The following is a 144179-nucleotide window of genomic DNA, read 5'->3' on the forward strand; positions in this document are numbered from 1 at the left end:
TGGGACAGGAGGACCAGAGAATAGCTGAAACTGGCTTGAGAGATATTCTAGAGTATAGAGTTGGAAATGGTGCTGAAGCCATGGAAATGGATAAACCCAGGAGAGCCTATGACAAGCAGAGAGGAGAGGAGTAGGGAAACCATAAGCAACCACAAAATGTAAGAGATAGGAGAAGCCAGCAAAAGAACAAAGAAGAAATAATGAGAAAACTAAGAGGAGAACTGGGAGAGAAGGGTGTTCTTGGAAACACCAGAGGAGAGTCCGGAAAAGCAGAGTCTGGCACATTTGGGGATGACCAGTCGCACCATTCGCCATATCCGGGTAAAACAGAAAGAAGACAGAAGATAGGCCACGTGTATTTGGAAACTAGGTAATTGTTAGAATCGTTAGAGAGAACACTTTGGGGCATGGAGGCAAGGACTGAATGAAACTTACGGAGGAGGTGGGAACTGGGCTACGAGTAGCTCACCGACCCCTTTGTGCCAGATAGCGAAAGGCACCTCTTCTGGGCAGAGGCAAACTTGCACCCGAGCCCACAGACTGGCAGGCAGAGTGCTACCCCGCCTCAAGCTGAGTATCTCTGTACAGGGCAAAGCCTGCCCTACACCCAGAGGTAGCCCTTTGCTGGGAATTAGGCAAGGAATTATTTTAGGATAGTGAGACCAGAATGCAAGGACCAATGGAGAAGTCAGTCTAAGATAAAGAAGAAAAGATAGCCGATGGAGCACAGTGCAGGAGATTGAAAGAACACACTTTATAGAGTTTGAGGAGCGTGGTAAAAGTTTGAAACAGAGGAAAATAAAACTTATCAGAGGCAAGAAAAATGATGATCTGATCTGCAGTGACACTTCACCTGAGGTTGGATCCTGGTGCCGCCAGTTGTACAGGTGTGTGATTTTCCAGCAGTGTTCAGAAGCTCAGCAAGAGGAACAAAGAAAGGAAGTACTTAGCTGCTTCTTAAATTTTTCTGGAAAATTACAAAATGCCTTAATATCTTTTTAAAAATTGACAGCTATCACAAAAAATCAAGACTCTAGGACACTACAGAAAAAATAACTTAGTTCCCTCAACGAATAAATTACAAGTTGAAAAAGAGAGAAAGAAAGCAGGAATCTGAAGAGTAAAAAATATGAAGAGAAAAATCGACCAATTACACTGTGTGAACTTTATTTGGATACCGATTCCAACAGACAAATTTTAAGATAATTGTTTTAATTGACATTAAGGGGCAATTGGAAATTTGAACATTAAGTGGATTGTGTAATATTAAGGAACTGTTAAAATTTTTAGGCGTAGTATTGGCTTTGTGGTTATGTTTAAGAATCCTCATGAATGAAAGATATATACAGACATATTTACAGATGAACTTGCTACAGAACTGGAGCTTGCTTCAGAATAACATGGGAAGCAGGGAAGTGGATGGGGATGAAGGTAAAATAAGATTGGCCGGGAATTGATGACTCTGCAGCTGGATAATAGGTACACAGGTATTCATTACACTATTCTGTGACTTTCATATAGCTTTCAATTTTTCTATAATAAATTTTATTCAGTTGAGGGACAAAACAAAATTCTACTCAGTGAATAATGGAAAGATTGCATTACTTCTAATGATGGCCAACTAAGGGGATACGATGAGAGATGAAAAAGAGGAAAGAATTTTAAAAGGAAGATACGTAAGTCAGAAGAAGGCAGAAAAATTAAAATGACTGAAACGCAGAGAAATCAAAGCATAAATACAAACAGAAAGAGAGGAAGCAACCAGAGCAAAAGAAACTTGTGAAATAATGTTACCACCTTGTGGTCTTTTTGGATATTGCCCCTAAATACTCAAACCACGATGTTTTTTCACACCTGTAGGCATTTGTGGACACAGCGTGCTACAGTTGCACCACGTGTAGCTGAGCTAAAGGCCATACCTAAGCTTCTGTCTGAAGGTTTCTTATTTGTGACTTAAAGTTTCGTGATTCTCCTAACATTTTCAGACTGTACCTCCACTCACTGTCACAAGGTCCCTACATTTCCTAAGCTTTATTTTCCTAAATTTCCCATTTTAGATATTCAGGGTTAGCTCTTAATTTGGTATTTCAGGTCTTTATGAACAAATCCTTATTCGACTTATCTAACCCCTTAATGGTTTATTTTTTTTAAAAAAAACAACAGTTTTATTGAGGTATAATTGATGTAAAGAGAACTGGACATATTTAATATACAAATCTGATGAGTTTGGAGATATGCATACACCCATGAAACCATCACTACAATCAAGGTAATAAACATATTCATCGCCTCGAGTTATCATATTGTCTCTTCACCGTTCTATCTCCAGCCTGACTAATCTTAATTTCTAACTCCTCCATCTCCTTGAGCGTTCTCACCTTTCTCTAACCTTTTCCAGCTCCATAGAAGTTATTCTTCTTGCAGTACGTGACAAAGTAGCATAAAGTATTCACACAGTGTGGGATTGGCACCATAAGACAAAGGAAAAGATTGAGAATGTGGAACCAAAGGGATTCTGTAGCTAAAATGGCCCGACTATTCAGCCAGATGACCCAGGCAAGAACATTCCATCTCTCTGATACTCAACAGCCCAAATAGCCCAAATGCTATTACTATCACCCGGCGTTATCTTTCAAACTCACCCTCCTCTCCGTCCACATCCCTTGTGGGTGAGTTCTTGCTGCCCTCTCCGGCATGGATTAATGCACTAAACTTCTAGCTAGACTCCTTGCTTCTAGTCAGTAGCCCCTCTGCTTGACCCTCCACACTGCATCATTAATCCTCAAAAATGCAGATCTGAGCATGTGACACTCTGCTTCATACCTTCCACGACTTCTTACCACCCACAAGAATCCTAAATGCTGACAGCCAACTTCTTCATCACGCAATTCCTGCTGCTTTCTAGTCTCATTAATTGCTGTCGCCCCAACTTTCACACTCTGCCACCAGCCATACCAGGCTACTCGCTGTTCCCAACAAGGCCGTGGTAGCTTCACACTTCCTTGCCTTGCCACAGATTTTTATCCTTGTCTGAAAACCCATTTTTATGCCTGGTTAACTTCTAATCTTGGTTTGTCTCAACTCAGACACTGAGTTAACACTCAGACCTAACACTCACGGCAGGCCTCAGTTCCCGACTGAGTGTTCCCATAGCACTTTCACATATTACACTTAACTCGCTGTATTGGAATGGCATGTTTACTGGTCCCTCTAAACCCCTGCCTCCACTCCCTTAAACTTAAATGGAAGGTAACTGGAACTGTGCTATATTTATTTAAGCATTCCCAAATTAGCATAGTGCCCAGCAAAGCATGGGTATGCAGTAAAGATTGGCTGCCTTCTACCCTACAGCTATTTGTGGGGATCTGATATCCACACTATAGAGTGGGTGGCCAGAACTTTAATGAAGAAAAGGCGATATCATTTGGGGCTTATTGGATTGGGTATTTTTAAATGATAATTAGCCAGTGTTAGCAAGGATTCTCTTTTAAACTTTAGGTAGGAGTAAAAATTTGTTCAAGTCTTTTGGAAGTAAATACAACAAAATATATTAAAAAAAACACACATCACTCGTGGCCGTGTGGTTAAGTTCGTGTGCTCCACTTCAGCGGCCCAGGGTTTTGCTGCTTGAGATCTAGCCCATGGTGAGGCAGCATCCCACATAGCACAACTAGAAGGACTCACAACTAAAAATATACAACTACATACCGGGGGGGGGCTTTGGGGAGAAAAAGGAAAAAAAAATCTTTAAAAAATAAAAAAATAATTGTAGTCAATTTTATAGTGTGTGTGTGTGTTCATTTCTATCATGAATTAGCAATAGACTTACGTGTTTATGTACTCATACGCAAATATAAGATAATGCGTAATGAAAGTTTGGAAAATATATATACTCAAATGAAAAATATGTTTATAAATAATTTAATTGTTGGCCTCTGTATATGTACTGATTTTTCTCTAGTAAACAGGTATTCCCCTTATAATAACACGGGGAAAAAAATAAAGGTTATTTTTTTTAAGAGAAAATGAAGAAGAAAGGAAAGGAGGCCGAGTCCCTGAGGCCATGAAGAAAGGAGACCATAGGAAGCTGTCCTGAATTTAAAAGAGCATCTTAATCTTAATAACAGAAAGAACTATGGGATTTTACCGAAGGTTAAGCCAATTGGTCACAGGTGCCATAGTGTCAAGTCTCAGATCAATACGTACTTGAGGTCAGTGTCAGCGAATGGAAATGATTTGCGGAGGAGGGAACTAGGAGGAAGAGCTGATATCTGTCAATATTATGGGTCAGACTATTCACATAACCCTTCTTCTTTTGGTTGTCCCAGCCCCGTCGCCTCCACTTATGCCTCCATCCTTACCTCAGGGACTTGGAGAATACCAGAAACTTCTTTTATTCACAGAGATCAGGAAGGATATCTGTGGAAGTAGTGTAAGAAGAATATATATAGGCCATATGCCTGCCCAGGATATCTGGATCTGCTTCGCTAGACTTGGGCTTCCCTCCCCTAAACAGAGCTCAGTGCACAGACTGATTCTTTCGAAGGACTTGGAAATTAATTTAAGTTTAGGTTTTATCAAAGGTTTCGCACTAGTTGATTTACAAAGAAAACCAATAAAGAAAATCTCTGGTCAAATTAGAATGTATATCACGTATTCATTTTGAAACTCTTTTGTTCTGACAAAAAATAAAGCGCTGAAACCATAACAAATGAAAGAGGAAGTTGAAAGTTATGCTGGTTAATTTTATGTGTCAACTTGACCAGGCCAAGGGATACCCACAGAGCTGGTTAAACGTTATTTCTGGGTGCGTCTGTGAGCATGTTTCCAGAATAGATTAGCATTTGAATTGGTGGACGGAGTAAAGCAGATGGCCCGCCCCAATGTGGGTGAGCATCATCCAATCTGCTGAGGGCCTGAATAGAACAAAAAGGCAGAAGAGGGGAAAATTTGCTCTCGGCCTGTTTGAGCTGGGCCATCATTTTCCCACCCTCAGTGCTCCCGGTTCTCAGGCCTTCAGATCCAGACTGGAATCCACACCATTGGCTCTCCAGCTCTCAGGACTTTGAACTACGCCACCGGCTTTCCTGGGTCTCCAGCTTGCAGACAGCAGGTCGTGTGACTTCTAAGCCTCCATAATCAAGTGAGCCAATTTTATTTTTGTAAACCAACTTTATTTTATATATATTATATATATATTTATATAGATCCTATTGTTCTGTTTCGCTGGAGAACTCTGACTAAAACAAAGGTGAAGAAGTGGCGATAGCAAGCGCACACTAATTTTTCAAGAACTTTGGCTATGAAGTTGAATAGAGAAGTGTGCAGGTAAAGGGGGGTATTTACTTATTGTTATTTTCTTTGTTTTAATGGAAGAAAAGACTTTAGTATTCTCATGTCTTATGAGGAAAGCAATTAATGGGGAAATATTGAACATAAAGGAGAGGACGCAGAGGGAGGCGTTAGTATTGAATGGATAGAGGGCATCAGAGCATCTCTACTTCTGAGGTTGCAGAAAAGTAAATGATGAGGATGCATACTATTTGCAGTTTTTTTTTTTTTTTAAAGATGGGCACCTGAGCTAACATCTGTTGCCAATCTTTTTTTTTCTTCTTCTCCTCCCCAAAGCCCCCCAGTACATAGTTGTATATTTTAGTTGTGGGTCCTTCTGGTTGTGGCATGTGGGACGCCGCCTCAGCGCAGCTTGATGAGTGGTGCCATGTCCACATCCAGGATTCGAACCAGTGAAACCCTGGGCTGCCGAAGCAGAGCGCGAGAACTGAACCACTCGGCCACAGGGCCAGCACCTATTTGCAGTTTTGAGGCTGTAATGTGATGGGACTTTCTGATTCGCTGTGAAATTAGTGGCAAGATCAACTGCTGGAGGGGGGTCTCCAGGGGTGAAATAGCAGTTTTAGAAGCATGACGTATTTTTGGAAGAGCCACAGTAAATAATGTCTTCTTGGGAAAGATATATTATCACAGGTGGTGTTCTGTGAAGCAGACACTGAGACAGAGTTGGGAGCACAAAGGATAATTGGAGGCTAACACCTGTAGGTAGGAATTCATGCTATTAAATCCACACGTAGCCTCCACCACTAACGTGGCCACTTCATTCATGTGCCCATCATGCTAGCCCTGAGGTGGCTACTGATAAAGACTGACTAATGTCAGTGGCCAAGCCGTTTTGTCTACTTGTTTACAGCTCTTTGCTGGTGGATTCTTTCCGGGGCAGGTTAATGTATGATAGAAAGGTCTTTACACTTTTGCCCACTCCCATATTTCCATCCATACGTCTCCATCTCAGACCTTGTCACTGATCCTCCAATCTTTTTTCCTTCCGTCTCTGACCACCTTGTTACTTATTTATCCTAAATAGTGTAACCTCCTTCTACCCAAAGTGGATAGCCTAGTGTACCACCTAAAACTCTGTCCACTAGGAATATTTTCCTTCTCCATTGTTTTTCAAGACCACCCTGAGTGAAGCAGTAATTCCACTGCCATCCACATCCAGTCTGCCTCTGTCTATAGACCAAGCTAAGGCTTTTTCTCCTTCCTTCAGCTGGTCATACAGGACCTCCCCTATGACCATAGTTGTGAGTTGGGTGATGGTGTAAATGTGATGGATGACTTAGGGGGTGGGTTATCTGCTCATTCAGTCTGCTCATATATTTTGATCCAGCTCATGTTTGGTCCCACATGTACTATTTCCAACTTACAATTAAGTGGATTACTACTGGGCCCACCTGATTATAACCTGGTATGACCATAAGGATCCAGATCATGATGGTCAGTTTAATGTGGTTACTTGGGGTCCCATGTTCAAGGGTTCCAACTCTACTGGGACCTAGTAGCATACCAACAGCTATTTTTCAAAAGGCAATTCATTCTCTGCTGCAGATGGAAAGACTTTATTCCAAAAACTCAAGGGGCCAGTTTTTGATCCTTCCACTGGGAGAAACTCCACATTCCATCTTTTTCTACCAATACCATAAAGTCTACCAAACCACATAGCCTAAGTGGCAGAGCTACTTACACCAAATACTCCGTTGTGGCAATCTTACCAGCTCTAAGCCCCACTTAAAACTGGCAGTCTTCCATATCACCCACTACATGTGTTGAAGCAGTATTCCTAGGTGTGGAATGTGGAGCCTCTGGAATTCAAAGAGACCTACTAGGCATTGTGATTCCTTCTTTGTAGTTAGAGACGCACAATAAAACATTTTATCTTTTACTTTGGAGGGGATATCCTAGCATACTCCTGACCACTCGACCCCTAGAAACTTTACTTAAATGGCAGGTCCATGAATCTTCTTAGGGATTATCATATATGTGTTTTACCAAGGCCTCCAGCATGCTAGGTAGCTCAAGTTCATCTTGCCTCATCAGTTGGGTGTCACTGATGTAGTAAATCAATATGATGTTCTGTGGGATGTCCAGATGGTCTAGATCTACTTGGGCTATATTATGGCAGAGGATGAGAAAATTAACAAAGTCCTGGAATAAAATTAAAAATGCATATTGTTGTTCTGTCCATGTGGATGAATACTGTCTCTGATCCTGCTTTGTGCCTCATGACTCGGATAGGAAAGAATATATTTGTCCAACCAATGGCTGCAAACCCTGTACCTAAGCAATGTTAATCTGCCCCAATGAGGATACCACATTAACATGGTAGCTGTAATCAGGGCCACTACTCAGTGAAGATTGTGGTAGTCTACAGTCATTCTGAAAATCCATCCTCTTTCTGGAACGGTGAAACTGGAAAATTAGAGATGTGAGAGGGTTCACCATTTCTGCATCCTTTAGATCTTTAAGAGTGGAACTAACTTCCACCATCCTCCTCAGGATGCAATACTGGTTTTGATTATTTGTGGGCTGGGGTAGGGCAGTGTCACAGTTTTCCACATGGCCTTCCTCACTATGATCATTCTTACCTCATAGGCCAAGGACCCAATATGTAAGTTACTCCAACTTCCAAAACTATCAATTCCAACTTTTCACAGGGGACTGGGAAAATGACCATCAAGAAGGTTTATGGACGCAATGGGCCCAATATAGCCAGGTTTAGACAAGGACTCCATTTAAAGCCTGATCTCCACATGCCAGAACTCTAACGCGGCCCGGGGGGGGGGCACGATGATGCTTCTGTCTCCAGTTATTAATGCCAACTTGGACCCTATGTCCAATGGACCTCAAAATTTCCCAGTAGTCCTCTTTCTCCATTGTATAGTCTTAATGGCTGTAGGACCCTTCAGATAAAGACTAGAGAATCATTAGACTTTTACTTACTATGGTGTTGCAGTTACTGACCCCCTGAGGATCCGGCCGACTCTTTTGTAAATGGATTCCAGATTTGAAAATTGCTCATGTCTAAAAATTGGGCAGGAGATTTATTAGCAAGACTGCCTTCAGCCTTCTGCACATCCATTTTTGCTCTTATTTACATATAGTAAGCTCATTTCCTTTGCCCCATAGGATACTGATTTCTATTAACCATCTCCACCAAGGCCAATCTTTAGGTGTGTACGGCTCTGAGCAAATGTTTTATCGTAGATTCCTGTCTCTATTAATAATTGATTTAAAGTGCATCACAAAATTCATAGGCCAATGTGAAGTATAATGATTTATCAATGAAGATTTAGAATGATGGGTAGAGAAGAGGAAATTATATATCGTTTTTCTCTCCAATCAGTGCACAAGCACATGAAGATCCTTTGTAGAGTCCAGAAACCATCTCTTAGTGTTTAGGTCCAGGGACTATCTCTCAATGTTCTTTATTCTCAAATGCACCATTGCTGACTAATTTCATATTTCCCACTGTAAGGAAAGGGCAGCAACACTGTTATTAATCACAATGACCTGGCTCTTCAGAGTGTTTGCTTTGAGACAGAGAAGATCTTCTTGCCTCTGCCTGCAGTTCCCTTATACCATTTATTTAATGCTGGTTACATCATTACTTATGATCCTGCATCGTCCCTTGTAGTTCCATGACTACTAGCTTCTAGTGACTCTCTCAAAGTTGTTCCTGTGCTTTATTGATGATAACCACAAATGCAAGTCTTACCCAGAGTATGTAGGAAAATGTGAACAATAATTTGTTAAAGTCAAAATTTATCATTTGGAGTTTTATAGCAAAAATGTAGAATATCTTCCAGCCATGTCTTCTCTTGAACTCTTTAGGCCATAACACTCATTCCAAGAATGTGGTCCCTTTTTATGTCAACCACACCACACTCTTCCATACACTACCACCACCAGGGAGACCAGATAAGGAACCAGTGGATGGAGTAAGGAGAATAGTATTATTAAAGGAATGTCCATCTTTCACCTGGCATAGCTGAAGTGTGATCCATGTCAATCAAAGGTAAAAGAGTACATCAATCAGAAGGACCCACTGGCATCACAGAGCAATGCTCTTGAAAGCCCTCAAAGGAGATAGGTGCAGTCACTCAGGGAGATCTGCTTGAGCCTAAGGAGGGAGTGAAGTGACTACTCTGAGTACCAGCAGAAGGAGGGCATGCAAAGTAAAGGATGCCTAAACCTGTGCTGGGTGTTGTAGAACAGAACCAGCACCATGGTCAAAACACATATAGGTGAAAGTCAATGCATGGGCTTACATGTGGTTCAGTCCCAAGAGTCAGCAGTAGATCATTGGTAACCCAAAACCCTGAAGTCATTCTGGTCCTACGTGAGCAAGAGTCATTCCAAAACTAGCACGTCAGCACTATTCAGTCGTCTTGCATGATCTATTAATGTACCAGAGCCGGCTGATACCAGCTCATGAGAGCAAACTGTTAGCATCTCTTCCCAGTTCAGTGGTACCATGTCAGTAGCTTGAAATTGGCCATGATGAGAGCATTTACACCATGGATATTAGCAAACACCTCAGCGCTTTTTTGTGAGAGCTGGCTGTTACACATTTATCAGTACACCAGTGACATGACCCCATGAAAGAAATACCGTGTCAGCAGGAACGATTCACTCGCCTGACTGGCCTCCTATAACTGAGGCCTGACCACAGGGCTCCAGGACAACCCCATAAGCACGAGTTCCTGAGCTCATTGGGGCATCCGGTTGATGCCACATGCAGGCTAGAGGACTAAAGAGCTCCCAAAGGGGAAAAATAGGAATTGGAGCCCCGAGGGTCCTGGTCTAGTCTTGGGGTATCCTGGCTGGATGGCAGTCTCAGCCCCAGCTGGTCCTAGGCACCAGAGGAAGCCAAAAAAAATTACCAGGAAGGTACTCCAAAGCATGGGCCCCATGGTAGTAGCTCTACTTGCTCACATCTAATGGTGATAATGATCTCCGTAATTCTCAACTGGTCAGGCTCCCTTGGCTGCTATCCCATGCTTGTTGGTTGCTTTGGTAATCATGACTACCTGGTTCAGCAGCATCATCTGGCCTCTACATTTCACAGCACTATCATCATCCTTGCTATCACTGAGACAAGTTCTGTGATAGCTTCTCCTACTATCAACCTTGCCTTCCAGAGGAGAGCCATCACTAAACTTCCTGGTGCCCCCTTCACCTGCTCATTCCTGATGGCTTTGGTGAATGGCGTGTCCTGCAAGCATTCTGTGAAACACGATCCTCTGATGAGTCTTCTGACCTCATATATCCAATTTCAGCATGTCCACTTTCCTGACCGTTTAGTGCCTTTCTCTGTCTCCCATGGCAATTCAGGCATTTCAACCTCACGCATGTGGGCCAACTTCTAGGAACAACCCTAGTAGGAAGTGTGCATCGCCCCCTGGGGCCCTTACTAGGATGTGAAATTGCACATCCTAAGAGGGTGCCCCAAAGTCAATAAAATCATTGTAAGCTACCAAAGAGACTAGCTCTGTTTATTACTTAGTTTTTAATCATCTGTTCATTGACCTCAAACTTTCATTATCCAACTGCAGGGCATCAATGCAATTTACTAACAACAACCCAATTCTGCTATCTTCATATTTATCATTTCTCCTGTTATTTCAAACTCCTGATTGATCACACTGGCCAATGCATTTCTACCTACCAGCACACCATCGTAGTTCACCATCAGTGAAAGTATTATCAATTAGTTTGCATTTAGTGCCAGGGGGCTGTCTATGCACCACCTACTAGGTGGGGTGAGTGAACCAGCTTCAAACTCCTACCTTACTGCTGATGTTTTGGATTACTCCTGTCACCAATTGTTGCAGGTTGGGTTTTCTGGGAAACGGGTGCCAAGATAAGAGTTTGAAATGTAAAAGGCTTATTGTGGAATAGCACCTGTGAAAGAAAAGGGGAAGAAGAGGATTTGTCAGGGGAAAATTTCAGACCATGAGGCAGACCTGATAAAATCTCTGCCTAGATCAATGGGGAGCTCCAAGATAAAGACTCCCCACTAGGGAAGACTCCCCACATAGGGAAGAAATGGCCGGTCTTTGTATCATTGGCTGGGGACTGCCCTGAAGAGTGTGATCTCAGTTTGAATGATGAGGCAGAGCCGGAAGGAGCTAATAGCTGGAGGCTGTCAGCTAATCATACTCCATACAAAGTCCTTTTTTGAGGGGAGATCTGAGTAGTACATTTCCAAATCTGCCATAGCTATACAAATATTGGTAATTTCAAATACTTACCTTGTTAGGATAAAATAAATATGAGCATGGTTTGTACATTAAGGTCAACCACCATAAAAATAAAAATAGAATGCAAAACTTTTAACACAGTCATAGTAAATTTTATATATACAATAGAAACTAGGGAGTAAAAAGAAACAGGACAATAAGTACATAATATGAAATATTAAGATAGAAGTAAATTTTAATATAACTGTACTAAAAGAAAATGTTTTAACTCACCAACTGAAAGACAGTCTCAGACTGAATTTGAAAATGTACAATATGTTATCTTCAAGAGCCACTCAGAGTAAAAAGACACAGAAAGGTTGAACATAAACAATGGAAAAAGATATGCCAGGCAAATATGAACCAAAATAAAACTAGGTAACCAGTAGTAGCAGGTTTCATGTCTGACAAAATATATATATATTCCTTTGAGATAGATGATAGATAGAGATATAATAGAAACATTATTCACTGATAAAAGGGACATTAAAACAATCCAGAGGGCAACCTGGCATGACTTGGTCAAAATAAATACATGCATACTTTATGACCCAGCAATTCTTCTCCTTGGATATATCCAGTGAAACTAACATTCACAGGGGCCAGCCCGGTGGCATAGTGGTTAAGTTTGTGTACTCCACTTTGGTGGCCCAGGGTTCACGGGTTCAGATCCCAGGCACAGACCTACACACTGCTTGTCAAGCCACCCTGCGGCGCCATCCCACATGTAAAACAGAGGAAGATTGGCACAGATGTTAGCTCAGGGACAATCTTCCTCAAGCAGAAAGAGGAAGATTGGCAAGGGATGTGAGCTCAGGGACAATCTTTCTCACATACACACACAAATTTATTACTCATGTCCATTTGTAGATACATAATGAGCAAATTCATCATTCTATCATTGTTAGTGGTGGCAGAGTTGGAAGCAACCTGGGTGCTCATCACCGGGAGGAAGGAGAGGTGAAATGTGTTGGACATGCACTATGAAGAATTATGCAGCTCAGAGCAACAGTATCTTAGATGTACATATTCACATAGCTACACAAATTAATCTTAAAAATATAGCACTGGCGAGACAAGTGAGCATAAGAATGAAATCAATAAAATATCAGTTATGTGAACTGAAAATAAATGGCCACAAACCTTACACATGTCGTAAAACTATATTCAAATAAAAAGGTATACAATAAAACGGTTGCTTATGAGCAGGGGAGTATGAGTGAAGGATGTGGATAAAAAAGGGAATGAATTAACAAATGAATGAGCAAACTAACTAGAGGTGCTTTGCTACGACAACACTTCTTTAATAGATGAGTGTGATTAACTCCGCCCTCTGCTCCGGAAATCAACTGCTGCTGAAGGCCCAGGCTACAGTGGAAACTCTGGAAGCGTAGGAGCATCAACTAGCAAAATCGTGTCACTCAGCAGTGCCAGTCTCAAGAGCAGGAGTGCATGAGGCACCCAGCTGGATATACCCAAGCCTAAGTGTTGGCTGGACAGTGGTGGGAGAAAAACAGAAGTGGTCAGTAATGGGGGATGCTCGGCAGGAAGGCCTGACATAACAAACCAGAGTGCAGGCCAGATAACAACGATAGGCCAGAAGAGGGATGTTTGGACAGAAAAGGAAGAGTTCCAAGTTCTGAAGGTTTTACTGAGGTAAAAGAAAAGGTATGGCGGAAGGAAGAAAATGAAAAAAACTGGATGAACTGGAAAGTGGAGCCAAAAACCGGTGTAATAAAGTTCTACATTTCTGTGGTGATTTTTCAGATGATAAATTAGACACAGACTATGACCATACAGACAGGATGTTGACATGAAATGGCAATGAAGAACACTCAAATTTGAAGAGGCCAAAGAACTTCTGGCCTGAGTTGCTGGAAGGGATATTCACAGGTACAGCTAAGTTTTCTATGGTGATGGCAGCAGTGGGCATGAGAGAGAGGACTGTGACTCAGATACTGAAGCCTTTCATGAGTAAGGAGGTGTTTCCAGAATAAAAAATGACAGTAAGAAGGACAACTTGGGTGTGACATAGCCATGTTTCATGAACTTCACATAGGGCAAGCGTTTGTTGGAAAGAAATAGCAGTGGGAGGCTAAGAAAATATCCACAGCGCTCTGAGCCCTAGACACGCGGATTTGGGGACTGTGACTAAGTGGCATCCTCAGGAGAAAGGCTGCTCTCAGTTAAGGTAAGGAAGAAAGTAAAGTACCTTGTAAACGGTTAATATTTATATATTCTCTTCCCTTAAAATCCACTCCCAACACACACACACACAGCCTATGTACTTACAACAGAAAAATTCTAAGACAGTCTACATTCCTACCATCTGTATTAGTTAGCTTAGGCTGCCATAACAAAATACCACAGACTGGGTGGCTTCGACAATAGAAATTTACTTTCTCACAGTTCCAGAGGTTAGAAGTCCATGATCAAGATGCCAGTTGATAGGTCTCTGAAGAGAGCTCTCTTCCTGGACTGTAAATGCTGTGTGCTCACATGCCCTTTCCTCAGTGCACGTGTGCTTGAAGAAAGGACACTAATCCTATCGGATCAGGGCACCACCTTGATTCATTCATTTAACCTTAATTATTTCCTTAAGGCTCCATCTCCAAATATAGCCACACTGGGGGTTAGGACTATAAAATAAGAATGAGGGGGGAAGACATTCAGTCTGTAACATCATGCAAAAGCTAGGCGAAAATGGCCCCTATTCAGGAAGAACCTACATAATATTTCAGAGATAAAAGACTGGAAGAAGTCAAACTCAAAAGTCTGAGACCTCCAAAGACACATGAACAGGGTCTTTTCAGTAAGCAACACTTTACTTCTAGTTTCTGGCTGTCTCCAAAGAGCTATTCTGAGTTGACAAGGAAAAAGAACAGAAACTAAACTCCATTCAACCTTTACAAAGACTGGTACTATTAGCAACCCCACCTTAGCTTTCATTTCTTACTGCAAAAAATAAATGAGATGACGTTGTCAACACAGCATCAGGTAACACAAGACAAAGAAAAGCAACTCCGCTCCTCTAACCAAGTAAGGAAACTCACTTGCAAATGTGGTCAAGGGGTTACATTTTCTTTCTTGTGGATTTTTCTTTTTAGAATATTTCAAAGCTGGAACTCAGAAATCTTTTTTAGTAAATGGCTTTAGGTTCTTGCTAGGGATGTCACCAAGACAGCCTTTTACAAGGCACCTACACAGCCTTCTGCTTCCATGTGAAAAAAAAAAAACTGCAAGAAGCACAATAAAATTTTAAATTCTTACCAAGTGTTACAAAACTGAGAAAAAAGAGAACAGTTTGAGTTAGAGTCTTAAAATGTAGTGAGAAGATTAAAATGGCAATCCTTTATCAATTACCAAATATATAGTTTTTAAAAGAGACTAAATAATTTTCAACTATTAAGATTCACAATATAGTTGAGAAAATCAACTAGAGAAATTGCAGTACAAAGTAGGACATCTGACTCACAATGTTGTGAGTTAAAATAATACAGTGAAAATACCCGCTATGTCAAAGGGTAGTATTAAGCTGATTCTTTTGTGATATTCTGGTTGAGTTAAGGGAGCAGTGGAAATAACCCAACGCAACTGCCAAATCTTTACAAAAAAGCAGATTGTTTCCTGCATAATGAATGACAGCCACTTTCAAAAGTAAAGTTCTCGTATAAATCAATGCTTGGCTTGGGTTTTATTGACATCTAGACAATATTATGAGAAACACAACTACAGATTTTGACTGGAACTCATCTAGAGAGAAAAGATCTTTTACTGCTTGTGTCAATGTTATGGACCTAGATTTTTAAAAACATACACTGGGTGGGGCTTGAAAAGCTGCTGGGATGCTAGATTCTAAGAACACTGAATTCTGGTCCTCTAGAAAATGAATGGCAGTTAACAAACTACCTACACACTTCTCTACATTTCGGCTCAACTAAATAAATTAAAATCAAGCCAGGCAGAAGTACATGGTAAAAAATAAAAAGAATTTCTAACTTCCAAAGTATTGAAGTTCAGCTTCCTCAGTGAAGCAGCTTTTCAGATATCCTATCAACTCACAAATTCTGGATAGCCATATCCAGAGTTTCTCTCTCTCCACGATCAAATACTATCTTTTTATTTTACTTATTTTTTGCTTGATTGGAAATATTTCCTAACTATTCAATACTTCGATTCATTCATTTAATAAAGTGAAGCCCCATTTTGTACCTAGCACTATGTAAGGCTATGACACCATAAAGATAAATAAGGCTCCTATCATTAAGGAACATAAGGTCTACTCAGGGAGGCAAACTCATAAACAGACAATTATAACTTCATTGGTGAGAGGTGTTCCTGGGGCACTGCAGTAAGGTAGGGAAAAGAGCCAGAAAGGACAACTGGCCAAGCAGGGCGATGGCCTTCTGGAGGTGATACTTCCAAATCAGACTGACAGAGTTTTAAAAAGTTGTAACAAAGTAAGAATTAACCTGGCAAGATGATGAGAAGCATGAAAAAAACTAAACAGAGTTTTGAGCAAGATTATATGATATGTGCCAGAACTATAAGCAGATGGGTGTCACTCTGTTTCAAAGTATAAGGCAAGGGGTGAGAAGATTTGAAGCCGAAGAGAATAGCTGAGACCAAACCAAGGAAGTCTTTAGCACTATGCTTACAGAGCCATTTCAAACAGTGAAACTGCCAACAAAAAGAACAAAAATGTGGAAAATGTGGCACTAAATATATGGTGAAAAGGACATTTACACTATGAGAGCTGAAACAAGAAGGGAGAGTGTCAGCTTATTCAGCCTCAGTTGGGAATTTGCATGTCAGGTGACAGAAATTTTTCACCACTCTGCACTCGCACTTGTCCACAAGTGACTGCAAAAGTGCCCCCAAAATTGACTTTGGGGTTACAAATAAATTTGAGTAAGGTGGCAAATTCACAAATATAGAATCCATGAATAATGACAGACTGAATGTATGTATGTGTATATACACACACTTAAATGTATATATGCATGAGCATGTCTATGTATAACACCATGTTCTGACAACAGAGGATATACTTTCTTCTCAAAAACACATGGAACATTCCCAAAAGTAGATCATGTATTAGGTCAAAACATCAATAATTACCATAAAGTAGAAATATTACGAATAACACTCTGATTACAATGGAATAAATCAGATATGAAGAACACCACCAAAAGCCAAAAAGGTCCTTACACCTAGAAATTAAACAGCTTTCTGGTAACTCAGGTAAAAGGGGAAATATATACAAATTACACAACTTCTGGAAAATAATAACTAAAACACTGCAAGTTATAATATATGGTATTCGTTGAAGGTAATAGAGAAAATTTCAGAACCTTTGACATCGATACCAATTTCCAGTATCAATTAAATTCTCAACTAAAAAAGCTACAAAAAGGTTCTACTGTACATTGAATGATGGAGGAACAGCTATTAAACCAGTGTTCCCACAGATAACTATAAAATTGTGATATAAAACTACCTAAAAGCACAGAGCAGAATTTACACTTAGAAAAAGGGAATGGCACTGAGTTTCCCATTTTATTAACATTATGGCTGAAAGCAAGCCACAAGTCAGAGGTCTATGAGGTATTTAAAACTCAAAAAACCTGCAGTCTTACTTACTTGAAGAACCAGAGGACCGAGTTCAAAGCAACTCTGAAGTATGGAACAGTCGGAAAGTACGGAAAGAAAGTCCAAGAAATACCCAAAAAGAGATGGCACTAAACTCTGCATATATACTCTGCTCAAATCTCTGGCTGACCTCTGAACTACATGTCTGTGGGGCATACTCCAATCAGCACAACTGAGGTTAAAAAAAAAACTGATCAAAAGTTCTGGCTGCTGTCCATCAAAGGGGAGACAGAGTTTGAGGTCTGAGTACAGCCAAGTTATATGCCTGCTAAAACAAACAAAATCAATACTTTTCAGAGGATCAAGAATCGAGTTTCTAAAACATATCAATCACAATGTCCAAGATACAAATCAAAACTACTAGAAATACAAAGAAACAGAAAAATACAAACCATACTCAAAAGAAACCAATAGATGGTCCTTAAGATGACCCAGTTGTTGAAATTAGTGGATAAGGGTTCTTAAGCAACTACCGTAACTATGTTCAAGGATATAAAGAAGACCAGGCTCATAATGAATAAATAATAAGTTTCAAAAAAGAAATAGAAATCCTAAAAATAATCAGATGGAAATTCTGGAACTGAAAATAGTAATATCCAAAATGAAAAAACAGTCATTGGATGGGCATAACAGCATTTTGGAAATGAGAGGGGAAGAAAAGAAGTCAGTGAAATATGAAGACAGACTGATAAAAATAATCCAATATAAAAAACACAGATAAAATAGATACTGGGAAAATCAAGAGAGCATTTAGTGAGCTGTCGAACAATATCAGTCTACGACTAATTGGAGACTCATAAAAAGAAGAGAGAACGGGCCAGAATATGTACTTGAAGAAACAATGGCTGAAACATCCCCCAAATTTGGTGAAAGAAAATAAATTTACAGATTAAGGTCAAAATCCAAGCAGAATAATAAATACAAAGGAAATCATACCTAAATAGATCATAATCGAATTGCTAAAAACCAATTAAAAAGAGAAAATCTTGAAAGCAGCCAGAAAAAAGTAACACACTACATAAAGAGAAACATTTCATTCAAACAATCACCAACTCTTCATTAGAAACAGTGGAGGTCAAAAGACAGTATCTTAGGAAATAGAAGTATTAAGGGGTAAAGGAGATCTATGCGTGCAAACTGTTCTCAAATAATTCACAGAAAGAAATAATATAGAGAGGAAACGGCAAAACAAAAAAAAAGGGAGGTAAAACACTAAATGGAGGTGTTTGGAAAAGGATATATGGGAGTGCACTGAACTATTCTTATGACTTTTCTAGTATTTCCTAAATATGCCCTAAAAATAATAAAAATGTCAGGGCTCTTTGAAGAAAGAGTTGAATTGAGGGTTGGGGAGAAAAAAGTACAAGCCTAGCCTGGAACACCTTATGCTGCCGGCAAAGAAAGCACTCAAAAAATGATGTGGGCATGTTGCAAGGAGATAGCAGGCAACCTGAAGCTCTCAAGCACCGAAGTGGAACAAACTGAGCGAGGAAATGACTGTACTAGATTATAGCCCTAAGAATGAAATATGCTTGTGTCCTTACTGATACGGTTGGATAAATAAATAAATGTAAGGAAAATACAGCTCTTCCTTACAGGAAAATTCCAATTTAAGAATGTAGAAGAAAAGAGGGAAATACAAAATCAACATCACAAATACAACTGTTCCAGGCAAAAACTGCCAATGGATGTAAAATTAACAGCAAAACAAATGCATACTTTCGAAATGTCCCCTCCCACATGATACTTATCAATTAAAAGGAGAAAACAGGAAGAAACCTGGCAGACACCACTTTCATCGAGTGACTAAGGTTAATATCACTAATAATAAACAAACTAACATCTTATACCTCATACGATCCACTGAAAAGGACATATCAATTCTACAGTATTCTTAACAAAAATACCTATCTATATCATCAGAGTAAGGAGAAAGAAACAAGTATGAAATGGGAGAAGCAAGGAAGAACTCTGTGAAGTTGGATTAGAAATTGGAGGTATCAATGTGGACTCAATTTCCAAAACATACATTTATATATAAATATAAGTGTTTCCTTGCTCTGTCAGCTAAAAAGCCTAGGTTCAGTGATATCCCAGAAGCAATGAGCATACCTAGTTCTCAGATCCAAGTTTCTAAATACTATTCACCCTAAAAGGAACCAGGCGCCTTGGAGAAACGGCTGATTCCAGGGCTCAGGAAGGGAATGTACAAATTTAGTCTGGAATGTCTTGTTTTACTAGAAAGTAAGGAAGCGCTCAAAAAATGTTGGGGCACATCAAAAAGACACAGGAACCAGATTTGATGGAGTTCTCCCAAGCCAAATCTCAGAATTTTAACATCAATATAAATAAATACAGGAACAGATTATAATCCACTGATAGAAACCTATGAGTCTATACTTAAAATACAGTCACATGGATGGTATATGACAGACAGACAAATGAAAAGACACGAGAGGACGATTCCTTACCGTAAAACAGTGATAACACTGATATACGTGGAGCATGTAGCAAAACTAAAAATGACTATTTTGCAGCCATCATAATAAACATTGGTTTAGACAATTATCAAGTGTTGCTAAATTGGGGGAGGGAGACAGGGGATGTTTGAAAAAGAACAAAAAGCTTATATAATCTTAAGGTATCGCCCCACAGATTGCTATTATTAGTTACAAGGGGGTAAAATAACTAAACAGTGAAGACACAGAACAATACTTTGACCAGGTGAACACCACTGAGTGAACATTTAACATCAACAATCAGTTCTTTAGATGCGATACCCTAACAAGGACACATCACTTTTGTAGTATTTTGGCTGGGCATATATTACCTCAAGCTAATCATTAGAAAACGCCAAACAACTCAAATTAGAAAACATTCTATAAAACCCATACACACAGATTGCTGACTATTTTTGTTATGGAGAATTGATCTTCAAGATAAACATCTGAAGGTAGAGATCATATCCCCTATCTTTGTACATCTACCATCTATCACATTACCTGATAATTAGAAAGGGCTTAATAAACATTAGTGGAATAAATACTTCCTGCCTAGATTGTAAGATGCTAAGTTTTAGTGTCTTTATTCATCCAGCCCCAAACACAGTGAAGACACAAAGTATAGTGGTTAGAAGAATAATGAATCTTTGAACTAGGTAAACAGAATTGTTCATAAGTTACATAATATTCCACACTCTCATCTCAACCAAATTTTCTAAAGTAAACTTTTTTCAAAACTTTTGAATACTATATTATAAAACCAGAGAATTAGACATTTAAAGAATCACTTTAAATATTCAAATAATTACACACTAACTTTGAAAAGATTTGTTTTTCTACAAAAGCAAAACCTCAAAAATAAGTTGAAGTAATAAGATTTATGGATACACTGCGGTTAGAATTCAACTTTATTGTTACAACCAATTTTTATTTACAGAATATAAATCTCTTCAAAAGATACATTCCTCATTTAATCAATGGTAAAAGGCCTTATTAAACAGAAATAAAGCCTAAACATCACTTACATTTAAACAGAAATACAAGCAGTTTCAGTAAAAGTTTATGAACATATAGCAAAAATGTATTTTTACTTAAGCAGTTACACGAATGAGGCTGTTTTTAATTTTCTTCACTGGCAACCCCATTTTATCCACAGAACAAATTTTACTTAAATTAACAGTAGTAAAAATGTAAAAATTAAATTTTAAACATGAAAATATGCAACAAAAGACAGGAAGTATCTTCATTACCAAACAGATTGACGAGTTCTCAGACACTCAGATATTTTCTGAGGCATATCAAAACACCTACATCAAAAGTTGCATTCATTTGAGAGGTATCAATACATTTTCAGTGCTGAGACTATCTGTAGCACTTACAGTATATACAAAGCAGCATTGAACTACTATGGTTCACATTTGATAAACACAAATTTAAGCTTTATGCCACAATTTCCCAATTCAACATACAGCCAATGCAATGACAATTACTCATTTTGGTTTTCTTCTTCTGAAACTGATAAGGAAATTATTACTTAAGAACATGTAATATTGCCAGGTCTTCTTCCTTATAATAACAGTATATTTTAAAATTCAAATACTTCATATCATGGAAACTTCACCCAGCTGTACAAAGGCTCCTAAATACAGTACAGTTAAAAAGTTTCCTCTTTTCAGATTCCACGAATTTACAGTTACTTTAGTATGGATAAATAACAGGAAAGTTCTTCAGATTACTGGACAATAAAAATTTCAGTGTGTCACTACATAATTTAAGTAGCAGCACACCTCAACCAAGGCAAGGAAATACTCTCATCTCCTCCACTGCTCTTGTGGGGTCTTTTCCAGGTCACAGGAGCTAGTTTACACAGATACCATCAGGTCTCAACCTATCTCTGAAAGTTCCTTTATTAAGAGTTTTGCAATTTAACTATGCGAACAATTCAAATCAGCCAGCTTTTTCCTACCCTTCACTAACTAGTTCAAATACAATATGTAATGTTTTCAATTTTTATAAACATAAGTGTTTTGTTAAAATGATTAATGATATTTATGCCATTAATGGGTAAGACATAAACAAAAATATGCCTACATGTAGGGATTAAGAGTATTTTACAGAGCAACTTTTTCATAACTAGAAAAGGTATAGGATTCATAATGAACACAGATTTTATTTTAACCTATTTGATAGTATCAGTAGCATAGTAAGTGCATTAAGTGTAGGAAAGAAGAGAAAGAAGATTTCAGGACAGAAACCTACTAAAAAGTTGAATTTTGTATGCCTCAAACACGAGAGTATTTTCTATAAGCACTATCATTATTTTTTCCATTCAAATAGTTGAAATCTGCCCATTTCAAATTATAATCTAAAAATGAAAATTTTAGTGTAAAAACTGTGTTTAGAAAAATCTAATTCATTATTTAATATATCTTCTTAATTTCAGTTTTCAAGTATTCAAGTAATGCAAACCCAAGCCTTTTCTTTTATAGCAATTCATTTACAGACTAAGCTTCAAAGATGGGAGAGAAAATTCATTTAAAATAATTGTGACACTTTTGTGTCCAAAGACATCAAATCCAAGACATAATACTGTAATCACACAAGTGGTATGTACTAGGGGGAAAAAAAGCAGTTAAACATAACCAATGTCTTTCTTTAAAAAGAGAAACAAAAACAAAACAGACTGCCTTAAATGTAACTAAGTTTCCAGTCAAAGGACAATCTAAAATCTAATGAACTACAGAAAAAAAATCAGAACGAATCAATTTTGAAATAAAGATAAAGCTGCTTTACCACATACTCACAATTCATTTTCCTCTGTGCATAATAATTACTAGAGCGTTTGTCTTTTGTGTAAAGTAGTGCAAGCTGCTGCCAATAACTCTCCTCCCAGCATAGAGCACTGTTAACTTTGTCTATCAATTGAATAACTGAGAAATATTAAAAGCTTAAGTCTCTATCACTTTGGAATGCAGTATAAAATGCTTATTAAAAGCAATTTAAAGCAGAAAATCAAACTGATAGTATTCTCATTTATATTATGAAAGAATTAAAAAATGGTACAGAAGGCTTTGTGCAGTATAAAAAAGAAATCTATATAATTTTAAAAGTGGAAGTTTTTAACTTTAATTGAGAGTGCTTGTGGGGATTTTTTTCCTTTAAATCTGGAAGCTTTCATAACATATTTATGAAGTTAAAATAAATATTTTTAGTTCAGAAAAAATGGAAATAGCAGTCATTAAAAGATTACTTATGTCTTTTCTGTCTTTTACAATCCCATAATGAATAACTTTATAGTCAGAGACACCAACTGAGACATGCTTAAGTTGAATTAAGGACTATTAATTATCATATCTCTTCGTACAGGATTTAGATTCACATTGAGATATATAAAAGTTCAAGGGTTTTTTTGGTAGAAAAAGGTTACCTTAAAAATAGGAAAGGATAATACTTGAGTTTGCAATCATTAAATTATATTTTTAATTTGCTTTAGCTTAGAATCATGACTCAAAGAATGGAGCTCTAACAGTGTATTAATTTACTGTTTGCAGGAATCTAACCTCACAAAAACTAATGGCCAACTAAATAATGAAGAAAAGTCCTATTAGGCACTGAGAGGCTAAATAAATAAGTACTGACATTAACAAAAACTGATAAACCCTATTTCCAGTTCCTCTTGTTACCCCACTGTGCAGCCAAAACTGTTGGCTATTTCCAGTCTAAAACCAAAGAGCTGGATCATTTCCTCACAAAAAATTTCTACAAAAGGGAAGAAAAGGCAAAACAATACACAATCTCATATGCAAGATACAATTCACACTAATTTACAAACTTCTATTTACACTGTTTTATATACATTCCAGGCAGACCTAGTTGATGAAGTTTTGTGCTCATATTGATCTCAAATGATCATGTGAACAGTATGATTTACTACCACATCTCTTTGATTTCCAGAAAGTGGTGGCAGCATGGAGTCAGGAGGGGAAAAAAAAAATCAAATATTACTTGGTCAGGTAAGATCATACACGTAAGGAACAAAGAGAAAAGAAGTGTGGAATTTTTCTTGTTAAAAGCACCCAGGCCATTATGGTCTACTGACTAACAATGAGTATACATGAATGCCACTTCTCTAACAACCATTTTCAGACTTACACAATGAGCTTACTACCAGTTGAGTCATTAGGTAAGGCATTCAAGTTCCTTAACTTAACATAAAAAGGCAACAGACATCTCAGCAAGCCACAGGACAAATTTTAGAGGGACGGTTTTCCTTTACAATCCCTTAAATGGTCAATAAAAAACGAGTAATTTTGAACCCTATTATTAGCCTGCAGCATAATCCCAAAGTCCTGTACAGGAAGTGGGAGCATCACAACATCCAAAATCTAGCCTGAATGGAGGAAATATCCTAAATATCTTCTTTTGTTCCCAAGACCCACTACATACTTCTAGGGATAAAGTGAGAGCTTTTATTTCCCTTTACAGTCACTTCTATATGAATCTCTTGAAATGCTAACAACAGTGTCACAGCTAGCAGCTATGAACAGTCTACCAGCTATGGCTCAGTGAATCTCTATTCAAAATAGTTTGAAGAATATGGAATAAGGTAGAAAAATGATCTTCTCTGCCCTAATAGTTCTCCAAGATATATACTGTTGCACTTTAAGAAGTCAGAAAGCAAAAAGGTCAAGAGTATTACATATTCCTCATCATTCTAAGAAAACATTCCAACCATAGATGAAAATTCCACCAAAAACAATTTCTCAGGTTCACTCTAACATTATATAAAAAGCTATTAATTAATTGGTTCTGTTCATTTAGTCAATTAGCTAAAATTCTATTGATCTTACAGTAATATGATTTATAAAAGCAGAAGTGAACATCTGTAACACTGGGGAGGTAGAAAACAAATCTTGGTCTAACACTGTTATAGATACAAACAGATTTTAAGATTCTATTTATGCAACTAGAATTTACCATTTAAAATGGCCTTTAAGTGTTTCTACTTATTTTATTAGCTTTAAACATCTTGAGATAATCCAAGTATTTTAAAGCACTTATCTGAGAATATAAGTCATTTGGAATAATACATCAGACTCCCCAGAAGATTTCTCAGAGGACAAATTTGTAGTTGCATATTCTGAATATGCAGATCCATTAAGCCAACTTTGTACATGGGCACTTATGTGACCAAAGTGCAAAGCTTGTCAGACTAATTTTCTAAGTAAAGTTAACCATGATTGCTCAACTCCACACAGCAGTCTTCAAAACTTGAAGCCTACTTATCCATCACAAAGATCTAACTTCCTTCCATATAACTGTCATCCCCACACACTAAAAAAAAATACAAAACACACTTAAAATCAAGAGAAATCAAAACAAACAGAAGCCCTCCTACCATGAGTATTTCTGCTTAATTCACATTGTTATATCTGATTTTAAGTGCACAAGATCAATGTTCTAAATGTTCCTTATTTAATTCTTTAACCACCTCAACTTATTTCTCTGAAACTACATGTATCAAGTAATCATTTGCTATCATTTTAAAGACATGAAGCCAACCTAAAACAGGAAACCAAAATGTAAGGAATGAATCTAGAGAGGTAAGAAAGAATTAATCTAAATGACATTTTCTTGTTTCCAAGTATGATAAACATTCTTTGTTTCAAAAATTAGCAACTGTTCTACTGGTTACTATTTAATAACAAACAAAAACAAAGAACATGTCAATAAGTAAAACAAAATTTTTGGTTAGAAACAATTTGAGATAGTTAAATTTTAAAAACAAACTAGTAACTTAAATGACCATACTTAGTATATATGAAAACGTTATTTAATGCAGATTTTGCTAACATAAAATCATCATATATCTATTCCAGGATTATATGGTAAATATTAATATTTATACTGCCAGACTACACAGGGAAAGAGGAATTTTACTTCTAAAATATATTCCCAAAAAAGAAACACTTGTCAATATTCAATGCAAAAAGATGTACCATTAGCATAGATAGTGAAAGTATTTCACCCTCCTAAACAGATATTTTTCTATGAACATCCTAAGTTATCTATATCAATGTCTGGCATTTCAAGAGTAAATGTTTCATTTTACTTGCAAGACATCAAGATAAAACGGTTACACTGAACATCTAGAATGTTTACTAAAATTAATCTTATTAACGTAAGACTTAAAAAAATTTTCTCTGGAACATTTTCATTGCTTACACTCAACGAACAGATGAAAGATGAAAGCAGTCACAGAATCATGTTAAATTTATAATAAATAATTCACATACAACATAGATTAAATTATCAAAGAAAGAATTAAACTGACATCTTTATACCTTTTTGTAGATTTAACAAATTTCTAATCCAACACATATTGATAGCAGTAGGTGTATTTCTTGACATCATTCAGTCTATTTAAAAAATAGATTGGTTGTTTAGAGGCATAATTTGTAAAGCAAGATAACCAAATTAAATAACAGAATTTTATCAAATATTGGCTTTTCAGAATTTCTTAAGAAAAGATTCACAAGCATTGTTCAGCCACTTGAGAATAATTAAATGTCTTCTTTACTCAGGCACTTTTAACGCAGTAACCTCAGGCTTCATTTTAAAGTACTGGTTAAAACGAACGATTGCATACCTAGTGAGAAAAGAGTAACAACAGAATTAGTCAAAGCTGAAAAACTTAATCCTTCCTTTATTTCCACTCACACCTTCTAAGTTGATTTTTTTAAGTTTTAAGATTTTCAAAGGACATATTTTTAGTTTATTGCACCACCTACTGGAGACTTTTCCAGTACTGAGAGCATTTAACAAATTATACCAGATTTCCTCGCAGATGAATTATTAAATGTATGCAAATAAGATTTGACTGAATAACTGCAATGTCCCCTATGAGTTCTAAATGTTAATCAAACAAAAGTAGACACAAACATAATTGCATACAGTAAAAGTAAACTTACCCAAGGAAATCAAAGTCAATAGTGGAGTATTTGGCTTGAATCAAAGCCCATAAGCCCCAAAAGAAATGAGAAGCCTAAAAAGGAGGGAAGAAAAATCAAGAATTAGATAATGCATTTCTTTGAAAACAAGTAACAAATTGTCAATTTTTTCCTTTTTCATCAACTCCATGCACAATACTTTCTCCATGCTTTTTTAATATAAAATATCTAAAATACAGGTAATACTGAAGTGTACAGTTATCTGGATGGCTAGAGATCACTTCTGTCCACACCAAAGAGGTTATAATAAATTATAATCACTTAAAATATAGAGCCCAATTCCTGTAACTTGTTCTGTGTAGGCAGAGTGCATTATCAGCACTGACCGATGCTGGTTAAGTGTTTTTAATGGTTTAAGTGCTAACAGGCTTTCCTCTAACTGTATTACCAAAGGACTTTGTTTCTTGACATAAAAATACAAACAAAAAGGAAAATATAAATCTCAAAAATATATATTTAAATGTAAAGAATGTTCTAGGGGTGACAAACATCTGAAAACAACTTTTATTGACATTTCTGCATAACCAACCATGACATAAAGTAACACAACTTTACTTATGTCAGACAAAGACAGGTCTTAGGATTCAGAGTAAAAAACAGATGACTGTGTGATTAGGAGCTGTAAAATAACTGTGCGTGTGCGCTTTACAATCTATTTTTGGTTAAACATGATGATATTTTAAATATAATTAACACTAGTAAGCCTTCATTTCCCAAGAAATATTCTACTCTAACTAGAAATACTTGAGGAAAAAAACAGTCTTAAAGACAAGGTTTTTGTTCCAGCTAAATTCACTACAGTAACAACAAAAAGTCTCTAAAAAAAATTACTCAACAGCTGTGATCTCGGTATTAAAAAAAAGAAAAAGTAATTTGGTAGGTAAAGCAGCACAGTATACAAAAAAGAATTTTTAATTTGAATTATGAGTTGTAGGTGTTCAAGTTCAGGCTCTGTCAATAGCTCCCTTTGTAAACTTTAATAAGTCACTAATTTTTAGTGTCAGAATTATCACTTAAAAGATGAGAATATTAACCATTTTGTATTCCACACAGGATTAGTTTAAAGATTAATGGAAACGATATATGTAAAAAAACCTTTTACCCTCTAAAGATCTTTATTTAAAAAGTATGTTGCTGGAGCCGGCCCCATGGCCGAGCGGTTAAGTTCACACACTCTGCTTTGGCAGCCCAGGGTTTCCCTGGTTCGAATCCTGGGCACACACATGGCACCACTCATCAGGCCATGTTGAGGCGGCATCCCATACGCCACAACTAGAAGGACCCACAACTAAAAATATACAACTATGTACTGGGGGGCTTTGGGGAGAAAAAGGAAAAATAAAATCTTTAAAAAGTACGTTGCTGCAAAAATCTCTATTTAAAAAATACTATTGCACTTTGTTTTTATGTTCCTCAAAAAATATCACTAGCAGGATATAAAACTTTCATCAAATGCAGGTACAGAAAACAAACAATGTAGTAAAGAGTAAACAGCTCAAGTCACATGCACATGAAGCCTAATGGTTAAAAAAAAAAAGGCTGGGCTCTAGAGTCAAACTGCAAACATTACTGGCTGTGTGGCTTTGAGCAACTCAATTAACCCCTCTGTACATCTGTTTCCTCATCTGTAAAATGCAGGTATCTTACTATGATTTATAATAAGAAATAGATATTTGGTCTTCATGCACTGTTCCTGGCTTACAGCTCCCAAAATCCTTGGAATTTCCTAAGCATAAGAGCAACGGGAGAACCTTTTGTTAAAATATTGGTCTTTTGTTATGGGTTCTTGAAATAGTTGCAGAGCCATAAAAGTGAAAGGAGTGTCTTGTTATTCATAACAACCTGCATTTATGTTAATGAGGTGACTATTGGAAAGCACCTAAGGATGAGGGCTGGTTGCCAGGGGAACCAATCTAGTGATTAGAGGGTTGAACTTTCAGTCCCACCACTTGCTGACTTCCGGGGAGCGGGGAGTGGCTGGAGATCTAGTTCAAGCATCAACGGGCAACGATTTAATCAATCTTGCCTATGTAATGAGACCTCTGTAAAAAATCAAAAGGAGGGCATTTGGAGAGCTTTCAGGTTGGTGAACCAGAACACACTCACATGGTGGGAGGGTGACACACCCTAAACTCCATGCGAACAGAAGTTGCTGCACTCAGGACCCTTCAGGGCCCTTAGGAACCTATTATTATATGAAATTAGAATGATAAAGATTTTCAAAAATGGTCTTCTTTCTAAGGAAGTATCTCAGGTATTGTGAACCGAATTATGAGATGAGATGCGTTCCTTACTTTGAAAGTCTAAATCAGTGGTTCTCAAAGTGGTCCATGAACCCATGGGAGGTTCCTGAGGCCCAAAACTATTTCTATAATATTACTAGTATGTTTCTTGCCTTTTTGACTATTTTAAAATTTGCAGTGATGGTTCAAAAGCAATGGTGGGTGAAGCCACTGATACCTTAAGTCAAGGGAGAGCCCCAAACGGTATTAGTATAGTAGCCTTATTCTTCATCACGACACACTCACAATAAAAAGCCAGTCAGACTGAAGAATGTCCTTTATGAAGCCATTAAAACTTATTAATTTTATTAAATTTCTACCTTTGAGTACATGTTATTCTAATATTCTCTGGGATGACACAGAAAGTACACATAAAGTCATGCGCGCTTGGCGAGCTGAGGAGTAGAAAGAAAGATTTCTTGGACTCGAAAGGTCTGATAGGAATACTTTTTTATTCAGAGACTAGGATGGGGACAGGACCCATGGGCAGTGAAGAGTTTCAGCATGGGGACAGGACCCACGGGCAGTGAAGAGCTGCAATGAGTTGAGGGCAGGGCTAAATTTATTAAGGCATAGGTATGTGAGTTATTTCCTTACAAGACAGAGGAAAGATGAAAAAAACTTAAAATGTTATCAGTGTAGGTGGGATCTGGTTATTGGGTGGTCCTATAACTTTGCATAGGAATCAGGTCAGATCACCTCAGGATGTCCTATGCCTCCAGAGGATGATATAGATGGGAATGTAGGGCAGGATGCCTTGGGCTTCTCTCCCTGGGGCAGCCTTGACCCTCATCATAAAGCACGTCTGCTGCATACCCAAAGCACAAAGGCTGTCTCAAGGACACACAACTGAGTTCTGAGTGAACTTGCACATTTTTAACGGAACACCATTTTTACTTGAAAGAACAAGTGATAGCTCTAGAGTTCTTAGACTTGGGTATTTGGCAGACATTTCTCAAACATGAAAAAGAAACCTGTCATTTCAACGAAAATAACTGACAGAATTTGTTGCCAGTGATAGACCTTGACTATTCAACCTAAAATTAGAACTTTGGAAAATTTTTATTTGACTCTGTGAGCTTACCAGCTTCTCAACACAATACTTAAAATTTTTCTGATGACACTTCTGGTGATAGTATTGAATTTTTTTGATATATAATGAAATGTACAACATTTAGAATATCTATACAACTCAATGAATCAATATTTTCCAAATAACTAATGAATGATGTTAAAATTAAAAAATCACACCCTGGTACAAGAGCCAAAGTACAAGACAAACCAATAGACTTTAATGTAATAAAGTACAAAAAGTTAATTAATGTGGTCAGATTGCACACTGCAACTAGCCTTTAAGAAACTATCACTTGTTGAGTTTTGATGAAGTATCAAAAAATATCCACAACTATCTGAAAAGACAAAATACTCCTCGCTTTTCCAACAACATATGCGCGTGAAACAGGACTTTCTCCATATACTTCAACAAAAACAATATGTATTTCAACAGATGAAATGCAGAAGAAGATATGAGAATCCAGCTTTTATTAAGCCAGCCATTACAGAGATTTGCAAAAGTATAAAATAATGCCATTCTTCTCACTAAATTGTTTTTTGTTTTTGAAAACTACTATTTCTCATTAAAAAAATGCTGTTAATGTTAACATGAGTTTACTATTTTTTAAAATAGGTATTTAATAAGTATTTTGAATTTGTTTTAATTTCCAATATGGTAAATACTGATAACCTACATAAACAAAAGCTCGCAGAGGTCTTCAAAAAAATTTTTAAGTATAAAGGGGAGTCCTGAGACCAAAAAGTTTGAGAACCAGTAGTCTAAATCACATCGGCATATTTTAAGTGATATAAAAAATCATCTATGGATGGTATCTTAATCTCTTCCTATTCGGTTGGTTCTGTAGCGGAAAACAGTGAAATCAGAAGACATTCTATACCTAAAAGTAATCATCAAACCAGCTCTTCCCACTGTTTCTAGCAGTGCTGGTAACTGTATTTCTCAATCAATTTTTATTCATATAGTAATATAAAATAACTAGACGATTCTATACTAGAGAAGCATTATACATACAACTTCAGAAAAATCTCATTTTGGTACGTATCACCTTTTACAGGGTGAAAAATAAACAATTTATATATAACATTAGACTCTTAAATGGATGAAAAGGCAATGTAGGAAATAGCTCATTCATCATTTGCAGTCCCAAAATTGGCAAAGAGAGAATGCTTTAGTCCAAATAAAATAATATTCTGTGATTTACTTATACTATTTCTCTCACATTTGTAAGATTAATAGAGAGACTTCTAAAGGGTATTTTAATTTCTAGGCTGCCCACCTCTGTTGCAAAGAAAAATTCAAAGCTAAATAACTAAGATGAATCCTCAAACTGTTTTCTGAAAAACCCCTATATAACCCCAATATTTACTTAGAAAGAATCTGAAGTCCATAAACAATGTGTCTAAAAATTCCTCAAAGCTTAAAAAACCCATATGTATACTCTATTTGGTTTTATAATGCAAATACCTACTTTTGTTTGCCATGTCCTCAACATTAATTATAGTAAACAATCAATAACAAGTGAAGTCTTTTAATATTTAGACATCTGAACATGCCCTGAGAAATTAACACTTACCAACAATTTATTTAAAAATATCTATATTCTAATCTTATTCAAACCTCTTTTTTCCTCCCTTGAAACATCACAGAGTGTGCAGAAAACAAGATGACTCTGTCAGAGCAGAAGTCAGAAGTGAGAAATAAGACAGAATGTGTAGATATTATCATTTGGATATCATTCTGCAGGTCACGGGGGAGCCATAAAGTAGGAAAGTGACACAATCAGATTCATGAATTAGATTCTAGTTATTAGAAAGATCATTTTTAAATGTACAGGATGAATCACAGACAGAAAAAACCCAGAGGTAAAGAGACCAGTAAAGGCTAATGCAGGTGAGAGATTAAGGCCTTAATCAAAGGTTATACAATTAAAGGAGAAAGGGTTGAAACTAAAAGAACTTTAGAAAACAAGAATAATAGAAGTTGGAAATTAAAAAACAAGTAAGAATAGAGAAGAGGAACACATGAAAGAAAATTCCTTCTTTCCTGGTTTTCAGAATACAGCAACTGAATGCATGGTATTTTAATTAAATCAAGATAGTAGAATAAAGAATAAATAATGAGATAGAGGACCGGATGCTGGAAATAAAACTCAAGTTTGGATGTATTGTGGTCAAATACCAACAGGACCCCCGACAGAGAGAGTCGGTACTGATCTGGAGCTCAACAATGGGAAGAAACTCAACTTGGGATCATTAACAGAAAAGGGAATGAAAGCTATAGGACTACATCACCCAATTGAAGTATATAAAGTGAATGGATTGGGGGAGAGCCCATCATCAGAACACTAGGGAACACTAACATGTAAGAGGGTTAGGGGAAGAGGAGGAAAAAAGTAGCCAGAGAAGGAGACTAAGCAGGAAGGCACAAAAGAGGAGAACCAAGGATGACTGGTGTAACAAGTTAATGAAAGAGAAAATTCTAAGAACCAGTGGTAAATACTGTCAAATGCTACAGACAGATCAAGTAACATAAAGACTGAAAACTTTAAACTGGACTTAGCAATTATGTCATTACTGGTAACCATGATCTGAATCATTTTTTTTAGACTAGTGAGGAAGAAGAAAGACTGCAGTAGTCTGAGGTGTGCAGGAAAGATGACAAAGGAGTAAGACTGGGTTTGCTTTTATTTTGCCCTGCCTTCCCAAATATTTACTCAAACACTTGAGACTATGACAGTCATTTACTTAATGATTGGCGGAATGAAATTAAGAGTTGATAAGAAAACTAGGCAAACTTGCTAGCTTAAAAAGAAGCTACAAAAACAGCCTTTAAAAAGAAAGGAAGATACATCAAAAGGAGAGGTAGTAATCTTCTTAGTGAGAGGGACTGGTGAAGCCAAGTGTGAGGCAGCTAAGTTCTGCTATATTCTTTCTGTTCTGAAGACAGCAATAGAGGCCCTGATGCAAGAAAATAACCCACCCCAGAAGAGAAAGATCAAGAATAGAAAGGGCAAGAAAAGCACATCACAGAGAATCAGCAGAATTTAGATAAAAGAAGAGGAATTCAAACCAAAACTGACTTAATAAATGGTTTTCAAAGGTTTCTTACTGAGGCAGAACTGAGAATTGGTATTAGAATCTCAGAATATAATAAACTATGTAATGCTTCTGTGAAAACTAAGAATATGTAAATTCTGAGTACATACTAAATGAGGAATAAATATTATTAAAAAGGTATTGAAGTTTTAGGTTTCTATCAATCCCTTTATCCTTTTCTATAAGACTTTCTACTGAACATGTGACATCTCATAAATATGTTTGGTGTACATTTCATGGATAAATTCTTCTTTTAAAAAATTAGGTTAAATATCTTTTTTTAAAAAATCAGGTTAAGTAAGTTTCCTTCCAATTCTAATTTGCTAAGAGTTTTAAATAGGGATGGGTGTTAAATTTCATCCAAATAAGGTTATTTTGTACATTTCATTTGCCCTTCTAAATTATAAGCACTTCGAAAGAATGCACTGTTTCATTCCTTTTTTAAGGTTCCAATCTACCTGACCCAGAGTAATAATAAGTACTTGAATATCTGATTAATGACTGTTTATAATCAACTTGGCTATCAAACCAGAAGTAAGTGTACTTTTCAATACCACACATATATACAATCACAGTATCCAACAAAGGTGCTCAACATCATCAAGTTTACAAGGGAACCCAAGTTAACTCTCTAACAGTAAACAATGGAATTGTTGACTAAGAATTTATAAGCAATGTGGACTTTATGTGGAACTTAAAACTCAATGCCTTAGGAATAATTTAATTTCTTTAAATAGGTACATTAAAAATATACAAATTATATCAACAATATTTCTCATGCTAATACAGAAAATGCCTAAATAGAAGTATTAAGATGATTCTGAAGTTTATTAAATGACCTTGTGAGAAAGCAAGCCCTACTTTCTCTACTTTAAGATCATGCTTAAATAGAATAAAGAGAAACAGCAAGTATCCTAGGACCAGCTGGAAAGTACACTATTAATTTAATCAAGAGTTCTGCTGAAAATAGGTATCAGAACAGCAGGTAAAGTCACATTTCAGGACACCCTCTTACTTGAGATGTAGTCTGAATGACTCTGGGGGAAATGCTGCTCTTAAGACTATGGAAACAGTACACCTGTAAGCCACCAATAGAGTCTATTTGTAAAGACTACATTACAAATATTCCCCATGTCAACTATACAGAATTATATTAAAACTAAAAAGAAGCAGCTAAAGTAACTGCAACCTAGTATTCAACTGTCTAACAACTTACCTGAAAGCTCATTCTAACACATCATGTCATTCTCAAAAGATCACTTAAATGACATAATCTTTTAAAAATAAACACATTTAGAGTAAAGAAAAGTAAGTCTTGAAAATAATAAGATTAAAGCATTAAAACATCAAAGAAACTGGAAATAACTGCTCATCAAAGGTCAATAAGACAAACATAATTCTACTGGTTCTTCAAATCTACTTTTATCATGTTAACACTATCATGTGATGATTCAATGCTATTGTGGAAAACCTCATTTCCCATAAATCTGTCCTTGACTGTACATTTTTCATAATGTAAATAAAGAGAATAGATATAAAAAACTGCTTCACACATTAATCTTAACTCTAACTAGAACCACTCATTAAACAAATAATTACTGAGCATTTACCATGTGGCCAGGCACTGTTGTTCAAGGGGTTGGGGATATAGTCAGGAATGAAACAGAATCTTTGTCCTCAAAAGCATTACAATGGGGGAATTGTAAACAATCATGTTTTGTCATTATTTTGAACAAAAATTCACAAAACTCAAAATGAGTTGTTTTATAAGATGAGGAAAATTTTAAAAGCTTTATGAATTACAGTAAGAATTTTTCATTCACTGTTTACATTTAAACTTACCAATGCAAACTGATTGACCTGAATGAAGAGTATTTCTACCTCTTTTTCAGTAACTTCGGTCCCAAAGCCCTTATATTCTTTGTAGGCTTCAAGGTAAGAGCGCAGCCACTGGCCCTGCAGTTCTCTATCTGGATAAAGACTATAGTCAACATCACTCACACCTATAGCGGAAAAAAAGTAACACTGAAGATTTCAAAAGCACATTTTCTTCTGCATACTTTAATAATCCTTACGATGTACACATTTCTTTCAGAAAAAAATTACAAAATGTATCCATTTTTGGCTGAAATACCAGATATTAAGTAAATAAAATTCATTAAAATAATAAACCAAATAATCATAATGTATTCCAATTTGAATTCTAATGCACAAGATAGTTGGATCATCATAATCAACTTTTCCACAAAGTGTGAAGCTTGAATCACATGCATCAGAAGCCACAAATCTTCATTTTAATACGTACCGTCAGGAAAGCTTATGCACACTAATATTGAGAGCATTTCCTAAAACTGTAGCTCCAAAGCTTTTCTGACCATTATTCATGGGATAAGGAATACATTTTATATTGAAACCTAAACACACACCTGATATTAAGTTTCACAAAACACTATTTACCCTGCACATTCCAACTATGATATTTTCTGTCTTTTCTTTTCCATTCCTTACTTTAAAATAACTACCCTAAAAATTTGATTTCATGATCTGCAGTTTGAAAAATACTAACCTAGAAGATAAAGTTCATACTATTTTGCCTAGCATTCAAGGTTCTTCATAAGTCAGTCCCAACTTATTTCTCTAATCTTACAACCCTCTATTCTCCTTCATGAATTTTATATCCTACAAAAATAAGCATACTCACCTTGAAGTTTTCTTCCTCCTTTCTGCAGTGCTCACCTTTCTCTTCTATCTGCACATCCAAATTCTACCTTTCAAGTTTTAACTCAATTTTTCTACACAAAATCATATGAAGATCAATGGAGTTTCCTCTTTCACATCCGCAGCAGTGACTACCCCTATTACTAACACAGCGATATCTCATTATACATACTGCTGCTTTCCCCTCCTATAGATATATGAAAATAGGTACACATATATGTGGGGATATGGCATGTATATAATAAGCTGGGTAGAGGGAAATCACTGATAACATGTAAACTAAAACTTTTCCTCAGCTTTTTCCCCAGTCTGGAAACCTAAAGTATATGGAAAACACATGAATGCATGAATTTATACAAATACAAATTCAGCAATGAAAAATTCCTACTAGGTGTGAACCATCCAGAAGAATTTCCCACTCTTTAGTTTTAAAGCATTTCATGTTTCCAAATATAGTAACAAAATGTATTTTAAATTAATTCCACTTACATAAAAAAAAACAAAACTTTTATACTTAGTGATAACAGATTTTCAGGGGTAAAAATGACCTGCTTTTTAATTATTCATAGCCAAAGACAAAAAAAAAATTCTTGAGCTTTTTAGTTAACTGACATTCCAAAAGCCCAAGTACACAATGGAAATAGCAAAGGCTTTTAAATGATAAAAAACTGGTTTCAAATCTTAATTCTCTGTATTTTACTGTGATCTTGGTGAGTTACTTTCCTCATCCGTAAACTGAGAATATTAACTAACTTACAGGATTGTTGTGAGAAAAAAAATGAGATGAGATGAGATTTATGAAGCACCTTACACTATATCAGGTCTTAATAAAAGTCACAATCACCATTCTTCTCTTATTTTCCTTAAGAGGTCATCTCCTCTTTCCTCCAAAAATAAAGAAAAAAAGGTCAAGAAGTAGTTAAAAAATGTTGCTCCTGCCCCTTAGCTGATCTTCAAGTAAGAAAAAAAGATTCTGAAAGTATCATTTCAAAGTTACATATGCTACTCCATAAGTTAAACCCTGTATTTTACCTGCAAATTCATTGAAATGATTTCCAATATCATATGCCAGGTAGTTGTATCCAGAATATTCATAATCAATGAACTGTACATCACCTATGTGAGACACAAAAACAAAGACATAAGAAATCACATGTAAGATTAGAAAACCCCTATGCTATTTGTAATTAAATAGCTGCCAATATTTTGTCTCATTGTACGTGCTTGATTACATGCACTTCTGAGACAGTACAGGGTAAGGCTGTGAATTTTATGGCAATGAGCTTTACAAAATTCAAATTACGTATCTTGGTCAACAGCTTCTTTGTGAACATTAATGTCCACTATATTAAAGAAAGTCAAAACACAGTCATTCTCCAAGTTCAAATAAAAGCAAAATATATCTTTCACCACACGGGGGCATCAGTTACTTAAAAATTCAAGTTTAATTAGAAATGAAAATTCATCTTTGGAAACTGTTAATAACCTATGCAACTTCAACAAAAATTAATCCATGATACTCCAACAGTGAATTGACAAAATAATCTATATGTGGAAGTCAAATATAAACTTCGAAAGACTTGAATTCTGTAAACCCTACAGTTATGCTGTAACAACACTTGCTGATCAACTTAACACTATCTCTAATTTTAGAAATAAGTTGCTATCAAACTCTTACATTTTCCTGGATTGCTACATACCTAAGGTTTCCAAGAGCATACCTGAGCAGTCTTAAGGTGGTTGTTTTATCATTTAAAAAGAGCAAAAGTATAGTTGTTTTTAAATGTTCTCTAATTTGAGAAATTTTTACATAAGCTAAATAGGTTCCTATTCTAAATTAATGCCAAATATTTTTATGCACATTTCATTACAATTTTCCAAAGACACTCCTGTTCCGCCTGCTCAACATACTACTGCTAAGGAACTCCTTCTGTTTGAGTACTGAGATCACAGAGTTTGGCTCAACAAAGATTTAGGTCCTATTTTTTAAAAGAGAGACAAGAGAAAAAATTAAAAAGAGATAGAGACGTTAAAAAAAAATCAAAATGGGTCACTGTCTACACCAGGGATCACAAACTCAAAGGCTTAAACAGGGACAAACAGTTAAAATGGATAGATGAACAGAGATGGCTGTGCAAATAGTTTCTAAGCTGCTTATATTGAGAAAATGCATAGCATATGCCTAGTTGCATTGTCTTTTAAACCATCAAGCTGAGGTATCAAAACAAACTCCTGGTCTACACACTTTGGCATTTCCCAAATAAAGGAGCTTCTGTACTATAAGGTGTTGACACAGATCTATATGTTTAACTTGGGGATGTATGTTGATCACATTCAAACTCAGAAAAACAGAATTATATGACAAAAAAAATGTCATGGCAAATGGAATATTTTACATAAAAGCAAAAAAAATTTTAATGTAATTGTTAATAATCCTAAACTTGTATAAACAATAGCCATGTCTAGAGTAAAATAAGCAAGAATCATCAAAGTAACAAAATCTATATGCATACTAACAAAATAAATATTAAGGTTTTAAAATGTTGCTGACTATAATAAAGCATTGCAATTCAACCACAAGTATTATATTCTTGAATTCACAAAAAAACTATCCCACACAAAGTCTTAAAGTTAACCAAATCACTTTACTAAACTGTAAAATGGGAAGACGGAATATGTTTTAACCAAATCAACTTTATAAAACTGCAGAAGGAAAGTCAGAACATCCTTTAAAATTTTTTTCTAGTTACCATTGGGAATGAAAGGGTAAAGACCATGATCACAACAAAATACTTTGTAGCCATGAAAAAAATTTCAGTTTCAAAAATTATTTAATGACCAGAAGAATTACAAATGTTATATGAAAAAAAGATACAAAATAGTAAACATGGTGATCCAAATTATTAAAATAGTGTGCCTGAAGACAGGAAAAAAACATAAAATGCATAGGGAAAAAAATAATGAATAAAACAAAACAAAACGTCTCCAGTAGTTTCATTACAGGTGATAGACAAGTGACCTTTTTTTCCCTTATATTTTAAATTCTTTACAATAAACATTACTTTTAGGAGGAAAAAAATGATAGTTTAAAAAGATTAAGATGAATTCTCTAAACAAAACTGTCAATAGGTAAGACAGTAAACACAACGATTTGAGAGAGACCTATCCACCAGGCCTTCAAGAAATCAGGATTCAAGAGGAATTACCAAGTTGCACAACTGAGTTAACCAAACAGTTTTAATATATCATTTTTTAAATTGCAGCTGTTGATTGTTTTACATCTTGAAGCACAAATTCTTGTAGAGCTCATATTAACTGTTACATGCCAATAAAAATACACAGCCCAGTCCTGAAGCTTACTTTTGCCACATAAACAAAAGCTTCAATTCCAATTTTCAAAATTATATTTAGAATTTGGCAAATATAGTTAAAATGGCAGGTAAAACATGCCTGCTTGTAAAGTAAATACAATTTAAATAAAGCATAGATCAGTTTAACAAAAGTTAAAATCTGTTTCAGTATGAAAATTTTAGCAACAACTTTTTGTAGTAGCATTAATTCATTAAAACTAGCCTTTATTTTTAAATGCTATGTTGAGTTTATAAATAATGAAATTTAAAAAATAAGAAAATGAAGCTAACAAGATACAGATGAGGCTGTTACCAGGCTCCGTGCATGTGAACAAGTGATGCGATAAACCTCCAGTCAGTGCGTTTAAGAAGCACGGGGTGCGCCGCCACATGGCAGCAACAATGGCATACCTAATCTGTAGCAGATGAAGAAAATTTGGCAAACTCACATTTTACAAGACACAAAGCTTAAAAGGAAAAAAATTGTTTTTAAAAATCTCCATTAACTATTCTTTTTCAAACTACTGCAAACAAAGTGGAACTCAACCTTAAATTTAATCTTCTGCAACAAAGTAAAATTAAAGAGGCCTGCTTCCTTTATTTTGGGTGCCAGAAAAATCAAATTACTGGAAAATGCATTCCTACCAACAGGAAGCATACTGAAATTTTTTTCTTCTACAAATTTAGCTGTTGATTTCTAAAACCACTACTTATTTAGAGAAACATCCACATCACTATTAGTAACTAATAGTTCATATGACATGACTATCTTGTTAATTCTTTAAGATGTGAATTTTTAACTGGGGTTTCATAGATGAAAAGAAAACGAAAATATTCTCCAAAATTTTACACAAAATTCTATGTGTATGTGTATTTTCTGAGGGGTTTTTCAATTTTCCAGATTCTCAAGGGACCCCTGACCTCTGAAAAGTAAAGCAGCACTGCTTTAATGGCTAAGACTATATTTTATTTATCTTTATGTAATTAGCACACCGACTAGTACTTAATGGGTAAAGCATAAGATTCACTAAAAAATAAAACTATAATCTGTATTTTCAAAAGCTACTTTTTAATGTTATATTTATTGCAATTATATTTATCTTCATGGTAATGAAATCCAAATGCTATTGAGTTAAATTATTCAAATCCCAGTATAGCTGAAAATAGTTGAATTATTAAAGTACTTTAAAACTAAAAAAATTAGTTTATTAACTAAGGCTACATAATTCATATGATACTTTCATTTGGATTTCCTTATTTTGCTGTTGTTAAGAAGAAAAAGACAAAAATAAAAAGCAAACTAACCAATATGAGAACCTGACAATCTTTCTGACTCGCTCTACTTGCTCTGCAGCGTTAGATAAGGCAGAAAGAAAACAGAGCAAAAAAACTGATTACACTAATGTTAACAAAATGCTTTCTCTCTCATGCAGAAAAAGGGAGTCTTCTGCTCTGGGAAACCGTCCCTTCATCCCTCAGTCTGGCATCCAGTAGTACCCTGTGTACACTTTCACCTTAGCACTCATCACTCTGAATATAAATATCTGTTTGATGATCTGACTCCTCCACTATACAGCATATGGCTTCCTAGAGGGGCAGTAGGTCCCTTTCATCACACAACCCACAGAGCAATCACTAGCACACAGGAAGTATTCAAATGCTAGTGGAATAAATGGGAGACTTTTCGGAGAATGCCGAGACACATAATAACACACATGTTTAAATGTGGGGAGGGAGGATAAGCATGAAATACTAAAGAACAAAGTGTGGCATTTCTGACATTCTTATTCAAGTATATGATTAAACATACAGCGGGACTGAATTAAGTAAAGAAAAAACACTAAACTAGTAACTATTTTAGACAGCTCTTCCTTAAGAGTTTGGGTTTTCACAGTCCATTTAAAATTTTTATTACCTGATTTAGGGATATTTTATTTCATGCTAAATAGTGATCTGGAATACAAGTTAAAACAAGGTTAAGATTATCCTTCATAAAAAACAACTCCACCCTGGAAAACACAGATTTCCAAAATATAAAAATAAATTTATATTTACTTAAATTTTAAAGTAAAACCAATAAAAAAAACCTCCCCTAAGCCATTAAAACATCAATGGAACAATCTCAACCACAACAATGCCTTTTCATGAATAATTATAGAGTGGATAAGATTTAGAGTCAATCAAGTAACTAAGAATGGTGACATGCATTTTCTATTTATATTGCGTAGAACTCTAAAGAAAACCTGGTTTGTTCTATAATCCCCAGAAAAGGCTTTCCTTTTCTTCCACTCATTTATATTTCCTTAAATAGCTGTAAATCAGCTTCTTGTATTTTGCTGACAGAGAAAACAATCAATGATTGCCACTAATGAAATTTTAAGTTATACAGTAGATCTTTACACGAGCTTTTACGAAGAAATGGGGGAGAGGGAGAGAAACAAAATAGTCACCAATAAACACTCTGACAGAGCATCAGGACGTGAGACAAACTCAAAAGCTTTAGCAATTACTTCTAACATGTCAGCAAAGGATTAATTAAAATATTAGAACTGAAATCAGTTAGTCAATAAGCAATATTACAATTTGTTCTACTTAGCAAAAAATTTTTAAAATTAATTATTGATTAATTTCAAAGATGACTGATAAGACTTACAGTTCTGGAGCAAGAACCACTGCTTTTGGTTTTCTCATTACATAATAAATTCTATCATCATATCATTAAGTATTCTTTTCTTACCTTTTTAAGATGTCATCTCACTGAAGGCAAGGAATGGGTCGAAGTTTACCAACCACCTAATTCCTGGCACTGACTAACTTTTCAAAAATCTTGACAGCTACCATCAACTTCAGAAAGGAAGCTCACTCTTCTCCCATATTCCTGAGTCCTGTCAACTGACATGGTGAGAACAAGTAGAGGTAGTATTTCTTCCTGCGATGCCTACCAATTCCTGTAACATTCGCATGTGAAAGTGCCTATAAACTGCACGGAGCTCACAGTCTTCATGTTTGTGTGTTTGTGTGTGTGTGTATAAATATGCACTTATATATACATACAGACATTTTTAAACTTTAATCACTCAAGTTATAGTTAAGACAGAATCTGTAAGTTGCACTTAAAAACAAACTGAATTGTCATCTCATACCCATGAGGCATAAATCTTCTAGTTATACGACATAGTTAAACTTCTGGCTTACAGTAACCATTTTCACTTTTTCAGAATCAAATACATTTTGTAAAATGCATCCTATAATCATAAAACAGGTGTTAGCAAAATACATATGCTCAGGCCAATGGCAGCCCACTGCCTGTTTTTGTAAATAAAGTTTTATTGGAACACACCCACACATATTTATTTATGTATTATCTAGCTGTTTCTGTGCTACAACTAGAGTTGAATAGTGCAAAAGAGACTATAATATGGTACTCAAAGCCTAATATGAACTATCTAGCCCCTTAGAAAAAAAGTTTGTCAACCTCTATCACAGCAGAATACTGCCACTGAGAGCTGCTAATAGAATAAGTACATACTCCAGTGCTATCTACTCTATATGCATGATCTAAAATCTTGTCAGGAACCATCTGAACTACATATCATCTCTAAGTTACAAATAAAGCAAACTAAAGTTTTAGACTATCAACAGTATGAGCACCTCCTGAAAATCTGTTAATCACACATATTCCTAAATTCATCTATAGAAATTCTTTTTCAGTTTGTCTTGGATGGGGCCCAGAAACCTGCATTTTCCTCCAAGTACCCTAGGTGATTCTGGTGCCGATAGTCAAGGATCAAATACATTCAACAGAGAGAGAAAATGATTTGTCTAATTACCACTTAATTCCATATATGATTTAGCAGGGATTTGAACACAAGTATGCTTGATTCCAAAATCTATACTCTTTCTGACTTCTCTTGGTTCTAATTAAGCTTTAATACATCTGCTTTTAACAGTTATATGAAATTTTTAATCTAGTTACAATATTCAAAATCTAAGTTATTATAGTTGAAAAATACACGCAGAGACTGCAAGATGATCCACTATAAATTCATGAAGTTTAACTAAAATTTGCACTTCTGAGAAACTAAGAGTCTACAACAGACTAGAGAGAGATACTGAGCTTCACGATGCAAAGGCCAGTCTTTTGGCTTTCATCTTATTATTTTTATATATCTCATAGGTGGGTTCAAAAGGGTAAAGCCCTGAGTTTAAACCACATGAAGGATTTAAAAAGTGATAACAAATCAAACACATTTGTGAATATAATATGCAGTTTATTTATTCTATGTAGAAAATATTTTAATCTCAAAAAACTTAACACTTGGCTTTTTAGATGCTACAACAAAGGAACCAGTTAAGAAGGTAAAGAACTTTGCAGTCTATATTCTCATTTTAATTACCCTCCTTGAGATGGCAGCTCTAAGAACTAACACTATGCTAGTCTCGAATATACATGTTTTGCTTATTAAATGCACTAAATTTCCAGAATTTACATTTTTTTAAGTATGAGGCATGGTATCTTCTCCTTATAACTAAAGACAAATATGTCATACAGTTGTATTACTTCAAAACCATTAGCTCCTAAGTTGAAACAAAGTAAGATAATAATAAACAGAACAAGCTTCTTGCCACACTTTTATGAGTTTTAGATTTTACCTGAACAACATTCAACCATATTTTCTTAATGCTTATGTATCAAGTAATCACATAGAAATTGTTTTTTTTTCTTTAATGGATGCCACACAGTCCAAACTAGCCTTCCTAATGGACACTACAAAACCATTGGTAAGAAAAAATAACAGAACATCTCCATAACTAACACACAAACATAACCACAAAGACGAGAAGAAATAAATGGTACATGAGATTTCTACGAAGAAGGGCCAACTTTAAAAAATCTATCAACATAAGTTACATTTGTTGAACTGTGAAATTTATTCTTGTATGTAAGAAAGAAAAATCAGATGCAAAAAGATGATTTCGGTAACTCTTAGTAAAATAAACAAATGACAACCTTGAACTCTTAAAGCCAAACTAAAGCATAAAGATTTTATATGAAAATATGAGAACTTTTCATATCACTGATCAATAGGTTAGATAGGCAACTAGCTAAATAAAAAAGTAAATGCATTTTTTAAATACATAAGACAAAGTAATCTGATTTTTTTGGTCCCTTATGTTTTAGTTTTATGTATAAGTTTGTTCTGTGAAATGAATATGCAAAAGATATAAAATAAAAATATGAAAAGTTAAAATTATATTATAAAGGAAATTTTTTAAAATTAATTTGCAGTTAAAAATAAAGCTGAGTGTCCACTTCAAAAACGTAAGATGAAGTCCCTCACTTGAAATTCTACTATATAAAATAATGTGTTATTACGTCTTGCACTGAACTTAAAAGCTAACACATCACTTTAACGCATAATTAATACTCTTGTCTCACAAATGGCTTTGAGATTTGGTTACTAGTATATAATGGAGTACATAAATACTATGACATATATACTAGTACATATAGTAAAGGACACTGTCAACTACGTAAGGGTACACCTAAAGTTTTAAAAAAAGTTATTCCACAGAAAGATTTCAAGACATTCAAAATAAAGATGTTAGCTCAATATATTTTAGAAAATAGAATCTCTAATCCACATTAAACTATCAAATATAATAGGCACTCAAACATGGTTTTGAAAATCTGTGCTTCAGTTTACCACCCATGACAGTGTTCTTTGGTTGATTTTCTTCAACTTAAAGTCAGTAACAAATATTAACAATCTTTGCATTAGTATAGTCTCAATTTAGAATCTAATAAGGATGGCCATAAATAGTTATTTAATATAATTATGACCATTAATGAGAATTCTCTGGCTTTGGTATCTTCACAACAGCACACTTTTGATTCAAAATAATCTTCCAGCTATAATGACTATCTTCGAAATTGGTTTCCTTTATAAAACGCAATAGCTTCATAAAGTTTCAAAAGACATTTTGAATTAATACTAATCCTTCAACCAAAATTATATCTTTAAATTTCAATTTAGTATTGAAGAGCATCTATCATTTAGCAACCAAACCTCAAACCACTTTATCAAATAATATAATGCAACCAAGTGTTTCTTAAAGATGAAAACATAGAGAATTTGAATACAGCAAGATACAAACAATCCCAAAAGGCATTTCACCAAAAAGTATTACTGTCTACCTCAAAAAATGTTAAAACTATTTACCACAGCTTCTTGATTACTACTTTAGTAGAGAGAAATTACGGCAACTACAAATAACATTTCCTCCATCTGTAACTCTCTCCTTAGCATCAAAATATCTAACAAATCATCATAATAAACAGATAATAGGAAACCAGGAGACATATTTGTTTCTAATACTGTTGTCCTTCCCAACACTGAGAAAACTTCTGTATCTATAAAGCAGTGCAATGTCAGTTGGTCTTTCATAAACCCCATTACAAGCAGGTGCATTTTCAAACCATGAATTACCAAATAGGTTTTACACATAAATTTATAAACAAAGTCACTTTATCATTTAAAACTCTAACAGGAATCACAAACTGTTTCTAATAAACCAATTTTAAGAAACATATTTTATACAAATAGACACAGAACATATATTCCTAGTTTAGCACAGTTATCAAGACTTTAAAATGTGAAAGAAAACTTTTAAGACTTCATACATGTTTTTAATTCTTGCATTTGAATTAAACTTATTTACTGATAGAAAGATCAAAGGATCATTAAGAACATAAAGAAATCAACTTGACTTACTGCTAAGGTCAAATACCTACCTTGTTTCTCATTGTAGATTATATTCTTACACAATAGGTCATTATGGCAAAGCACAACAGGTGAGCCCAGGTTGGAAAGAATCTCCTTCATCCAAGTCATCTCCTCCTGAAGAATCTGAGGGCTTGGGACATCACTTAGGAACCTTTCAGTTTTAAAAGAAGAGTTATATCTTGTTTATATTAACGGCAACATTTTGTTTCAAGTTTGATTAAGGATTAAAATCTATTTTTAAGAAGTTCTTTCCACTTAATTACAAAGAATCCTAAATTAAAACAAGCCAATTATTCCAAAATTGGAATAAAGAAAAACCTTTATAATGAACTTAATGATGAATAAAAAGAAACTGAGAAACAGTTAAAATGCAGGGGAAAAACTAAAAAATCTATCACTACAAAATTGGGAGGAAAAACTATATACATAATAGCTAACATTTACTAAGCACTATACTAAATGTTTTACATTTATCTCTGTTTTATAGATGGGGACACCAAGACACAAAGAGTTTAATAAAAAGAGGTTTAAGGATATTATTTAAAGTTACAAAGACAGTCCATTAAAGAGGTAAAACATTTATTTGAAGATTACTAGTGAATGCAGTATAAATCAGCTAAATTCACCTTTTCAAAGTCACAGATATTATCTACTACTGATAAATCAACTCATTATTATATGATAATAATATAATCATTGATTGTTACATCATCATATGATAATGATATCACAGAATACTCATATTATCTATTATAAAAATTACCTCAGAGTAGTGAGACCGGGAAGGATGGGAGAAAATGCGACAAGCAGGACTAGAGATCACAGCTTTTTGTCCTACACTCTTCCACACTATTTATGACACTACATTTGTATTCATTTGATAAAAATAAAATGAAACAAAAATAGGGTGCTACCATTAATTCCTCAATAGCACCATCAGGCTTACAAAATTGCTGTTACTTTCTCTCTTCTTCCCTTAATACTTAAGCCAAGTTCTCTTCATTTTTCTCTACAGTCTCTCAAATTATGTCTTACCTTTCCATTTTACAAAACAATAAAGATTCTGTATCAGTGAATTTACTTTAATGAATTTGCCTATTCAGGTGGTTGTTACCTGTATTTTCCCCACTACTGCATTCTTTTCTACATACATTCTTTTCTGCAAAAGCTTCAAAAAGTAACCCCTATATGCTATTTTCAAAATGGCCTAACTGTTCAAGAATCTATTTAAAAAGTACAGAGTTGAATGGAAATAGTAGGATTCAAACAATTATGAACATAATAATTACAATCATGTAGCCTTACCCATTGAAATGCTCCCCACTCAGTGGTGGAGCTCAGCCCGCAAAGAGCAGCCCCCACCTAGCACACAGTTCAGCCGAGCCGCCCACAAGCCCAGAGCCAGCCTGCACGTGAAAGCAAGCACCCCTCCCCTCACATCTAGCACACCAGCTCAGCTGGTTTGCTGCTGAGCTCAGTGGTCCTGATCCGGAGCAACTCACCAGCAGAACAGAGAGGCCCCACCTGCATGTGCATGCACAACCTCCCAAGCAGCTGCAGCCAGTACGCAAATGCAGATCAGACCTACTAGCACAACTTCCAGCAGATGGGGTGGGATCAGAAAACACAGCTCCTGCCCCTCCTCCCCACCAGCGGTGGAAGGTGGATTCTGTAACCTGCTACTACCACAAATGCACCAGCAAAGGATCATTTCATCAAACACCACAAAGAACTACATTAATACTTCAGAGCAGAAGGAAAATAACCAGTCTCCAGAAACCAATCCTGAACTCACAAAATTTACAATATAAATGATAGAGAAATCAAAATAGTTATAAAGAAACTCAGTGAGTTACAAGAAAACCCAGAAAGACAGTTCAACAAGCTCAGGAATAAAATTAATGAGTAGAAGGAACACTTCAAATTGATTGAAATACTAAAAGAAAATCAAATAGAAATTATTGATATGAAGAACACAATGAGAAAAAAAAATCCAGAATCCATAAAACATAGAGTCGATGTTACGAAGGACAAAATTAATGATTTACAGGATAGAAATATAGAAATGCTTCAGGTGGAGGAGGAGAAAGAACTAAGATTTCTTAAAAATGAAGAAATTCTTTGGGAAATATCTGACTCAATCAGGAAAAGCAAGATAAGGATTACAGGCATTCCAGAGAGAGAAGGGAAGGAGAAAGAAGCAGAGAGCTTGGTCAAAGAAGTAACTGAGAACCTCCCAAACCTTGGGAAGAAACAGATTTACAGGTTCATGAAGACAATACAGCTCCTAAACACATCAAAGCAAACAGGCCTTCTCCAAGGCATGTAATAGTAAAGCTGGCAAAAGTCAATGACAAAGAAAAAATATTAAGGACAGCAAGGCAGAAGAAAGTAACCTACAAAGGAATGCCTATCAGGATTTCAGTAGATTTCTCAGCAGAAACCTTACAGACTAGGAGAGAGTGGAATGATATATTCAAAATACTGAGGGGCAACAACTTTCAGCCAAGTATACTCTATCCAGCAAAATTATCCTTCGGACATGATGGAGAAATAAAAGCTTTCCAAGATAAACAAAAGCTGAGGGAGTTCATCATCACTAGCCCTGCCTTACAAGAAACGTTGAAACTCCCATCTGAAACTAAAAAGCAAAGTTTTACAAAACCTTGAGCAAGGAAATAAATACACAAATAGAACCAGAAAATTGCAGCTCTATATCAGAATAGGTTAGTAAACACTTAACTATAACATAAAAGACAAAGGGAAAGAAAGCATCAAAAATAACTAGAAACACTTCAGTTCAGTCACAAACTCACAACACAGAAAAGAACAATTTGTGACAACAATAACTCAGAAGAGGAAGAGGTAACGAACGGAAACCACTTAGGCTAAAGGAGATAAGAGGCTATCAGAAAATGGACTATCTCATCTATGAGATCTTTTATACAAACCTCATAGTAACCACTAAACAAAAAATCAGAACAGAGCCACAAGCCATAAATAAAGAGAAAACTGAGAAAACCACCAAACTGAAATGGCAGTAAGAAACAGAAGGGAAAAGGAAAAATGGAAATATAAAACACCCAGAAAACAAGAGATAAAATGGCAGTGTTAACCCTTCATATATCAGTAATCACTCTGAATGTAAACGGATTGAATTCTCCAATCAACAGACATAGACTGGCTGGACAGATTAAAAAACAAGACCCAAGAGTATGCTGCCTCCAGGAAATATGTCAACTCTAAAGACAAACATAGGCTGAGAGTGAAGGGATGGAAGACGATACTCCAAGCTAATGGCAAGTAAAAGAAAGCAGGTGTTGCCATACTTATACCAGACAAAGTAGACTTCAAGATAAAAAAGACAATGAGAGAAAAAGAGGGGCAGTATACAATGATAAAAGGGACAGTCCACCAAGAGGATATAACACTTATAAATATATATGCACCTGACACAGGAGCACCAAAGTATATAAAACAACTATTAACAGACCTAAAGGGAGAAATTCATAGCAACATAATAATAGTAGAGGACCCCAGCATCCCACTTACATCAATGGATAGATCATCCAGACAAAGTCAACAAGGAAATAGTGGCCTTAAATGAAATATTAGACTAGATGGACTTAATAGATATATATAGAACATTCCATCAAAAAACAGCAGAACCCCATGGCTGAGTGGTTAAGTTCATGCTCTCTGCTTCGGCAGCCCAGGGTTTCGCCAGCTCGAATCCTGGGCGCAGACATGGCGCTGCTCATCTAAGCCATGCTGAGGCGGCATCCCACATGCCACAACTAGAAGGACCCATAACTAAAACTACACAACTATGTACAGGGGGGCTTTGGGGAGTAAAAGGAAAAATAAAATCTTTAAAAAAAAAAAAAAACAGCAGAATGCAAATTCTTCTCAAGTGCACATGGAACATTTTCAAAGATAGACCATATGCTGGGAAACAACACAAATCTCAAAAAATTTAAGAAGACTGAAATCACATCAAGCATCTTTCCTGACCATAACGCTATGAAACTAGCAATCAATTACAAGAAAAAAGCTGGGAAAGTCACAAATATGTGGAGACTAAATAACATGCTACTGAACAACCACTGAATCAATGAAAAAAATCAAAGGGAAAATCAAAAAGTACCTGGAGACAAATGAAAATGAAAACACAACATACCAACTCTCATGGGATGCAGCAAAAGTGGTGCTATCAGGGAAATTTATAGCAATACATGCCTACCTCAACAAACAAGAAAAATCTCAAATAAGTAATCTTAAACTACACCTAACAGAACCAGAAAAAGAACAAAGCCCAAAGTCAGCAGAAGGAGGGAAATAATAAAAATTAGAGCAGAAATAAATGAAATACAGACTCAAAAAGCAATAGAAAGGAGCAATGAAACTAAGAGGTGTTCTTTGAAAAGATAAACAAAATTGACAAACCCTTAGCCAGACTAAGAAAAAAGAGAGAAGGCACATATAAATAAAATTAAAAATGAAAGAGAAGTAATTACAACAGATACAACAGAAATACAGAGAATAATAAGAGAATACTGAAAAAATATATTGGACAAGATATTGGACAACCTAGAATAAATTGAATTAAATTCTTAGATTTATACAACCTCCCAAAACTGAACAAATAAGAAATAGAGAATTTGAATAGACCAATCACAAGTAAAAGACATTGAAACAGTAATCAAAAACCTTCCAAAAAGCAAAATTCCAGGACCAGATGGCTTCTCTGGAGAATTCTAACAAACATCAAAAGAAGATTTAATACCTATCCTTCTTAAACTATTTCAAAAAATTGAAGACGATCAACTCTTCCTAATTCATTCTCCCAGACAAGGATAACACAAAGAGGTAAAACTACAGGCCAATATCGCTGAGGAACAGAGATGCAAAAATCCTCAACAAAATATTGGCAAATCAAATACAGCAATACATTAAAAGGATCATACACCATGATCAAGTAGGATTTATACCCAGGATGCAGGGATGGTTCAACATGCAAAAGTCAATCAGTCTGATATACCACATTAACAAAATGAGGAATAAAAGTCACATGATCATCTCAATAGATGCAGAGAAAGCATGTGACAAGATCCAATATCCATTTATGATAAAAACTCTCAATAAAATGGGTATGGAAGGAAAGTACCTCAACATATAAAGCCTATATATGACAAACCCATAGCCAACATCATACTTAAAGCTGAAAAAATGAAAGCCACTCCTTTGAGAAAAGGAACAAGAAAAAGATGCCCATTCTCACCACTCTTATTCAACATAGTACTAGAGGTTTTGGCCAGAGCAATTAGGAAAGAAAAAGAAACAAAAGGTATCCAAATTGGAAAGGAAGAAGTAAAACTCTTGCTGTTTGCAGACTAAAGAATCCACCAGAAAGCTATTAGAAATAATCAACGACAGAAAAGTGGCAGGGTACAAAATCAACTTAACAAAAATCAGTTGCATTTCTATACACTAATAATGAACTAGTAGAAAGAGAAGTCAAGAATACAATCCCATTTACAATTGCAACAAAAAGAATATAATATACAGGAACTAATTTAACCAAGGAGGTGAAACACCTATACACTGAAAACTATAAGACATTATTGAAAGAAATCAAAGAATACATACAAAAATAAAAAGATATTCTCTGCTTATGGATTGGAAGAATAAACACAGTTAAAATATCCATGTTGGGGCTGGCCCAGTGGCTTAGTGGTTAAGTTCATGCACTCTATTTTGGTGGCCCAGCATTCAGAGGTTCAGGTCCCGGGCACTGGCCCAGCACTGTTCATCAAGCCATGCTGTAGAGGCAGCCCACATAAAATAGAGGAAGATCGGCACAGATGTTAGCTCAGGGACAATCTTCCTCAAGCAAAAAGAGGAAGATCGGCAACAGATGTTAGCTGAGGGCCAATCTTCCTCACCAAAAAAATAATAATTAAAAATAGAATTACCATACGATCTAGTTATCCCACCTGAGTATTTATCCAAAACATGAAATCAACAATCCAAAGAGATCTACACACCCCTATGTTCACGGCAGCATTATTCACAATAGCCAAGATGTGGAGGCAATCCAAGTGCCCATCAACTGATGAATGGATAAAGAAAATGTGAGAGAGATACATATATGGAATACTACTGTATATATGGAATGGAATATTATTCAGCCATAAAAAAAGACAAAATTGTCCCATTTGCAAGAACATGGATGGACCCTGAGGGTATGAATGTCAAGTAAAATAAGTCAGAAACAGACAAACACCGTATGATTTCACTCAGATGTGGAAGATAAACACATGGACAAAGAGAAGAGATTAGTGTTACTGAAAAATAACAATGTATACCTGAAATTACACAATATGACCTCAAAAAAATTATAATCATGTACAAACAAAAACAAATGGAATATGAAAAATATTTTTAATATATAAATTGCTTTTAATGTTCTAGTGTTGTATATTCTATTGGAGCAGGGTGCTTACGCTCTGTTATTTATCACAGTGCATCTCCAGCTTCTCCAGAGTATTACTAACCTCAAGGATTTAAGGTATATCTTGGAGAGTCTAGGAAATGTAACCCAAAACCTACATAAATAAACTCCTGTGAATAATAATAATAATTTTTCAAACAGCAGCTAACATTTAACACTTATATGGCCAGGCACTGTTCTAAGCACTCTATATATACTAACTCAATTAATCCTCAAAAAAACCCTGAAAGTTAAATATACCACTGCTGTTATTTCCATTATACAAATGAGGAAATAGGTAACTTGCCCAAGGTTACCCAGCAGAACTGTTAATTGGCAGAAGTGAGATTTGATCCCAGGCAGTTTGGCTCCAGAGTCCTGTGCTCTTAACGCATGCAATACTAGACTGCCTCTCACCTCTGCACTATCCTAAAAAGTCAGAAGACCTTGCATTCACTATTGCCATCTACTTCATCATTTTAAGTGGTTTTCCCCAAAACCTTTCAATAAGATAGCTATTTCAAAAGAGAATTTTCCATTTTTATGCTGTCATTTCCTGAATATCCAGCATACTGGAGACTTCCAGATGTTTGCTTACCTCAGTCAAAGGGGTATAATATCCCTATCAAATTCAAAGTCTTACAAACTACCTACAAATACAAACACATACACAGAGTGAATCAAACTAATCTTTGAAATAATCAAACTCAACAGAACAATATATATATTTTACCTAATGAATTATAAAAAATAAAAAGAAAAAATAATTTCTAAGTCCTGCTTGCCTCTGTAGTCTTAAAAAAAAGACTTTCTGAATACAAAAGGTGAAGTCTTCATGTATGTTTTGGTATAAAGGACAAAACAAGATCTCCAATTTCTGTAAGAGTACTAATCACACCCTGTAAAAATATGTTCATATAATTTAGATTCTAAATACTGATTTATAAAAATTTTTATATAGAAAACAATGAAATACCTGACTGAGTGTGAACCTGGGGAGTCAGTCTTACAAAAGCTGAATAAGGCTCCAGTAAACAAATTTTCAAGCTTATTATCTGGGACTTCGTCACAGTAAACTAAACCCAAACTTTTTCACACTCCAGTATTACTACACTGCCCCAATGTTGATTTCTAGTGCCAATCAAAACAGCTTTGAACGAAAGGAAATTATTTTTAAAAAGCCTCTATGGCCAACTCATACTATGGAAAAATGTACTCATTCATAGTGATCTTTACATTACCTTTATTTCCAAATAAATGTTCTCTATTTGTTTCTTGGTCCCTCACCTCTACTCAGCTCCCTGCTCCTCGTTTTTGTACAGTCTTGGGGTTTTTTTTTCCCTGAGTCAGCCGGGGAAGAGAGAGGGGCAGTTTTTTCTGCAGTGCCATCTGAGAGTCAAATGAATCAATGCTTATTTTATTAAAAGAGATAAACCAAACCAGATTTTATACACAGAAACCCTGCAGTTATCTTTGAAACCCTAAATATATAGCAAAGCAATGTAAAACATATTTTTGAATGTAAAAGTGATTTTACCTTTTATTAATGTCTTCATCTGCAAATCCTGTGGGAATTAGAGAGAAATATTTTCCCATCTTTAGCCACAGATTAGATTTGGGAATCCAGCCATTGTGTGCATGAATAGCATGGATTTTAGCAAGCTGACGTGCTATTAGCCTGTTTAAAAGAAACAACATAAAAAGAAAATGTTCAGCATCATACAGTTCATGTCTATCAACAGGCAAACTAAAATAACTAGCATGTATCCATTCATAATATGATTTATTTTTATCATATATAAGATTCAAAATAATTTGGCAAGTGAATTCTCACAGGATAGACAAACGTACGTTTAAAGCATCAGTAGGAAGAAACATCTACAATTAATATGACAATTAAACACTGTGTCCAAAAGGGGATGATAGTCTGGAAGTAGGTGGACTATGTTGATTATATAAACAATGTTTCGGACCAGCAGAACAATACACAATTATAAATGGTTCTAAGGCACACATCACACATTAATCAGAGATACATTTAAATTGCACCAAAACATTTTAATTTTAAGCCTTTGAAGTCACTGAGGTTAAAGGGAAAAAAGGAACAGAAGTAAAAAGGTAATGGGCAAATGAGTTCTGTGAGTTAATTTCTATAATGGCATTAAAGAAAATTCTCTGAACGAACGTTAGGATTTTATGATGTCAGAATCAATCTTCTTGATGCAACAACAAAATGATCTGAAGCTGTGTACACCTGTGTCCACACTAGCTTTGTATCTATAGAACCTAGTACAGCAAATGCTAATGAAGGAATAAGCATACCAAACAGAAATAAGAAATGTTATCAAAGTCTGTAGACTAGCAGGTGGAAAAATGACTTAATAATCTACAAATTAAAGAACTTAAAACCGGCAAATTTTCAAGATTCTATCTATCTAATACAATACTCCCCAAAGTATAGTCCTAGGACCTACAACACAGCACCACCTAGAAATGTCTGAAGTCCCACCTCAAATCTACTGAGTCACAATCTCTGGGGTGGGCCCCAGCACTCCTCATTTTAAACAAGATCTCCAGGTGATCCTAAACCACTGGAAAGTTTGAGGGGCAATGATACAATGCTCCAGTTCTGTAGCTTGGCTATGTACTGAAATCAAACTTTGGAAACTTCAGGAAAAAAAAAAAATGCAGAGCCTTGGGTGCTACTCCCAGAAATTCTCATTTAATTGGCCTGATTTAATTGGAATAATTTAATTGGATTTAATATTTAAATATTAAGATATTTAAAAGCTTCCCAGATGACTTTAAAATGCAAAAACATTTGCGAACCACTCAACTAAGGCGTGCAGGGAATCTAGCACCGTAGTAATCCCTCACCAACCTGTGATTAAATAACACAGTTTTATTATATTTTTACACTATAGCGACCATTCTTATCCACCTTTTTCGAGTAACAAAAGACTCCTGATTTTCGTTCAGACAAACCTCTGTGCCCCTCACTTTTAGTTCATATGGACTGATCTGAATCTTAACTCCCTATCCCGTCTATACCACTAACTTTAGGAGGGATATATATGACAGACCTGCCCAGAGCATTCCATCCTTCAGGCCACAGTGATGGTTTGGGCTTATTACCCCACAGATCCTAAGACATTCATTGAAGCTACTGACTTTGCTGGAAGCTATTAGTAAAAGAGGAACTCCCACCACAGCTAGACTGATTAGATAAGCCTGCAACTGCTGATAATTACAACTGCCTCTCCGAAGGAAAGTTTGCAGAAAAATAAAGCTAACACAGAATAAAACAGAAGTAAGAAAGTGATATTTCTAATGACATTGTTAGAGCTCCTGGATCCACCCATGCTTGAACTCAATATTCTCAGATATACGCAGGAATAAATTCCTTCTTCTTTAAGTCAGTTCGAATTTTCAAATTATTATCCTCGACCAAGAGTCCTAATGCATTAGCAAAAAATTAAAATCTGTAATCTTTTTGGGTTTGTGTCTTTGGCTCATCTCTCTCAAACAAGCTGGCAAACAAACATTTCTTTATATAAATTGAGTACTGTTTGACTGACTTTCCTCAAGACCACATACTCATGTCTACAAGAATACAGAAAAAGGGGGCCAGCCCCGTGGCTGAGTAGTTAAGTTCGCGTGCTCTGCTTCAGCGGCCCAGGGTTTCACAGGTTCGAATCCTGGGTTCGAACATGGCACTGCTCGTCAAGCCATGCTGAGGTGGCATCCCACATGCCACAACTGGAAGGACCCACAACTAAAAATGCACAACTATGTACCAGGGGGCTTTGGGGAGAAAAAGGAAAAATAAAATCTTTAAAAAAAGAATACAGAAAAAAAGAAATCTATTTTATGCCAATCTCTCATATATGCATACAAGGCTAGGCCTCAAATGAAGAGATGATACTTTAAGCACCAGGAAACAACATGAAAAAGCCAGGTGATAAAATCAAAACAAAGGAGAGTGCAAATACATATATAAACACACACCCACATGTAAATATATATAGGTGCATGACAAGAGATTTTCACATATTGAGGTATATGTGGTAGCTACTCTGGTTCAAAACTGATTCGGCTTGAACTAAAAAGCCTGACTTACACCCTATCAAACATACACTGTACATCTGCTTTAACCTCTAAAGAATGAACTCTCTTAAGAATGCATACTTCCCCTCCTACGCCCTGTTGGTAGCGCCCTGTTGGTAATACCCAGGTAAGGCCCTTTAGCAAAATCAGGGTCATGCTGACCTGTCAATTCGCAGCTGAGTACCTCTTTGAAACTTTGATGAGTATGTACCCTGCCATGTTTAATGTATGATTCTTTGTTCTAAAAAGGTGTAAATCTATTGTGAAAACCATGCTTCTCTGGAAAGCTTTCTTCCTTTCTGGAAAAGGCCTTCCCAGGTTATAATCCTCAGTTTGGCTCAAGTCAAACTCACCTATCCCTCTTTATCTATAGAATGGTATTGGTTATTTTTTGTACGTATGTGTGTGTGACACATACATAAGCCAGTAAGAACTGGTCTTAAAACTTTAAGGAGGCTAGCTGGGACAAGAGATTTGAAAAAAGATACAACCCACGTTACACAACTCAAGAGACAATCTATGTCAACAAAACATTATATCCTAGAAATGTTTACTGAACAAATCAGACCAAATGTTTACTGAATAAGTGATTCAGGAGAAGGGTTAAATATTAGGTTAAATATTTAATTAAATAAAAGGTTAAATAAATGCACGATTATAATATATTATTCAGCTGGGAGCTACCGGAATGACAATTCTCTAGTAAATACTTGAAAAATGGATAAAATATGGTCACAACTCCAGGGGTTCTTACAGGTTAATGGAACCTGTTGACACGAACAGCTGCTGAAAGAGAAAGCACCTACTAATTTTGAGTGCCTTAACTTATCTGGCAGAAAGGTGGCTAACCAGGGCTGAGCCAGGATTTGAACTGATCATGTGATGCAAAAACCAAGCCCTTTCCACTATAGAATACCCCCTAACACTGCAAAGCATTAGTTGAGTTTTCATTCTGACTTTGCCATTGTATTTTCAATTTGAACTTAAGGAAATCTTTTAACTTCTCTGAGTCTCAGGTTCCTTATAAGGAAAACAAAATTATTGCCGTATTACATAACCAAAACTTCTCCTTCAACTCTAACACGATATGCCCCTAAATACCAAAAATAAATTTATATAAAAATTTAATCAATTTAAAGATTTAAGTTCAATGACAACATGAACTTCACATTCATATTCATATACAAAGAGTCTGTAGACTAACTTCACATTTCACACCAATTTCCTACTAGTTATAATAGAAATATTAAATGAATATAAACTATATGGAGTGACAGAGGTAAAATTCTCCAAATGACAGTGATTTGTATCAGAAATTTATCAAATATAATTTTCTCCTTTGAACAAACTTCTGAAATTACGCACATTACTTTTATATGAAATTTTAAAAACATTTCTGCATAAGGTGATATACACCTACTCAAATGAAAAACAAACTAAAATATTAATGATACTACAGCAAAATTAGTATTTGCAAAAAATGTCAAAGCTCAAGAGTTAATAATTAACGTCTTCTAAAGTAAATTACAGATATATCTGCCCTATCTAAAGGCACATTATTAAAATAAGATTATATGAGACAAAATTAATACTGAATGATAGTATCATGTTTACACAACAGGTAAAAATATATTCAGTGTGTTTTTTAAAATGTTTTGTAGCATTTTCCTATATAATTCAAAACAGAATAGCAGCAAATAATAATGAGATTGCTTTATCAATACTATTGATAAATACTACCATTAAGTTATCCTACAAGGGGCAAAGACTATGCCTTATTCTTCAATCTATTCTAGCACTCAGCACTTAGAGAGGAGGTACACAATAGATAATTGATGAATGAGTCATTATCCCGGCAACAGACTGAGGGTACATTTAGAAATTGAGCAAGGGATTCCCCTACTACTAGGTTCATTGTCAGGTGGATTAAACTCTTGGATTTTTCAAAATCTCATATAATAAGAACTATAAGAAAATTAATCCCTTGCCATACAAAAACAGACTATCAATTTGAAATACTGCCTCTTCTTTGACAGGAAAGATACATCTTGTATAAGCTTCTCCAAGTCTATAATTCAAGGCAATTTCTACATGTCCCAGAACTACTAGTGTATCTTTTCTGTAGCGAAATAATAAGAAAGGGAAGAAAATCTATTTACTATACAAATATCCTCATGGAAATAACGAGTATAGTTCAACTACAAGGATAGCACTACGTACTTAAAAAACTAGGCTTTGCTAAGAGATTTAAAAATTGAGTCCTAATTACAAGTTCCATACTTATCTAAAATTTCTGATACACTGGGCTTGAACAAAACAAGCAATTTGTGAAGAATGGCTTTTTTAAGAAAATTAATTGTTTTTACTAGTAAATGAATTCAACAAAGTTGCAGAACATAAAATCAACATAAAAATCAGTTGCAGTTCTACATTAACAATGAACAATCCAAAAAAGAAACTGAGAACAATTCCACTTACAATAGCACAAAAAAGAATAAAATACTTAGGAATAAACTTAACCAGGGAAGTGAAACACTTGTATGCTTAAAACTTCAAAACGCTACTGAAACAAATTAAATACACAAGTAAATGGAAAGACATCCCATGGTCATGGATTCGAAGACATAATATTAAGATGTCAATACTACCCAAAGTGATGGGTAGAGTCAAAGCAATCCCTATCAAAATCTCAGTAGTGCTTTTGCATAAATAGAAAAATCCATCATAAAATTCAAATCTAATTTTAAGGAATCCTGGATAGCTAAAACAATCTTGGAAAAAAAAAGAATAAAATTGGAGGTCTCACATTTCCTGACTTCAAAACTTATTACAAAGCTACAGTTACCAAAAGAGTGTGGTAGTGGCATAACAACAGAGATGTAGACCAATGGAACAGAGTCCAGAAATGAACCCCTGAGTTTATGGTCAAATGATTTTCAGTAAGGATGCTAAGACCATTCAATGAGCAAAAAATAGTTTTTTCAATAGCTGGTGCTGGGAAAACTGGATATTCACATGTAAAACAACCTGAACCCATTCCTTACATCATATACAAAAATTAACTCAAAAGGAACAAAAATCTAAAAGTAAGAGCTAAAACTTTAAAATTCTTAGAGGAAAAGCTTCATGCCACTGGATTTGGCAATGATTTCTTGGATATGACACCAACAAGACAGGCAACAAAAGTAAAAATAGATAAATTGGACTACATCAAAATTTAAAACTGGACATCAAAGGACAAAATCAACAGAGTGAAAAGGCAACCCACAGAATTAGATAAAATATTTGTAAATCATATATGTGATAAGAAACTAATATCCAGTATATATAAAGTACTTCTACAACTTAACAACAAAAAGCAATTAGAAAACTGGGTAAAGGACTTGAATTGACATTTTCCCCAAGAAGATATACAAATGACCAACAAACATAAAAAAAGATGCGAAACATGACTAATCATGGGGAAAATCAAAACCACAATGAGATAGCACCTCATAGCCATGAGGATGGCTACTATCAAAAAACAAAATAATAAGGGTTGGCAAGGATATGGAAAAATTCAAACACAGTGCATTATTGGTGGGAATGTAAAATGGTGCAGCTGCTATGGAAAACAGTATGGTAGTTCCTCATAAAACTAAAAATAGAATTACCATATGATTCAGCAATTCCATTTCTGGTTATATACCCAAAAGAATTGAAAACAGGGTCCCAAGAAGATATTTGCACACCTTTGTTCATAACAGCATTATTTGCAATAGCCAAAAAGTGGAAGCAACTCAAATATATCCACCCATGGATGAATAGATAAACAAAATGTGGTATATACATACAATGGAATATTATTCAGCCTTAAAAAGGAAGGAAATTCTGACACATGCTACAATATACATAGATAAACCTTGAAGACATTATGCTAAGTGAAATAAGCCAGTCACAAAACAATCAAAAGTATCGTTCCACTTACCTAAGATACCTAAAGCAGTAAAATTCATAGACAGAAGGGAGAAGGATAGTTGTCAAGGCTGAGGGTAGGGGGGGAATGTGAAGTTGTTTAAGGCATATAAAATTTTAGTTTTGCAAGATGAAAAGGATTTTGGAGACTGGCTGCACAACTATGTGAATGTACTTAACGTTACTGAACTGTATACTTAAAAAAATGATTAAAATGGTAAGTTTTGTTACATGTATTTTACCATAATTAAAAAGAAAAAATTTTTTTTAAAGATTTTTTTTTTTTTTCCTTTTTCTCCCCAAAGCCCCCGGGTACGTAGTTGTTTATTTCAGTTGTGGGTCCTTCTAGTTCTGGCATGTGGGATGCCGCCTCAGCGTGGCCTGACAAGTGGCACCATGTCCACGCCCAGGATCCGAACCCACGAAATCCTGGGCCGCCGAAGCAGAGCAGGCAAACTTAACCACTCAGCCATGGGGCCGGCCCCAAAAAGAAAATTTTTAATTAAATAAATAAATGGTCATAAAAAAGAATATAGTTCTTAAAAAGACTTCATTAGAGCACCTCAACTGTTTTCATTAGTAAATTTTATATACAACAGAAAAAAATCATAAAAATCTCATTACATTAACAGCATTATTTAGTCATTAATTTTTATTTTCATATATAAGAAGGTAATAAAAAATTACTTTAAGATTTCTGGTTTTCACTGTCATAGATTGATCTTTCCTCTACCTAGTTCTCAATAAGTAAAGTTTTACTGCATTAACATGAAGGCAAATGCTACTCTAAAATACCATACCCAACAAAGCCAAATGTTTGAAAATCTCAAGGGTTCAAAGAATTTCCTCCAATACCCACGAATTTAATTGCTCCCTCTCTTGGAAGTTTTTAAAATTTTAAGAGCATTATAACAATAATAGGAATATTCTGAAAGTGAAAAATAATCCCTAATCCTACCATCCCAAAAGAGTTTATTTCATTTTTACAAACTCCCTTTGAGATTTCACATAAGCAAATTACTGCCTGGTCAGCTAATAAGCTGATTTTTTCCTCTTAGCCTTGCATCAGCCATTCTGCATGTTTTAGACACAATATTCAAAATTATCATTTCATTGGTAGCATAATACTTACTTGTGCTGAGGTATCTTAGTCATATCTCAACATAAAGACTTGTCATGACAGAAACATAGCATATAACTTCCTTTTATGAGTTACTATATATACTACCCTACTGATTTCCGAACGAGAACATTACCAATTTTACTTGCAACCCACAATGTACCAGTTCCACTACAATACCCTCAACACTATGTCAGTGTTTTTTAATTATGCTTTTTGATAAATGTACAATAATTCATTTTAAACTGAATTTCTCCTATCGTGTCTCTTGCTGGGTGGTTTTAATTAAACTTCAACCAGGGATTCCCAGCAAGAGGTAAGTTTTGGAGAAATACCTGATGAGAAAATTCCTAAGTACCTTTGAATTTTAAAAATGTTCTGCAGGTCTCTGCAATATTTGATTGCTAGAAAAAAGTTTAAATAAAACTGATCTTGATAAATTTCCGTAAGTCCAGTCACTAGTTAAGTATTAACTGGTGCAACTCATCTTTACCTATCATCCCAATCCCTCAGCGTCCTCCATGCTCTGCCTCATCCTTTGAAGTCCAGTTCGAATGTGATCTCAGCAAAACACCTGCCTAACTTCCCAAGTGTACCACAGTAAACTATCCAAACTTTTTTTGAAAATCTTTTCTGTTCTTCTGTGTAAACCATTTAACTTATTTTTTGTCCAAGGTTATTGTCTTGTCACAGACTGTAAACTATCAGGAAAGCAGGAACTGTTTGCATTCTTTTCCTCCCCTAGGCTAGATTAGACATAAATATCTTCCAAAGACTCCTATATTCAAAGTAGATATTCTGTATTATAATCATAACATGGGCAAGTATCTATGTCTGAATGAGCCAAAGCAAGAGAATACTGTAGACTTTGATCTAAGGCTCAACCAACGTTCACTGAAGCTATGATTAATCAGTCTAGATTGTTGGCTACATATTAGGCTGTTCTAACAACATGGCTCAAAATGTGACACCTAACTAACTCTAACCTCAAATTAGTAACAAGTCCTTATTAATGAATAAATCAAAGATTCTTTTTTACCATAAATACACAAAATTCATTTTTAAAGGAGAAAAGCTAAATAAGCATATCATTCCAAATTTATATCCCTAACCTCTTCTGTGGCTCCAGAATAATCATTTATTCAACTGCTTGAAATTTTTTTAAAGTATTTCTCTACACATATTGAAAACAATAAAAGCATATTCCTTTTGAAATCATCTATAATTCAGCTATTTTAATAATTTAAATAAGCCTTTCCCTCAATTAACTTTTCTTTTTGTATTTTCTGTTGTATAGTAATTAACAAAACCTGCTAAACACTTAAATATGCTATAAGAGAATTACAACACAATCTGAAATAAACTTAATAGCAAAATAAGTTGAATAGCAGTGTTACTACTCATAATGTTAACTAACTATAACCTATTATAGAGTTTCTTACTGTCGTCTTCTTTTGCTTCCTGTCTCAGCTTCCACTCTGCTTCTATTTTTCAAAATTGTGGGTCAATTCAATGTATCACTCATTGCAAGCCAACTGTCACAGGTTTAATTGAGAGTACTGATATCTGGTTTCTAACACTATGTACTCTTTTTTTTTTAATGAAATGTGTGCATGTCTGCATTAGTTATCATTTTTATACATATTCTAAATAAGTGGATCTAACTGAAAGTACAGCAAAAACCTTCTTTATTAATAGACTTTTTTTGTAGAGCAGTTTTAGGTTCACAGCAGAACTGAGGGGAAGGTTCAGAGATTTCTCATAAACCCCCTGGCCCCACACACGCATCACCTCCTCTCATAAACATCCCCCACCAGAGGAGTATATTTCTTACAACTGATGAATCAATATTGACATATCATTATCACCCGAAGTCCATAGTTCACTCTTAGTATTGCACATTCTGTGGGTCTGAGCAAATTTATGACAGGTATCCACCATTAGAGTATCATACAGACATTTTCACTGCCCTAAAAATCCTGTTCCATCTATTCATCTCCTCCCTCCCCACCAACCCTTGGCAATCACTGATCTTTTTACTGTCTCCATAGTCTTGCCTTTTCCAGAATGTCATATAGTTGATTTAATGCAAACATGTTTGTGACATCATATCAAATACCAAAGTGAGATTTGACAAAACTTCAATGTTCTTGATCAAAAACTGCATTCCAACTTTCTACTTGAGGTTCTTAAAAAGATCAATTATGAAAAGCTTTCCTGTTAGAAGAGAAATTCTACAGTAAGCTTAATGATGATTATTTAATTATAGAAAATGATCAGAAATTAATATATAGAAAAGTCTACATTCATTTTCTTCTTGAGTCTATTCAATTCTAAAAATTTTTCACAGTAAGTTATTTTTTATAAGTGGTGTAACAAAGGCCTTACTATTTTCCTTTACATTTTATGCTCTTTTTCTCAATGAGTAAGTAGAAAGGTTAAGTTACTTATCGTTAGTATTCTTTTCAGATGTATTTTTACTAGTCATGCGATCTTAGGCAAATTACTTAAAATCTTTGCACCTTACTTTTCTCATCTATTAAAATGGGATTATATTACCTATCCCCTAGAATTGTTGTGAGCCATGTTGAGAACAGTATCCAGGCTCATTAAGTGCTATATGAGAATTAGGCACCATCGTCATTATTTCAGTATATCATTTCTCCAATTAACAGAACTGTAATATACCCGTTACTATTATTTTTTTAGTAGTTAAAAAAATAAAATCAATTTTTAATATGAAATGGTTGCTTCAAGGAAGTCAAAATAAAAACCAAAACAAGGGAGGACAAATGGGTAGTAATTACCTAAAATTGCTTAGTTGACAGATTCTGAGGTCTCATCTAGGTTCAGGAAGAAAGAGTTCCAAGACTGGTTAGTATTGTCTGTCACAAACAAGGGAGGGGGATAAGTGGCAATAAATATTTGCTATGCCACATCCATATGCTGATTTCATACACCTCAAGGAATACTATATAGTCACATGTCGCAAACTGATGTTCAGTCAATGACAGCATATACGATGGTGGTCCCATAAGATAAATACCATAGAGACTATGTGTGTAGTAGGCTATACCTTCTAGCTTTGTGTAAGTACACTCTATCATGTTTGCACATGACAAACTAGCCTAATGATGCATTTCTCAGAATCTATCCCCTCATTGACAAATGACTGTATGCCATAATAAACAGCTCTTAAAAGCAAAAAAGTCTGTTTGAATTTTAAAATTCAAAAAATGTGTTTCTAAAAGCCAACAGATTGGTAATATCCACTATATTTTGCCTAAGCAGTATTTTAATAACTTCCTTTAGTTAACATCCAAGTTGTCAGAAGCTCTGTAGAAGTCAAGTAAAGTGTGCAAAGTCTTAAGCGGAAAAAAAAGTTAAAAGCTAACGCTTACATAGTGCATAACATATGCCAGGGATTGTTCTAAGCTTTTTACATATAGTAACAACTTTAATCCTTACAACAACCGTACACACAGGTACTATTACTCTTATCTTTTAGATGAGGAACTTGAGGCACATTTAAGCGTTCAAGTACTACATCCAAATTCACACAGCTCATAAAACTGAAGCAATCTGGCTCCACAGTATACCTAGTCACAGGACTATACTGCCTAATATAGAATTTGACATGACTTCTGATTTCATAACTTTGCACTATCACTGAAAGAGAAAAAAAAACCCAGGCCTCTAGTTTCTATCATGTGACTATAGAGTAAAAGGAGTTGAGAATCTCCTGAACATAAACTTCTGATCAGCAGATTAAGTTCAACTGAAAGTTTAAATTTGGTGTATTAAAGGCAGTTTGGGAATATCAGTATGAACCGTACGAAAGTGTGGGTTTTACAAAGGCAGTTAAGACTGCTACACCAGTTATAGTGCTGAAAGTGGGGGTCAACTTGCTTTAACTATACTCAGTCATTTGTTTGCAAAAGTAGTTAGATAATGCATTACTAAAAGCCACAATATAGATACATCTCTGAGGCTGGGGTCACCATCGTAATAGGTTCAGGAACTGAGAGTCAACTCCTTGTCCAGTTCAGGACAGTCGAGACCATTTTGTGAATATGCATCCTATGAAGAGGCATCAAGCTTGACTACACTGGCACAGATCATCAATTAATTGCCTTACTTTTCCTTACCTCCAATCATCTATTCCCACACTTCAGACTGCCCCCCCAGCGCCCACCCCCATATCCCATAAATATCCCTGAGTCTCCATTTTTGAGGAGGTGGATCTGAGATTGATTCTCCCACCTCCTCGCTTAGCCACCTTGTGATTAAATCCTTTCTCTTTGCAAACTCATCATCACGGGGATTGGCATAATCCTGCGGCAGGCAAAATGAACCTGGTTTGGTAACAATGGTATTAGCCTTAAGCAACTTTTTTCTTAAATCTTTTAGACACTGACTCTTAAAACTAATATTTTCCTCTCTGCTTTAGCTACTAGGAAGCTCATATAGCCCTTCTCTAAAAGCTTTATGGAATAGGGCTGGCCCTGTGGCCGAGTGGTTGGGTTCGCGCTCTCCGCTGCAGGCGGCCCAGTGTTTCGTTGGTTTGAGTCCTGGGTGTGAACATGGCACTGCTCATCAAGCCACGCTGGGGCGGCGTCCCACATGCCACAACTAGAAGGACCCACAACAAAAAAAGAATGTACAGCTGTGTACCGGGGGGCTTTGGGGAGAAAACAGAAAAAAATAAAATCTTTAAAAAAAATAAAAAATAAAAAAAAATAAAAGCTTTATGGAATAGATTTTTTTGTATCTGAATCTAATTCGAGCTTTTCCTTTGGCCTAATTTATGCATCAATTCATTTTTTATCCTGTTAAACAGTAGTCCTCCCTTATCCACGGGGAATCCAATAACCCCCTGTGGATGCCTGAAATCCAAGGATAGTACCACACCCTATATATACTGTTTTTTCCTTTACATATATACCTATGATAAAAAGTTTAATTCATAAATTACGCACAATAAGAGATTCACAACAATAACTAATAAGAAAGTTGGCTTAGATGGCTACTAAGTGACTAACAGGTGGGTAGCATATACATGTGGATATGCTGGACAAAGGGATGATTCATGTCCCAGGCAGGACAGAGCAGGACGGTGTGAGATTTCATCACACTACTCAATACAGCATGCAATTTTAAACTTATGAGTTGTTTATTTCTAGAATTTTCCATTTAATATTTTTGGACTGCAGGTAACTAAAACTGTGGAAAAGTGAAACAGTAGGTAAGCGGGGACTACTATATAATTATTTCTCAACCTCTGTGAATGAGACTGAGAATTTGTAAATAAATAAATAAATTTACACATATATAGATATATATATATATGTCTATATATATGCAAGCCTGAAGACCACAAAAACATCTGCACAAAAGAACAAACATAAATCTATTAATCAGGATCTTTCAACATATTCTAAACAGTATACTCCATTATGAGAAGAGACTATATTTGGCAGTTAAAACTAAGGTTTGAGCAGATTTCTATGCCAAAATATTTTAAAATACTATTTGAAACAAGTTTAAAATAGGTAACTGATACTGGTCCATTCCATTTTTATCCGTGTGTTAACTTAGCAAATCTTAAAATATGATCCTGGATCCCTGGAGACCCAAAACCCTTTCAGGAAGTTTGTGAGGTTAAAAGTATTTTCTGAAGATACTGTTTACCTTTTTCACTCATTCTCTTATGAGTGTACAGTGTAGTTTTCAAGAAGCCACATGAAGTGGTATGATGATGTCATCACACTGACAGCTAACAGAATGTGCGCTTGATATCTTCATATTCTAAAAAACTTAATTTCCAACGTGGTAAATATTGATGAATACAACTCACATAAACAAAAGCTCTTTGGTCCTAAATAACCTTTAAGAGTTGTGAAGAGGTCTTGAGATCTAAACGTTTGAAAACGTCTGGTTTAAACTATGAATGAACTTGCTGTTTTCAAATCAAGCCCATTTGCTAGAGTTTTCCAGAACAGAAAGAGCTTCTTTTTGGGGGGGGTGGGGGTGAGGAAGATTAGGCCTGAGCTAACATCTGTTGCAACCTTCCTCTTTTTGCTTGAGGAAGACTGTCACTGAGCTAAGATCTATACCAATCTTCCTCTGTTTTATGTGGGATGCTGCCACAGTGTGGCTTGTGGAACAGTGCTAGGTCCACACCCAGGATGGGAACCAGTGAACCCCAGGCCGCCAAAGCAGAGCACACAAACTTAACCACTACACTACTTGGCCAGCCCCGGAAAGAGAATTTTAAAAGACAGCATTTTCCATATGCAACACATTAATTCTTACAGAAAACATAATTCATTGAATTAAATAATGAAAAGTTTAAAAAGTAACAAAGAAGTGTTAACAGAATTAAAAGAATCTTGATAAGCAAGAACTCTGACATGTGAGCAACTAAGTAATGAAACTTAGTAATAAGAAATACGTAATACTTTGATTCAAGCCCTATTTTAAAAAAATTAAAGGGAAGCCATGACCCTCTGCAGCAGGCTAATCCAAAACTTCTAGCAGTTGCTTCTTTGTAAAGAGTCAACAATGAGAATGGCAGATAGAAAGGAATTTTTTCTCCTTAGCAAAAACAAAACAAACCAAAACCCTAACTAAAGAAAGTTTCTAAGTTAACCAAATAGTTGCTCAAAGAAAGAAAAGGCAATTTTAAAAAATACTTCCTTAGTGTACTTAATACTCTTATTTTTCAAAAGGAAAAATTATTTAGAAAAAGAAAGGTACCTGAAAATGGCAGGGTTGCAGACATGCTTCGGATCCAATGCTTCTCCCTGTATAAATTCATAGCACAGTCCATTATTGAAGGTACAGTAGAGTTGTGGTGCACAGCCATGAGCCTGCAACACTCGGAAACTCTTCACTTCCTCATCTCGATCGACTAACAACTCAGTCTTATTGCCATAAATTCGCACCAGGACTACATCCTCCATTGTATTACCCACGTAACAGCCAATAAGTTTATTGGTGATTCCATCTGTGAAAAGCTGCCAAAAAAAGAAAAAAATGGGGGAGGAAAGCAATTATATACTTTTAAGGAAGGGAATAGGAGATAACATGAAAATAATTAAATACTAATTAAAACAAAATGTCTACTTTTTAACATAAAAGAACTTTTGAATACAACTTTGCATAACATTTCTACAATTTTAATTCTAGATTTAAACAAAAAGGAATGTTATTGTTTAATATGTTGCCCTTAATTCCTATAACATTGTCTTTCTTGATCTGAAAGTGTTAATTACTCAATCTCCAGTATTTCTAAACAAGTTTTTGAAACCTAGTGTATCCCAGTTTGCCTTATATTGCAATCATTGCAAGCACACACAATCCTTCCAATGTCTAATAGATTGGAAAGTCTCTGGAGACAGGGATACTGCCCTCTTCCTAGCATGGTATACGACGTTAAAAAAAAAAAAGTCTTTTTTTCCTCTTCTTAAAGATTGGCACCTGCGCTAACAACTGTTGCCAATCTTCTTTTTTTCCTTCTTCTCCCCAAAGCCCCCCAGTACACAGTTGTATATTCTAGTTGTGAATGCCTCTGGCTGTGCTATGTGTATTCTAGTTGTGGGTCCTTCTACTTGTGGCATGTGGGATGCCACCTCAGTATAGCCTGATGAGAGGTGCCATGTCCACGCCCCGGATCCAAACCGGCGAAATCCTGGGCCGCCGAAGTGGAGCAAGCGAACTTAACCACTCAGCCATGGGGCTGGCCCCCAAAAAAGTCTTTATTAACGCTCACAAGTTTAAATATACAAATATAATCTACCATAATTTAGATTACAGTAAATCTTCAACTTATAAAAAACTGAATTTTAAATGCCAATTTTAAGGTTATTTAACATAACATGTTACTGTTGAAATTATTTTCAGTATTCACATTATAACCTAAACTTGAATGCTACAGCTAAAAAAAGAAGCACAACCTTAATTAGAGGAAGACAGAGAGGTAAGTAGAGATTTCCATAAGATTTCCTAAAAGGGACTTTTGGAACATTTCAAGAGCTTTAAGTCACGTACTTCAAATCCTTTTTTAGATCTGAGCACGAATGGTATAGAGAAAAAGCAAATAGGTGATTAGAAATATTAGTTCTCTACCCAAAAATTGTAACTTTCATTTTCCTGTACTAATCTGGCACTAAAACCAACTCTTCTATTTACCCAATTATAATAGAGTTTTTGGAGGCTCTCAAGTGGAATAAAGGGACAAGAGGTAAAAGTAAAAGCAAGAATTAGGACATTTTTTCCAAGACAACTGAACTAGAACAGGAAAAAAGGATAGAGAATACATTCTAAATGCATACACATTTAACTAATGCCTGAGAAAGAGGGTAAATGTTTCCATTTCAATAAGACTGCTGTTATGATAAAATGACATCTGAAAAGGCTTTAGATCTTCAGATGAAAATTAGAAAGTTATTTACTAAAATTAATACACAGCTAACAAGCTTTTATACAATAGTTTTCTATCATATACAAGGCTTGACTGTTATCCTTATTCACCTAATGCAAATAAATTGAATAAGCTAATGTAAAGAGACTTACTTTGAATATCTAGGTGTTTTAGGTATGCAGAGACATACAAACACTGCTTTCCACCTAGATTTCAAAAAGATTGTATGTAGGAGGACATTCACAAGAAGTATATGCACTTAAACTAAACACTGATCATTTTATTAAAATCTATGTTGAAAAGCATTCTTATTACAATGCCATATCAATTCACATGTGTGCTCTGTAACTTCTTCAGATGTCATGTAGAGATAAACTATTTCAATTACTGTAATAAATATTGAGAAATTAACATTCTGAAATGCTTCTAATGAATGACACTGCACACTCCTCAAACGCCAGGACTCATAATCTGTTTTCTGTATCCTCACAGCAAATAGGTACTTAAATACTAGAACCCATATAGTTACCAACATTAATGTCTTCTTGATCTAGGTTATAACAAACACATTCTCTCACTCTTGCCTATAACAATAAATTTCTTTAGCTGAGTATGCTATATTGTAAATTTATGTGTAAATACAGAAACATACATATAAAGATGTATGCACTTAAAAAGGCTATAGACAGATATTAAGATTACTGCATATGGATTACTGAACACTATATAGACATTTATAAAGATGGCATAGGATCACAAATCCAGTGACACTAACCATCACATTCTCTATTGCACAACAGCCACCTACTTGTAACGAAATGATAGTCACAATAAATCCCTAGGATAAAAAAATAAATATATGAATAATGTAATTCCACATTTATAAAAATATTTTATGTATAAATAAGGACAAAAAGGCCTACAAAGATATTCAACAAAATATTAGGTAGTTGTAATCTTGTTTCTTGTTTCTCTCTAAGTAGTTTAAACTTTTTCCTTTTGGCTTATACATGTTTTGTCACTTTCTTTCCCTGCAATGAACCAACTTTACATGTGAAAAAATTAAATTAGTGAGAAAAACAAAAGGAGTCCAACAGCTAAGAACTGACCTGGCACACACAGCAAGGCCTTGAGATTCTGTTGAACATAATTTCACAGAATACCAATATCAGACAAGGCCACTCCATGACCATAATGGATCAAGACAAAAAGAAAACCATTCTGTAATCATGTCTGAATGTAGACAAAATTATGAAATTTTCCAAACCACAAAAATTACCAAACATTCCCCTATTCTGGCTAATGAGTGACTGCTGTTCCTTTTCCAGTCACAGCTTTTGCCCTGCTTCATTCTACCTTCAGTCCCCTAGGTAAAATTAAGATACCCACACAGACTTGCCCCACTTCCTTCCTGAGAGCACCCAATCCAGAGGAAAGCCTTGCTTCCATGAACTCTCTCCCAAATCACCAGACAAACCCAAATCATACATTAAATCCTTTCTAACACTCACTGAGATCCCCAGCATTCTCCATGGTATAAGTTCTTCCTTACCGCAATGAATAATAAACCAAACTTGTTCAGCTATAGGTGTGTTCCCGATGGTCTCTCAATAGAGATCACTGACTTTCAAGATGTAAAGTATATTTTTTGCCCTTGGATGGTTCCCACATCATTTATAAACCTATCAGTAATTCAATCAGTGAACCTTCTGAAATATACTAGACATATACTACAAGATATGTATACCATACTAGATATACGCTAGAAATATAAATTCTCTCTCAATGGAGGAGAGACAAAGGTAGTACAAAACTCACGGAGCTCCTTTTCAAAGGGTTTATCCAGCACTGTTTGTCAAGTATTTAAGATGGTACTAGTTCAGGGGATGAACTACACAGCAAGACTGACTGAGTCTAAATGCTAGCTGTGTTATTTACAAGCTGAGTAACCTTATGCAAGTCACTTAACCTTTATGTGCTTTATTCTCCTCGTGTATAATGTCAACATATTAGAATCTACTTTATAGCATTATTATGAGAATTACTAAGTTAATATACATAAAAACACTTAGAATAGTGCCTGGCACACACTAAGTTTTTCACAAGTATGCAGACAACCACATATTTAAATTTTAAAATGAGACAGAAAAATAACTTGATAAAATCATAAAATAAAACAGCAAATGATTAAGACAAAATCTGTTATAGTTTTACAGATTAGCCCTAGACTCTAAGCTGCACTGGTCTCATCTAACAAATCTTAAAAGCAAGACTCAAAAGATTCAAACTATTCCCAAATAACTATAAAAACTATCCACTGCCGAACAAGGTAAAATTCACAATATCTGATATCCAAGTAAATATTATCAGGCACAGAGAAAAATACAACCCACAATGAAGAGGAAAAACAAAAATCAATCTATTGAAACCAACCCAAAACTGACACAGGTGTTAGAATTAGCAGACGTTAAAACTATATTCCATAAAAATGTTTTTTATTCTCTAACAGAAAGTTAAGCAGACACTGAAGATATAAAAAGGTTCCAAACCAAACTTCTCAAGATGTCTGAGGTGGAAAATATGTGATTTAACAGTAGGTTAGATACTGCCAAAAAAAAAATAGCAAAGTTGAAGACACAGCAATAGAAACTATCCAAAACAAAACAGAGACATAAAAGAAGTAGTAAAAAAAAAGAGAGAGAGAGAAAGAAGAGGATGTTAGTTGAGAGACTCCACACAAAATTTGAGTTCCAAAAGAGAGGAAAAAAGAAAACAGAAAAAAATTTTAAAGAAATACTCAAAAGTTTTCCAAGTTTTATGAAAAATTATAAATTCAAAGATCCAAGAAGTTCAACAAGCCAAAGCTCAAGAAACATGAAGAAAACTACACCAAGGCATATAATAAAACTGCTTAAAACCAGAGATAAATCATCAGTGCCGATTCATTTCATCTTCCATCTCTGCAAGCAAATGCCGGCAAGTCATCCTTGACCCCTCCCTCTCCATCCCCTACATAAAGTTTTCTTCCTGGGTAATTCTTAAATCCACTCCTGTTTCTTCACCCCCACTTACATCACCCGAGTCCAAGACCTTGTCAATCTCTTATTTGCAGTATTTTCGTAGCCTCATTGGTCTCTCTCATGCCAGTTTAGCCACTTTCCTTTCTTCCAAAAGAATTCACAATCTACACTGCCACCAGAATAATCTATCTAAAATACAAATATGAACATGATGATTGGCAATCTTCAAATGGCTCCACACTGTTTAGAGCTTGAACTATAAAGTTCAAGCTCCTTAGGGCATATGAGTTCCTTGATACCTCCAAAGTTATCTAGCAACCTACCTGACAAATTCACCCTTCTTTTTCCCCACCTCACCGACTTCTAACTTCCTTTAAAATTCCAACACAGGAGTGTTGCAGACTCTCTCTAGGAGACAGCCCCTAAACTCAGAAAGGGCATAAATACTTCTCAATGCTTGCTCATACCTTATACTTAGCATTTACTAAAATGCACTGTAAACTGCTTAATTATATTTGCCACAATATAATTTGCCACTGTAAATAATATGGTGACTTCCTCAGAGATTTGGAACATATCCAAAAATGGGGGAAAAAAAGGTGAAAAACAGGAATACAAAACAGATGGCTTGAACAGAAAAAAAGAGTAAGATGGTAGAGAAAAAAACTCAACTATATAAGTAGTTACATTAAATGTAAAAGAACTAAATAATCCAATTAAAAGACTAATTACAAAAAAAAAAGTATATGCTGCTTTTATAAGAGACATGTAAAAGAAAAGCTGATGTAGCTACACCACATCAGACAAAACAGATTCTAATAATATATTCCAGGAGACAGAGGGACACTTTATAACGATAAAAGGATTGATGCCCCAAGAAGATATAACAACTCTAAATTTGTATGCATCCAATAACATAGCTTCAAAATACATACAGCAAAAACTGACAGACTAAAGAAATTCCACAATAATTGTTCAAAACTTGAGCACATCTCTCAAGAGCTGATTTTTTAAAAATTAAAAAAATCACTAGATATATGAAAGATCTGAACAACAGAATTAAAAACCCAACTTAATTACATACACAGAACACTGTACCCAAAAACAGAATATGTATCTTTTTCAAATTTACATGAAATATTATCAAAATTGACTATACGGGAGATTATAAAGCAAGCCTCAATAAATATCAAAGGATTAAAATCATTCAGAGTATTTTCTCAAAGTACAATTGATATGAGCTATAACACAAACCACACATACACATATACACACCCCAAATAAAAATGGTTAAGATGGCAAATTTTATGCTATTTGTTTCTTACCACAATCAAGAAAAAAACTTAAAAATTCTCCCACTCATTTGAAATGATGCAGTGCACACCTAAATAATACTTGGGATGAAGGGAAAAACCATAATGATAACTAGAAAGCATTCTGAACTGAATGATAATGAAGACACATTAAAACTTGTGGGTGCTTACAGGGACACATAAATAAAAATATTAAAAATAAAAAAGGCAGAAAATTAGTGATCTACACTTCCAGCTAAAGAAGCGAGAAAAATAACAACCAAGTAATCTTCAAAAAGTGGAAAAAAAAAAGGATTAGGAAGAAAATAAAAGAGCAAAATTATCAATAAAACAGAAAACTCAACAGTTAAAATGTTCTTTGAAAAGATGAAGTTGGTAACTTTCGAGCAAAATTGTCAAGGAAAAAAGACACAAATTATCAATAAAGTGGACTTCACTACACACATATATTATTATACACAACCCTTCCAAAAGTAGAGAAAGAAATACGCCAACTTGATACCAAAACTTGCCAAGGACATTGAAGAAAGGAAAATTATAGACCACTCTCTCTCATGAACATAGTTGCAAAAATCCTAATCAAAATATTAGCAACTGATACAATGATATATTTTTAAAAAAAGAACACACAACCAAATTAGGGTTTACTCCAGGAATACAAAAGTTTTTAATATTCAAATTTAAAAAATCAAGGTAAGACGGAGGAAAATCACGTAATCATCATGAGATGCAGAAAAAGCACTTGATAAAATTCAACAGTTGTTCATAATGAAAATACTTATTAGCAAGCTAAGAATAAAATGAAACCTCCTTAATCTGACAGAATATCCAAAGAAAACCTACAGTGAACATCATACCTAATAATTACTGGAAATGTTCTCCCTGAGATTGAGAACAAGGCAAGGATGCCCACTATCACCTTCTATTTCAATATTGTGCTGGATGCCCTAGCCAATGCAGTAAGACCAAAAAAGAATAGAATAGGAAAGGAAAGAAAAAAACAAAACTGCCATTATTTGCAGATATAGAGAAAAAGCAAAAAGAACCTAAATGAAAAAAAATTTATGTGTAAATTCAATATACAACAATCAATTGAATTTCTGTATAACAGCAAACCATTTTTTTAAATGATATCCTTTAAAGTTTCAAAAAGCATATCAAAAAGCATCAAATTCCTAGGAAAAAAATCAAACGAAATGTGCAAGATCTCTACAGTGAAAACTTCAAAAGTTTGAGAGAAATTAAACACCTAAATAAATATTTATTGACTGTAGGACTCAATACTGTTAATGAATTAACTTCTACTCAAATAATAGAGTCCACAAAATATCAGTCAAAATCCTATCCAGTTTCTTTTGTGGAAATTGAAAAGGTGAGTATACAATGTATGTGGCAATTTAAAAAGACAAGAATAGGGGCCGGCCCAGTGGCACAGCAGTTAAGTTTGCACGTTCTGCTTCTCGGCAGCCCAGGGTTCGCCAGTTCAGATCCCGGGTGCAGACATGGCACTGCTTGGCTAAGCCATGCTGTGGTAGGCATCCCACCTACAAAGTAGAGGAAGATGGGCACGGATGTTAGCTCAGGGCCAGTCTTCCTCAGCAAAAAGAGGAGGATTGGCAGCAGATGTTAGCTCAGGGCTGATCTTCCTCAAAAAAGAAAAAAAAAAGCATTAAACACCCCTTTAAAATGAAAAAAACTTTAAAAAATAAATAAATAAATAAATAACCAAGAACAGTCAAGGCAATCTTAAAGAAGAACAAAACTAGAGTCCTAAACCCAGGACGACAGCAACTATATCAGATATCAAGATCCACAGCAAAGCTTGAGAGTAATCAAGACAGTGTGATACTGGTGCAATAACAGATAAAACAGACCAAAGGAACAGAAGAGAATTCATAAACCAACATATAGTGCCACCTGATTTATGACAAATTTGACACTATAATGGGGAAAAGAAGGTGTTGTCAATAAATGATACTGGACCAACTGATAGCCATATGGAAAAAATGAATCATGATTCCCTCCACCTCACACCAAAAATAACTCCAGATCAACATGTAAAACATCAAAACAATAAAACCTCTAGAAAACAAAGAGGAATACCGTTATGACTGTGGCATAGGAAGAGATCAAGACAAAACATGCTACTCATCATAAGACTATCAAAAGACTCTATTAAGAGTGAAAATGCAAGCCACAAACTGGCAGAAAATATTTGTCAAACATTATTTCTTAAAAAAGGACTAAAATCTAGAATACATAAAAAACATTTACAAATCATTAAGACAAAATAATACAATAGAAAAATTAGCAGAAGACTTGAACAGACACCCCAAAATAGAAGACATCAAAATATCCAACATGCACACAAAAAAAGATGCACTAGTTAGCAGGAGAATGCAAATTAGACCCATAATAAGATATTCTTAAGGCCCATCAGAATGATAAAAATGAAAACAGACAAGACCAATTGTTGGTAAAGATAGCACAAATGAAACTCTCATATACTGCTATTAGGGGTATAAATCGGCACAACCACTTTGGAAAACTGAAAAGTATCCAGTAAAGCTGAAAATACACACACCAGATGACTCAGCAGGTCAACTTCCGAGTACTCACGTAACAGAAGTGGATATATGTTCTCAAAAGACGTATACAAGTATGTTCACAGCAGTATAATTTGTAATAGCCAAAAACGAAAAACAACCCAAGTGTCTATCAACAGTAAGAGATAAACTGAGGTATATCCTTACAATGGAATAAGTCAGCCAACGAGGATGAACTATATATACATGAATAAATCTCTCAAAATCTCAGGAAAAGTCAGACCCCCAAAAAAGCATATTCCATATGAGTCCATTAAAGAAAAAAAACCAATAGGGGCCAGCCCCGTGGCCGAGTGTTTAAGTTCGCACGCTCCACTTCAGTGGCCCAGGATTTCACCGGTTCGGATCCTGGGTGTGGACATGGCACCGCTCATCAGGCCATGCTGAGGTGGCATCCCACATGCCACAAGTAGAAGGACCCACAACTAGAATACACAACTATGTACTGGGGGACTTTGGGGAGAAGAAAGAAAAATTTTTTAAAAAGGGGCCGGCCTGGTGGCGTAGTGGTTAAGTTCGCACATTCCACTTCTCAGCAGCCTGGGGTTCACTGGTTCAGATCCCAGGTGCGGACATGGCAAAAGCCATGCTGTGGTAGGCGTCCATGTATAAAGTAGAGGAAGATGGGCATGGGTGTTAGCTCAGGGCCGGTATTCCTCAGCAAAAAGACGAGGATCGGCAGTAGTTAGCTCAAGGCTAACCTTCCTCAAAAAAAAAAAAGAAAGAAAACTAATAGTTTGGTTAAGTTCACGCACTCCACTTCAGTGGCCTGCCGTTTGCCAGTTCAGATCCTGGGCATAGACCTACACACCACTCGTCAGGCCAGGCTGTGGCAGGATCCCACATACAAGAACTCTGACTTACAACTAGGATATACAACTATGTACTGAGGCTTTGGGGAGAGGAAAAAAAAAACAGGAAGACTGGCACTGAGCTAACATTTGTTGCCAATCTTCCTCACACACACGCACAAAAAATTCATAAAGAGGTAAAACGACAAGACAAAAAATCAGGATAGGAGTAACCCTTGGTTGAGGAGATAGATGGATAATGATTGCAAGGGAGCACAAGAGAGGATTCTGGGGTACCGTTTCCCCAAAGCTGCTTCCTGACTTGGATACTTACTACATGGGTGTGGTAATTTTGTAGGAAAATTCACCGGGTTCTACACTTACGATCTGTGCACTTTTTATTAGATATATCACACATCAACAACAAATTTACTTGTATTAGGAAGAGTTAATGTAATACTCAGATCAGCAAGAATGTACTTTCATTTAAATCTTTTCATTACCTTCAACTCATAGTAACCCTAGAGAAAATTCCATAAAGCTATAAGGTTTTTAAAACTGAAAAGAAATACACAGCTCTGGCACTTTGGCTTTAATTTCTATCTTACTATTTTAAAGAGACGATATAGATAAAAACATATATATACACAGAGATATACAGATATGCTCTCATATATATAAAAAGATAAAATAAAATTTCTTAGTCTATTACATGCATCTCTATCACCACCAAAGGGGGAAAAAAATCTTAGATTTTACAATGGCTTGTGGCTCTTCAAAGCTCAACCCTACCGGCAAAATCCTATTCTTTAGTATTTAATTTCTCCTGCTAGGAAGACACTAACATAATTTGATTTTAACTAATTTCATTTTCTCTTTAGAGAGTAATTGTAAAAAGGATTGGGTTGAGAAACAGTCACCTAGAACATACAGATATTAAAAAAATATTTGCTTATGTACAGACTGATTGTAAAGTACCTTGGAGATGATCAATTTGTAAGATGAGAAAACTATAGCGTAGGTAAGTTCTCATATTTATCCAAAGTCACAGCCAGCCCTGGTGGCCTAGTGGTTAAGTTCAGCGTGCTCCACTTCAGAAGCCTGGTTTCGGTTCCCAGGTGTGTAGACCTAAACCACTCATCCGGCCATGCTGTGGTGGTGGCTCACGTACAAAAAGAGGAAGATTGGCAACAGATGTTCAATGAAGATGTCAATCTTCCTCAGCAAAAAAAACAAACTCACAGTGGCAGAACAGGTTAAAAAACTGGTGTCTGAAAACAAAGCTGAAGGAATCACAATCCCTGACTTCAAAGCATACTACAAAGCTACAGTAATCAAAACAGCATGGTACTGGTACAAAAACAGGTGCACAGATCAACAGAATAGAATTGAAAGCCCAGAAATAAAACCACACATCTATGGACAACTAATCTTCAACAAAGGAGCTGAGGGCCTACAATAGAGAAAAGAAAGTCTATTCAACAAATGGTGCTGGGAAAACTGGACGGCCACATGTAAAAGAAGGAAAATTGACCATTCTTTTTCACCATTCACAAAAATAAAATGGATCAAAGACCTAAAGATTAGGCCTGAAACAATAAGTCTTCTAGAAGAGAATATAGGCAATACACCCTTTGACATCAGTTTCAAAAGAATCTTTTCGGACAGCATAACTCCTCAGACGAGGGAAACAATAGAAAGAATAAACAAATGGGACTTCATCAAACCAAAGAGCTTCTTCAAGGCAAGGGAAAACAGGATTGAAACAAAAAAAACAACCCACTAACTGGGAAAAAATATTTACAAGTTATTTATCTGACAAAGGGTTAATCTCCACAATATATAAAGAACTCACACAGCTCAACAACAAAAAATCAAACAACCCGATCAAAAAATAGGCAGGCGACATGAACAGATATTTCTCCAAAGAAGATTTAAGGATGGCCAATAGACACATGAAAAGATGCCCACCATCACTAATCATCAGGGAAATGCAAATCAAAACTACACTAAGATACCACCTTACACCTGTTAGAATGGCAAAAATAACCTAAACAAAAAGTGACAAATGTTGGAGAGGTTGTGGAGAAAAAGGAACCCTCATACACTGTTGGTGGGAATGCAAACTGGTGCAGCCACTATGGAAAACAGTATGGAGATTTCTCAAAAAATTAAAAATAGAAATACCTTATGACCCAGCCATCTCACTACCGGGTATCTATCCAAAGAACTTGAAGTCAGCAATTCCAAAAGTGCCATGCACCCCTATGTTCATTGCAGCATTATTTACAATAGCCAAGACGTGGAAGCAACCTAAATGCCCATCAACTGATGATTGGATAAAGAAGATATGGTGTATATATACAATGGAATACTACTCAGCCATAGAAAAAGACAAAATCATCCCATTCACAACAACATGGATGGACCTTGAAGGTATTATGTTAAGTGAAATAAGACAAACAGAGAAAGACAAACCCTGTATAACTCCACTCATAGGTGGAAGTCAAACATAGAGACAAAGAGAATTGATTGGTGATTATCAGGGGAAAGGGGGGGGGTGGGAGGAGGGCACAAACGGTGAAGTTGTGCACCTACAACATGACTAACAATAATGTACAACTGAAATTTCACAAGGTTGTAAACTATCATAACCTTAATAAAAAGTTCAAAAAAAAAAAAAAGCTGGTGTCTGAATTGAGAGCCCAGAAATAAACCCACACATCTATGGACAACTAATTTTCAACAAGGAAGCCAAGAATATACAATGGAGAAAGGAAAGTCTCTTAAATAAATGGTGTTGGGAAAACTGGGCCACCACGTGCAAAAGAATCAAAGTAGACCATTATCTTACACCATACAAAAAAATTAACTCAAAATAGATTAAAGACTTTGAATATAAAACCTGAAACCATGAAACTTCTAGAAGAAAACACAGGAAGTATGCTCCTCAACATTGGTCTCAGCAGCATATTTTCAAGTACCATGTCTGACCTGGCAAGGGGAATAATAGAAAAAATAAACAAATGGGACTACATCAAACTAAAACGGTTCTGCACAGCAAAGGAAACCATCAACAAAATGCAAAGACAACCTAACAACTGGGAGAAGATATTTGCAAACCATACATCTGATAAGGGGTTAATATCCAAAATATATAAAGAACTCATACACCTCAACAACAAAAAAACTAAAAACCCAATTAAAAAGTGGGTAAAAGATCTGAACAGACATTTCTCCCAAGAAGATACAAAGACCGCCAACAGCACATGAAAGGATGTTCAACATCATTAACTATCAGGGAAATGCAAATCAAAACTACAATGGCCCCATGGCTGGGTGGTTAAGCTCTTGCGCTCTGCTCCAGCAGCCCAGGGTTTTACAGGTTCAGATCCTGAGTGAAGACCTAGCACCACTCATCAAGCCATGCGGAGGTGGTGCCCCACATGCCACAACTAGAAGGACCCACAACTAAAATACACAACTATGTACTGGGGGACTTTGGGAAGAAGGAGGAAAAATAAAATCTAAAAAAAAAAAAAAACCCACAAGAAAACTACAATGAGATACCACCTCACTCCCATCAGAATGGCTGTGACTGACAAGTCAAGAAACAACAAGTATTGGAGAGAATGTGGAGAAAAGGGAACTCTCATATACTGCTGGTGGGAATGCAAACTGTGCAGCCACTATGGAAAAGTTTGGAGACTCCACAAAAAATTAAGAATAGAACTACCATACAATCCAGCTATTCCACCACTGGGTATTTATCCAAAGAACATGAAAACATGAATTCGTAAAGATACATGCACCCCTATGTTCACTGCAGCATTATTCACAATAGCCAAGAATTGGAAGCAACTTAGGTGCCCATCGAGGGACGAATGGATAAAGATGTGGTATATATACCAATGGAATACTACTCAGCCATAAGAAACGATGAAATCCGGCCAACTGGGACAACATGGATGGACCTGAAGAGTATTATGCTAAGCGAAATAAGCCAGAGAGAGAAAGTCAAATACCATATGATCTCACTCATAAGTAGAAGATAAAAACAACGATCAATCACATAAGGATACAGACTGGATTGGTGGCTACCACAGGGGAAGGCGGGAGGAAGAGGGAGAAAGGGGTGAATAGGCACATGTGTGGTAATGGGTTGTAATTAGTCTTCGGGTGGTGAACAGCAAGTAACCTACACAGAAATCGAAATATAATGATGTGCACTTGAAATTTATATAACGTTATAAACCAATGTTACCAGAACGGGAAGGGAAAAAAAAACCACAATGATTACAGGGTGGTAAATGTGTTATCTAGGAGGAAAAGCTTAAGAAGCTGGCTATATTTTTCTGCAGAAAAGATGAAGAAGAATTTAATAAGTGTTTCTAAATACATACAAGAAAAAAATAAAATACCTGGTATCATGACTCAATCTATTTCAGGGATATCAAGACCACTCTCAAGTTTATGGGTTCCCTAGCATGATCCCAAACTCACTGTAATATTGCTAAAGCATTACTTGAGGAAAAGAATAAGGAAGGGGCAATAAATCCTTGATGCCTGGTTATTTATCAAAATCACCCATAGTATGGGCCAGCCCCGTGGCCAAGTGGTTAAGTTCTCACCCTCTGCTTTGGCGGCCGGGGGTTTCGCCAGTTCAAATCCTGGGCGCAGACACAGCACTGCTCATCAAGCCATGCTGAGGTGGCATCTCATATGCCACAACTAAAAGGACCACAACTAAAAATACACAACTGTGTACCAGGGGGCTTTGGGAGAAAAAGGAAAAATAGAAAAAAAAATCTTAAAAAAAAATAAATCACCCATAGTATGAAATAGCAGGCCCGTTGCCATCTGTTACAGGAGGTAAAAGTAAACGAAACCTAGAAATGATACATCCGACCCCAGAGGAGCTGAGTCACTGAATCCGCAATAAAGCGCAAAAAAAGGAGAAACTGGCTAAATGCACGATTCCTCGTCTGCTGTTAGTCACTACCTAAAACAGAAAGGTAAAGATAGTTTTAGGGTGGATCTTGATGTTGCACCAGCCCAGCTTCCAGCTCGTCCAATCCAACATCAGGCTGCTAACCAGAGACCCATCACGAGAGAGAGAAATCATGCTGAACAACAGATCACTCCTCTATGACCTCTGTTTATCAAGACTATTTAGGCGGTAGAGGCACAAAATGAGAAAATTAACAAAACCAGAGGATAGAGTATAAAGTTTTTGTCTCATTTTGTGGATCAATACAGCTAGCTCCTTAACAAATCTTTATCAACATGACTCATAAGAATGGTTAAGTTACAAGCACTCTACCGTTTGAAGACCAAGGCACATTTGGGCTAATGCAGGACCCACAGCTCACTATTGAACATTCCTGAATGGCTGTGACAACCTGAACACAGAGCAACCTAATTCCAAGAGGACTGCTAGCCCAGTAGAAGAAAGAAAAGTAGCCAGAAAGTTTGTTTATCCTGAGAAAAGAAATTTTCCTGTCCCTCCTTTGCATGCAAAGTGAAATATTCCAGATGAAGTGGCTGATATGCTGCATATGCAGGTCATATCAGACTGGCTTTATACTGACCAGGATATTCAACCAGATAATATGCCCTGCCCCCAGATCATGATGAATGCTGTGATAAAGGGGCGGGCCCCCTGGCCAAGTGATTAAGCTCGCGCCCTCCACTTCGGCGGCCCAGGGTTTCACTGGTTTGAATCCTGGGCCCAGACCTGGCACCGCTCATCAAGCCATGCTGAGGCGGCGTCCCACAAAGCAGAGCTAGAAGGACCTACAACTAGAATATACAACTATGTAGTGGGGGGCTTTGGGGAGAAGAAGAAAAAAAAAAAAGATTGGCAACAGATATTGGCTCAGGGCCAATCTTTAAAAAGAAAAAAGAAAAGCCAGAATGCAGACATGATATTGAAAGTCTGCCACCAATTTGGGGCTAGGTAATTAATCAAGATGAGAACTGAATTTGAGGCCAGGATTTTGGCTGGACCCTCAGCAGCTGGGGACTCAAGGCCAAATGCACATATGTGGGTTAAATGGCCTGGTGTTGGAGAAGAAACCTTGAGACTCCTTGACATGGAAGTGCAATGCATTAAATCCAAAACCTGTGTGAGAGACTCTAAAAGGATCAACAGTTAAACTGGAAGGATATAGGGATGCTACTGTTGATGGGAAAAGTTTGGATGCAAACTGGAGTGGTGGAACAGGTATTTTGGGAGGTGGTTTTGGATCCTTTGCCAGAATGTATTACTGACATAACGTTTTATAGGAACACTTCCCCTATTTAGGACTGTAAAACAAAACACACATAAATTCACCCTTCAGCCAGGACTAACTGACCATACCAATTAGGAACTTACAGAAGTGCCCAAAACTGCACAGGTTGCTACTTGTAGCAATATAGACTACCCGGTAGGCAAAAAGAGATTACAGCTTTAATGACACCTTAAAAGCTAAAGTAATATCAATGAACTTGAAGGTCATTGAGACCCCCCCCCAAAACATAATCCAGTATCCTCTTTCAGTATGTGACACTGTCCTGCAACTATAAACCCTGAGATGATAAACATATTTAACTCGACTTAGCTACTATGAAATTTCTTCAGTCCTTACAGATGACTAAGCCATCAAGCAGGGAAACAGAGTTTTGATATGTATTTAGGCTCTAGAATGACCAAATAACTAATGAATTCAAAGGAATGAGCTTCAAGCCAATACAGAGTAAAGACAAGTTTCAATTATTCTTTAAGATAAAAGCTACTAGACAAGCCTGGGAAGCCTAGAAAGGTAGAAATTAATATACATCAGTTAACTATTTTCTGGAATAAACTGTATTCCAAAATAAAATTAAAAGTAATGTAATAACAAACAAAATACCATTTTCATGCATCCAACTGGCAAAAATCTTTAAATGTGATAAAAAGGGATTAGACACGTATAAGGAAAACGATACCCTCAAACACTGTTTTGAGAATAAATTAATACAAATTTCATCATAATTTGGCAATATCAAAGTGAGAAAAAGCATGACAGCTTTATGTGTCAAGTTGGACTGACTACAGTACCCAGTTACAAATCAAACACTAACCTAGATGCAGCTGGGAAAGTAGTTTGTAGATCTACAATCAGTTGACTTTTTAAGTAAAGATTATTCTCCATAATGTGAATGTGCCTCATCCGATCAGGTAAAGAGTTATGAAAGCAAAACTTAGGTTTTCCTAGAGAAATTCTGCCTCAAGACTACAGCATCGGGGTCAGCCTGGTGGTACAAAGGTTAAGTGTGCACGTTCCGCTTCGGCGGCCCAGGGTTTGCCAGGTGGGATCCTGGGTGCAGACAAGACACCGCTTGCCAAGCCATGCTGTGGTAGGCATCCCACATATAAAGCAGAGGAAGATGGGCACGGATGTTAGCTCAGAGCCAGCCTTCCTCAGCAAAAACAGGATTGGTGGCTGTTAGCTCAGGGCTAGTCTTCCAAAAAACAAAACTACAGGATCGATTCTTGCCTGAGAGGTTCCAGCTTACCATCATGCCCTACAAATTTCAGACTTACCAGCCTCCACAACTGTGCGAACCAATTCCTTGAAATAAATCCTGTATGTATGTATGTACATGTGTGTGAACATATATGTATATATGGGAGATTCTGTTTCTCTGGACTGACACACAGATATTAACTTTTTAATTCCACTAATAAGAATTTACTCTACAGATACACTTCGAAAAGTTATCCAAAGTATATGTATAAAAGCAGTTCATTGTAATACTGTTTTTAATATCCAAAAAACAGAAACAATTCAATGTTGTTTAAAACATATGGGGCATGGGGCCAGCCCAGTGGCACAGTGGTTAAGTTCATGTACTCCACTTTGGTGGGCCAGGGTTTGTGGGTTTGGATCCCGGGCGTGCACCTACACATTGCTTGTCAAGTCATGCTGTGGTGGCATCCCACATACAAAAAAAAGAGAGGAAGACTAGCAAAGATGTTACCTCAGGGACAATCTTCCTCAAGAAAAAGAGGAAAACTGGCAACAGACGTTAGCTCAGGGCCAATACTCCTGAAAAAAAAATATATATATGGGGCAGATTATACATACTGATATGGGAGGATGTCTAAGATATATTATTTTAAAAAGCAAAATATAGAATAACTTAGTTATACAAAAGGAATATAGTTATATTTACTGATATTCATAAACATAGGTAGATACGTGCCCTGGTAAATCTATAATTTGATACTTCTTTAGAAGTTCAAAAGAACTTGTTCACAATATTACCTTTGGGGAGAATGACTTGGAGTTGAGGGAGTTTAGACTTTTTACTTTTCATTCTATAGCTGTGCACATGCATTAAATATTTTATTAATATATTTATTATTTTATTATGTGTATTTCTTAAACAAAATAAACAGGCTTAGATAGAATATGAGCCTTTCTAATTTTCTTCTTTATACTCCAGAATTTTTTAAAAATAATAAAGTCCGGGGCTGGCCTGGTGGCATAGTCGTTAAGTTTGCACACTCCGCTACAGTGATACAGGGTTCACCACTTCAGATCCTGGGCACAGACCTACACACCACTCATCAAGCCATGCTGTGGTGGCATCCCACATACAAGAATTAGAAGAACTTAAAACTAGGATATACAACTATGTACTAGGGCTTTGGGGAGAAAAAAAAATAAAGGTCACGTGATGTTTAACATGACCAAATATTATGTTTGTAGCTATCAAAAATTATAGTCAATACCATACAAACATGGGAAAATGTTTATGAAATGTGAAAAAAAGAAATACAAAGTTGTACACATAGTATGATTATAACTATATATAATACATGGAAGTAGTAGAAGGTAATAAACCCAAAAATAGTTGATTTTTAAATAAAATATGGATAGGAAATGAGGTTTCCTTTTTCTATTCAAAGTTTTCACATTGTGATAGATCTTTTTAGTAAAACTAAATTATTTCATGTTTATGTAGTCACTTGTAAAAGGAAATTCATGTACTTAGTATATTATTTTCTCAGAGTACTGACTTGAAAAAAATCACTAACTCAAAACATTCTATTTTGTTAACTTAATTGAAAAAAAAAGGGGCTGGCCCCGTGGCCGAGTGGTTGAGTTCGCGCGCTCCGCTGCAGGCGGCCCAGTGTTTCATTGGTTCGAATCCTGGGCCCGGACATGGCACTGCTCATCAAACCACGCTGAGGCAGCGTCCCACATGCCACAACTAGAAGGACCCACAACAAAGAATATACAACTATGTACCGAGGGGCTTTGGGGAGAAAAAGGAAAAAAATAGAATCTTTAAAAAAAAAAAACCTGCTGTTTTGATTACCTCTAGAGAGAGGGAGAGCATGGGACCAGGAAGGGAAATGAGGATATTCTGGGCTGCTGGTGACATTTTCCTTCTTCCCCTGGGTTTGGGTTACACAGGTATTGTTCTACAACAATTTATGTTTCATGCATTTTTCTGTATGTTGTTGTACTGCACAATTTTTAAAAGGGTAATCAAAATGTATTTATTTATAGCCCATCTCTTATATCAAAGAGTAAAATAACTCCTTTTAAGATAAAAATCACAAGAAATATAACCTCTGATTCCTTAAATATAGGTCTTCAATTACTTCCCTATCTTTGTCACCCACAAAAAAAACCTTAAGCTTCCCTCTTCCTCCCTCACCTGCAAACAATTAACAAGTCCTGCACATTTATTTTCTAAAATGTTAAATCTGTCCCTTGTTTCCATCTCCAAGGCCACTGCCCTAATTTGGGTCCTTGTCGGAACTAACAAAACAGTCTCTCCTATGGTAAGTCTTTCATAAACATTTTTTAATGCAACACGCTTCACAAAACAATATCTACCTTATTATTATTTGCAAGGCTCTCTGATCTATGCTACCACAGCCTACATTAACTCATCTTTTTAAACTGTAGTGGTTTCAGCCCACTATATTGATTTAGCATCCTATTAGTGTGTGGTAACCCCCAGTTTCAAACCCAATGTCCTAAGTGATCACTTATTCCCCAATTCAAAACATTTCCTTCAACAGATGCTGGCTACATTGTAGCATGCCACTTCTCTAAAAAATACATGATATAACTCACCTGCTTAAAAACATTCAATGGCTTCCCATTACGTTCTAGATAACAAAATACCACCTCTTTAATGAGGCATAAAACCTTCATATTTAACCACTCCCTTTCTCAATCACTCCCACTTCTTTTCTTGTTCACACTCCACTCTGCCCAAGATACTCGTAGTCTAGCTTTCTGAAAGCAGTTTTCTTTGCTCAGAAATGCTTCACCATTCCATCTGATCCTATCTTTCCTTCAAAGCTGAGCTCAGGTACGCCCTCCTCTATGAAGCCTTCCCTCCTACATTCTCCCACGCCTACCTTCTACTACAATTAAATGTACAAAGGAACGCTGCTAAAACGAGCTTTATGCCTAGGACAAAAACTACACATCAGAATTATTGAATTTCAGGAGCACAGAATTCTTTCACATCAATTTTTCCACTTACGAATGGCGGGGGGGAGTTGGGGGAGTTTTGGAGATGAGAGATGAAAGTATGTAGTACTAAAACATGCTATGCATAATTTTATGTATTTTATTTAATTCTCACAATATTCTACTATTCTATTAGTAGTAAAATCAGTACTAGGAGCAAAACTACTATTGGTAGTACAGTAGCTAAGTAGTAGTATAGTAGTAAAATTCTACTATTTTCTACTATCCTACTATTTCCCAAGGTAGATAGTTTAACCCCATTTTATAGAGATTTTAAAACTTGCTGAAGGTTACAAATGGCTAAAATTGGATTCAAAAACCATCCTCTTTCCACTACACTATGCTGAGGCTCCAAAGAGATGAAGTAGTTGGCGTAGTCCAAGTTACACAGCTGTTAATACTTGGAAATGAACTAGCACATCAGGCTCCTGACTTTTAGTCATCTTAAAAAAATACACGGGGAGCCTATCAAACATTACAGATCTTTGATAGGAGCCTATCAAACATTATATATCTCTCTTAGCCACAGTCAATATAGTTTTAGGTCCCACTACCCACTTGAACACTTTATTATCATAAAACACTGAAAACAGACAGGGAATAGGGAATAGAAAACTGGACCTAACCATTGATATTAAAAGTTATGTTGAATTAAAATTATCACCCCTTACACGTATCTAGAGGACTCAAGGTTCCTACAGATATCATATCCTTCTGAAACTTAATATATTACTTAAATTTACCTAAGACTTTTCAGAAACTTCTATCACTTAAAGAACAAACTCATCTTTTTAAAAATGGGAAAGAAAATTAATTACTAAATTAGAACACTAAAGAAAACAAGATTTAATAGAGCAACTGTATATATCTGGCTTTTGATTGTTCATTTAAAATAAAATATCAAATATTAAATATCAAATCAGCATTAAAATAAAGTAATAGATTTTTAATAGAATACTTCACTATCTCCAACATGGTTAAGTAAAGAGGAAAGGGATATGAAAACTGCTAGGTAGCTAGTACAGAACCTTCCACAAAGTTTCCAAGATACTGTCTGTATGATTAAAAAGTAAAATTAAAAGATTTAAAAATTATGCACACAAAAACTTGAAGTACAGCAGAAAGAATAGTATGCTTTTGGAATGTTCTTGTGTAATCTTTGCATGTGAACAAAATTTGAATGTTCATTCCAAAAACACCATACTGTATTTTTGTCTTCCTGATCAAACTAGGAATTTCAAAGAATGGATGTATTGTTTGTTTTTGATTCGGGCATCCAATATATAGCAAGTACTCAGTAGCAGCAATAATTATCATGAGATGATCACGAGAGAAAGCATTTATTTCATTCTTAAAACAACCCTTTGAGACAGCAGCAATTGGACCCATTTTACAACTAAGGATACCGAGGCTTAGGAAAGTTAAGTAACTTGACAAGGGTAACAAAGTAAAGTATAGAGCCTGGACTCAAAACCAGCACTATGTTCAAACCCTTGACCACTGGAATATGCTGTTTATTGAAAATCTAAGTTAATATAAGGTACCGTACAGCAAGTGATCTCATTGAGACCCTATAGCAAGAACAGATATGTTAGCTTTATAATGTCACATAATAATTACGTTCTATCGGAACTATGAAGGCTTTGCCATCATCTACTAAACGTCCCAAGTTATAGAAAAATTCACATAGTGACAAGTTAATGAAAAAACATTGTCCAACACTGCAGACAGAACGATCCAGAGACAACATACTGGAATATCGCAAACGCTGATTCATCAACTGTTCTGGAAGAAAAACAATTTTAAGAGTCTCCTGAGAATTACTCTGGTGGGCCTAGGAGATCTCACTTGATTTTTTATTTCTTTATACAAGGACTATCCAAAGAAATGGAAGTAAATCAAAACTCCGCATCTTCAAATAAGATAGGAAGGGAGTTGTTACCTCACAAAAGGAGTACTATCTTAAAGGAAATTTAGGCTCACGGGAACTTAAAGAAAAATCTTTTTATGAGCCAAAGCTTTAATTTTTAAAAAATTAATTTTACACAAGAATGGTTTCCCTGCCTTAATTATAATAAAACATGAACTTTCCTTGGTCAAGAGCAATAATTCATGAGTTCTCATTCCAGACCTGCCATTTACCAAACTGCAAGCTCAGTTTCATTAACTATAAAATACATATTAACAGCCTACACCTACCCCACAGGACTGCTGTTGGGTAAAGGAATGTGAAAGTGCTTTATAAACGGTAAAATATTACTAAATCAAAAACATTGTGACTGGTATTGTTTTAGACCTACTCTGCCTATTCTAAGATGCTGCACTCCAAAAAGCTCACCAGCTCTTTTAATGGCCTGGATAGGAAAACAAAACAAACTTGGTAAAATCCTATCTAAAATAAGATACTATTTCCTGTGTCCATAAGTTTTGAGCAAAGAGTGGGCCCTCTATCATTTTGACTGCATCAAAGTCTTTTTTGCTAGCTTCTGGATTTTCTGATATGTTTTGAATAGTTCAGTTGGCAGGAGTTAATTGCCAGATAAAGTAAGTATTACTAGAGTAAGTTTCTAGGTATGTTTAAAGCATTATTTTGAATCATATACAATTTTTTAAAAATCTTTGGGAAAAAATGGGCTATATTACTGCTACCTCACTCTTTTAACCTACTGACTATATGATACATACTTCCCCTTCTGAAATGAGGTATGACTTTTTATACTTCAAAAGAAATAAAAACAAATCTCAAAAATATATATTCCCATTGAGATTTACTAAAGAAATCCTGAAGCATCATAAAAGCAGTTTGTAATGACCTAAAATGTGAGAGTTAGATCTACTAAACTGAGAAATGAATAACCATCAATTCAGCTTCGTAGTTGTCCCAGCTTCTGGATGAAAAGCTTTGCCTGCACATGGAAGGATTGCATTTCTAACTAACAATCATCCTCAGGGCAAAATAAGTGGTAGTATTTACCTTCACTTACAAATAAGTACATGAATTTAGATGATGAGTCCAAAACTCTTACAAGACAAAAGTCGCTACATAGATACAAGACAAGATTCAATCCCAACTACTTTCCAACAATCAAAAACAGTTTGATGTTACCACATTTTGTCCCTTTTTTGCCTATATCCTGGCTTTACTTCTCTGAGCTTCACCTAAAAAAAATAGTACCTACCAAACATGGTTGTTTAGAGGATAAAAAAATCTGGCACATCGTACCTTACAGTGAGTATTATTACTGTTCTACAGAGAAACACTTCAACGGAAACTCTAGTCTTCAAAGCTTCAAACTTTAAAGTTTCTGCTTAAAAAGTAACACAGTTTGCCAATACCAAAGTTACCAGGAAGCAGCACTGCCTTTAGTTAATATCTAATTTATGATTGACTGTCAGAATGTAAATCATTTTAATAAATACAAAAATCTTCTATAATAAACTACAAATAAGTTACTGAATAATAAATTAAAGAAGTCAAGAGTTTCAATTTGGAAGGGTGAACTGTGGAAGTTTCAATTAATTTAATTTTCCTTAATTAAAGAAAATATATTAATTTTTTTAAATAACATATGAAAATAATTTTGGATTCACTATGTCCTATATACTTGGCTAACAAACACTCCCTTAAAATTTCAAAATTTTTGTCTAACAATTTTTTTCCCAAAAGACAGGATCCTCTTGATCTGCTCAAAACTTTTCTGGGCAATAAGAAATGAAACTAACACTCATGACACCCCGAGTGTCAGGAACGTTCTGGGCCCTAGGACACTGTTCATGTTTTATTCATCTTTGTATAGTTGACTACTTTTAACAAAGAATCTGAGACACCGTTAAGTCAGCAACATTGCTAAAATAAATTAGTCAACAAAACAAGACACATGATTTTGCCACTTCAGTGAATGTTCTTACATTATTGCTTAGATCTGAATTAGATCCTCAATTATCCTAACCTTTAAAATTACGTTGTTTTGTGTTTGCAAGGGAACAGAAGGTTCATTTTCATATACAGTTCCTGAAACTGCAAAAGTTAAAAACACTTAGTATTCAAAATAAATTTCACGTATACTAATCATAACTTATTAGAAATGTTATTAGAAAACGCCTAGATTCTTAACTTTTTCCTCCCAATTTTTATCTTCTATGAACACACTAGCTCAAGAAAAAGAAATATTCACAAGCCACTGATCATTCTAACATCAGATACTGTTAATTTAACTAACACGACTGAAAAAAAAACTCAGAAATATCGATGCAAACCAAATAATGTGTATAGTGTTCCCTAAGAACCCAATCTAGCAATACATGATGATCATGGTCTTTACTTTTGAATCAAGTACTCTCGCCAATCCGAGGATTTGAGAAGACAAAACGCAGGGTGAGGCAGCAATGGGTGTAAACCGACGGGGGAGGGAAGGGAAAAGAAAAGATCAGAGAGGATTAGTTATTGCATCATTTATGGAAGGAGAGGAGAAGGTTGCCTGGGCCGACTGGCGAGGATCCCTTGCAAGAGGGAGCGCAGAGGGTTCATTCTGCAGTTAGAAAGGACAGAGGAGGGGGAGGAGGGGCAACTATCAACAGGAATCTTCCCGGGGTAGAAGGGGTGCGTCACTTACGTAGCCGCTTCTAGAAAGAAAAAACGTGCCCTCGGGATAACCTCAATATTAGCGTTGGTGAAAGCAGGGGGGAGTGACCTTCCTAGGTGTAACGGAGGAAAAACGGGATCGCTTCCCAAAGGACTGAGGGAGAAGACGTTCGTAGGTCCCGCCCGCTCATCCGGGAATAGAAGGATTGTAAGGACCCCCAGGGCCGCGTCGGAGTTGGCAGCGACCCAGGGCCGCGGGGGGGGGGGGGGGGGGGGCGTTACCTGCAGGGTCACCTCCTGAGGGTCCCAGTGCGGCCGCAGGTGTTGCAGGAGGCTCAGGGCCCCCTCCCGGCAGCGCTGCTCCTCCTGATCCTGAACCGTGACGTCCAGCTTGGGCACCTCCGGGGAGCCGGGCGGGACGTGGATGTAATTGGCCATGGCCCAGGCGACGGCAGAGACTATTACAACGACGACGGCGACGGCGACCACGAGAACGGCGGGCGCCGACAGGCTGGTGGATCCTTCCGTCCCGGGGCGCCCTCGCGGGAGGGCAGGGGGCGTTCAGACTGACAGGCGAGCGGTAGGAGAACGACTGGAGGGGACACTCTCGCTGACCTGGGTCTGGACAGCGGCTGAAGCGAGCTGGAGCTGCTCACGGGGAAAATTCCTCCCGTCTGCACCCGACCGCCGGCGGCCGCGGAGCACGCCGGGACTGGCCTGACGCTGGCGTCACACGCGGGGTGGGGCCTCCGCCTACGTCAGGGGCCGAGGCCGACTTTCTAGCCCCCGACACAATGGGCTGGCGGACCCAAGCTCGGTTCCTCCGCTGTCAGCGGATGCTACTGCAGTGTGTGCTGCTAGGCTGAAAAACGCGGGGCTCCTCCTCCGGACTGAGCCTCATCCCTGCCAAGACCTGGAAAGCGTTGAAGCTTTAGCTCACCTGATCAGGAGGGTCTTGGGGTCCGAGTTAGAGTTAGATCTTGGAGCTGCTGTGTACTGGGGACTACGTAGTTGGGTTGACAACTAAATTCTCATTAGCTGTACGCTCAGATCATGGTCTTTGAACCAGTAAAGGTATTTGGGTAATACAACGACAGACATCACTTCAAGATTTCTTTTGAAGTGAGATGTTTGACCATACTGAGAATGATTCAGAGCCAGGGAAAATAGGTTGTAGACTGGGATGAAGATGAAAGGGAAGGAAAGCAAATAGTTTGGAGGCTCAGCGCTGGAATAGCTCAGTGCCTGTTGCAGGGTATCGCTGAGTGGGCCTTGAAACGGCTAACTTCAAACTTTTACTCTTAAGGTTTTATAGCAGCTATTTCCCCTCTTGAGGGAATATCGGAAACTGGGTAATCTACAAATAATTTATTGGGACCACCTGATTTTCCTTATGACTGAGGAAAATGATTTGAGATTTGACCTCTTAATCTGTCTTCTTTGCAGCATTTAGTACATGATGAATACAGTTTGTTAGTGGTAAATTAAGTCACTAAGTGGATTCAGCTTAACATTCAGAATGTTTGTCATTACCTCATTAACGTCAATTTACGTTCTGATTGTTCGGAAAGAACCTACTTACCTTTGAAAATTACAAAATGCATAGCTCACTATCAATAAACATAAACTAAAAAGAGGGAAAAGAAGGTATAATTTTCTAATATAGAAAGTTAACTCAACATTTTCCAGACAGGCGTGTTTTTTTTTAAATCACGTACTACAAGAAACACTAAATTATACGTTCCTTCCAATTTGGGGAGCAATAATATACTAATACCTTCTCATTTCAAGATAGTATCTCTTAAATTTTTGTATAATTTGCATTTTTTAATAAACAGTACAAGTGGGATTAAAAATTAGGAAAGGATGGGCTAGTCAAATGGTGCTGGAACAATTGCCATTTGTATGAGAAAAATTTTTTGATCCCACCTCATTATATACAAAAATCAGTTCTAGAAGATTAAAAGCCTAAATGTTACAAGCAAAACTTTCAGAATATATAGGAAATATCAGTTCTTATCAACTTGATCTATAGATTCAATGCAATTCCAATCCACATCTCAGCAAGTGATTTTGTGGATATCCACAAACTGATTCTAAAGATTATGCAGAGAGGCAAAAGACTCCGAATAGCCTACACAATACTGAAGAAGAACAAAGTCAGAAGATGGACACTATGCAACTTCAAGACTCAGTGTAAAATTACAGTAATCAAAACAATGTGGTATTGGCAAGAGATTAACCAAATAAACCAATGGAGCGGAATACAGTCCAGAAATAGATTCACACAAATGTAAACTGATCTTTGAAAAAGGAACAATAGCCATTTGTATCAGATTTCAATGGAAAAAGGATAATCGCTTCAATAAATGACACTGGAACAACTGGACATCCACGTACAAAAAAAAGGTGAATCTAGGGGCCAGCTCCTGGGACTGAGTGTTTAAGTTTGCGTGCTCTGCTTTGGTGACCAGGGTTTTGCCAGTTTGGATCCTGGGCGCAGACCTAGCTCGGCTCATCAGGCCTTGCTGAGGCGGCGTCCCACATGGCACAACCACAAGGACTTAAAACTAGAATCTACAACTATGTACTGGAGGGGTTTGGGGAGAAGAAGAAGAAGAACAAGAAAGAAGATTGGCAACAAGTGTTAGCTCAGGCGCCAATCGTTAGGGAAAAAAATGTGAATCTAGACACAGACCTTATACCTTTCACAAAAATTAATTCAAAATGGATCATAGAACTAACTATAAAATGAAACTATAAAATTCTTAAGAGAAAATTTGGGTTTGGCAATGACTGGGAGAAAATATTTGCAAAACACATACCTGATAAAAGACTTGCATCCAAAATATACAAAGAACTCAAAACTTAACAATAGGAAAACAAACAACCCAATTAAAAATGAGCAAAGGGTCAGAACAGCCACCTTACCACGAAGATATACAGATAGCAAACAAGCATATGAAAACATGTTCAACATCATATGTCATTAGGGAATTACAACTTAAAACAACAGTGAGATACCACTACACACCTGTTAGAGTGGCTAAAATCCAAAAGACAACAACAAATGCTGGTGAAGATGCAGAAAAACAGGAACCCTCGTTCTTCATTGGTGGGATGCAAAAAGGTACAGCCACTTTGGAAGACAGTCTGGCAGATTCTTACAAAGCTAAACATAGTCTTACCATATGATCCAGTAATCTTGCTCCTTGATATTTAGCCAAATGAGTTGAAAACTTACAAAACACACAAAAACCTGCACATGAATGTTTACAGCACCTTTATTCATAATTCCAAACTTGGAACTATGATATATGTATTATATCTATATTAATAATATGTAATATGCATATTATTACATAATATATAAATTCATAATTTATTCATAATGCCAAAACTTGGAAGCAACCAATATGTCCTTCAATAGGCGAATACATTTATAAAAAATGGTACATCCATAGAAGGGAATATGATTCAGCATTAAAAAGAAATGAGGGCGTAATCCACACAAAAAAACTTGGAGGAAACTTAAATACGTATTTTTAAGTGAATGCAGCCAATCTGAAAAGGCTATATACTGTATGATTCCATCTATACGACGTGCTGGAAAAGAAAAAACACTAGAGACAGTAAAAAGATCAGTGGTTACCAGGGTTGAGCAGAGAGAAGAAGGGATGAACAGATGGGACGCAGGAGATTTTAGAGCAGTGAAACTATTCTGTATGATACTGTAATGGTGAACACACGACATTATGGATTTTTCAAAACCTATAGAACTTTGCAAGATGAAGCGTGAACCCTAATGTAAACTATGGACTTTAGTTCATATTTATATCTTCGGCAAGGCAGTAGTTACTCAATAAATATAAATGAATGAATAAAAAAATGTATAATAAAATATAGGATCAGCTCTCTGTGAGTGTAAGGTAAGGAAGGATTTCCTAAACAAGACTCATAGAGCAGACACCATGAAGGTATAGGACAGGTAAATTTGAAAACGTGAAAATTGAAAACTTCGTAAAGTTAAATGACAAGCCATAAAAGAAGAAAAGATAATCATGATGTATATGATCAGAAAAAGAGTAGTATTCAGAATACCACTAATCACTAAGAAAGCCAAACCACCCAATAGCAAAAGGGGCAAACATCAATTTTCAGAAAAGGAAATCCAAACAGCCAATAAGCTGATGAAAATATAACTTTCTAACTAATAATTAAGGCATTGCAAATTAAAACAACAATGAAATAACATTTTATATCCATATTGATTGGAAACATTTTGAATTCTGATAATGCCAAGTGAATATTATTGGTGGGAAAGTAAATTTATTTTTTTAAAAAACTGGGAGCCGGGCTGGTGGTGTAGTGGTTAAGTTCGTGCTCTCCACTTTGGCAGCCTGGGGTTCATGGGCCCACGATCCCTGGGCGCAGACATACATACTGCTCATCAGGCCATGCTGAGGAAGCATCCCACATATGACATAGAGGAAGACTGGCAACAGATGTTAGCTCAGGGCCAATCTTCCTCATCAAAAAAAAAAAAAAAAAAACCCCAAAAAACTTGGAAAACAATTTTGCAATATTCAATAAAGTTGAAGACAGGCATTTTTTACCATCCACCAATTTCAATTCCAGGTATATACAAAGATCCCACACATATACATGAGAAAGTGTGTACAAGAATGTACACTGCAGTATTGTTCATAATAAATAAAAACTGGCTGCAACCTAGCTGTCTCTTACTAGGGAAAGGATTGGATGGATGCATTGATAGAGAGAGAGAGATGAATATCCTTTAACAGAATAAAGACGGCGGATGGAATGTATGCATCTCCTTATGCACACATTCAGGAGACAAGAGTGGCCCTAGAAGTCAGAAATCAAGCAGTGGCTCTGAGGACCCAACAGCAACTGAACCTCTGCTTAGTTTGTGAACAGTTGACTTCTCTGCCTGTTCTCTCTCCACCCGTTTTTATCTCTATTCTGCTTCTAATTGTCTGTTTTGGCTTCCTTGTGATTTCTACCTACTGGTTTCTCTCTGTGTGTCTCCCTGTCATTCAGATTTTACCCAATAGTTGTTCCCAGTTGCTTTCTATTGCTTCCTTTATCACAACAACCTGTTTTATGTTTTGTGTATCACTGTTACTCTGTAATCTTGAAATCAATGTACTTACTTTTCTAGAATCTATCTTTTGTACTACAATGTTAGCCCCAAGCGAGCAAAGACAATCTATCTTGTCTAGTGCCCCATTTCCACTGACTGGAATAGTGCCTGGAAAATAAAAGATACTCAATAAATAAATGCTTTAAGCCCACCTAGTTTGCTTCCGAAACTGCCAGTTTCACATAAGAATAGCCCTCAGTCAGGGCTTGTATTGGTTTATCACCATAGAGTATTGTGATTATGCTAAACTCTCCTGCGTGACCACTTCCTAGCCCACAAGCCAACCCGTAAATTATCTAGGGCTTTGGAACAAATCCTTAGCTACAGGCATCATTAAAACCATCCAGCATCTTGCAAGATGTCTAGAGGATACAAAATAGTTATGGAGATATAACATCAGTATAAAGTGTCCGGCACATTTTAGTCCTCTTCCTGTATTTAGCATGACATTGGGGCCCTCCAATACCTGGAATGACCTGCCTCCTATCTCTGCTTCTTGAAATTGCACTCATTCTTCACTCTCCAGCAATCATCTTCATGGAGCCCCCTAGATTTCTGAGTCCAAATTTACTTCTGTTTTTATACATCTGTTAGAACACCTAACAAACTTTGCCTGATGCCACCCACGTTGTCGATGTAAGTCATAAAGATTGTAGCACACGTAAAAGACTAGTAAAACATTTATAACTTACTACATAATAAGCATCTTGTAATGAGGGAATGAAAGGATCACTGAATGTAAGTCCAGAGCCTCTAGTCATAACTATTTTAATTACAATGGACTCAACTTTAGTTACCAGAGTAATAACATAAAGAATTTGCAGAAGAAAAGATTCTGTGAAATAAGATTATGTGGGCATGACTAATAAGCTAGATCATCCACCAAATTAAAAACATGTTTAAAATGAAATCATTCTTGTATGCCTAACAGAGTTAATGTCGTTGTAGAGGGAACTGAAAATTCAGAAATCTAAAACATCTGTGATACCTGACGTTCCAGGACATGAGTGTTCTGCTCCTCGACTCTCCCTCCAAAACAAAGGAAAAGGAAGAGCCTCTGAGAGCTTCAATTTTCAGAGCTGCTCCATAAAAATGAGGCTGCACCTGTTCTGCACTTCACATCTTTAAGATAGCCTAAAGGAGCTGGCTGTCTATAAACTACTGCGACGACCACATGAAATATCTAAGAAAGGCTGTGCTAGTTATAGGTATGCTCAGTTATAAGAGCTAATAAATATTTAACTCTATAAAACATGTCACGGGTGCTTGTTCTAACTTGCCTCTTTTTCATTTTCCTAGAATCAAATTATAACTCTACTTCATATAATAGATTAATTTCCTGAGAGCAAGAATTCTCTCAATTTCCTTTTTATATCCTTTATGGTCTCAAGAGAGCACCTTGCATATTGTAAATCACAATTATTGATTTAATTGATCTGAGAAATATATCAAGCGATTCCTAATTTTATCCATCTAAGGGAATAAGACTTTTTAAAGATCCTTATATGAGTAATGAAAGAGGGTGCATCTTACCAAGTGTCGAATCATATCATAAAGCCATAAATTATGAGGCTGGCACAAGAATAAACAGATCAAAAAAAGAAAAAGAGAGAAAAATCCAAGTGTATATGCGTATTTAGTATGTGATATTTTAAATCAGTGGGGAAAAGCAGATTAATTTTAAAAATAATGTTGAGATTATATGCTTTATAGAATTTGATAAAGTTGGTTTAGCAGTCCTTATTATTGTTATTTAAGTGGTATTAATTAAAAATCCACAAGTGCTGGTCAATACTTCATCGTAGTTCTATATATCACAGTGGCAAAAACATCACTTTAAAGATGAAAAAGCAGATATTTAGCTTTCTTAAATCCTGTGTTTTTGTTTTTTTTTAAAGATTTTATTTTTTCCTTTTTCTCCCCAAAGACCCCTAGTACATAGTTGTGTATTCTTTGTTGTGGGTCCTTCTAGTTGTAGCATGTGGGACGCTGCCTCAGCGTGGTTTGATGAGCAGTGCCATGTCCGTGCCCAGGATTCGAACCAACGAAACACTGGGCCGCCTGCAGCGGAGTGCACGGACTTAACCACTCGGCCACGGGGCCAGCCCCCTGTGTTTCTTTTTTAATCTGTTTTTCCCAGGACTTCGCTGATGGTTGTCATTAATAGGCACCTAATAATTATCTTTTGAATGATAAAATGAGTGACCGGCTAAACACGTTCTGCATTATCATTTAAAACCATTTTTTCAGACTCCTAAGGTATACTGAATTGAATAATCACTCTATATTCTTTTCCTACCATTCTAACTTTCCCCCAAATGCACCTAATTACTTTAACACCAATTCCTAAATTAAACATTTAATATCTCTATTCTTATGCCTATTCAGTCCTCCATACGGAGTGTTTGAAACAGTATTTTGATATTTGGAAGTAAGGATTTCAGAGTAATTGTGTGTGCACACAAACTATAATGGTTAATCCCTACTCCATAGCATTTGACAAACACACAAGTCCAGCTTCAGATTCTACCCTATCTTGCTCCAAAGCATGCAGTTTTGCTTTCTGGCTCTTTAAGGCATATTATACAGAGACTAGAGAGATAATGAAGGGTATTAAAAGGATTTGAGCTTTGTAGTTAGACATTCCTGCTGTAGAATTTGAGCAATTTTTAAAATCTCTTTTAACCTTTGTTTCCTTATCTGCAAAACAGTGATAATAACAGAGATGCCGACATTGTAATAGATGATTGTCAAATCTTCAGAATAATACTGGTCCTAGTAAGGGCTCAAATATATTTTGAGCCCTTATTGTTAAATTTTTACCTGAATTAAATGAAATGGTACATAATAATTAGCTATTATTAAATGAGATGGTGCCATTATTATTAGATAGTAGAAGATAAAAGGCTTTCTTAATTTAAGCCAGGGGAATTGTTCAAATGTTAAAAGCTTGGTTCAGTAAAGGGATTTCAAAATCCAGAACTGTGTTATGGCTTTGGGTCTGCCTAACTGAAGAATGCTTCTCCCTCCTTTCCTTGGGATAGGTTTATCAGAGGCTGGCAGAGAATATTCTAGAGGAAAGGTAAGGAGAATATCAGGACCTACTTTCTCTGGCCCTTTGTAATCCACTAGGTCTGCTCATGTTACTGTCCTTTTCTCCTCGTTGTATATTTTAAAGCTGCCCTGAGTAACATGACCTGGAAAGAGAGCACAATAGCAAAGAAAGAGGAGTGACAAAGTGACTGGTGCCTCAGTGATAATGTCTGCAAGTCACCTAAAACCAGAGCAGATGCGAGGAGATTGGCCATTATTGTGGAGGATGTATTGATATGAAAACTCTGAAGATTGCTAAAGAAATCATTGAAATACAAGTTTTCCTTTTTTTGTTTTTTTTGGTGTGGAAGATTGGCCCTGAGCTAGCTTCTGTTGCCAATCCTCCTCTTTTTCCTTGAGGAAGATTGTCCCTGAGCTAACATCTGTGCCAATCTTCCTCTATTTTGTATGTAGGACATCACCATGTCATGGCTTGATGAGCAGTGTGTAGGTCCGCACCTGGTATCTGAAACCATGAACCCCAGGCTGCCGAAGCGAAGTGCGCAAACTGAACCACTGTGACACCGTACCGGCCCTGAAATACTAGTTTGTTTAATGAAGATGGGCATAATGCAGCCCTATTAAACTGGTGAGAGAAACCAGGATGCCTAGATAACCACTACATGACAGGTTTCAAGCAATCCAGTAATAACCACCAAGTACAGTAAGGTGAATTCCTGAAGGCTTAAAAAGGACAAAGCCTACTGTACTAATAAATTAACTTTTGTGATAGTTATCAGGCCATTAGCGATAATGAGGGAACATTGGATTTCATGTATTTTGACTTTGGGTAAGGTGATTCTTTCTCCTTTTCAACACGTTAAGACCATATGGTCTAGACTCTGGCATTGTAAATTAGAGAGAAAGTTGTCTGAATATCTTATCCAAATGGTTAACACTGCTGCCGAAATATGCCAAATGGGGCTACTCAGGATCAGTCCAAGGAATTTTTAATATACTTATATGTGACAAGTATGAGACATTTTACAAAAACCTGTAGGAGTTTCTACCCATGCCCACACCTCTGAGTCACTGCTCAGAAAGAGTAATAGCCAAACCAAGGTATACCGTCTGAACCCAAAACCAGATGTCTGAAACAAACATATGAGAGGTGACCAATACACAGACCTTAAGATGGAAAAAACAAAAAGTTGGGTGGGGAAGAAAAGGAGAAGAGGCAAAGTGGTAAAAAAATCCAAATAATGTAATGTCCTAATTAGCCATAAAAGAAATACAAAACTTATGTGTTTATATAGATACAAATTGATTCTTTTAACGTTAATTATATCTCAAGTTGATCACAAAATAATAAACATGAAAACAGGACACATGCCAAATCATACAAAATCAAAGTATTAACCTGAGGTTGAAAACAAAGGGCCCACCATTAAGAAGCCACTGAATATTCTTCTAAATAAAAACTGGATCAAAAAAGAAATTAAAAATATAGTAACAATTTTTGGGAAATAATTGATATGAAAACAATATACACGAGATGGGCTGCTGCTAAATCAGAGCTACACTTGTAGGTGAATTTATGATTTTTAAGCGTTTTATCATCAAAACAGGAAAAGAAAAAATAAGCACTACGTTTATCATTTAAAAAATATCCCAGGGACCGGCCCCATGGCCAAGTGGTTAAGTTGGCGCCCTGCGCTGCAGGCGGCCCAGTGTTTCGGAGGTTCGAATCCTGGGCATGGACATAGCACCACTCATCAAGCCACGCTGGGGCAGCATGCCACATGCCACAACTAGAAGGACCCACAACTAAGAATATACAACTATGCACTGGGGAGCTTTGGGGAGAAAAAGGAAAAGAAAAATACCCCAGGGAGGAGAAGGTGAGGGGTCTACAAGCCCCATAAAATCAATCTCTCTGTCAGCTCAGCCAAGGCTACTTTCGCTATAATAGAATATGCAAATTAAGTGGGGTTCTTATGCACCACCAGTAACTAGTTTGTAAGTAAAACAAAATAAAATTTTTTGATTGTATTGGCAATTGCAGCAAACCGGATAAATTACCTAGGAATAAAGATGCGCAAGGCTTTTTTTCCTATAGTACACACTCATTTTTTAAAACCATAAAATATTAACATGCAGAAAGAAAAATTCTGTATTTTTTCCTACAGAGCAATAATTATCAATAACATCAGCTCCACGTGATTTGGTTAAAAATAATTTAATAAAAATGACAATTGGTCAAAATGACAAAGTGGTCAAACACATTCTCAGAAACTTTAATTTTCACACATGGGCCCCATTTAGCCAATTTCTGAATCTTTATACATATTTAAAAATTTTTGTTTCAGAATTTTTCAGATTTTTTTTGCTTTTCGTCCTAAGTATTTTCAGCTAATTGTACTGCCCTGAGCTATTTGAAATAATGAAATTTGAAAGTAACCTACATACTCAAAAATAGGGAAAATATAAGTAACTTGTGATATACCCGTGTAGCATAAATTTATGCAATCAATAAACTAAAATGTAATTGCAAAAATGTATCTATTGAAATGAAAGACAAAATGAAAAGGTGACCAATGTATATGTTTTCAAGTTAAAAAATATCTGTGTGTGTGTATGCACAGAAAAAAGAATTAGGAAGATAGACATCATTGCCTTAACAGAAATGATGACTTGTTTTTTTTCTTGTGTATTTTTTCCAATTGCTCGGTAATAAGCATAGGAGATAAAAATAAACATTAAAAGACAATGAAGTTTAAAAGAAAAGATCTTGAATTTAGGAGGAATGAAATTTTTTCAACTCTTTTTTTTTTTTAACTTTCTGATTTAGCTATTATATCTCTTCTCCCTCCTTGATAAAGTTTTGGGTTTTGGGGTATTTTCCTTTAAAGATTTTATTTATCCTTTTTCTCCCCAAAGCCCCCTGGGACATAGTTGTGTATTTTTAGTTGTGGGTCCTTCCAGTTATGGCATGTGGGACGCCACTTCAGCATGGCTTGATGAGCAGAGCCCTGTCCGTGCCCAGAATCTGAACCGGCAAAACCCTGGGCCACCGAAGCAGAGTGCGTGATCTTAACCACTCAGCCAATCGGCCACAGGGCCAGCCCCTGTTTTAGTTTTATTTCTTTTTCTCTTTTCTCTCTTGGTCTTGCTTTCCTCCCACCTGGTCAAAAATAATTGATTCTAATCAGCAGTTCACATTTTTCTCTCTTTTCGAGACCAAAAATAATCAACATAAGCCTAACATCTTTGGCTGAAAGTATATATAAAAGTGGAGGGCGGGGGCTGGCCCAGTGGCACACCTGTTAAGTGGGCACACTCGGCTTTGGTGGCCTGGTGTTCACCAGTTCGGATCCCGGGTGTGGACGTGGCACTGCTTGTCAAGCCATGCTGTGGTAGGCGTAACCCTCAGGTACCTGGCCTTACCCACACTTATACACTGAAATGATCTTTGACAGGGAGGTTCCCAGACTCAGCTGGAAATAATATATAAATTTTGTTATATGCTCTCCTTTTCTAAAATCCTGAATTTCAAAATAAATCAAACCTCATGGGTTTCTGATAAGGGGTTATGGACTTGTAATAGTTTAGATGTTTTATAATGTGTATTCTGTACCAGACTATTCTAAGTGCTTTATTTTAACTGAATTCATCTCATAAAACTTGTGAGAAAGGGTTACTATAAATATTCAATAAGAACATGGTTAGCATTGCTCCCAATACAGACACAGATGAAAAGAAGTTAATCTGGTTAATTTGTTGTTTTCTTGTTTAACCTGAGGGTTGACTCAAGGGTCACAGGGATTTATGAGCTTGTTTTGCAGAAGAAAAAGAATGTCTTCAAGGAAGTAAACAATCACCAGATAACCAGCGCCCTGCTGCTACTGACACCCAGAAGTCTGATTGCCCATGGGCTTATCTGGAGTGAAAGAAACGCAGATTTCCCCTTCACTTCTCTAAAACTCTTTCTTCCAAGCCCCTTAGCTCTATGAAAACCCCTGCTTTCTTGTTTCCTTAAGGAAGATTTCAGAGAACCTATCCTCCCACCTTCACATTTTGGCCAATTAGAATAAAACTTTATCCATCTCCAAGCACCAATGTCTCAGTGATTGGTTTATTGACCGTCAGGCACACAAATTTGAGATTAAGAGGTTTCGCATCATGAGTTTAACTTTGGATCCTCTTTTCTGTTCAGTTGGTCCATGTGTCTGTCTTTATGCCAGTATCATATACTGCTTTGATTACTTTAGTTTTTTGAAATCAGGAAGTGTGAGGCCTCTAGCTTTATTATTATTTCTCAAGATTGTTTTGGCTATTCAGAGTCCTTTATGGTTCTTTATGAATTAAGAGTATTCATTCTATTTCTGCAAAAGATGCCACTGGCATTTTTTTTTTTTACTAAATAACTTGAATTTATTGAATCTGAAAGGAAGGACTATTTAGATCTCCCTAAATGACACACACAAAATATAATGACAGCCCATGCTGTTTTCTGTAAAGTTTTCTCACCTCAATAAATCTTTGGCAAAGATTTTTTAAAAATTATTTTATTGAATAATAATTGACAAGTAAAATTGCAAGACATTTAAAATGTGCAACGTGATGATATCATATAGCCATTGGTATTTTGATAGAGACTGCACTGAATCTGCAGCTTGCTTTGGGGAGTATGAACATTTGAGCAGTATTCATTTTTCCAATCCATAGATACAGGTTGTCTTTTGATTTATTTGTGCCTAATTTCTTTCAGCAGTGTGCCATCATTTTTTTATTCGTTCTATTTTCAGTAGATTTTTAGTTTTTCCCAGTTGTCCTCTATTATAATTAACATTTTGAGTAACATCTTTGTGCATGTATCTCTATTTTCATTTCTGATTTCTTCCTTATGGTAGATTCCAAGAATAGAATTACTGTGTCAAAGGCTATAACTATATTTAAGATTTGATTCATGATGCTATATTGCTTCCCCAAAAGTCTGTTTCAACCACATTTCTATAAGCTAATGTGCATGCCCATCTGCACTGAACTCTCAGCACTTAAGAAGAAGCCTTTATTGTTTAAGCCGTGGAGATTCAGGGGACTGTATGTTAGCTGCAGTAAAATCCAGCTTATCCAGAATGATAGTTATAACTTAAAAAGTTTTCAGCTTATAGCACCAAAATGATTAAGGTTGGGAAGCTTTTATATGACTTTTGAAACCTGATGGCGTAAGATTTAAAATCTAAATGTGAATCAAAAGCTTTGTATTGGGCAGCTAGCAGAAATTTTATAATGATTTAAAATGTCTTTTGGAACCTCTAAAATGGAAACTCAATTCAGAGAACTTTTGTGGAACAGAAGAAATGAAACTGGTTATGTCAAATAATGTCACTGAGTGTTAAATTCTGCCAAGTAACTGCTAGGGAGAATTTACATGGGAAATGTTCCTTTGAATACTATTTGAAATTTTAGAGCCTGAAGTAAAGATGATTCTGACCCTTATGGGATAGGTAATATAACTTAGTTGTTAATAATAGGCCCTTTACCAAAATTCTCAAATCCGAAAGGGCCTAAAAGCCAAAAGTTCTTTTTGACTTTTGCCACAGACTAATTGGGTAACAAATTCAGACCAGCTGAAATCAAACTACTTATAGTCCTCATTTGTTCCACTTTGTGTGAATTCACAAGTTTAAATCAGATATATTCATATCTTTGCTTATGGGGAGGTTCCCAGACTCAGCTGGAAATAGTAAATAAATTTTATTATATGCTCTCCTTCTCTAAAATCTGTAAAATCCTGAATTTCAAAATAAATCAAACCTCATAGGTTTCTGATAAGGGGTTATGAACTTGTAATAGTTAAGATTTTTTTATAATGTATATTCTGTACCAGACTATTCTAAGTGCTTTATTTTAACTGAATTCATCTCATAAAACTTGTGAGAAAGGTACAGTGCTTATTTACATTTTACAGACGAGGAAACTGCCACACAGAAAGGTGCAATAACTTGCAAAACTATCAGGGGTGGAGCCTAGATTCATGTCATGGCTCCAATCAGACAGCTGGACTAGCTCAGCCAGCTTTGGAATCAGACAGAGCTCAAGGCTTACTTAGCAGGTAGTCAAACCAGGCTAGCTTAATGACTACTCACCTTCTATTTTCTCTTTGCAAAATGAGAATAATATTACTAACGAGGTCATCAGATTCTTATGTAGATTAAATAAAACATGCATGTTACTTAACACAGTGTCATATAGTACCTACTTAATGTTTGTTTGCTATTGTTGATACTGTTGGTCAGTTTAAGTCAACCTGAACTATCAATCACACTGGGGACCTTGAAATTTTCAGAAGTAACTTAGATTTTGCATCAATAAAGAAGAAAATATTTGTTTGGACCACCTAGGACCTTGTTTGTGCCTTTAAAAATATATCCAAATGAAACCCATTTGTTTTGCTGTGCTATGGTTTGACCTATAAAACGAAGTCTGTCAGAGAGTAGGTAATCATAAATATTTCTTGAATGAACAGTGTCGTAAAGTTATAAACAGGCAGCCACATGCTTCAAATTGTGAAAGCTTGATTCTGAGTCCACACAAGATACATGCCACTGAAAGCCTTGGTTGATAATGGTAGATAATAAAGATGTTGCTGGGTTCATTGACTTCATGAAAACAAACAGGAAAGTCCACAGTCTATACTTCATTAGAGTTGTGCTGAAGAAGAGCTTACTATATTTATCTGGGAAGACATCCAACAAAGCCTAGAAGAACAGAGCTCCTCTTTCCATTTCAATTCCCTCAGGCCACGAACTGGCTAACATGGGGGAAGCAGGGCACTTGGGTGAGCAGAAGTAGGTCAAACTAGGCTGAATTTTAAATAACTGAATATAATTGGAAAGTTCTGAGATCTGACTGGGATGTCATTAAGAGATGAGTCAGGGGGATTCGATAGAAGAGTTGAAGTCATTTAGAAAAATATAATCTTTATGTTTATACTGTACTGAGAGGACACTGCTTATTAAACTAGTTACATATATTTTTCTGGCAAAAGGACTTTGAAAAACTCTTAAAGCCCTTAAAGATTTTAAGAACCCATCAAATACTTCAGAAGAAAATGATTTAAAATATATGTGAATCACTTGACATTAACATTATTAATAAATAAAGTGTACCAAAATGTTACATTATTTGTTTCACTTAATTTTATCATGCTAGAAATATCACCTGTGAGTTGTAATTAATGATTTATAATAAAACAGTAGAACACTTGAAGTATGCCCCTTCTTCAGTTTGTGCCTAAAAAAACTCCTACTCATATTTCAAGACCATTACAGATCAACAAAATGAAAAGGCAGCTTATGGAATGGGAAAATATATTTGCCAACCATATATCTGATAAAGGATTAATATCCAAAATATGTAAGGAACTCATAAAACTTAATAGCAAAAAAAGATTAATAGTCTGGTTAAAAAATAGACAAAAGACTTGAATAGACATTTTCCTAAAGACAACATACAAATGGCCAACTGATCCAAGGACAGGTGCTTGACATCACTAATCATCAGGGAAATGCAAATCAAACCACAATGAGATATCACCTCTCACCTGTTAGAATGGATATTATGAAAAAAATGAGATAAGTAATGGCCAGAATGTGGAGAAAAGGGAACTCTCTGCTTTGTTGGTGGGAATGTAAATGGTACAGCCACTGTGGAAGACAGTATGGAGGTTCCCCAGAAAATTAAAAATAGAACTACCATATGATCCAGCAATCCCATTCTGGGTCTATATCTGAAAAAAATGAAATCACCATCTTGAAGAGTTGGAAGAGATAACTGCACCGCCATCTTCACTGCAGTGTTATTGACAATAGCCAAGACGTGGAAACAACCTAAGTGTCTACTGACAGAGGCATAAAGAAAACAGTGTGTATATATATACACACACATATATATACATATATATACAGTGGAATATTTTTCAGTCATTAAAAGAGAAGGAAATCTTGGGGCCGGCCCAGTGGCACAGCAGTTAAGTTCACACGTTCCACTTCGGCAGCCTGGGGTTCACTGGTTGGGATCTCAGGTGCAGACATGCCACCGCTTGGCAAACCATGCTGTGGTAGGCAACCCACATGTAAAGTAGAGGAAGATGGGCACACCTCTTAGCTCAGGGCCAGTCTTCCTCAGCAAAAAGAGAAGGATTGGTGGCAGAAGTTAGCTCAGGGCTAATCTTCCTCAAAAAAAAAAAAAAGAAGGAAATCTTGACATTTATGACAACATGGATGAACCTGGAGGGCACTATGCCAAGTGAAATATCAAACAGAGAAAGACAAATACTGTATGATCTCATTTATGTATGGAATCTAAAAAAACTGGATTAATAGAAACAGAAGCAGATTGTAGGGGGAAGTGGAGGGAGAAATAAGGTGAAGGTGGTCAAAAGGAACAAACTTCCAGTTATAAGATGAATAAATTCTGGGGATCTAATGTACAGCATGGCATATATAGTTTATTATACTGTATTGTATACTTGAAAGTTGCTGAGAATGCATCTTAAAAGTTCTCATCACAAAAAAAATGTAGCTGTGAGGTGATAGGTGTGCTAACTAACCTCATATGTGTTAACTAATCTCATTTCACGATATATATACATATATCAAATTATCACGTTGTACACCTTAACTTACAGAATATGTCAATTATATGTCAATAAAGCTGGGGAAAAAAGAAAATATTTTGGAACTAGATAGAGGTGATGTTTGCATAATATTGTGAATGTACTAAATGCTGCTGATTTGTTCCATTTTAAATGGTTAACTTTATGTTATGTCAATTTCATGTCAACAAAAAAAGAAAGAAAAAGGCCAGTACAAATGTCCCCTTCAGTAACATTGTAAATAATATGGCTCCATATCATATTGTATTATAATTATTTATGTTTCTTTTTCCATAACAAGATGTTCTTTAAGGATAGGAATTATATTTTATTTGTTTTTGTATCCTCTACCTAGCACAATGGCTGACACATAGCAGGCATTTAAGAAATAACAGAGTTAATTAATGAATTAAACAAGTCACACATATTTCTCATCATTGAAAAGTTGAAGTTAAGTTTTGGATAACTAGCACACTTTGAAAAAGTCACTGATGTTTGTGAGCATGAAGTGCTGAATGTGCTAGGTTGTTAAGACCTTTTTTTCCTAAGGTTACAGGAGACTGACCTAACAGAGCTGATAATTGACTTTGTTACTCACCAAATCGCTGAGCTCAACATAACTGTTAAAATTATGAAAAACATCTAAATTGCGTTGGGTTTTTAAAGATCGATCTGTTTACTTCAGGCTGTGACGAATTCATTATTGTGAAGTCAATGAACAGTTCTAAGAGATCTTAAATTCCCAGTAATGCGATAGAGAGCTGGACGGTGGAATACGATCTAAGGCTTGCAATTCTACACCAGTGTTTAACTTCTTCAAGTAACTCATTAACTATTTGTATTGCAAATATAAAGAGACAGATGACACTGAAATAACCAAACAGGCGAATGGCTTTTATGCTGTTAAGGTACTCTGCTGCTTGTGAGTTGTTTTTCATTCACTGACACATTCCCTCAAATCTTTCCTTCGTGTGTAACTACTCCAACTTCAAATGTGGCAGTTAGGGTCGGAAAGCCTTCATTTGAACATTGTTTGGTGGTTCATTTCTCATAACAATGAAACTTTCAACCTGGCACATACTCAAATATGTGCATGGAAATAGGCTACAAAGAAATAAACATAGTGATGCAGTGATGAACTAAAAAATATTCTATTGAAAAAGCAAATTTAATATTGCTTTGTTCAGATTCTTAGATGGTGGTATACCTTTTAGATTCTAACTAAAGTGACATTGGTATTAATATGGCTATTATCTCAGTTGTACAAGTCTGGCTACAGATATCTTCACATCTGTTGACTTGGGTAAAGTGTCTAATGTAAACATAAAATTTCTTCAAATAAAGATGGAATATTTTCGGAAGTAGTACTACGTGAAAACCCAGCTTGACAACAATCTAGATACTTATTTCTGTCTTGTTCACCTTTTGTTTCCTTGCAAAAAACAAAAAACAAAACCCTGGACTAATTATTTTGTAATTTATGAGTACTTCAACTGAGCTGCAATTAAAACATTTCCTTTCTTTTTGATACATAGCTATGTTTCCCACACAGATGAGTATCGAGATCAAGGAAAGTAGTAGATCCACTGAACTGAGTTCAAATCAGACCTTTACAGGATTGTTACTAATTTATGATGTCATTAAGATACAGAAAAGCATAATACTTTTTTAATGAGCGTGTGGATAAATATAACCAGGAAATCTAGGCTGATTATATCTGTGCCTCCTGGGAGCTAAAGTAATATGTTAGTTACTAATATACAAAGGATATTTCCAACATAATGGACAATTATTTTCAGTTGCAGTTTTACAAAATGCTGTATAATGCCACATCTGAAATTCTGCTGTCAATTCCAGGAAAGAGTAAAGAAGAGCATGTCCAGAGAAGTTTGAGCAGGTTAGTGGAGCATTTTCAAACGCTGTTGCTTATGGCAAGGTTAAAGTCACTGTAGTTCTTTAGCACAGGGAATAGAATAGTTAGACAGCTATCTTCAGTCAGTCGAAGGGCATTATGTACAGAACAAATTAGACCTTATTTTTGTATGGCTTCAAGGCACAAACAAATAAGATAAATGAAATGGGACAGGGAGACTTTGCAAGTGAATGAGTTCCCTTCATATTATTAAAAGTACTCAACATTAACATTACCAAGATAGAGAACTTGTTTCTGTTTTTCTTATTAAATATATTCCAAAATAAATATAAAAGAGCTTTACCAAAAAATGAGAGGAAAGGAAGGAAGGGAGGGGTGGGAAGGAGAGAATGGAAAAAAATCTAGGGATGATCTATCAAATACCACTTTAAGAAATAAATGTAAAGTAATTTAAGATGACACATTTATTATTATTAAGATGATAGTGATTAAATCTCTTTTCTTAAGAGAATAGGAAAGTTTGTCCAATTTATGATTTGGCAAGCATATCAAAAGTCGGAAAAACAATCACATTAAAAAAAGACAGTAAGAAATAAAATACCCAGTGCTGAAGAAGTTATATACGATGGGTATTCTCATATATTTCTGGTGGTGTCACCCAGAGAAGTCGCTAAAACATTTTCCACGTCTAAAGCTTTGTTTTTAAGTTATAGTTGCTTATAAGAAGCAAGGCAGAGCATTGCCAGAGGACCAAACCCCAGAACAAGTCCAAACCTGAAAGGTCCAGGATGGCAATGGGCCACCATAGCAAAAGGAAACATGCCCAAAAGGTGCCGTGTGCCAAAGGAAACGTGTGCAAAAGGTGCCATGTTCAAGAAGGGAAGATCTGCGCATGCCCAAATGGCCCCACCCCCAGCGGTGATGCGAAGACCCTTTCCCCTCCACATGCCATCAGAATCCTGCTCACCTCCCCTTCGGGCAGGAGTGTTAGAGCTTGAGCTCTGCCTCCTCCGTTGGTGGATCAATGAGGAAAGTTTCTGCTCTGCTACTCTGAACCTGGTCTCCTTCTATTGGCGCCAGGGGCTCCTGGCAAAAGGACCCACTTGCGGGTCACCTGTCCCTTAGGGCTCGGTAACAGTGGTAGTGTGTTGGAGATTTACAACTTTCATCCTATAATTCTACTTCTGTGTGTCCATCTGAGTGAAATATTCTTAAGTAAGAAAGAAGCTGTGAGTCCAAATATATTCATCACAGTGGTTTTTAAATAGCAGAAAAATGGAAATAATATAAATCCAATTATAGAGGAATGATATATTAACTACAATATATTCACTGGATAGAACCTTATGCTGTCATCAAAAAGATGCTTTCAAATAATGTGTACCAGTAGAGAAAAACATTTGTTGATAAACAGAGACACTGACAGAAGTACAGTGCAAACTGCCAAAATATTTTTAAAGGAATTCTAATAATTTACTTGGCTCTCCAAGTAAACTGTTAATAAATTCCCATTCATATACCCCAGTGCCACTTCTCACACCTCTTTTTCTCTCCTTTTCAATTTTCCATAAGCCCACATTATTCTGGAGCCTCTTATTTACAAACCACACTCCAATATTCTCTTCCTTTTCTCAACCGCTTTCCCTTTCTCCCCACCTTCTGCTTGTTATTTAACTTTTTAAATTACCCTAGATTGATTAGCTTTTTTCTACCCCCACCCCTTCTTAATCTTGAATTTTGCATCTCAAAAGTCCATGAATCCAGTCTGGCAGAGGGAACTTTTCTGTAGAGGAAAAGGGTGGAAACCTGGAAAGGAAAAAACAGCCTTCTTTCTTTTAGCAAAGGGAGGGTCATTACCACATTAAAATTTTTTTATTCTGTTCAATTATGGAAAGGCTAACAGAATTTAAGATACCAAAGATTGAAACTTGGTATCAAGTTCCAAATATTGAAACTTGATATTCAAGTATTATTATCAAACTGGTTTCTTGTTTAAATATATCAAATTATATATACTCCCACCAGAAATCCATCATCAAAATACCTTCATCAAAACTGGATATTTTATTTCATCTCTTTTTTCATATGAAAATAAGAATTTTTTTTATAATACTGATAAATACAGTTGCAGTAACAGTAACATAAATGGAAGTGGTAAAATATAAAGGACTAGAAAGGTCTCCCGGACAGAAGGGCCAGGATTTTCCTGTAAAAAATGAAAATTTTTGTTGGAACTGTCTCAGGATCCTGCCAATCCCTTGCTGAGTTACACAAATATGATTTACATAATCCTAGTTATGTTGAGGAGCCAGAGTGCTGAGACACAGCTAGTTGTTAATAGGGAATATGTCAAGAGGAAGGAAAACCAAAGTAAGGGCTTAAAAATACTTTAAATTGCTTCCTTGTTTTTGATTTTTTAAAAATTTCCACTTCTAAACATAATTGATATTACTAGAGCCCCGCTGCTCTCTTTGATTAATGAGAAAAGATTAATTGCCATACTTTGCACCTCACTGCATACTTCCTGCAATATCCTGTTTTTCTGTTAACTACTTAATCAATAATTTAATTAAAAATAAGTAGAATTATAAGTAGGTAGAATGAGGTCTCATGAGGTCTTCGATTTACTTTAAAATATTTCAGCAACAAAATAAAGAAAATGAAGATAGATGAAGCCAGTATGGCAAAATAATGATAATTTTTAATCTGGTGTTGCGTGTATTAGGGTTCAATATATTTGTCTCTCCACTTCTGTGAATGTTTGAAATTTTTCATAATAAGGTCAAAATCAGTAGTTACACTGAAGGGAATCAAACTCTTAGCTTTAAAGAAGAAAGTTTCATATTCTACTGACAAAATATTTTCACATATTGGGGAATAAAGGGTAACTATTCTGATTCAAAACTGATTCAACTTGAACTAAAAAAAAAAATGCCTGATTTAAGGCCTGTCAAACATACATGCTATATCTGCTTTAACCATTAAAATAAGAATACGTACTTCCCCTCCTACAAAGCCCTATTGGTAATGCCCTATCGGTAATGCCTATATTAGTACTCCTAAAATAAGATCACTTTCTCAACATCAGGGTCACGTTGACCTGCTAATTTGTAACTAAATACCTCTTTGGAACTTTGACAAAAATGTATGCTGGGTGTGTTTAATGTACATTCTTTGTTCTAAAAAGATATAAGACTGTAACGAAAATCATGTTCCTCCAGAACGCTTTCTTCCCTTGTGAAAGCTGCCTTACTGGATTATGATCCTCTCTTTGGCTCAAGTAAAGGTCACCTTATTTCTCTCATGCATAGATTAGTTGTTGGTTATTTTGCATCAACACTACAGTAGGGGAGGAAAACAATTCCTCTACTCTCTAGGTCCTTCTGGCTGGTCTAAGAATTAAATTGACATGAGACAGAATAACAGGAAAAATTCAAACAAAGTTTCATAACATGTATACATGGGAGAAACCCAGGAAAACTGAGTAACTCACCAGAATGGCCAAAGCCACCACCTTAAATACCATCTCCAGCTAAAGACAAAGGAGAATGTTTGAGGTAGTGGTTTGGGACTTCAAAAAGGAGGAAGGCAATTTACGTGGAGATGGAAATGCAAATGTTTGTTAAACAAGTGTTTGCTGGGCTACCTAAAGACAATGTGACCCGAGAGACAGATATTTGATAAAAATGGGCTTGTTGGTGCCTTTCTATCACACCTATTTTGCGTTATACTATAGTTTTCTTATGGTATTAGCTCCTTCCTGGAACAGGACTTCTATCTTAAACTCTTTTAGACAGTTGGGGGAAGGTTGATGTTTCTTTCAGAATCTTTTCTTCTTAAAAATAATCAAGGAGGGGACTGGCCCGGTGGCACAGCAGTTAAGTATGCAAGTTCTTCTTCTTGGTGGCCCAGGGTTTGCCAGTTCAGATCCTGGGTGCAGACATGGCACCACTTGGCACCACTTGGCGAAAAGTCATGCTGTGGCAGGCGTCCCACGTATAAAGTAGAGGAAGATGGACATGGATGTTAGCTCAGGGCCAATCTTCCTCAGCAAAAAGAGGAGGATTGGCAGTAATTAGCTCGGGGCTAATCTTCCTAAATAATAATAATAATAATAATAATAATCAAGGCAAAGAGATACATCGTGGGGTGGCTAATTCTGATCTCCCACACTACCAATGAAGATTTTGTTGTTACGTCTTGATTTATCCAGAATGGTATTAGAAATTTCTGATATTTGAAAATGTTCTAACTGTCCAAGGATGAAAAGAAACACATGCATATGATAAATATCAGATTCAAGACATTTTGACATTCAGTATACTTAAAAGTAACACCAACTTACACTTGTCACAAGTGAAAATCCAATTGTTCCTTGATTCCAAGATTCTCCACCAGCTCTTTCTTACCTCCCACCTCACTCCTCTTCTTGCTCTTGTACCTCAGTCTTGGGTGTAACCTTAAATACCTTTTCCTTTACTCTATTGCTCTCAATGACTTACTTGAATGGAAATAAGCTATGTAATATTCAGGAGAAAAAGATTCAGATCAAAAAGAATCTTAGGGGCCAGCCCTGTGGCCGAGTAGTTAAGTTTGCATGCTCTACGTCAGCAGCCCAGGGCTTCACCAGTTTGGATCCTGGGCATGGACCTAGCACCACTCATCAAGCCGTGCTGAGGCAGAATCCCACATAGCAGAGCTAGAAGGACCTACAACTAGAATATACAACTACACATACCAGGGGGCTTTGAGGAGAAGAAAAAGAAAAAAAAAAAAGAATCTTAGAAGAACTGGGACAAATAATAGGAGTGGTGGTAATAGAGAAGACGGAAGAACATGTTTTGTGCCTTTTACTCTGGACCAACACAGTGTTATGGATATTTTAGCAGAGTAGCAAAATAAGACATTTTTTGATATTGTTTGCAAGAGAAACTTATTATTTATTTCTTGAAGAGTCACTAGAGTGACCCTATCAAGACTTGATCAAGTCTGTTACTCACTGTGATTCCTGAAATGTAAAGCTGGTTACTGGGGCAGAGGTAAATACATCTGCCTAAGGAGCCCAGGGCCTTGTGAGTGGAATAAATCCTAAATATCCTCTCTGGGGATATCCTACTCCATACTTTCTGAGATATGAAACTAGAGAATGTTGCTGGGATGGAGAAGGCTTCATTCACCCAATGTCCAGTGGTAGAGACAGGCAGCATTGTTACTGAACCAGGTTTGTTTTGCCAATTGAGAGGAAGGTCAATCACCAAGGTGATAAGTTTGCAGCAGAGAAAGGGTTTATTCACAAGGCAGCTGAGAGAGGCGATAGGAGAATAAATCTCAAACCCACCTCCCCTAAAAATGAGGATTAGGGATATTTATGGGATAAAGGGGAGGGGTGGTCTGAAGTGTGGGAATAGATGATTGGAGGTAAGGATAAATCAGGTAATTGATGATCTGCGCAAGCATAGTCAAGCTTCATGGCTCTTCATAAGACACATGTTCACAAAATGGTGGCATTACCATGATCTGAGGGTGGAGTTTTTGACTCCCTGACATCAGGAGTTCACCTATCAGAAACTGCACAGGCTGAGTTGGTGGGGTGGTGGTCTCGACTGGCCTGAATCAGACAGGGGTAATTGTTACTTTCTGAAAAACAACTCAGGCATCCATTATGGTGGAGACCCAAGTGTCAGGGAGATGTTACCTATGAGGAACCAAGTGGGAGTCGGATAATATATTGCCTATCTCCACGACATTTAATAATAAACAGCACAACTAACAATGGGCAGGTGAACAACTAAGAAACTTTAGTTACTAGCTACCTAATCATTAATGGCTAACTGTCTGCCAGTTTCAGCATGTTTCCCAAAATAAAGCTATTGTAGAGAAAGGGGTTATCTGGACTGACAGCTCTAACTTGTGACAGAAATACATACAGAAATAATAAAGGAGCAAATACAGTAATAAACATATTTGTACTCTTTTTCAACATAAAGAACTAATTGGCACTTGTATCCTTCCCCTGAAGAAGATAAAACTTTTACCTGCAGTCTGGAAATTTAGTTTTAAGGGTTTTTTTTAATATCATACCTCTAGTTTCTTAGGAAAACTACCTAAGTATAAAATAGTATTGCTTGCATTTTAAAATTAGGGGAAAATAATTTGGAGTCAGTTGTCATGAACAAAGCAAGAGGTATTCAAATCCCAAAACTGTCTTCTCCACGGCCCAAGACTTCCTCATCCTAAACACTGACTTAATTCCCACCTGCCTTCTTTATCTGATTAGTTCTCACCTTTGATTTCTAACCTCAAGTGCCCTTTTCCCCTTGAAATCTTACAAAACATCTCACTTCACAGAGGTGTTTTTTGGCCTCCAAGTTCTTGTCATATTTACCTATCATGTTCATTTCATGCTCTTCTCTATTGTTACATTTTAGGTATATAAATTAACATGGAACTTCTTTGAGAGCAGTAACTGCATTCTAGATCTCTCTGGGCTCTTCAGGGGGGTTAATGTGCTATTTTATATGAGGTTAAACATTAGACTAAAACTAATTTGTTCAGAATACATGAATTCTTCCCCTACCTCTCTTTGGTTCTTTTCAGCTTAGCAACCATCACAGACAATTGAATATGAATCTTAGGGCTGTTATTGGCCTACCTAACAACCAGAAGTGTGCCCAAGGATACAAACTCTGAAGTCATACCCTTTTGTTATGATAATGAATGAAACTAAGGAGGTAGTACAAAAACAGAACATTTCTGTAATAACTTAAAATCATGTCAATATTGGCACTACTGAAGTGAAATAGAGACTAAAAAAGCAGTAGAAAGGATTAATGAAACTAGGAACTGGTTCTTTGAGAAGATAAACAAAATTGACAAATCCCTAGGCAGACTCACAAAGAAAAAAAGAGGAAGTCTCAAACAAATAAAATTAGAAATGAAAGAGGAGAAATTACAACAGATGCTACAGAAATACAAAGGATTATAAGAGAATACTATGAAAAGCTATATGACCACAAATTGAATAACCTGGAAGAAATGGATGAATTCCTAGACTCATACAACCTCCCAAAACTAAATCAAGAAGAAACAGAGGAGCCAGCCTAGTAGCACAGTGGTTAAGTTCACATGTTCCGCTTCTTGGCAGCCCAGAGTTCGCCAGTTCAGATCCCAGGTGCAGACATGGCACTGCTTGGCAAAAGCCATGCTGTGGTAGGTGTCCCATATATAAAGTAGAGGAAGATGGGCATGGATGTTAGCTCAGGGCCAGTCTTCCTCAGCAAAAAGAGGAGGATTGGCAGCAGTTGCTAAGGGCTAATCTTCCTCAAAAAAGAAAAAAAGAAGAAGAAGAAACAGAGAACCTGAATAGTCCAATCACAAGTAAAGAAATTGAAACAGTAATCAAAAACCTCCCCAAAGACAAAAGTCCAGGACCAGATGGCTTCTCTCGAGAATTCTACCAAACATTCAAAGAATATTTAGTACCTATCCTTCTCAAACTATTCCAAAAAGTTGAAGAAGATGGAGTGCTTCCTAACACATTCTATGAGGCCAGCATTACCGTGATACCAAAACCAGGCAAGGACAACATGAAGAAGGAAAACTACAGGCCAATATCACTGATGAACTTAGATGCAAAAATCCTGAAAAAATATTGGCAAACTGAATACAGCAATACATTAAAAGCATCGTACACCACCATCAAGTGGGATTCATTCCAGGGATGCAGGGATGGTTCAACATCCAGAAATCAATCAATGTGATACACCACATCAACAAAATGAGGAATAGAAATCACATGATCACCTCAATAGATGAAGAGAAAGGATCTGACAAGATCCAACATCCATTTATGATAAAAACTCTCAATAAAATGGGTATTGAAGGAAAGTACCTCAACATAATAAAAGCCATATATGACAAACCCATAGCCAACATCATACTTAATGACAAAAAACTTAAAGCCATCCCTCTGAGAACAGGAAAAAGACAAGGGTGCCCACTCTCACCACTCCTATTCAACATAGTACTGGAGGTGTTGGCCAGAGCAATTAGGCAAGAAAAAGAAATAAAAGGAATCCAAATGGAAAGGAAGAAGTGAAACTTTCACTACTTGCAGATGATATGATTTTTTATATAGAAAACCCTAAAGAATCCACCAGAAAACTATTAGAAATAATCAACAACTACAGCAAAGTTGCAGGGTACAAAATCAATTTTAAAAAATCACTTGCATTCCTATACACTAACAATGAACTAGCAGAAAAAGAAATCAGGAATACAGCCCCATTTACAATCACAACAAAAAGAATAAAATATCTAGGAAAAAATTTACCCAAAGAGGTGAAAGACCTATACACTGAAAACTATAAGACCTTATTGAAAGAAATTGAAGAACACATAAAGAAATGGAAAAATATTCCATGTTCACGGCCTGGAAGAACAAACATAATCAAAACATCCATACTATCAAAAGCAATCTACAGATTCAATGCAATCCCAATCAAAATCTCAATGACATTCTTCACAGAAATAGAACAAATAATCCAAAAATTTATATGGAACAACAAAAGACCTCGAATGACCAAAGCAATCCAGAGAAAAAAGAACAAAGCTGGAGGCATCACAATCCCTGACTTGAAACAATACCACAAAGCTATAGTAATCAAAACAGTATGGTACTGGCAAAAAAAACCTGACAAACAGATCAATGGATCAAAATCGAGAGCCCACAAGTAAAACCACACATCTATGGACAATTAATCTTTGACAAAGGAGCCAAAATATACAATGGAGAAAGGAAAGTCTTCTTCAATAAATGGTGTTGGGATAACTGGACAGCTACATGCAAAAGAATGAAAGTAGGCAACTATCTTGCACTATACACAAAAATTAACTGTAAATGGATTAAAGATTTGAATGTAAGAACTGAAACCATAAAAATCCTAGCAGAAAATATCAGCAATGCATTCTTTGACATTGGTCTGAGCCACATCTTTTCAAACACCATGTCTACTCAGGTAATGGAAACAAAAGAAAAAGTTAACAAATGGGACTACGTCAGACTAAAAACCTTCTGCAAAGCAAAGGAAACCACCAACAAAATGGAAAGACAACTCACCAACTGGGAGAAAATATTTGCAAATCATTTATCAGACAAGGGATTGATGTCCAAAGTATATAAAGAACTCACACAACTAAACAACAACAAAAAGAAACAACCTGATCAGAAAATCGGCAGAGGATATGAGGAGACATTTTTTCAAAGGAAGATATAAAGATGGCCAATAGGGACACGAAAAGATGGTCAATATTACTAATCATTAGGGAAACGCAAATCAAAACTACTATGAGATATCGCCTTACACCAATCAGAATGGCTATAATCATGAAGACAAAAAGTAACAAATGTTGGAGAGGATATGGAGAAAAGGCAACCCTCATACACTGCTGGTAGGAATGCAAACTGGTGCAGCCACTATGGAAAACAATATGGAGATTTCTCAAAAAACTCAAAATAGAAATACCATATGACCCAGCCATCCCACTACTGGGTATCTACCCCAACAACTTGAAATCAACAATCCAAAGTAACATATGTACCACTATGTTCATTGCAGCAGTATTTACAATAGCCAAGACATGGAAACAATCCAAGTGCCCCTCGACTGATGATTGAATAAAGAAGATGTGGTATATATATACAATGGAATACTACTCGGGCAGAAAAGAAGACAAATTCATCCCATTTGAAATAACATTGAAGGATCTGGAGAGAACTATGCTAAGCAAAATAGGCCAGTCTGAGAAAGGCAAACATGAGATGATTTCACTCATATGGGGAATATAAACAAACACGTGGACAAAGAAAACAGTTGAGTGGTTACCAGGGGAAGGAGGATGGAGGGTGGGCACAGGGGGTGAAGGGGAGTACTTGTGTGGTGACAGACAAGAAATAATGTATAACTGAAATTTCACAATGATGTAAACTATTATGAATCTCAATTTTAAAAATAATTAAGTAGGGGGCTGGCCCCGTGGCCGAGTGGTTAAGTTTGTGTGCTCCTCTTCAGCAGCCCAGGGTTTTGCTGGTTTGGATCCTGGGCTTGGACATGGCGCCGCTCATCAGGCCATGCTGAGGCAGCATCCCACATGCCACAACTAGAAGGACCCACAACTAAAAAAACACAACTATGTACCAGGGAGCTTTGGGGGGAAAAAGGAAAAATAAAATCTTTAAAAAATAATAATTAATTAATTAATTAAAAAATATTGGAACTAGGGGCCGGCCCGGTGGCGCAGCGGTTAAGTTTGCACGTTCCGCTTCTCGGTGGCCCGGGGTTCGCTGGTTCGGATCCCGGGTGCGGACATGGCACTGCTTGGCAGCCATGCTGTGGTAGGCGTCCCACGTATAAACTAGAGGAAGATGGGTACGGATGTTAGCTCAGAGCCAGGCTTCCTCAGCAAAAAGAGGAGGACTGGCAGTAGTTAGCTGAGGGCTAATCTTCCTCCAAAAAAAAAACAAACAAACAAAAACAAAACAAAACAAAACAAAAAATATTGGAACTAATGTATAATTAACTGTGGCTTTATGGTCTCAGAAAGAGCCATTATTATTGCCCTGTCTATAGTCAAACACTTTATTTTAGTCACATGGAACAAACATCTCTAACATTTTATAAACAAAATATTGAGGACATATAGAGAATTACCAAGAACAACATAAAAAAAAAACATGTACACATAAGCCAGATTTAACAAATATTCACATTCAGTCATTTTACTTAAGAAATAAACATTATAGAGTTGAAGGCCTCTTATCTCGTTTTTCTTTCTCTTTCCTCAGAAGAACTGCTATCCTAAAGTTTATATGTGTATTCTTCACATCCATGTTTTTATGTTTTTTACCCTATATGTACGTATCCATTAACACTATGTACTATTTTTTTGCTTGATTACAAATATTACACAAATGTATCATACATGGTATCCTGATGACTCTTTTTCAATAAAAATTATGGATTTGACATTGGTGCATGTAGATATATGTAATGGATTTTTTTTTCAGTTATTTTATGGAGATCCTAAAGTTTTATAACTGTGTAATTTCAGGTGTACAATTTTTGTTTATCAATTTCTGTATAGACTGCATTGGGCTCACCACCAGTAGTCTAATTTTTATCTGTCACCATATATATGTGCCTATTTACCCCTTTTGCCCACCCCCCAGCTCCCTTCCCTTCTGGTAACCACTAATCTATTCTCTTTATCCATGTGTCTGTTTATCTTCTACATATGAGTGAAATCAAGCAATATTTGTCTTTTCTCTATCTGACTTATTTTGCTTAACATCATGATCTCAAGGTTCATCCATGTTATTGCAAATGGGATGGTTTTGTCTTTTTTTTATTGCTGAATAGTATTCCATTGTATATACGTACGACATCTTCTTTATCCATTAATCAATTGATGGGCTTGGATTGCTTCCACATCTTGGCTATTGTGAAATCTGCAGCAATGAACACAGGGGTGCATAAATCTCTTTGTATTGTTGATTTCATGTTTTTTGGATAAATACCCAGTAGTCGGATAGCTGGATCATATGGTATTTCTAGTTTTAATTTTTTGAGAAATCTCCATACTGTTTTCCATAGTGACTGCACCAGTTTGCATTCCTACCAGCAGTGTTTGAGGGTTCCGTTTTCTCATATCCTCTCCAACATTTGTTACTTTTTGTCTTGGTAATCATAACCATGCTGACAGGTGTAAGGCCATATTTTACTGTAGTTTTCATTTGCATTTCCCTAATAATTAGTGATGTTGAACATCTTTTATCATGCCTGTTGGCCATCTGTATACTTTCTTTGGAAAAGTGTTCATATCCTCTGCCCATTTTTTGATCAGGTTGTTTGTTTTTCTGTTGTTGAGTTGTATGAGTTCTTTATATGTTTGGGAAATCAACCCCTTGTCAGATATATGATTTTCAAAATATTTTCTCCCAGTTGGTGGGTTGTTTTTTTTGTTTCGGTCATGCTTTCCTTAACCTTGCAGAAGCTTTATAGTCTGAGGTAGTCACATTTGTTAATTTGTTCTTTTGTTTCCCTTGTCTGAGTAGACATGGTATTCAAAAAGATGCTGCTAAGACTGATGTCAAACAGTATACTGCCTTTATTTTCTTTTGGGAGTTTTATGGGTTCAGGTCTTACATTCAATTCTTTAATCCATTTTGAGTTAATTTTTGTGTATATTGCAAGATAATGGTCTACTTTCATTCTTTTGCAAGTGGCTGTCCAATATTCCCAACATTATTCATTGAAGAGACTTTCCTTTCTCCATTGGATGTTCTTGGCTCCTTCGTCAAAGATTAGCTGTCCATCTGTGTGTGGTTTTATTTCTGAGATTTCAATTCTGTTCCATTGATCTGTGTTCTGTCTTTGTGCCAGAACCATGTTGTTTGGATTACTATAACTTTGCAGTATATATTGAAGTTAGGGATTGTGATGCCTCCAGCTTTGTTATTTTTTTTCTCAGGATTGCTTTAGCTGTTCGAGATCTTTTGTTGTTCCATATAGGATTCTTTGTTGTATTTCCATGAATAGTGTCATTGTGATCCTGATTTGGATTGCACTGAATCTGTAGATTGCTGTAGGTAATATGGACATTTTAGCTATGTGAATTCTTCCAATCCATGAGCATGGAATATCTTTCTATTTCTTTATACCTTCATCAATTTCTTTCAATAATGTCTTATAGTTTTCAGTGTACAGGTCTTTCACCTTTTTCATTAAATTTATTCGTAGATATTTTATTCTTTTTGTTGCGGATGTAAACGGGATTGTGTTCTTGACTTCTCTTTCTGCCAGTTCATTATTAGTCTACAGAAATGCAACTGATTTTTGTAAGTTGATGTTGTACCCTGCAACTTTGCTGTAGCTGTTGATTATTTCTAATCATTTTCTGATGGATCCTTTATGATTTCCTATATGTAGAGTCATATCATCTGCAAACAGTGAGAGATTCATTTCTTCCCTTCCAATTTGGATTCCTTTGTTGTTTTTTTTTTTTAAGGAAGATTAGCCCTTAGCTAACATCTGCCGCCAATCCTCCTCTTTTTTGCTGAGGAAGACTGGCCCTGAGCTAACATCCATGCCCATCTTTCTCTGCTTTGTGTGTGGGACGCCTGCCACAGCATGGCTGGGCAAGCAATGTGTAGGTCTGAACCCAGGATCCAAATCAGTGAACCTCAGGCCACTGAAGGGGAACATGTGAACTTAATCACTGTGCCCTTGGGCTGGCCTCCATTTTTGTTTTGTTTTGTTTTGTTTTTTAAATATTGGCCCCCTACAGTACATAGTTGGGTATTCCAGTTATAGGTCCTTCTGGTTGTGCCATGTGGGACACCAGCTCAGCATACCTTGATGAGCAGTGCCATGACTGAGCCTGGGATCTGAACCAATGAAACCCTAGGCTGCCAAAGTGGATCATGCAAACTTAACCATTCAGCCATGGGTCTGGCCCCTGGATTCCTTTTATTTCTTTTTCTTGCCTAATTGCTCTGGCCAAAACCTCCAGTAGAATGTTGAATAGGAGGGGCTACAGTGGACACTTTTGTCTTGTATCTATTCTCAGAGGGATGGCTTTTTTTTTCTCACCATTAAGTATGATATTGACTATGGGTTTATCATATATGGCTTTATTATGTTGAGATACTTTCCTTCTATATCCATTTCATTGAGAGTTTTTATCATAAATGGATTTTGGAACTTATCAAGTGCTGTCTCTGCCTCTATTGAGGTGATCATGTGATATTTTATTCCTCATTTTGTTAATGTGGTGTATCATATTAATTGATTTGTGGATGTTGAACCATCCCTGCATCCCAGGTATAATTCCCACTTGATCATTGTGTATGATTCTTTTAATGTATTGCTGTGCTTGGTTTGCCAGTGTTTTGTTGAGGATTTTTGCGTCTATGTTCATTGGTGATATTGGACTGTAATTTTCCTTCTTTATGTTGTCCTTGCCTTGTTTTGGGATCAGGGTAATTTTGGCCTCATAGAACAAGATAGGAAGAGATCCACCTTCTTCAATTTTCTGAAATAATTTGAGAAGGATGGGTATTACATCTACTTTGAACGTTTGGTAGAATTCTCCAGAGAAGCCATCTGGCCCTGGACTTTCATTTTTTGGAGGTTTTTGATTACTGTTTCAATCTCTTTACTTGTGATCGGTCCATTCAGATTCTCTGTTTCTTGATTCAGTTTTGGATGGTTGAATGAGTCTAAGAATTTATCCACTTTTTTCTAGGTTATGCAATTTGTTGGCATATAGTTTTTCATAGTATTCTCTTAGACTTCTTTCTATTTCTGTGGTATCCATTGTAATTTCTCCTCTTTCATTTCTAATTTTGTTTATTTGAGGTTTCTCTCTTTTTCTCTTAGTGAGTCTGGCTAAGGGTTTGTCAATTTCCTTTGTCTTCTCAAAGAACCAATCTTAGTTTCATTGATCTTTTCTATTGGTTTTTTGTTCTCTATTTCATTTATTTCTGCTCTAATTTTTATTATTTCCCTCCTTCTGCTGACTTTGGGCTTTGTTTGTTCTTCTATTTCTGGTCCTGTTAGGTGTAACTTAAGATTACTTATTTGAGATTCTTCTTGTTTCTTGAGGTGGGCCTGTGTTGCTGTGAATTCCCTCTTAGAGCCACTTTTGCTTCATCTCATAAGAGTTGGCATGATGTATTTTCATTTTCATTTCTCTCTAGGTTTTTTTTTATTTTGCCTTTGATTTCTTCATAGATCCAATGGTTGTTCAGTAGCATGTTGTTTAGTCTCCACATATTTGTTGTTTCCCAGCTTTTGTCGTGTAGTTGATTTCTAGTATCATAGCATTGGAGTCTGAAAAGATGCTTAATGTCACATCAATCTTCTTAAATTTATTGAGGCTTGCCTTATTTCCCAACACATGGTCTATCTTTGAGAATGTTCCATGTGCACTTGAGAAGAATGTGTATTCAGCTGTTTTGGGATGGAACGCTCTCTATATATGTATTATGTCCATCTGACCGAGTATTTCATTTAAGGCCACTATTTCCTTGTTGACTTTCTGTCTGGATGATCTATTCATTGATGTAAGTGGAGTGTTGTAGTCACCTACTATTATTGTGTTGCTGTTGATTCTTCCTCTAGTTCTGTCAATAGTTGCTTTATATACTTTGGTGCTCCTGTGTTAGGTGCATATATAGTCATAAGTATTAGGTTCTCTTGGTGGAAAGTCCCTTGTATCATTATATAATGCCCTTCTTTGTCTCTCATTGTTTTTTTTTTTTTTTATCTTGAAGTCTGCTTTGTCTGATATAAATACGGAAATACCTGCTTTCTTTCATTTTCCATTAGCTTGGAGTATCGTCTTCCATCTCTTCACTCTGACCTTGTGTCTGTCCTTAGAGCTGAGATGTGTTTCCTGGGGGCAGCATATTATTGCATCTTGTTTTTTTAATTCATCCAGCTACTCTGTGTCTTTTGATTGGGGAATTCAATCCATTTACATTCAAAGTGATTATTGATATGTGAGGTCTTAATACTGCCATTTTATTTCTTGTTTTCCAGTTGTTTCATATTTCCATTATTTCTCTTCTTTTGTATTTCTGACTGCCATTTCATTTTGGTGGTTTTCTGTGGTGGTTTTCTCAGGTTTCTCTTTTTTTATGAATTGTGGCTCTGTTCTGATTTTTTGCTTAGTGGTTACTGTGAGGATCATATAAAACATCTCATAGATGAGATAGTCCATTTTCTGAGAGCCTCTTATCTCCTTAGCCTAAGCAGTTTCTATCCCATTCCTCTTCCCCTTCTGAGTTATTGTTGTCACAAATTATTCTGTTTTGTGTTGTGAGTTTGTGACTAAATTAAAGTGTTTATAGTTCCTTTTGATGCTTTCCTTCCCTTTATCCTATATGTTATAATTAAGTGTTTGCTACCCTGTTCTGAAAGACAGCTACAGTTTTCTGATTTTTTTCTGTCATTTCATCTCCTTGCTCAAAGCTTTGTAGACCTTCGCCTTTTTTGTCTCAGGTCTGAGGACATCCTTAATCATTTCTTGTAGGGGAGGTCTAGTGATGATGAATTCTGTCAACTTTTATTTATCTGGGAAAGCTTTTATTTCTCCATTATTTCTGAAGGATAGTTTCGCTGGATAGAGTATTCTTTGCTGAAAGGTTTTGTCTGTCAGTATTTTGAATATAAAATTCCATTCTCTCCTAGCCTATAGGTTTTCTCTGAGAAATTTGCTGAAAGCCTGATATGGGTTCTTTTATAGGTTATTTTCTTCTTCCTTGCTGCCCTTAATTTTTTTTTTGTCATTCACTTTTGCCAATTTTACTATTATATGCTTTAAGTAGGTCTTTTAGCATTGATGTAATTAGGAGTTCTGTCGACTTCAAGTATTTGTAATTCTGGTTCCTTCCCTAGGTTTGGGAAGTTCTCAGCTGTGATTTATTTGAACAAGTTCTCTGTTCCTTTCTTCCTCTCCTCTCCCTCTGAGATACCTATAATACTATGTTGCTTTTCTTAATTCAGTTGGATATTTCTCAAAGAATTCCTTCAATTTTTTAAAATCTTAGTTCTCTCTCCTCCTCCACCTGAAGCATTTCCGTATTTCTATCCTCTAAGTCACTAATTCTTTCCTACATAAAATCAGCTCTATTTCATAAGGATTCTAGATTATTTTTATCTCATTAATTGTGTTCTTCATTTCCAGAAATTTTGCTTGTTTTTTTTTTTTTTTTTAGTTTCAATCTCTTTGGTGAAGTACCCCTTCTTCTTATTAATTTTATTCCTGAGCTCATTGAACTGTCTTACTGAGTTCTTTGGTAACTCATGAGTTTCTTCTTGACAGCTATTTTGTATTCCCTATCATTTAGATTGCAAATTTTTGTGACTTCCAGGTTGGATTCTGGAGCCTGTCATTTTCCTTATGCTCATAATTGTTGCTGTAGTTTCTCTTGGTGTTTGATGAGCTAATCCTTTGCTGGAGCATTTGTGGTAGTATCAGGTCACAGATTCCACCTCCTACTGCTGGGGGGGAGCAGGATCTGTGCTTCTGATGCCACCCCATCTGCTGAAAGTTGTGGGGGCATGGTGGGTGCTCCCACCAGCCAGGAAAGCGTTCATGCATGGGCTCAGGGCTGCTGCTGTCTCTTCTTACAGTTGTGCTGATGCACATTCCCACCTGTGGGGCTGCAGTAGTACTATGGGTGCTTCCACTGGCCAAAAAAGCTTTTGCACATGTGTGTGGATCTGCAACCACATCTTATGGTCATGCCAGCTGCTGTGCTTGGTTCAGGCTCCATGCCTGGGCCACTGATTGAGACCAAAGCAGCATGGTGGGCTCTCCTGCCAGTTGGGAAAGTGTTCATATGCAGGCTCAGGGCTGCCAATGCCACTTCTTACAGTCACACTGAAGCACATTCCCACTTGAGAGGCCACAGTGGCACTATGGGACTCCCAGCTGGGAAAGCATTGGCATGCACAGGGCTACTGGAGAAGGGTCAGGGAGTGCTCACCTATCTCCACTACTTACTGGAGGCTCAGCCCATCCACCTTCAGATGTTTAGCTGCATGGGTCTCTCAGGCATCCTATTGTGCTGTGTGGGTACTCTATGTTGGTCAATGAATGTCCATTTAGTTTTTGTTCAAAGCAGGAGAGACAAAGGGAACAATGCAGTCTGCCATGTTGCTGACATCACTCCTCTCTAATAGATTTATTTTAATTGCTGCATAAGATTCTGCAGAGTGAATAATATATGATTTGCTTATTTATTTGTTTATTAAAAAGCATTTATTTCCAATTTTTTTGAAATTACACCAAAATAGCTGCTGTGAATATCTTTATACATGAGTTGACATGTGTGAGAATCTCTTTTACTGTAAATATTTGAACATGAAATAACATTAATATGATAAAGTGCTACAGATTTTCTGGTGTTGGACTATGCTTATATTCATGGAAAAAACCTTATTTGGTCGTGACTCTTTTTTCAATTACTGGATTTGAAAAAAATTTTATTTATGATCTTTAGCTCTGTATTCATAAGTGAGGATTTTGTATGATATTTTCTTGTAGTGTCCTTACTTAACTTTGGTACCAAAGTTATACAGCTTCATAAAATGAGTTGATGAGTTTTCTCTTTATTACTATTTTTTAAACAATTTGATTACAACAGAATTTATCTCGCACTTCAAAAACTTTGTAATATTCTTTGCTTTGTTGATATTTTTCGATTGATTGAATGCTTTTTTCAATAAATATTAGGATGCTGATTTTTCCAGAACATTACCCATTTCACCAATATTTTTGTATTCATTGATGTAAATTGTTCATAATATTTTCCATATGATTTTAACAATCTAAATTGTACCTGACAAATAAACGTAAAGCAATAGTATATATTGGAGTACATGAGGAAGCCATTTGGTTTAAAACTAATTTGACTTGACCTTGTTCTTCCAAAAGGACCTGACATGGCTTATTGAGCATGCATTGTACATCTGCTTTAAGTACTTAGTATGTCCTAAAGACAAGAATTATGCCTTTAATGATAGGAATGTAACTTCCCCCAAATTGGCATTTCCTTTAGGATAAGCATCTCTTCCTAAACTAAGGATTGGTTACTCACCTCCTTGTGACCTTGTGACCACAGACCTGCTGTGTTCATCAATCTGCTGGGTCAGCAAAGTAATCTTGTGACTGTTGTAAAAGGGACATTCCTATCATATGTGACGTATTCTCTTTGTTCCAAGATGGTATATAATCACTCTGTACATCCTACTTCTCCAATGCCCTCCTTCCTTGGAGAATGAAGGCTCTGGACTAGTTCTCAGATCTGGCTTATAATAAACTCACTCAATTTTGAGTTATAGGTTGATAATGGATTTTTTGCATTAACATATCTACAGTTATAGTCTCTTTTAAGCCAAATATTATTTATTTATGGCTTTTCTGTATTTTTTTACTAATGGTATAACTATTTTATTAATTCCTTCAAATAACTAGTTTCTCAATTTACTTATTGTCTCATTTTTCCTCCTTTTCCATTATTTTCTACTCATTATTTCTTTCTATTTTCTTTGGCGTTGCTCTATTATTCCTTTTGTAAATATTCCATATGAGCTTTAAAAATATACATATTCTCTGATTGCTGTGTGTAGGTATATATAAAAATGAATCAAACTTGTTCAATTGTATTACTCAAGTGTTCTATATCATTTCTAATTATTAGTCTGTTTGATTCATATTTTACTGTAAAGAAGAGCTTTCCATCTCTCCCTGTGGAATAAGAAGAAAGATATTTGGTCTTTTTCCCAGGTTCCTGGCACACAGCTCCTAAAACTTGAAATTTCCTCAGCGATGTGTGCTAGGAGAATCTTTGGTTCTAGTAAAGTGACTCTTTGCAGGCCCCTAGATAGTTTCAGGACAAGGGCTGATTGCCAGAAAGACCAAACCTTGATTAGAAGCTTGGAACTTTCAGCCCCACCCCCCACCAACCTCTGGGGAAGGGAGAGAGGTTGAAGATTGAATTAATCACTAGTGGCCACCATCATACCTACATAATTAAACTTCCATAAACACTCTTAAATGACAAGGTTTTGGGAGTTCCTGAGTTGGCAAATACGTTCATACACAAGGAGGGTGGTACACCCCAGCCCCACAGGGATAGAGGCTCTTGGGCTCAGGATACTTCCAGACCTTGCCCTATGTACTTCTTCATCTGGCTAGTCATTTGTATCCTTTATAATAAACTGTAATAGTAACTATAGCATTTTCTTCAGTTCTGCAAGTTGTTTTAGCAAATTATCAAGCCTGAGGTGGTGGGAGGGGGGGTTTCAGGGAACTCCTAAATTTGTAGCCAAGTCGGACAGAAGTGTGACTGGCATCTGAAGTGAGGGAAGTCTTGGGCTGAGCTCTTAAACCTGTGGAGTCTGACACAAATACTGGGTAGTTAGTGTCTGAATTGAATCGAATTGTAGCACACCTAGTTGATATCATAGAGTTGGAAAAATGGTGTTCGGAAAGATACCATGTATTTATTGTCAGGAGGAAAAACTTCTCACCACCAGTGTGGATTTGTTTGCTTGTTTTTTGTTTGAGGAAGATTAGCCCTGAGCTAACATCTGTGCCAATCGTCCTCCACTTTATACGTGGGTCACCACCACAGCATGGCTGACAAGTGGTGTATGTCATGCCTGGGAACTGAACCCGTGAACTCAGGCTTTTGAAGCAAAATGCACCAAACTTAACCACTATGCCACAGGGCTGGCCCTGTATTTTCTTTTAAGGGTTATAATCCGGGGTATGCTGGAGCCAGCTTATATGGCTCAGAAGAGCCATTTGTTAACTTTCATGAAATACATGGGCTAGTTGTTAAACACAACTACACACACACGTACACACTACACAAATGGTAGCATGTTTTGTGCACTATTTTGACCTTTCTTTTTTCATTAATGATATATCTTGGAGATTGTTCTATATCAATAGAGAAAGCTTTTTTTTTAACAGCCATATCAAATTCCTTTTTTACTTCTAAGATGATCTATTATTGCATTCACTATGATGAGTTTAGGTGTAGATTATTTTTTAAATTTATTTTATAATATCTTATTAGAACTTTGGTGTACATCTTGATTTTTAAGATTTCTGACTTTCTTTAATTGTGGAATATTCTATTTATTATCTCTTCAAATACTAGGTCCCACCCTACCATCTCTTTTTCTGAAACTCCTACAATTGCTTACTTATTATGCCATTTAATCACATAGATATCAAAATTGCAGATGTATCATTTTACATTTAGTAGCAAAACCTATGTTCTATGTATTTCTTAAGGTAAGCTTTTATAAAAGAAGACATCCCAACATACGGTGACTTAAAAATGTCATTGTTTAGTGCTCTCACATGTTACAATCCTGAGGTGATTGGGCCAAGTTTTCAGGCTGATTCTGCTCCACACAGTCATTAAATGGACCTAGTTCCTTCCATCCTGTGTCTCCATCATTGCCTGTTTATTTTTTTCTTCTTCTTCTCCCCAAAGCCCCCCAGTACGTAGTTGTATATTCTAGTTATGAGTGCCTCTGGTTGTGCTATTGGGACGCCATCTCAGCATGGCTTGATGAGTGGTGCTATGTCCATACCCAGGATCCAAACCAGCGAAACCCTGGGCTGTCAAAGCAGAGGGGGCAGACTTAACCACCTGGCCACAGGGCCGGCCCCAACCTGAACTTCTTTAGCCCTCTATTCAAGCATATGGACTCTCTCTTATAATAACATTTTTAACGTCTAAAATGAAATACATTTGGATTCAAAGGAAACTGATTATACTGCATTACAGTTATCAAAATAGTTTTCTAAATTGTGATACAATAATAAAGTTCTTAGTTCATTGAACAATACAATCTAGCAATGGGTATAGTAACATCCATAACTTTGAAGTAGGGTGGAGCATAAATGATATTTAGAGAGATCTGAAGAAATTGTAATGTGATATGAAAATATTCTTTTGGGTGGCAAATTCATAGGTATTGCTAATATTATGTGGTGGTTTGTTGTCTACATTCATAGTTGAAGAAAATATTAATTTCAGCTGGGGGCTAGGGAAGATAAGGATGTAATATTTTCCCCTCCAAGTTCATGAACCTAAGAGTAGAAACTGCTGCCCTAAAGTGTCTCTTTGGCTTGAAGCCGAGGCCTAGGCCACTCAGTGTTCTCGCTTACAGAAAGGGGAAGAGCGTGAAGAAGTGCACACTCAGTGTTTTAAAGTTCTGCTCTGGAAGTGACATGTATTACTTCTGTTCATGAGGATTTAGTCAGTGGCCACATTTAGTGACAACATCAACTAGGATATGTAGTCTTTGACTGAGTGATCATATGTCCAAATATAATTGCATTACATGAATTTTAGTAAATAATCAGCAGTCTCCTCCACATTCTTATAAGAAAAAATACGTTTTAAATAAATTTTAACTTTTAGAACAGATAAACAAGAGGTGGATTTCCCTGAGCTTTCCTTAGATGTGTAAACCTCCTAAGCATTTTGCTGTGTAAGATGAAACACACTTTTAAATTGCAAACCGAAAGCAAATAACCAAAGCTAGAGTGGAACTAGGGAATTAGCTTACCACATAGTTGTGAATTAGATAAAATTTATTTCAGTCTTTACGACATTTTCATTCCTATCCATTTTTTAAAACATCCTTTCCTCTTCTCTCCCATTTTATGAATCTGCATCTTTCAGTCTTCATTTCAAACATTTTATTTTGAAAATTTTCAAACATATAGAAAAGTTGAAAAATAATGAATAAATACCTATATACTCCCCACCTAGATTCAATAATTGTTAACATTTGCTTTCTCTCTCTTTATTTTACATTTATATATATATTTCTGAACAATTTGAATGTAAGTTACAGATATCATGGAACTTCATCCCTAGATACTTCAGCACATATCTCCTAAGAATTAGGATGTTCCCCACATAACTACAATATATTACCAATCTTAAGAAAATTAACCATTCTCTAATATCATCTAACATGCATTCCATATTAAAATTTCCCAATCATTTCAAAAATGTTTTATATAGCTAGTTTTTTTTTCTAATATGCATCTTTTAGTTTGGTAATAGATCTTTTCAATTTTAAAAGAAAGTCCTTTGTATCTAATAATATCTGTGTTTTTCTAGAACTGTTTCTGCTTGTGGAATAAAATGCTTTGTATCCAATTACCACAAGGGAAAGAGGGAAGAAAACTTGTTCGTTTTTTCCATGTAATTAAGTGGATCTTTCATACTTAACATTAAATTAGACCTAATGCTGGTGCTGAGAGTATATCGGCTTAGTGACTTTAGACAGGAAGGGGTGGATGACAGGGTATTCTGGGACTCCCTGTTCCCACCTTAGAACACAATTGACCCCTTTGATTTCTTTTCAATTTTTCAAGATTTTCTAGATTATACCAATGTTTATTGATTAGCTAATATGTGCTGGGGACATATAATTAAGATAGACATGGTCTCTGCCATCATGGGTGATAAATAGTTTCAATAAGAAGATAATCATCTTTATTGAGAATCTGCTATACGATAGGCCCAGGACTGGTATTCACTTAATCCTAGCCTTCAATCCTTTCATATTTTTCAGCTCTGAGATTCCCACATGTCAGACTCAGGTATCATTACCAATGCACCATCTCCCCTCTCCAGTGCCTTAGCCTGGTTGCCCGAATTCTCCATTTCTCCTGCAGCATTGGTGTTACGTATTCACCCCTGAAGCACCAATATACAACCTCTAGGCACAAAGGTTCTGGTCCTTCAAACGTTTGGTCTCAAGACTCCTGGATTATGACTGGGGTGAAGGCAGTAAGTGTCCAAATGTTTCAGTCAGCTATTGTTGCAATAATACTGTAGAATAAACTACCGCCAAATTCAGTGACTTAAAAATACAAGCACTCATTTTTCTTTCATAGGTCTGTGGGTTGCTTGCTCCTTGGCTATGCTAGGCAAGATTCTTATCTCTGGCCTCTGGGTTCCAAGTTCCACGTTGCAGTTTGGGTTCAGGTACGCTCCATGTGTCTCTACAGCAGCCGCCCACATCAAATCGGCAAAGCACAAGAAGACAAGACAAACTTTATGAGCACATTTATAGCTAGTGCTCATATAATTTCCTGTCATATCATATTCTTTTGACCAGAGTAAATCACATGTCCACACCCCAAGTCAGTGGAGCAGAGAAATACAATCCATTCCAAGTTAGAAGGGGAGCTGAGTGAATATTTGTGTAACGTTAACCTATTACACCAAGATTTCCATGAAGAAGGACACAGAAGAGGGTAAAGAGGATAGGCTCCCCAGGGTAAGGCACAGAAGAGCTTACTTCTGGCCAAGTTTGGAGATGGAAAAGGAGGAATAGCGCCCCCTCCCCCCAAAACACCACCTATCAGGAAGTAATATGGAGGACCTATGGCAGTGTATGTGATGATAATAATGACGAAATGCTACAAGGTATCACAAAAAATCATAGACATTGATGCTGGTGAGAGAGATAAAGAATTAAATAAGAGGAAAAATTAAAACTTCTGTTGTTTTTTTTTCTTTCTTTCATTTTTTAGAAATTTTATGTGATTATATATGATGAATTACAGCTATTTGTGTGAGCTGCTTGCCTTTTATGATTCACAATCTCTAGGTACAGTAGCTACCACAAATATCATCAAATATGTCAAACTGTTATTTTAGTTATAGTAGAAAAGTGTAGGTACTGAGTGTTTATAGATTTTTATCATGCAATCTGATTTTTTGCTCATGATTAGACAGATGCATGCTCTAAACTAGGGTGGAAGCTAAGAGAATAGAAATCAAAGAACATACTTAAAAGCTATTTTGCAGAAACTATGAATAGAAGGTAGTAAATAATTGGATTCGGTTTAAAGGTGATGGATGAATCCAAGATATTTCTGTACACAGCTTATGTGACTTCTCAAATCGTACAATCTACAGAAGCGAGTAAGTTGGGAGAAGTCTGAGAGAGAATCTCTGTGATATTGTGATTTATCATAAGAAATATATTTGGTCTTTCTCCCATTCCTGGCACAGAGCTTCTGAAATTCTTATAATTTCCTAAGTGATGAGAGCATTCGGCGCATCTTTTGTTTTAATGAGGCAACTCTGATTGGGATCTTGGGTGGTTCCTGGATGAGAGCTGGTCACCAGGAAGATCAAGCCACAATTACAAGCGTGGAATTTTCAGCCCCACACCCCATTCTCCAGAGATGGGAGAGAGGTTAGAAATGTTAATAATTAATCATGCCTGCTTGAGGAAGCTTCCATAAAATCCCAATAGTATGGGGTTTGGAGAGCTTCCAGGTTGGTGAACACATCCATGTACTGGGAGGATGACATACTCCTAACTCCACAGAGACAGAAGTTCCTGTGCTCAGGACCCTCCCACACCTTGCCCTACCTATCTCTTCATCTGCCTGTTCATTGGTATCCTTTATTATAAACTTTAGTAAACTGCTAAATGTAAGTAAGTATTTCTCTGAGTTCTATGAGCAGCTCTAGCAAATTAATCACTGAGCAGGGGATCATGGGAATCTCAGATCAGAACCATTGGTCAGAAGCACAGGTGAAAATCTGGACTTGAGATTGCCATGTGAAGTGGGGTGGGGGCAGTCTTGTGGGACTTAAGCTGTGGGATCTGATGCTGTCTGCCGGTAGAGAGTGTCAGAATTGAACTGAATTGTGCTAAATTGTAGGATGTTCAGCTGGTGTTGGAGAATTGCTTGATGGGGGGAAATTCCGACACATTGGAATTGAATGTAGAATCTTAATCTCCAAAAATGACTGCTGGCATTTCCTCTCCATCTTGTGCAACACACGCAGCTCTTCTCATTCAGATTGCTTTGTGACTTGTTTTGACCAATGAAATATGGTTTACGTTATACTGCGCAGTTACAGACCTTTCTTTGGGGTCATTTTGAACATTGCAGTCCCAGATGAGCTCCCAACTGGATGTAGCCATAAGAGTGACCCGAGTCCACCTCATGTTGGCAGAGTTACCATTCAGCTGAGCCTAGTCAACTTACAGAGTCAGGAGAAATTATAAATAGTTGTTGTTTTAAGTCATTAAGTCTGGGGATGGCTTGGTACTCAGTAATGGATAACTCAGAGAGAAATTGGTATTGGGCACAGAGTTCAGTCACAACAAAAATCTTAAAATATGCAGCCTTGGCTTTTGGACTGGGTAGCGGGAAGAGAATGCAAGGATGCAAGGAGACTGTTAGGGAAGGCTGGAAAAGCAGTGAGGAGGCTGTTGATAAAGACTGAAGAAATAGAAAAAATAACATTTAGTGAGACCGGAAAGGCAACAAGGAAATTATTGTTGGAGAATAGGAAAGAGGAACCCAAAGCACCTAGCGGTAATTAGCAAGCCTGCCATCTGCAGTAACTTGGAAGAGAAGAAGTTCTCAGTGAACCTGTAGGTTTCTTTACAGAGATTTCCAGGGAGAACGCTGAAACTGTCAATTGGTTTCTTTCAGCAACAACATGTGATAAGGCATTAAAAGAGAAGGATGAGGGTAAAAAAGGGACTGTTCAGTTTCCAAGCAGAAGGTAGAGGACACATAGAGGGCCTAGGACAGTCTTTCTAGCAAGCAAAACTTCTCAAAAGTCAGAAATATCCTCAGGCCAAAGTTAAAATCCAGAATTCTCCCAGTAAAACATAGTCAAGATCAAGTCAAGGGTGCAGCTATAAGACCCTTTATCAAGACCTCAGAACAATTTATTGAAGTGTCTTGCGGATCCTTAGAGTTACAGGGAATGGCCTCTAAGAATCCTAAGGGCATTGTCCCATAGCAGCCTAACACGCTCCAAATACAGAGAGGGTTGTCTTGGAAAAAATTATCAATATATCTTTTGAGGCATAGAGCAAACTCCAAAAAGATTTATCTAAAGCTTCCAAAGTTGTTAAGAGAATTGCCCCGGCAAAAAAGTGACATCATCTTACACTGAGAGACAAAGACAGTTAACATTGAAAGAAGCCTCTGGGCCCCCAATTTCTAATGGAAGAAAGCAGGTTGTGAGAATTACTTACGGAAAAAGGAAGGATGACTTAGACGGGACAAAGATCCCACAGAAGCCAAAACCAAGAATCGATAGAACAATGAATTTGGAAATCTCCCAGAGAACAGAACTGGGACCTTTCTCTGGAGTTTGAGGAATGGGCCACACGCACTGGCCAGATTTCAGATTGCTATGACCCGGTGACTACTATGTGTCTTTCGTGTCCAACTTTTAGAACAAATGAGTTTCTCTTGCAATTATCCTATCCTTTTCTTACTGTTGTATACTGGGTATGGTCAGGTGTGGTGGGGAGACAGCTCGTTTCAACTCACAGCTCTCTAGATAAAGATGAACTGAATGAGGCTGGCCCAGTGGTGCAGCGGTTAAGTGTGCACATTCTGCTTTGGCAGCCTGGGGTTTGTCAGTTCGGATCCCAGGTACGGACATGGCACCGCTTGGCACATCATGCTGTGGTAGGCGTCCCACATATAAAGTAGAGGAAAATGGGCATGGATGTTAGCTCAGGGCCAGCAAAAAGAGGAGGATTGGCAGCAGTTAGCTTAGGGCTAATCCCCCCCCCCAAAAAAAAGATGAACTGAATGAACCTAAGAATCTCCTCCACATCTGGACCTCATATGCATTACAAGATCTTGGACTTTGAGCTAGCAGAGTAATGGCATGAGATTTGAGGGGGAGAAGGAGAGATGAATGTATTTCCCATGTAAGGGGAAGATAGATTCTAGAGAATAGACTGTGGTAGATTGTTTATAAAGATAGCTGCCAACAGTTCTTCCCATCTCTGCAGGTGCATGTCACTCCACCAATCAAAAGGTAGAATGTAATTCCCCTGGCCCCAGAATTTGGGCTGGATTGTGACTTGCTTTGACCTATAGAATGTGTTAGAAGTGACATTCTAGAACACCCAACCACAGGTTTTAAGAAGCTTCTGCTTTTTTGGGATCCAGCTGCTGTATAAATAAGCTTGGGCTATACTACTAAATAGTGAGAGAGCAGAGACTTCAAAAGAGAAGTCCTGGCTTCCAGAGCTCCCTGCCAAGCCCCAGACATGTGAGGGAAGCCAGCCTGGATATTTCAGCCCAGCTTAGATCCCAGATGCATGAACGACTTCAGCTGACACCATATGAAACAGCGATATGCCATTGCCACCAAGCCCTGCAAAAAACTATAGAATCATGAACAAATAAATGCCCCTAATTATTTTTAAAAGCCCCTAATCATTGGAGTGGTTTACTACGCAACAATAAGTAAAACAGGGCGCTTGAGAACATTTTTGGGATGGTGGAATACATTTAGGGAAATAGAGAATGATTTAATAATTAAGGGCTCAAATATGTGGAATTTGAGATCAGAGTGGGATATACAAACAGAAATGTGTTGCTGTCAAATTGATAACACCTTTCAGAAGAGTTAAACAGGATTGTATGTTTATATAATACTTTAAGCATTGATTTATTCAACAACTGTTTACAGATAATCTGTTACGTGCCAGCCACTGTGCTAGGGGTTGAAAGGCAATGTGTTTCAAGATGACGAATTAATTTGGCCAGTTAGCAATTTTCAGAATATTTCTGTAAATATTAGTAATTTCTAGCGATTAGAGGTAGGTGGGCTATTTCCCTACTCCCCTCCCCACCCCCATTCCCAACAGCCTTGATATCAGTGATATCTTACAATAGATGTAAGTCATAAGTCACATTCTGACAAATGTACTAACGTTTATTAGAATGTCATTTTAACATATATAGTTCTTCCATGATGGGAGTGCAGAATTCCGCTAAGAAATACATATTAAGATAATGAAACAAACCACAATTGTAGTATTAATATTTTTACGAAGTTTTGGAATAAGCTATTTTTCATTGGTATATTTTAATGTTTTATGTTTTAATGCTTTAAGGAGTTTGGTATATTTAACATTTTACAGATTATCCTTATAATTCCAGTATAAAAAGTTTCATTGATTTCGCTTTGCAATTTTAAGACATAAGACACGTTGAAAGGCATAAGAAAATGTTATTAGGTTTATAAATACCATTATAACTTTTAAAGTAATTTGAGATTCAATATAAATATATATACATATTTAATTTTCTAGATTTATGAGTTACTTAAATACTTGGGAAGTTTTGCCAATCGACAGTTGAAATATTTAACCAAAATTGTAAATGGGACCAAATATTAATCAAAGTTCTCTTAAAAGTAAATATTAAAAATTTGCAGATTTATAAATTAATAATTTGATCTATAAGTGAAGTTAAAAGCTTCAGAAGAAATGTTTTTAAATTTTTAACATTAATAAATCAAACATTAATTTTAATAACCTCCACTAATCTTTTCTTGTGTCATTGTCAAGGACATCAAAATATTCTCATTAACGTAAAATGGATCAAGAGTTCATCAATGTTACATATAGCTTTTGTTGAAAGGGAATAAAATGCTATGATGTATGTGTGTGCGTTCTTTTTCTTTGTTTTTCTATTTGTTTAATTTAATGGCTAACATTTTTATTTCAATACTTAAATATTTTAAGTAATAAACTGCTAAGAGAAAGATTTTGTTTTTTCTTTTTTGAGTACTGCAAGGAGCAGAATTCTTCAAAAGTGGCCCAGAGAACTCACTGTTGGTTTCCCAGACAATAAGCAGCTCTATCTCCCAGGGGACAGGACTGTAATTGAACCCAGCTATCCGCTAGCTGGTGGCCTCTTCTACCAAGCCAGAGGATTACACTTTCCCATGGGTCCCAAGATCTCTAGGAAGCGGTGGATCTAGGTTTTGTGGGGCCTGAAGTTTATATGTCTCCTTTTGCTGACTTTTTGTTTTTATTTACCAAATAAATCTTCTTCCTTAACCACACCACGTGACCTGGTGGAACGCACTTTTACCGTCTTCATCTCAGGTTCTACTGTTTGTGTTGCAACTCAGTGCTATTACTTTACATCTCTTTCAAACGCAGCTATGAGGGAATTAATTTGAAATTTTATCCTGATCAAATACAATGGAAGCGTAAGATATAGCCCTGCAGTCACAATTATGTGTAAAGGGAATATGAGAGACTTAGAAAGATAATTAAATTAGAAATTGTTGTTCTTATCAGCAAATTATGACAGATCTGAAAAATATCTTAGGAATAAAAGTGGTTATTGCTGCAAATTAGGTGTTTTTGCACTAGATAACCCTTTTTCATTTATGCAATTAGCTTGTCTTTATTATTAAATACAAGGTTTTCAAGAGTAAACCTATCTCGAGCCGGAAACAAAACCATCTAAGTATACGGGCTTTGGTTTCTACAAATGCCCTGGATGATAAGCAGTTTTAGAAAGAAAACTAAAGAGAGTGGGTACTGGTCCTGGGTCCTGGCTCTGCCTTTTACCTGGTATGTGACTACACTTTAGCCCCTCCTAAGTCTACATAGTACAGCTCACTGAGCCAACCTGATAAAGTTATTTCGTAGCTTAGCTGAACAAGTGGATGCGAAAGGATCTCTAAAGTTCACAGGAGAGGTACTACTGTACTCATCACTTAATTACAGTTCCATAATACCGAACACACAGCATCCCCTGTGCATGGGATACACTGCTCTCTCCTCTGCCTGTTGAAATTGCACCTTCCCTGTAAGGCCGTGTTCAAGAGTTATTACCTCCTAGAGCTTTCACTGAACACCCCATCTGAAGTCTTCTTTAGTCTGAAAGCATCTACTGGTCATATGATTATTTAGCTCATGCGTTTTGCTATTTCGTTAGGTCAACTGTATTTTTTAAATATAGTATAAAGTCACATATTGAAGGGAGGAAGCACATGGTATTCAGTTTCACATGCTGAGAGGACATCTGCCTATCCTTTGCTAGGCAACGTCAGGATTCTAAGGTGAACATTCTTCCTAGTTTCAGAAGTATCATTATGTAGTAGCAGAGATGAGACATGTTGTTTATTAAGTATTCAGAGTTATTACTATTAAACACTACAAAATCATTAGCATCTAGATGGTACCTGAAGCCCAGCCGGCAAAGGAGCTTGATCTGGAAAGACAGTTGGAAGAAGAGGCCTAGGGAGAGCCTCAGAAATTCAATATGAAACGGATAGGAGGAGGATGCCCAGAGTCCAGGGAAGGCTGTGAGCCTATCACTGCTCTAAAAAAAAAGTCTATTTAAAAAAATGAGAGCTGAAAAAAATGCTCAAGATGATAAGTCATCAGGGAAATGCAAATTGAAACCACAATAAGATACCATTGCCCATCCATTAGAGTAGTTAGAATTTAAAAGACCTGAAAACATCAAGTGTTGGGGAGAAAATAAAGCAACTGGAAATCATAGATTGCTGAGGGGAATGCAAATAGTGTGGGCATTTTGGAAAACAGTTTGGCAGTTTCTTATAAAGTTAAACATACACACTGTACAGCCCAGGAATGCTGCTCCTCCATTTTGATCCAAAGGAAATGAAAACACTTCTACACAAGGACTTGACCATGAATATTTATAGCAACTTTATTCATAGTAGCTCATAAACTGGATCCAACCTAAATGTCCATCTATAAGTGAATGAATAAGCAAATACATTTCTTTTTATTGCTAAGTAGTATTCCATTGTATGTATGTACCATTATTTGTTTTCTATTCATTAGCTAATAGATACTTGAGTTGTTTCTGATTTGGGACAATTATAAATAAAGCTACTATAAATATTCATGCAAAAGTCTTTGTATGGACACAAGTTTTCATCTCTCTTGGGAAAACATCTAGGAGTGGGATTGCTGGGTTATGTGTTAAGAGTATGTTATTTGTGAAATTAATTAACTTTATAAGAAACTGCCAAACTGTTTTCTAAAATGGCTGAACAATTTGCATTCCTACTAGCAATGTATGAGAGTCCCAGTTGCTCTGTATCCTAGCCGGCATTTGGTATTGTCATTTTTAAATAAATGTAACGTTTCTGATAGGTATTATTGTGGACTGAATTGTACACCCGCCCCCCAAATTTTTATGTGGAAGCCCTGAGCCCCAATGAGACTGTGTTTAGAGATAGAGCTTTTAAGGAGGTAATTAAGGCTAAATGAGGTCATAAGGGTGGGGGTCTAATCCAGCAGGACTGGTGTCCTTCTAAGAAGAGGAAGAGATGCCGGGAGTGGAGTGCAGGCACACAGAGGAAAAGCCTAGCGAGGACACAGTAATACATGGCAGCCATCTGCAAGCCAGGAAGAGAGATCTCACAAGAAACCAACCCTGCCAGCCTCCAGGACTGTAAGAAAATAAATTTCTGTCGTTTAAGCCATCCAGTCTGTGGCATTCTGTTGTGGCAGCCGGAACAGACCAATACAAGTGTATAGTGGAATCTCATTGTGGTTTTAATCTGCATTTCCCTAGTGATTAACGAGATTGAACCTCTTTTCACGTACTTATTTGACATTCCCAGCTCTTCTTGTGAAATATGTGTTTGCACATAATTATAAATATTAGTGTACCAAAACCACTTTTTGCTCCACAGATTTCTTAATTTAAGGTCATTGTTTTTGCCATGATTCTGTGATTCATCAGTATTTGTTTGAGTAATATTCACAAAAATTAGGTTCCAATGCTGAGATTTTTAAATGGTATTCACAACAGTTTTTACAATCTTGTTAGATATTTAGAAATTTCACCTTAGACAGAATGACCTTCCAAAAACTTTATTTTGATTCTAGGAATTGGATGAAAAAAACTATTATTGAAATGAACTGATTTTTGCTTTGAAGCACTGATAACGCTGACATAAAAATAGGCATCATTTAACGGTGTGTAAAGCTCTTGTTCTGTTAATGGAGCCAACACATTAATAGCTAT

At 36.3% G+C, this 144179-nt stretch overlaps 1 protein-coding gene across 1 annotated transcript; it reads right to left on the reverse strand.

The window, feature by feature from the left end:
* Nucleotides 1-20637: 20637 nt before the first annotated feature.
* Nucleotides 20638-93721, reverse strand: ETNK1 (ethanolamine kinase 1). The gene is made up of 8 exons (XM_046666280.1): nucleotides 93288-93721; nucleotides 68499-68758; nucleotides 54096-54236; nucleotides 46074-46216; nucleotides 36960-37043; nucleotides 35052-35212; nucleotides 26719-26792; nucleotides 20638-26396 (listed from the first exon to the last, which is right to left on the reverse strand). Exons 1-8 carry the CDS (start codon nucleotides 93441-93443, stop codon nucleotides 26324-26326), a joined length of 1092 nt encoding a protein of 363 aa, XP_046522236.1. The 5' UTR covers nucleotides 93444-93721; the 3' UTR covers nucleotides 20638-26323.
* Between the last annotated feature and the right edge of the window lie 50458 nt (nucleotides 93722-144179).

The sequence above is a fragment of the Equus quagga genome, chromosome 1, assembly GCF_021613505.1.
Source record: "Equus quagga isolate Etosha38 chromosome 1, UCLA_HA_Equagga_1.0, whole genome shotgun sequence".
NCBI classification, from domain to species: domain Eukaryota; kingdom Metazoa; phylum Chordata; class Mammalia; order Perissodactyla; family Equidae; genus Equus; species Equus quagga.

Bases quoted from the DNA above. Each gene is read 5' to 3' on its own strand.
- ETNK1 (XM_046666280.1), bottom strand. From the start codon at position 93,443: ATGGCCAATTACATCCACGTCCCGCCCGGCTCCCCGGAGGTGCCCAAG. The intron at 46,217-54,095 runs GTAAAATCACTT...TAAAACTGAAAG, and splicing joins GATGAAGACATTAATAAAAG to GTTCCTAAGTGATGTCCCAA. The intron at 35,213-36,959 runs GTAAAATACAGG...TTTCCGCTATAG, and splicing joins TCATTTCAATGAATTTGCAG to GTGTGAGTGATGTTGACTAT.